The following is a 144,179-nucleotide window of genomic DNA, read 5'->3' as shown; positions in this document are numbered from 1 at the left end:
ACTGCGGACGGAACAAACGACTCTTCACACAAGCAGTGCATCAGGAACGTCTTGCTGGAAGGCAAAGGAGACTTTGAAGGGCGATGCTCAGGACATTGCTCCGGACGATGCTGACAGCCCATACAAAAGAAGCACGGACATTCAGGTTGTTTTTTTTATTTATTCTGTGTGAGAATCAGTGGTGGAAAAAGTACTCAAAACGTTTTTACTTAAGTAAAAGTATCAATAATGCAATGTAGAAATACTCCGTTACAAGTAAAAGTCCGGAATGCAAAATTTACTTGAGTAAAAGTACAAAAGTATTAGTATCAAAATGTACTTAAAGTACTAAAAGTAAAAGTACAAAATGCTTGAAAATAGCAGATCTACAAGCTCACAACGCGTCGCGATGCGACGCGTTGTGACGCGTTGTGTGCTTGTAGATCGGCTATTTTCAAACAGCCTACTATGGATAAAATAGGGCTAAAATGGTTAATGTATGTGTTATAATGTAATCATTTATATCTGCAAAGTAACTAGTAACTAAAGTTTTCATAAATTGTAGTGGAGTAAAAGTACAATATTTCCCTTCGAGATGTAGTGGAGTAGAAGTAAAAGTATAGACAATTGGAAATACTCCAGTAAAGTAAAAGTACCTAAACATTGTACTTAAGTACAGTACTTGAGTAAATGTACTTGGTTACTTTACACCACTGGTGAGAATAATTTATTGAATGATAACGACATGAACATGTTCTTACTCATTTACATGCTCATTCTTAAAGGTGGCTGGGATGTTGATATACTACATCCTGTCTGGAGGACGCCATCCATTTGGTCAAGGTGCTAGATGTGAAGGCAACATTCTGGATGGAAAGTACAACCTGGACCATGTTAAGGACGCGGTGGCCAAGGATCTCATCGAGAGGATGCTCAATGAAGACCCAAAGAAAAGACCTACGGTGGAGGAATGCTTGGCTCATCCCTTCTTTTGGACAAAGGGGAGGTATGATAAAATAGAATAAAAACAGTCAAACAGATTCCATTCCATGTTATTCACTCATTCCCTGATATCTAAATATTATTTAATCTAATCTCAATCAGTATGATCCAAAGTTAAGGTACTTATATTCTAGCCTAATGCTATCATTATTTATGTGTTTATTTTCCAGGAGAGTAGAGTACTTGAGAAGGATTGGAAAGGAGGTTGAGAACTGTCCAGATGATGGCCAGGACCTGATCGTGTCTTTGGACCAGTATGCTGAGCAGGGACAGTTCAACACATGGAAACACAAGGTGAGTTTATTACTAATGGTGTGAGAATGTCTTAACCACAATTGCCCTTTCACCTTGATATGTTTTTCTGTTTCTCTCTCTTTAAAATCCTATGCCTTCAATTAACGTTGTTTATGAAGTGTAGAGCGATATATTCTCTTGCCGTCATCACTGGCCACATGACCCCAAAATAATAATTTCTCTCGTTTCCGCGTCCTGAAGAAACGCTGTGAACTTTTTCATGTTTCCATACATCAGCTGCAACGTATATAAATGACATTTTTAATGTTGGAAATGGGTGGTGCCCTTTAAGGCTCACAAACCTCTTTCTGTTTCCCTGATCCATTTGATCTTTAATTCATATGTTTGTCCAGCTCCCATCTGAGTTGCTTCAGAAGATGGAGTCCTACCCTGAGAACTCATTTGGACTGCTGCGCTCCATTCACAACCTCCATGAGCACCAGTAAGTTGCATTAGACTTGAAAACGACAAACAGAAGTCTCACACACACACACACACACACACACACACACACACACACACACACACACACACACACACACACACACACACACACACACACACACACACACACACACACACACACACACACACACACACACACACACACACACACACACAGACACACACACACACACATATATTTAATGTGATGGAAACTGACCAACTGAGTTTCATTTTTATACTACAGTACGAAAGAAAATAAACATTTTTGTTTTACTGAATCTTTTCTTTGATTTGTATTACTGAATTAAATTATTTTGTGTTTCTCTGCTATGGTATCACTGTAAATGTGTGTGTGTTCATCATCAGATGTTGTGACTCCAGTGATCACTGCTTTGTGTTCACAGTGCTAAAGAGGCAGCTGGTGTTGACCTGATGGAGATGTTTCCTGCTCTGTTCGTGTGCGTTTACCAGTTTGCCCAGGAGCAACGCTGGAACTCAAGGCCAACCCTGAAGGACATGTTTCAAACACAAGATGTCTTCAACAGTGCCGTATGAAAGTCCACAAAACCCTCAGAGAAAGATATTCTCTCTCTCTCTCTCTCTCTCTCTCTCTCTCTCTCTCTCTCTCTCTCTCTCTCTCTCTCTCTCTCTCTCTCTCTGTGTATATATATATCTCTCTCTCTCTCTCTCTCTCTCTCTCTCTCTCTCTCTCTCTCTGTGTATATATATATATCTCAGGAAGGGACCGCACACTCCAAAGATGATGGACAGGACTGGGCACAGCCTCGCGTCTGTAGTAAAAATAGAAAATACACTTTCGCTACTCACCAAAACAAAGACGGTTTTATGGAGTTGAAAGCCTACTCTACTTAGTGGGAACACTCTGAGCCCCCCTCCTCACGTCTAAAATACACTTTTTTGGCCAGAAAAAAAAAGAATTCACCGGAAGGAAAAATCTGGTCAATAGAAAAATTCCATTGACCAGATCTGTAGGGGGCGCAGTAGAGTATCAAAACATGTTTTCCTTCCGGTTAAATATTTTCTTTTCTGGCCAAAAAGTGTATTTTAGACGTGAGGTGGGGGGCTCAGAGTGTTACCACTACGTAGAGTAGGCTTTCAACTCCATAAAACCGTCTTTGTTTGTGTTGATGAGTAGCGAAAGTGTATGTTTTATTTTTACAACAGACAAGAGGCTATGCAGCCTGTGCTGCCGCAGATGTGAGGGGAAAGGATTGAAAGTCCCATAGCGTTAAGGAGAACTCCTTCTAATGGGACCAGAGCTAGACAGGACACACTTAACCCATTATGGGCGGGAACCCCTATTTGTAACTATACCTTTCAGGACAGGAACCCCTTTTGGGGTTCTTGGTTCATGTACATGTACAGTATAGCAACATACATTTGTTGAATTTTTTTTGACCTACGTTTTTCAGGAAACTTAGGTCAGGATTTAGTTGGCGTTTTTAGAATCTGCCTCAGGTCTAAATTGCTTAATTGTTTTTGTTTTGTACGACACGTTTGGCCGTGTTGGCTTCGTCAGGTGCTATAAACATGGAGAACGTTTTTTGGGGTGGGGTTGAAATCATCACTTGATCACACACTGGGGTGATACTGTAACATACTCCAATCATAACTACAGTGCTGTCAGTGAACCGTGATTTCAGCTCTGCCCCTATTAACTCAGCTTTCAGCTGCGCGGCTGTGCACTGCTTTGAGCCGTGCACTGCCGCATGGAAATTGTTTGACCATGCGTGCGGGCTCATTTTACTATGTTTCTTACTATGTTTTGGCAAAAATACTATGTTTTTTGTATCATGTTTTTATCATGACCTGTTGTGAAGTGCACAGACTGAAAACTGAAACTGAACTCTTTAACTGCCAGAATAATAGTGTAATAGTGTGACGCTACTGCCATCGAAAACTATAGCGATTTTACTGAACCTTCGATTTTCCGTGATCACCGTCCTCACGGAGACCGGCTCATTACACGCACAGGGGTCTCGGAGAATAGGGGGGGGGGGGGGGAATTACCCGTCGCGGTAATCAGTTGCATATCTGTGGCCAGTTGAATGTGCTTGATTTTGCCGTAGAGCAAGAGGAACGGAGATATAGCCATTTTCCCACAGGAAGTAAACAAGCCGTTATCTGGCAGTGAAAGCATCGTTCATAGGATAGCGAACAGTGCCATCTGGTTAATACCTCTGTACGCTTTTGGCAGCCATCTTTGTAATCAATGAGCATCAGCTGAGCTTTGTTTCAGCCCAATTTTATACTCAGTCATACTATGCTGTCGCGTGGCAAGAACTGTCAGTATACAAGCCCACGTGTTGCGTGTGAGCTTGTAGATCAAACCAAGCCGGATGGGCAGGGACTTCACCACTGCGCCACCCGAGCGCCTTATATTAATGTTATTGATGTTAAAACTGATCGTATGCATGATTACAGTTCATATATAATCTCATAATAAAGGCTTAAATGTTACTTTGATTGATTGATTGAATACTTTATTAGTCAGAAATGTAAACAGGACGGTACAGTCAGACATAAAGGACAGACAAAAAAAATTGCTACAAAAATACAATTAAATAAGTCAGAAAGAAAGAAAGGTATTACAATCACAAAAAAATATAATCAAATACATATAGAGTCTACTGAATGAGGCAGAATATATAAACATGGATATAATTACTCCAAATACACCAGTAGGACATCATACACAAAACAGCAAGCTTATAATACTGTTGATCAGGACAAACTTAAGGAAAAATTGAGAATTAGACAAATATATGAAACATACCCAGAGGCATACAGCCTACAAATCACAGCATCACATTCAATAATAGTTCATCATTTAAACCTTTGGGGGCTAGAGTATCACAGGTAAAAATCCAAAAGGCCTCCCTTCTCTTCAGAAGGAGGTCATGGGTGGCAGAGTATTAGAATGAGAACTGTAACTGCCCCAGAAGGAGAGACAGTGGTTTCAGTTATAAATATAAAAATATATTCTGTTTATATAAAATTCATGTACACACTGGGTTAAAAAGATTCATTTAATTATGAATAAATAGTACTAAAAGTTACAATGAAAATATACTAAAAGGTTCATATAGTACAAGACTTAAGGTAAAAATGCTGTGCCCATTGCTTAGAGGGTTTACGGTAAATTGGGCAGAGTGTCACATGGTCAGAGTGAAGCTGTCAATGAGGTCATGTCTATGATTGAGAAACTCCAGAGACAGAGAGATCATAATATTGCCAAAGTTCTGCACATGGCTCAAGAGGCGCACACAGTAAATGCTTATTGTATTATGTGCCTTTCATTGATTTATGTGTGCATTTGTTATTATCAAATGTGCAAATGTATCATTTGTTTGAGAGACTTCAGTGTAACTGCATGTCAATAATTGGATGCACCTGTGTGGACTCAGTAGTCAGAGGACTCTGTTTCATAATGATTATGGTCTCAACTGAACAAATGTATGTTTTATTTCCTTTTTATAGTTTGTCATGGTGTCTTATGTATGGTGTTTACTGTTGGAGGAGTTTGGAGAGTTATGGAAATAAATCCCAGAAAATACATCTGTATGATGCTTGGACATTTGTTGAACCTGTGACAGCTTCACATGTTTCTTCCATGTATGTAAAAAAAAAAAATCTTTGGCTTGGCTTGGGAAAAGTATATCTTGTCCAGCTGTGTCCAGAATGTCTATCTGCACCTCCTTGTACCTCGTTTGTGTAAAAAATATTAGACCTTAATTGTCAAATGTTTAAAGGGCAAGACCACTTTGGTAGAGGTTTGGGTTGTGTAGTTACCTTGCCATGATGTAACTCCAAAGGTGGACAGGAAACCATAAATAATTGCTCCATTGATTCGAAATTGAGAAAAAATATGCTCCATATTGACTTACATTGTACGGTAAAACAACTCTCAAAGTCTCTTTTAGCACGTAAACGAATGCAAACAAAGTTGATTCAGACAATATAGAACATCACCAAACCCAGTACTGTTGATTTTGCTATTTTTATTAGGCAGAAAACCCGGACTGGATCTGTGGATCCGGATCCGGATATTCAAATAGTAAAATCAACAGGGAGTTAACATTTTTATTAAATAAAACAAGCAGTACTGAGTTTGGTGATGTCCTATATTGTCTGAATCAACTTTGTTTGCGTTCGTTTACATGCTAAAAGAGACTTTGAGAGCTGTTTTACCGTACAATGTAAGTCAATGAGGAGAATATTTTGAATTCTCAATTTCTAATCAATGCAGCAATTATTTGGGATTTGTTGTCCACCTTTGGAGTTACATCATGGCAGGTAACTACACAACCCAAACCTCTACCAACGTGGTCTTGCCCTTTAATCATGTTCTAATCATGTATACTTTACATTACTTTAGACCGTTTTCCAAATATTTAATGTTTTAACATTTAGGACCAAATGGCCAATTTTACATTGAGGTGCCCAGTCTTCCTTAGTGCCCACTCTTCCTGTTACCTTTACACCACTTTACCTTTACACCACAACCACTAACAGTAGTTTACCAACAGGCCCCACAGGGTGAATTGGTCATGATGCAGGCTTTGATTTTGGCCCTAAAGAGAGAGACATAATGACAGAATGAAAAATTACCATGTTCAATAGATTTACTTCTACTCCACTTCATCTCAGAGGCAAATATTGTACTTTTACTCCACTACAATTATTTGAAAACTTTAGTTACTAGTTACTTTGTAGATATAAAGTAGTAGGCTATATTATAAAACATACATTAACCCCTTTAGCCCTATTTTATACAACGCGTCGCATCGCGGCGCGTTGTGAGCTTGTAGATCTGCTATTTTTTAAAATGTTATGACTTACTTTTGGTACTTTAAGTATATTTTGATGCCAATACTTTTGTACTTTTACTCGAGTAACATTTTGAACACGGTATTGTGGTATTGCTACTTTTACTTAAGTAAAATATCTGAGTACCTCTTCTACCACTGCTCACACAACACTGTTACTCACTCAGTCATCACCGTGCAATTGTATTTAAGTCCTGGAGCCAGCCTGTTCTGCAAGTCTTGTAAAGATGGATCGGCACAATTCTTCCTAAATAAAAATGTTCATAAACATGTTTATTGTTATTTTACACAGTTTGTATTTTCTTTTTTAACAACATATTGTCTCTGTCGGGTGGAAACCTCATTATGTCCAAAACTGTTACTTTTCAGGATAAAAAATTAACAGGATCCCTGGCTAATAAGCCAAATATGCCTTAATTACATTATAATCGCCCTCTATAAATAAAATCTAAAAATCAAAACACCCTAAATATCATTTATTCTCTAAATAGTTCATCTTTCACTCAATAGGGACAACTCCCGTCGCAGGTTGATGATGTCATTTGTCCATGTGTGGTCTAACCCTATGACATGTATGGCATGCATGTGAAAATAAAAAGTATTTCAAATATTGATTTGATGCTCATATTAACCTTAGGAAGTATTACGTTGTTTTTCATGTTCACATGCACTCCATACATTCCATAGGGCTGGACCACACATGGACAAATGACATCATCAACCTGCGACGGTAGTTGTCCCTATTGAGTGAAAGATGAACTATTTAAAGTGTTAGCAAAATAGCAGATCGCAAATCGTATCGCTTCGCGCCACGTTTCAAGCTTGTAGATCTGCTACTTTTGATACTTTTGTGTGACGCTGTAGTATGATCAAGTAGAGTGTTAATGTACAAAAAACACAAAAAGTTATGATATATGACATAAATGGAGATAAGAGGTTTCTGCCTGACAGCAATGATGTAACAATAACATACCACCACACATGAAGAAATTACATTTCAGAAGCAACATAATTATATACAAATAATCATCAATAATTATCTTACATAGGATACCCCTGGGTGACCAGAATGATACTGAGCCTGGTGATCTTGCTGGAGTTGAACCGTGGGACTTCTATGTTGCCAAGTGTGCTGTGAAGAAGATCATAACTTTGAGGGTTGTTTATAACAAACATGCTTCAGTCCTGTGTTCTACCAGAGTGACCATGGGTCACAATTCAAAGGTAGCTGGAACGCTCGCCCCAAAACACACTCGCCCCCATTTGTTTTTCGTGGTTCTTGTATTCTTGTATTCGTTTTTTACTGAGGAATAAGGTTTAGGCATAGTTAGGCATAGTTTTACTGAGGTTACATTTAAGAATATGGTTAGGGTTCGGCATATAGTTTTAGGTGTACCTGGTGGCGACCGTTCCGAGGTTGCCGGATTTGACCCGGGCGAGTGCCAAGCGTTCTTCTATTCAAACTGTGACACACACACACACCAAAACAACCAACTTACTGTAATTTCATGTAAACCTCTGTTTCCCAAACAATGGGTCGGGACCCAGGTTTGTCTCGTGGACATATTTTTATGGGTTGCGAATAAATGTCCCCTTTTTTCGTTTCCAAATTTGTTTCATAGTGACTTTCAGTCACTATGAAACAAGCACCGGAAAGAAATGTTCAGAGGCAGCGAGGCACACAAACAAACACAGAGTGCTCTGAAAACAAGTCGCTGGAGCTGGCAGGAGCTCGGAGGCAGCTGCCAGCAGCTCTCTGTTACCATTGAACACTATTTTCAAAAGCACTGGCACTGGCAGCAAGTACCTAGTGGACACAGGCCCATAGACTCCCATTCATTGTCTTTGACTGCCATCTGCTGGTAAAACAAGGTAATAGTCAATGCAGCATCTATTCACCATCTTCAGCTGAGTGAGTGCATAACTAGTCCATTGTAAGAATTTGCAGTGGTTAAAATTAACGAAGTACATTTTACTCAAGTACTGTACTTAATTATAAATTTGAGGTATTTTACTTTACTGGAGTATATCCCGTTTTCAGAACTTTTTCTTCTACTCCACTACATCTCAGAGGCAAATATTGCACTTTTACTCCACTACAATTATTTGAAAACTTTAGTTACTAGTTACTTTTTAGACTTTGATTATTATCGCACACAGGAACCACTTCAGCCCTATATATATTTCGGCCATTTTCAAAAGATTTTTTATACATTTTGAATTTGGGAAATGGGACATTCTGCACAATGAGTACTGTAACTTTTGGTACTTTTAAGTATATTTTGATATACTTAAAAGTATATCAAAATAGAGAGAGACAATACTTTTGTGCTTTTACTCAAGTACATTTTGTATTCCGGACTTTTACTTGTAACAGAGTATTGCAGTATTGATACTTTTACTTAAGTAAGACATGTGAGTACTTTTTCCACCACTGGTCATTTGTACAAGTACACCCCCTTGTTATGACCATGGGGTCATATGTGTGTATTTTCCTGTGTGGCGTTGCCCTCTGTATGTCTACTTCCCTCATTGGTACAGGAGGTGTGATTGAGTGGTGCTGATTGAGTGATTGAGTAACAGCTGGTGACTGAGTGGTGTATGAATGTGATTGGTTGGCTACTAGGTGGACCCTGCTGTTGATTGGCTCCTGTGACCAGGCTGTGGACTATAAACAATGTCTCTCACCACAATCTTTACGTCTCAGTTCAAGCAGAGTCCAACCTCTGGCTTCTGTGTTTTAGATTTGTTAGTGTTTATAGAGTTGTCATTTTTAACATGGTGTAGTTAGTGTGGAGCCTTGGTACAGTACGGGTGGGTGGCCTTTCTTTCACTTGGTTTTCGTTTGACCATGTGTTTATTTTTAGTTAGGAGTTAGGTAAGATCTATGTACTTTATATTTTTGGTTAACAGTAAGCATAGGATCTTGTTTGATTAGGATTTTATGTTCAGGGGCCCATGTTTTGTGTCAATTTGGTAATAAATCACCGTATTACCTTATGTTACACCTGGTGTAAAACCCTGGACATGACACTAGTATGTCACATGTAGGGACTTACCCCCCCAATCCAACCCGCTGAGTGCCAATTAGGGAGACATTGAGTCCCATTCTTTTATAGTCTTTGGTATGACTTACTCGGGGATTGAACCTTGACCTCCCAATCCCAAGGTGGACACTCAAACCACTGGTACCCATATACTGTATTCACCTGTTTCCTAGGCTGTGTGTTTTCCACTTCCTGTCGATTTGATCCAATGAAATCCAATGAAACTGGTCAGATGACCAATGATATCCAATGAAATTGACAGGAAATGGAAAACACACAGCCTAGGAAACAGGTGAATACCTGGCCAATAATATATATGCCACATTGGTCCACCAGAGGGCGCTTAAGCTCCACACTACATGCACACATCCAAGTTGCCTTTTGTCTTAGTCTATTAGAAATTTGAACACTATATTGTGCCACTCATACGGAACTGTAGTGGATTTCCCTTATAAGGAACCTATGGACAACATATCGTCTCCGTCGGGAGGAAACCTCATGTACAAAACTGTTCAAAAGTAGCAGATCTACAAGCTCAAAACGCGTCGCTTCGCGCCGCGTTTCGAGCTTGCAGATCTGCTACTGTACTTTTTATGCTTTTGTGTGACGCTGTAGTATGATCAAGTAGTTAAAATGGAGATAAGGGGTTTCTGCTCGACAACAGCCATATGACCATCATAATTGGATTTTGTTTACAGATATGGTTCAGTATGGACCATAATACGGTACTACATGAAACCAGTCTGGTAATTAATTCACCTCAATGTATTTATCCTGTATTATCCTGCCTTCAGGGCTCAGTGTTTATATTAATCAATGTGTGGTTGTGCATACAGGCTATGGTAGCAACTCAAAAACAGAACTTTGAAAACGTATGGTGAGGTTTCTACCGGGACGGCAGTGGCTCAGGGGTAGAGTGAACTGGAAACCGCAAGGTTCCCAGTTCGATCCCGGGCTGGGAGGCTCCCCCAGAGTTAGTGTCGAAGTGTCCTTGAGCAAGACACTGAACCCCTAATTGCTCCCGATGAGCAGGTTGGTGCCTTGCATGGTTTCCTCCGCCATCGGTGTGTGAATGTGTGTGTGTGAATGTAATGCACAATCTATGTAAAGCGCTTTGGATAAAAGCGCTATATAAATGCACCATTTATCATTTCTAGGTTTTAAATGCCTACGACACAGGGGTGATGCAACTTTGATGATTGAGAGGGCCACTATATTTCCACACTCACTCCAGAGGGACACATAATACTGTCGGGCAGACACCTCTTATCTCCATATTTTAACTTTTTTCGTAAATTAATGCCGTATGCTTCATGTCACACAAAAGTAGCAGAAATAGCCGATGTACAAGCTCAAAACACGTCGCAGTGTGACCCGTTTTGAGCTTGTAGATCTGCTATTTTTTTTTATTGGAATCCTGATTTATTTTTGGCTATTTTTCAATTGGAATCCTGAAAAGTAACATTTTAATTTAATTTAAAATGTATTTAGTTATACTTATGTGAACTTTATGAACTTAAATACAAGTACTTTGGACATAAAAAAGACTAATTTGTTTATACTATTCATTAAGCTAATAATACAGACTGAAGTAAAGCGGGTCATGTTTGCATGTTTGGAATTGTAACAGCTGAATAAAACATATATCAGTATTCCGATGTTAACCTGCGGGCCGCATTAAGTGAAGGTGGGGGCCGCATGTAGCCGCCAGTTCCCCATGTATGGACTACATGTATGTAAAAATACAAAAGCACAATGTATACAATCTAAGTGTATTTTACCAGTCGGATATTGTATCATTATTGGCATCCAAAGTAGTGTGTACATTTAAAAAAATATATATGTATTTTTTTATAAGTTTAAAATGTGCAGTGAAATAGTATCAATACAGTAGGCCTAAATATCAGTTTTAACTTTAGTAGTTGGTTACTGGACTGCTGTTAACAGAAGACGTCTAGCACAACTCACCTATTGGCATCAAATGGTGCGGCCGTAGAGCCATTGAGCAATACAGTGACATCACCACATGCAGCTTCTGCAAACTAAAGAGATCATAAATGTTCAGAGGACTCACACACTGAATAACTGGATAAACACCCTTTGTGTGGCTAAAGGAAGAATTCACAATTAGTTTTATGCATGCAGAAAATCTCAGATTTTGATTTGACAAGAGATATCTCATGTCAGTTCATTTATATTCATCACAGTACAGGAAGGTAAACTAGACTACGTTCACATCCTTAAAGCAGGGGTCTTCAATGTTTTCAGGCTAAGGACCCCCTAGCTGAGAGAGAGATGAAGCAGGGACCCCCTCTGTATTGTATACTGTACAATTGTGTTTCAGATTAACTTATTTTTTACGTGGTCTGCTCTTTTTTCCCTCTACACCTATATCTCTTTGCCAAAACTAGCAGATCTACAAGCTTACAACGCCTCGCAGCGCGAGGCGTTGTGAGCTTGTAGATCTGCTATTTTTGGCTAAAGTTCTCCTCAGAATAGGGATGCTAGGGTTCAAGTGGTTAATGTAAAACGTAATCATTTCGCACAAAGATTTGGTGGCCCCCCTGTAGTAACTCTGAGGACCCCCGAGGGGTCACGGACCCCCTGTTGAAGACCCCTGCCTTAAAGACACAATGTGCTTTCAAGCTGGCATATATTACTCGTGTGATAGAGATCTAGATTATTATGATTATATCGTTTTTAAAACAACACAATACTGCCCCATCAAAGTTGGTATGACTTTATACATTGTCAGATACTTGCATGTGTTCTCCTATCATCATCATCACTTTACCCAAATACAGTGGAGTTAAGAGGTTTTTGACCATTAATGTGGAGAACGTTTTTTTTTTCCCGTCTGACTTTTTGTCTCTTTCCAACGTTGGAGTTAGATGGTTTGACCGACAGTTTGACGATCCAATGGCGTTAGGAGGTTTAGTCAGAAGCGCTTTTTTAAATACTTTTCATTGCTTCAATATTTGTAAAACCCACACAGACGTAAATTTATGTTCAATACAGTACAAAAGTCCTGACGTCACTCGTTCGTCCCCTGGGTCGTAAAGTAATTTCTCTGTGGAGAATAGGGTCATCTTAGAATCGTCTCATATAAGAATTGTGGTGAAAAAATAAACAAACTGTCTCTGCGATATTGTCAGGGAGGAGGCTCTGTATCGTTTATGATAGTCAGTCATATTTGATACAGTCTGTTTCTGGCGAAAATTGTACTCATTCGGCAGAAGTAACATTACCATTTTCTCACCGTCGGTTGATGCTTCATATCCATAAGAGTCAAACCGCCGGGGTCATTGGATTATTTTTGGAACACAGTTCTTATTTGACGCGATATTAAACACGTCTATGGGAATTCAGAATGGGTGGAAAAAATGCGATCCAGGTAGGATGCGTAAATTACGTCAGACTTTGGTGCTCTATAGCACTGATTTATTGAAATGGACAAAGCTGGTTTCTGCCCGACAGGGACGATATGTTTGTACACACTGAATGTTCCTTTATAAGTACTGTTTTTTTCCGCTAGTAGATTATACTGGAAGTCAGAAGTGTCATGTAGTTTTTATCCTAAAGAATATATACTGTACGTTACGGAGTGGTTCTCCATCGTATTAAGATCATCTCTCTCCTCTTTTCAGAGTATGTGGATCTACTTATTTAAGTCTTGTTATAGTACTTACTCCAGCAGAGGCTCTGTTCCAGAACGAACGGACAGCGTTATCACAGCCTGTTTGGTTCCAGGGTGGGCACCCGGTGGTCACTGTTTCTAGGAAAACAAAGATATAAACGCACTGCGAAAAAGAAAACAATTCAGTATAATTCAGTTGATAATCAATGGTTTTCGAAAAATTATTAAACCACACAGTATCAGACCAGCAGGGAATAGGCCTTTAACCATCGTTCATTATTTAGAAGATTATCTCATAATTTGTTATAACAGTGAAACAGTGAGTCTTACCATTGCTGCCTTCCTTCACACACCAGGTCAAGTTGCCATTGTACACATGGTTCATCTTATCCAGCACAGAGCCCAGCAGAGTGTCTTCCAGAGTCTCATAGCAGTCTGTGTTCTTGGTGATTTCACGGACAAAAGCCTTTGTTTTGCTCCAGAACATCATCTAAGCCAGAAAACAGAGAATGAACACACTTGAACACAGAAGGCATTTCTTCAAAATGCTTTGAAAATAGCAGATCTACAAGCTCACAATGTGTCGCTAAGCGACGTGTTGTGAGCTTGTAGATCGGCTATTTTCAAATAGCCTAAGTATGCAGTATGCTAAGTTTGGTAATGATATTCAAAATCTACAAAGTAACTAGTAACTAATAACTAGTAACTAAAGTGGAGTAAAAGTATAATATTTGCCTCTGAGATGAAGTGGAGTAGAAGTAAACGAATTGAAAATTGGAAATCCTCCAGTAAAGTAAAAAGATAGCCTCAAAATTGTACTTACAGTACTTGAGTAAAAGTACTTAGTTACTTTACACCACTGATACTTACTCTGTTGCGTGCAGGATCGAAGGGCTCTGCAGCAAAGAGAGGGTCATAGGCTTCCATCAGAACGTTACATGGATCCTTGCCCACATAGGCGCTCTCAAATGTTTTCCATATCACTTGACAGTCATGTGTGCCACTGCAGAGATAGTGGCACACGGTTAAAAGGGGATTTTAAAATAAAGCTGGCAGGAACGCCACAACAATTAAAAGCACATATAGCAAACATACAGTAGAAACCCACAGAATCATAATGCCTAAAGGAAACATAATTTAACTAGGGACAACATTACACATTCCAATGGAATCAGCCACCAAACCCTTCACTGCATTTATTTAAGTCATACATGGGCAACTGGCGGCCCGGGAGCCACATGAGGCCCCCACCTTCACTAAATGTTACACTAAAACACTGTTACAATTCCAAACATGCAATCATAACCTGCTTTAATTACTTCAGTCTATATTAGTAGCTTAATGACTAGTATTACAATTCTATTGTCTTTTTTAATGTATTTGTTTAAGTTCATAAAGTTAACATAAGTATAACTAAATGCATTTGAAATAAAATAAAAATGTAATTTTTCAGGATTCCAATTCAGAAAGAGCAAACAAAAAATCTGAATTCCAATTAAAAAACAAACAAAACACCAGATCTACAAGCTCAAAACGCGTCGCACTGTGACACGTTTTGAGCTAGTAGATCGGCTATTTTTGCGACTTCTGTGTGACATATGGCCCGACGGTATGTGCAATGTGGCCCTCTGGGGTGAGTGTGGAAATATAGTGGCCCTCTACATCATCAAAGTTGCCCACCTCTGCTTTAAAGGGATATTTCACTTTCAAAAAAACTTTGGATCGTTTTATCGTCTACTCAGGCTTTTGTGAGGGCTCACAAAAGCCTGAGTAGACGATAAAACGATCCAAAGTTTTTGGACGTTTTTAAGTTGCTTGATTCAGTATTTAGATATTTGATATTCATTTTATCAGACACGCCCCCTTCCTATACAAACCCATTATAACTCCAAACTCCATTTTTAACATGTTAGATTCATCAAAAACACCCGTCCTTGATTCTGGTGACTCACCCTGCCCTCCTAATACGCGAGGGGGCCGTGTTTTTTTCGATTACTTTTTTCCTTTTTTTTTTTTTTTTAATTCTGAAAATGAAAAGAATGTAATACAAAACAAAAATGTAATAAAATAAATGAAAGTTATCGAAAAAACACGGCCCCCTCGCGTAATACTGAACATAAAAACTGTCTGGGGGGCTCACAAAAGCCTGAGTAGACGACAAAATGACCCAACGTTTTTTTGAAAGTGAAATATCCCTTTAAGTACTAATAGAGGTAAACTCCTCTTCATAGCTGCAGAACTGCCTGCTAGTGGTTTCAAGCTCTGCACCACTTCCTTTGCAGGAAGTGTGCTTCACTAGCACTGAGTCAACCATATATAGACATAAATACATAGACGCCACATTGGCCACTGGGGCTGTACATGTCAACCCCGCCCCCATATTAAGAGGGGCAGCTTGCCATAACTCCACTGCAAGAAATTATTCCTAGATTATATTATAGTCCTAGATAAAGGGTTCCCAAACTTTTTAGGCAACTGGCAAACATTGTAGGAGGCATTTAGTTTGACTTTAGTTTGACAAATTTAGTTTGATATACTTAGTACCAAAAGTAAAAGTAGTCATGATGCAGTATGTACCATTTCACAAGTTTGTCATGTATACAAATATTTTTAAATGAGCAGATCTACCATCTCACAATGCATCGACGCGTTGTGAGCTTGTAGATCAGCTATTTTCAAACGGTCAACGTATACTGTAAATAGGGTTGAAGTGGTTAACGTATGTTTTGTAATAGTATTCAGAATCTGCAAAGTAACTAGTAACTAAAGTTTAAAAACAAATTGTAGTGGAGTAAAAAGTATGATATGTGTCTGTGAGATGTAGTGGAGTAGAAGTAAAAGTGTTGAAAATTGGAAATACTCCAGTAAAGCAAAAAGATAGCCTCAAATGTGTACGTAAGTACAGTATTTGAGTACATGTACTTAGTTACTTTACACCACTGGTAAAAATGTGAACAGACGTGATATAGAATGGTTTACCTTCTTCTTCCTGTGAATGTTTTGCATTTGGCAATAAACTGTGCCTCGAAGCTCGAATTAGGTTGCAGAGACAGTCCACTTGAGGTTGAACTTGAATGAGGTTGCAGCAGACCCAGGACCATTGCAACAATAGCTGCCACACACGTACATATTATTACTGAGAGACCAACACGTAGCTTCATGTTCATCTTTACATGTTATGTCAAATGTTTTCTCACAAAACGTGTTCCTTGTTGTGAGTGTGACAACTCTGCAGTGGATGTGGGTGTTTTTTTTGTTCTTTCTGCTATCAAGTGAGGCGGGCCAATCATCGTCTGTCGTGCACACTCTCCAGTATAGGAAGCATATTGTTGTTGCCGGGCAGAAAACTCTTATCTCCATATTTTAACTTTTTGTGTTACTACTTGTCGAGGGACCCCCCCCCCCAGAAGCAAATAGTGGAGTTAAAAATGTTAAAAATAAATAAATGTATTCAAAGATTTGCACAAATTGTCAAGATTTTTCAAAAAATAGCAGATCTTTTGAAAATAGCAGATCTACAAGCTCACAATGCATCGCATTGCGGCGCATTGTGAGCTTGTAGATCGGCTATTTTTAAATGGCCGAAATGTATATATGTTTTGTAATAATAATTAAAATCTACAAAGTTACTAAAGTTTAAAAATAATTGTAGTGGATTAAAGTATTTCCCTCTGAGTTGTAGTGGAGTAGAAGTAAAAGTACTGAATATTGGAAATACTCCAGTAAGTAAAAAATACCTCGAACTTTGACTTACGTACAGTACTTGAGTAAATGTACTTTGTTACTTTACACCACTGCCTGTAAACCAGCCTAAATCAGATCTATGCCACATCCAGATTGGAATCCGATTTGTTTTATGCAGTCTGAACAGAGACAAGTCACATGGAATCCCATTTTTAGAAGTCCGACTTGAGCCACATTCAGAGGTGGTTTCAGATCTGATTCAAATCTGATTTCTAAAGCTGCGTCTCAGTCTGAACACAGTAACCTGCTCTAACCTCCCAAGTCACATATCAAACTGTCCAAAATGTCACTTGCAGTGCGACCCGAGCGCCACTGACGCCATTGCAGAGCGCGGGAATTGATCTCGATTTGCGAGAGCGCAAGGGGTGTAATAACAATAAAACAATAGTGCAGCATACGTTTTACAGACGAAATGGCGAGCAGCATTTAGTGGACAGAAGGAGAAATTCAATGTCTCCTAGCACTTTGGGGGGGGGATGCCTCACTTTCAGTACAAGCCACACTTGTAGGAATGTCCAGGAACAAGGCAATAGATATGAACACATATCTAAATGGGTTCACAAGGTCCTATATCTGCAGTGTCAGAGGAAAACAAAGAATTTGAAGAACACATGATCACAAGTCATGACGCCTACGTCGTTACCAGGGCAACCAAAAGCAGATACGTCGACACGGGGCGGCTATGGGTTGACGTTGTTTAAATCAGTCTGAACACACATGTCTGTGACTGATCAGATCTGGTCACTTGCAAATGCAGTGTGAACAGTCGGGCCAGAAGATCGGATTTGAGAAATAAACCAGAATATACTGGATTTGACGGCAGTTAAGCAGTTAAGATTCCAGCATATCTTTACTCTATTTCAGGGGGGAAATTGAAAAAAAAAAAAACTGGCAAAAAAATATATTTCTCTTTTTTGTTGGTGATTGTTTTCTTTCCTACTATTTTCTCATAATCCTTGGACTGTGTATTTAGGCGTAAAACTTGCCTTCCATTTGAGGAACAACAGCACCATCATCATCCATAGTCCTCAATGTGGTCAAAGCCAGTATGGTGTCACGTTTGATGACCTCATTGACAAATGACAGGACCTGCTGCCTGGTGAAACATGTTCAACAACTTCTACCAACGTGTAGCGTGGTGAAGTAAGTATGTACGTTTTATTTGTATGGCACTTGAACGTAAAGCACAAACTGCTTTACATACAACATACATCATACATGGGCAACTGGCGGCCCGGGGGCCACATGCGGCCCCCACCTTCACTTAATGTGGCCCGCAGGTTAATATCAGAATACTGATATGTTATTGATTTCAACTGTTACAATTCCAAACATGCAAACATGACCCCCTTTAATTAGTAGCTCAATGACTAATATTAAAATTCTATTGTCTTTTTTTATGTCCAATGTATTTGTATTTAAGTTCATAAAGTTAACATAAGTATAACTAAATGCATTTGTATTTACTAAATGCATTAACAATGTTACTTTTCAGGATTCCAATTCAAAAATAGCAGATCTACAAGCTTAAAACGCGTCGTGCTGCGACGCGTTTTAAGCTTGTAGATCGGCTATTTTTGCTACTTTTGTGTGACATAGAATGGCCTGACAGTATATGCAATGTGGCCCTCTGGAGTGAGTGTGGAAATATAGTGGCCCTCTACATCATCAAAGTTGCATCACGCCTAAAGATACAGCACGAAGCATTCAAATGATTAAAAACAACAAAAACACAAAAATAAACAACAAACTAAAAATCTAAGACATTCCACAAGTGCTTGTTTAAACAGTTGTGTTTTGTCTTAAGCACTTAATAGGTCTCTTAAGCCCTATTTAAAAACAATGTGAAAATAGAAGATCTACAAGCTCACAACGCATCACAGTTAAGCTTGTAGAGCTGCTATCTTCACCATTTCAGATTTTTTTTGGAAAGTGTCTACATCTTAATATAGAAAATGCACTTTTGCATACTTAGGGCGTGGTCCCACCGCACTTTTATTTTACCTCTGGGGCGGAATCTGCCAATGCTTTGTCAACGTAAATGCGTGGATTCACGCTCTTGCACATCTTTCCGCGTGTCACGCACATACAGTACATCTTGCGTTTATGCGCTCTATGCTGCTTTTCCTCCTCTGTCCAATCGGGTGAGTGGAAGGCGGAGCGTCCCAAGACTCAGGAAGAGACATGGTGCTATAGCGATAGAGCAACTGGTTGTAGCTGTTGCCTGGGAGGGCCCTGAAAGTGAGTGACAGGTGAGTCACTCCATAGATATAGAAACCCAATCCGTTTATTGTCTCCGCCAGGCTGAAAGGCATGGCGAGAGAGTATGTTTTACCCCCTGTCTGTCCGTCCGTCCGTCCGTGTGTCCCTCTGTGTGTCCTGTCCGTCTGCGACCAGCTAATCTCTAGCACCGTTGGCCCGGTCGCTGCGAAACTGTGCACACACACTCCCTGGATGCCAATTCAAAACCTCTGCCCCAAATGTTTCACATGGGCCTGTTATAGCGCCACCAGTAGGCCGATTTGTGCAAAACTATTTTTGGGCGTTGTAGCCGCCCCTATAAGTGGGGTTGGGACACCTCATTAGTACACATTTGCTGTACTGTGATTGGCTCATTAGTACACCCCTAGCTGTACTGTGATTGGCTGACTCTATTGGCTGACTCTATTCAGCACTGTGATTGGCTAGCGAGACACATGATGACATTATTAACCTATAAATAGGACTATGCACTTAAAAAAAAATAATGTTTTTTTAAGTGAGCTTCCATCACTGTGATGACCACTGTGATGACCACACCGCCCACTTCACACTGGGTGTGATTTTTTTTGCCAGACCCAAGGGGTCGGGCTTACATGAGGCTTTGTACCTGTTTCGTCCATACATGGGCATGGTCACTTTGTCCTCCGGCCCCAGCCAGAAAAAATTCTATCGCCCAAAAAAGTCTGTCCATACATGGGCATAGAAGGGACACACGTCGTGCTTCGCACGACGTGTGTCCCAGCCATAAAAGTCTGTCCCCCTTTCGTCCATACATGGGCATAGACACAGGCTGACACGTCATGTGAAGTCTGGGTCTGGCAGAACCAGGTCTTCTGGTCTTGTTATATTACTCCTACAGATTTTCTCCAAACGTCATGCAAATCGGTACACGGTATCTCTATAGTCATGTGATCAACACGGATCTGTCCGATTTCCCATATTCCATCCTCATTGGCTAAGGTTGGCTTCCAAAGTTTGCAGGATTGGTCCGTGCCAAATGCCACAAATTATGCACGCAGCTTGCGATTTCCGTGACATTGACGCACATTCCCACTAGGCTGAGGAAGAAATGCCACACTTTTCACATGGCCTGTTATAGCGCCACCAACAGGTCTAATTTAGCAAAACACATTTTTGGAACAAAATGCCTCAAATCATGAATGCAGTGTCCCATTGCCGAGAAAAGCCTAAGAAGAAATGGCACCCTTTTCACATTGGGCTATTATAGCGCCACCAGGAGGCCACAATAACATACCTGACCTGGCGGAGACCTGTGCTCAGAGGAGCACTTTTTCTAGTTTAGAATGCGCTGGCTGCAGAAAACTGTGGCCGCGCACAACCTGAGTTTAACAGCGGCAAACCATGTTTTGGTGGGACCGCGCCCTTAAGCATGTTTAAAAGCACATACTCCAATACCTTAACTGGAAACAAATTTGACTGAGCAACTTTCATTTGTAGTTGAGTAATGTATCACCAGGAGTATCTATACTTTGACTCAAGTACTGGGGTAGAGTACTTTGGTCCACCAGTGCTGCGAGTAGAGCCTCACTTTAAAGCATATAGTGATGTCCAGGACCCTCCTCTGACCTGATACAACCATACATGCCCAGCAGGACCCTAAGGTCAGCTGACCAGGGTCTATCGGTCATTCCTCGTAACAGGTTGGGCGAGAATAGTTGAATGGTTAGTGAGCCCGCCTGGGAAGCCTGAGGCTTAACCAACAAGAACCACTTAAAAACATTGCTGTTTAAAACATTTGTGGAATGTCTTAGATTTGGTTGCTGTTGTTTTGAATCATTGGAATGCTTCGTGCTGTGTCACACACACACACACAGACACACACACACACACACACACACACACACACACACACAGATGACGGAGGAAACCATGCAAGACACCAACCTGCTCACCGGGAGCAGTTAAGGGTTCAGCGTCTTGCTCAAGGACACTTCGACACTAACTCTGGGGGAGCCCGGGATCGGGATCAAACTGGGAACCTCACGGTTCACCATCCGGCCGTTCTACCGGCCACTTCTACCCCTGAGCCACTTTATACCGGCCCCGGAAAGTAAGAGACTTGTGGCATTGTATCTGTCACCGTATTGTATGTCCTTTATGTTTTGGCTTTTTTGTATCTTAAGGCTTCGTGTCTTTGTATCTTAGTCTGTGAAATGTATTAGCTTGCAACAATTTAACTAGCGCTCCTGTGCGTAAGCTTAACAACAATCAGTGGTGTAAAGTAACTAAGTACATTTACTTAAGTAAACATTTCAAGTACTTTAACTTTTCTAGAGTATTTCCAAATGTATTCTACTTCTACTCCACTACATATCAGAGGCAAATATTGTACTTTTTACTCCACTACAATTATTTGAACATTTTAGTTACTAGTGTAGTTACTTTGTAGATTTTGATTTAGATTATTATTACAAAACATACATTCACCATTTCACCCCTATTTAAACTTTAGCTATTTGAAAATAGCAGATCTACAAGCTCACAACGTGTTGCGATGTGACGCGTTGTGAGCTTCTAGATCTGCTATTTTCAAAAGATTTTTATACATTTTAGATATAATGATAACTTGTGAAATGGGACATTCTGCTTAACGAGTACTTTCACTTTTGGTACTTTAAGTACATTTTGATCACCAGACTTTTACTTGTAAGGGCGCGCTCTCACCGCACTTTTATCTAAAGCTAGTCTACGGGCAACGCAACGGGGAGGGAGGGGCTTGAAAGCAAGTGACAGATGCTGATGTGCGTCAGTGGTTGCCTGGCAACGTCAAGGCAGAAGGCGGTGCGGGGCTACGGGGACGGTCTTGAATGTGAGTGACAGGTGTGTCACAGCGTTTTTTTAGAATCCGCTGGCTGCAAAAAACTGTGGCCGCGCACAACCTGCGTTTAACAGCGGCCAGACAACTTTTGGTGAGAGCGCGCCCTAACAGAGTATTTCTGCATTGCAGTATTGATACTTTTACTTAAGTAAAACATTTGAGTACTTTTTCCACCACTGACAACAATGCCTACTCCATTCTCTACACTACGTGACTGTCAGTGGTGGAAAAAGTACTCAATTTTTTTACTTAAGTAAAAGTATCAATACTGCAATGTAGAAGTACTCTGTTACAAGTTAAAGTCCGGAATTCAAAATTTACCTGAGTAAAGGTAGAAAAGTATTGGTATCAAAATGTACTTAAAGTACCAAAAGTAGGCTACTAAAATGTTTGTATATTTGTACGTTTGTACATCTAAAGCTCACAACGAGCTTGTAGATCTGCTATTTTCAGATAGCCTATGTATAAAATAGGGCTAAAGTGGTTAATGTATGTTTCATAATGTAATCATTTGCTAAGTAACTAACAACTAAAGTTTTCAAATACTTGTAGTGGAGTAATACAATATTTGCCTCTGAGATGTAGTAGAGTAGGAGTAAAAGTATAGACAATTGAAAATACTCCAGTAAAGTAAAAGTACCTCAAAATTGTACTTAAGTACAGTATGTAAATGTACTTAGTTACTTTACACCAGTGGTGACTATTTACCTTGTTTATTGTTTTGCTATTGGCTCTTGGATGTATGTATTGTGTTGATAGTGTGTTGTTGTAGCTTGTAGGGCTGATGCATCTTTATGTATCAGATCTAATGGTTGGTGGTTGTGTGGTTCTCAGTCACCATGACTGATTCCACCCATTCTTTGGCTATTCAAAAATAGCAGATCTATAAGCTCATAGCTTGGCACCGAGTGCCGCACTATGAGCTTGTAGATCTGCTATTTTTTGGACAAATTGTGGGTCTTTGAATATATATACTTTTTAAAGCGAACATTTAAACTAAAATCTTTGCTTCTGGAATATTCTACAAATGTCTTCTAAATCCTAACAGTTTTCTTTTTAAACGTATTGCTATAATATCAGTGGTTCTCAAAAATTAGGAGGGATCTGACAGACCAGAGTCTCCGACATCCAGCTGTGTGTTTATGAAGAGTGACCGGTCTAAAGGAAAAACCTCCTGACTTCACTATGGAACCTTCAGACACAAAGTATGTGAATCCTCCACAATATACACAACACTATAACATGACAATGTCATCTCATTGCAAGTGCAAATTATTCAAATGAAAACATTCTTTAGCTATCGATAAGTTATCATGAATGCAGGATGTGAATGAATTAACACAGATTTAATACACAACTAACTTGACTCTTTGTTGTGTTTGTTTGTCAGGATGAAAAGACCAGCAAAACCAACCACTGATGATGAAGACTGGAAATGTGGAAGCTGTTACTCCAGGAACACTGCTGAGGATTTAAGATGCAGACGCTCATACTGCAAAGTGACGAAGATCATATCCAGAAGGTAACGTTGGCTCTCTGTCTGTTTTCTTTCTTACTTTCTTTATTTCTTTCTTGCTTTCTTTCTTTCTTTCTTTCTTGCTTTCTTTCTTTCTTTCTTTCTTTCTTTCTTTCTTTCTTTCTTTCTTTCTTTCTTTCTTTCTTGGTGAACATTGTTCTGATTATTCAGCTGCATGTCTATAAACAGTGACAGTTCAAAGGATTGACCTTTGAACTTCATTTGTGAACCTGGACCTGAAAACACAAAGTATCACTGATCTGTGTGAACCTCAACTGATAGACACAATGAATGCATTCACATTTGAACTATTTATGATGATGATGATGGTTTTATGTCTTTATAAAATATGTTTAAAGGTGATCAGGGATATGTACACTAAACCTTTTGATTGATTGATTGAATATTGTAATAGACATAAATGTAAAAACAGCACGAGTACAGTCAAACACTTTGTCTAAAAGGATAACACCAAAAAACGTCCTTGCGGTCGTGTATTCTTTGGGGTCCTAGGTATTCAATTCATCAACAAATAAAATAGCACGAAACATTCAATATCATCACAAATATAAAACACTATATGTACAGAGTAGAACATCTTTAAAATGTTGTTTGTTTTTATTTGTCAATATTTATATGTTTACACAACAATTACTACTACTATTATTACCAGTAGAGGAAGAAGTACACAATTTGTTTGTTTTACTAAAGTAGCAATACCACAAGTATTTATTCAAAATGTTACTTGAGTAGAAGTACACAAGTGTTGATATAAAAATATACTAAGAGTATGTTGTGTATTATGGACCTTATTGCGTATATAGTTATGAACATTATGCAAGTCAAAACCAGGTAGAAATGTAGTTATTTACTAAAGTCAGGAGTAGCCATGTGTTGATTCAGACCCAGACTGGCGTCTGCATACTGTAGCTGATCAAGGACTCTGCTAGGTGTGAAGTACGATTTACATTGCCTTTGTTAACCTGAGAGACAACAGGCCTGGCTTTGTTTTCTCTTCCTGGACATACCTCGACAGAGGATGACACTGATCAAAGGAGTTGATCTTCCACTCACTGGTGGGGGGTTTCTCACTGACCCCCACTCACAAGAACTTATTGTAATGTGAGCTACCTAGAGTATAAGAGTTGAACTGAAATGTGAAGTTAGTGAGTGCTGTCCCACGCCGTGAGGCTGGGGGAGTTTCAGTACTGTCCCTCTACCTCCGAGGGAGAGGGCTCCTGGCTCTCTGCTATGATGCTGTTTGTACTTGTTGTTTGTTACTGAATAAACCGAATAGATGATTGAGTACATGGAATCTGGATGTCTCCTCTTCTTCTTTTAAACAGCTGGGCCTGGTAACTTCATTTCTATGGCGCTTCATTCACCACAAGTACAATTGAAACTAATTATTAGTTGTAGATCTGCCATTTTTTGCTATTTTCTGCTAACGTTTTCCTCGAATACGGATAATTGTGTGTGTGTGTGTGTGTGTGTGTGTGTGTGTGTGTGTGTGTGTGTGTGTGTGTGTGTGTGTGTGTGTGTGTGTGTGTGTGTGTGTGTGTGTGTGTGCGCGCGCGTGCGTATATCATTATTTTAATTCATTTTTAATTATAATTGTCTGTGGGGGGGGGGGTCTAAAAGGGCTCCTGCATTAAAAAAAACTGTAATTTTTCCACCTGCATATATCATATAATATTATGTCATAATGTCATGATAATAATGTGTTCCTCATTGTTTCTCCCCCCTCTCTATCATTGTCTTTATCTCAGCTGGGACTCCATCACAGCCCTCCCTCTCTCTGCAGCAGACATGAGGACGTCTTGGCATAAAGACTACCCACAGAGGTTCCGTGACCTCCATGTCCGCATGCTGTGAGTGTTCATCACACAGAAAGCAGAACCAATACAATGTGTTCTCATCATCTTCTAGACCTCAGACCAGCTGAACAATTATCACTTATTTAATGATGAGTTTAATCTGATGTCTGACTTTGTCTCTTTCATTCTCTGTGTGTTGGTGAGCAGTGTAAAGGACATGTCAACAGGAGACCCAGCTGAGGAGATTAATGACCTGGTGACTGACGCTCAGAACATAGAGAGGAACATGTATGAGTCAACTAACAGCAAGGTATGAACCTAATATTCTCTCCTTGACATTTATTTACATGTTCTAATGAATACATGAACTACATGTAGTGGTTCCAAATACATGTCTAACATTTAACCGTTCCTCATTCAGTGACATAAAAAAATAAATAATATAATAAATGTTTTAAAATGTATCTAAAATAGGGATGCCAGGTAACCACATGAACCCTAGCGTCCTTTTTCTGAGGTGAACGTTCGACAAAAATAGCCGATCTACAAGCTTACAATGCATCACAATGCAACCCGCTGTGAGCTTTTAGATCGGCTATTTTAGGCAAACAGATTTGGTGTTGAGAGAATAAAGCATCAGACCTAGTTCAGAGCCCTGGGGGACCCCGTTCAACTATATATAAAGGGTTAATGTGGTTATCGTTGCTGTCGGGCAGAAACCTTGTATCTCCACGTTTCAATCCCCCCATAACTTAATGCCCCATTTCATCATGCAAGGGTGTCACTCAAAAGTAGTGAAAATAGCAGATCTACAAGCTCACGATGCGACACTGTTATGCCCCAGTCTAGGGGTACCTGAGACACAACATGAATATGTTCCCGTCTTCTCCAACTCCCAAGTAGCCACACAAACAAAAGGTTTAACATGCAAAAAGTAGTAATAACAAAGTAGTTAACATAAGTTTGGGTCATACATAAGGGTTTAGGAATAACTGAGGACAGCTGGATTAACAAATCAAAAGAACTAATTGGAAATGAATATCTCTGACCTACCAAAAGAACCAATAATACAATATCTTACCTTCCTAACATAAACAATAAGCAAAATGATCAACCAGCTCAAAAGCAACCTATACCAACTCAAAGTAACTATATCAAAACAGAGAACTCCTAAGTAACTGAACAAACAGAAGTTATGGTGGCCAGTTGGAAGAGGAGGAAGACGGGCTCTGCCTCCTGCGTGCGGCACTGAAGTTTGTGTTTTTCTCATATACTGTAAGGAAGCTCCATCCTAATAGCCACACAGAAGGCAGAACTCCTGGAAGTTTGGCCAGGAGTTGGCCAATCGCTGTCCGGCCTGGAAGTGTTCCCCACCAATCGCCTTCCGGGCTTGGCACACCTGAATTTGCTTACATTCACCCACACAGTCTCAACTCTACCTGGCACACGCACACCATTCCACACTAGAACCAAATCATAACTAAATACTAGAAAAAGTGCTCCTCGGAGCACAGGTCTCCGCCAGGTCAGGTACGTTATTCTGGCCTCCTGGTGGCACTATAATAGGCCAATGTGAAAAGGGTGCCATTTATTCTTAGGTCTTTCACGGCAATCAGACACTGCATTCATGATTTGAGGCATTTTGTTCCAAAAATGTGTTTTGCTAAATTAGACCTGCTGTTGGCGCTATAACAGGCCAATGTGAAAAGGTTGGCATTTCTTCCTTGGCCTAGTGGGAATGTGCGTGTGAAAATTCACGGAAATCGCAAGCTGGGTGCATAGTTTGAGGCTTTTTGTTCAAAACGGACCAATCCTGCAAACTTTGGAAGCCTACCATAGGCAATGAGGATGGAATATGGGAAATCGGACAGATTTGTGTTGATCACATGACTATAGAGATACTGTGTACCGATTTGCATGACGTTTGGATAAAATCTGTAGGATAAATGTAAAGAAATGGGGTTTGCACAAATCGGCCTCCTGGTGGCGCTATAACAGGCCCATGTGAAAAAATTGGGGCACAGTTTCGGAGCGACCGGGCCAACGGTGCCGGAGATTAGCTGCTAACACACAGACAGGACGGACACACACACGGACACACGGACGGACGGACAGGGGGCAAAACATACTCTCTCGCCAGGCCTAAACAATAACCACAAATAAGACCACAGTCGTAGCAGACACGTTGTGAACTTGTAGTTTAGCTTTATTAACAATATAAACCCTATATACTTACATTGAACAGGGTACCTCATGGGTCTATTCTTGGCCCTCTACAGTCCTTCTACAGATCTACACACTATTGTGAGCTTGTAGATCTGCTATTTCCACGGAATGTTTTCCCCAGAATAGGGAAGCTAGGGTTCATGAGGTTAACAGTGTTCTACTTACATGGGGTTAAACGTATCAATACTGCAATACAGAAATACTCTGTTACAAGTAAAAGTAAAAGTCTCAAAATATACTTAAGTAAAAGTATAAATGTATTGGCATCAAAATGTACTTAAAGTACCAAAAGTAAAAGTACTCATTATACAGACTGTCGCATTTCAAGTTTTCAAATGTGTGAGATGGTGTCTCTCTCACTCTCCTATTGGTCAGATGGTGCATATGTTTCAATATTCACATTGATACCATAAACGTCTGATAGCTATAAAGTCAAGACAGACTGCACACATTATTCCAAATTGTCAAATCCCTTTAATCACTCACCTCAGCAATAGAACTCTCACGCATCACCTTTTTTGCTTGAAGATCTGTTCTTTTTGCACATGCATGCATCCAAAGGCCCCTCCCCCTTTTAACTGCCTGCTCTTGGCAGCGCAGCATGACACACAGAGGAGGAGTTCTAAATAATTAGACGTTTGTCAAATTCAGTTAATAAAAACTAACTTTAAAAACTTGACCGGACAGGGTAAATTGCAGGGTACACCCGGCAGCTAACGTTTTGGATGTGTAAAGCATAGAACATTAGTTAATCATAAGATCTATGTTGTTGATTCTCCTGTCGGCGACATCTGGGAATATCACTGTAATGATCAATGGATTTACATGAGCGTAAATGCGCGCAGCGTCCTTCATACAAGAGACGCACGCACACACGTTTCTGCTTTGAAGTGCACGTCTCATGGTGCATTTGAGGTAGCGCAGTTTTCCACTTGGGGGGATTTGACAGCGTGAGAAATATGATGTGTGGCGTGAGTGCATGTGAAGAGGGTCATTTGCGTGTGTCTCACGCTCATTGTGTGAGAGTTGGCAGCTCTGGTTAAGGAACTTGATGCAGCTTCACTCTGTCATTGTCTGTTGATGTGTAAAATACAGGGTGAATACTATAAACTGAATGTTGCGAAGAGTTCTGAGCTGAGGAACAAGAGTCAGATGAAGATGGGTAAGGTTCTAGCCACACACACACACACACACACACACTCTCTCTCTCTCTCTCTCTCTCTCTCTCTCTCTCTCTCTCTCTCTCTCTTTCTCCCCCCCCCCCACTTAAACCCTATATACTTTATTGACCGGGGTCGCCCAGGGGTCTGTACTTGGTCCACTCCTTTTCCCCCTCTACACCAAATCTCTTTGTCAAAAATAGCAGATCTACAAGCTCACAACGTGACGCGTTGGGAGCTTGTAGATCGGCTAATTTTGTCAGTTGTTCGTACATTTTCACAGAATGTTCATCTATTATGAGCTGTCCAGAATAGTGAGTCTAAGGTTGATGTGGTTAAACTAACAAGTTCACACTGTGTCCATTTAACTCTTACTTCATGCTGGAGGGGGAGGGGCTAACCTCCAAGCAGAGGTGGTTTTAAGCACTAGGCAAACTAGGCAATTGCATGGAGCCCCGAGGCAGGGGGAGCCCCCTGGTCTGCCCACAAAAAAATCAACATTACAGTTGATTTCTTCCCAATAGTGTGAAGTGGTTTCACTTTCAACGAGGCTACTTCTATTTCCAGTAGGTCGATTTCAAACTAAAACACGTGTTGGACTGATCACATTACAAATTTCCAATAGTATACAGTATAAAATATGACCTATTAAATGCTGAGCTTTAAGCATTTTTCGGGAAAATAGCAGATATCTCCAGAATGTGGGGTTGCACACCTGGCAAATTCTTTGGAATTTATTTCTGTCTTGACCTGAGTTAAGTTCTCCTTAAAAGTTGTTGAAAGTAGTTGGCGTTACTCTGCTGTAGGCATGTAGCTACTGTACTCTCCTAACAATCAAAAATGATTGATTAGGCAATTAATCCTAGCAATAATTATTGGTTTTGACAACAAATAGGGTATTTATTTTTCCTCTGTCATCACATCAATCGAGTTCAATGAGGTTAGATTACAATCGCAGGTGTAGTCTGAATCTGATTTATTGAATCACGTTGGTTTATGATTTCAGTCATCTGGCTGAACTCCCATCCTGCTGTACTGATTTAATCAGTAGGGCCGGAGCACTGCAGTGTGAGGCCCTATTGAAACTGCAATAATGATTAGGGTCCGAGCATGCACCAGTGCGAAGTCCTATTGAAATTGCAAAGATTATTATTTTTTTCCCGATAATGAATCGCGTTCTTGAGGGTCTAAACGTACTCAAAAAGTTGTGCAACTTTGCACACCCATCACAAGTGGTGAAAAATTACGTATTTTGATGGTCTCTAAAATGGCCGTGGCCTAATGGCTCAATAATGCCCCCTACAAAATGTCATGCTTGAAGTCCCACAATACGGTTTCACCTACATGTATGCAAATTCGTACACACCTGTATCATGTCACGACTTGTCTCTTGGAGCCATGACGTAAACCCAACAGGAAGTCAGCCATTTTGAATTTATTGTTGTGTTTTTGCGCATTTCAAGCCATTTTCACGGGTTGTACTTTAACAAACTCCTCCTAGGAAGAATGTCAGATCCGCTTCAAACTTGCTCAGCGTACACAAAATACCTTACTCTTTCTCATGCTATACAACAAAAATGTGGAATGCCCTACCCAAAGGAGTAAAGGAGTGTAAAACCCTACTCACTTTCAAAAATGCCCTAAAGAATCACCTTCAGGAGGCTGCAATTCCAAACTGGCCCCTGTCAAACCCTTAACCTACGCCCCCCCCCCCCCGCTCCTCCCCTCCTCCTCTCCTCCTAAAACTGTCTTTTGTACATATTTCTTGTTTTTCATACCAGTAAGCTGATTGTATGACGTTTTGCATAGTAGTGTATATTTGTATGTCTTAAATGTCATCATGATTTGAGTTTGCAGGAGTGGCTCGTTTTTAGCAAAATGCCTAAAATCATGAACGCAGCGTTTGGTTGGCGTGACATTTTGCTCTCACATTCCCATTAGGCCAAGGAGGAAATGTTAAAAATTGGCCTCATGGTGGCGCTATAACAGGACGATTCACGTTTTGGCCTATAACTCTTGAATCGTAGGTCATACAATCAAAATTCATTACCCTTGGATTCCATGGATTATATTCATGTTGCGTTTTCGTTGCAAGTCATGTTATCAAGATGTATCTGAAAGCCAATCATAGTCAAACCAAATAGAATTTGAAAACCTGACAACATTTTCAGGAGGGGCACGTTTGCACATAATGCCACAAGCATTGCTGGACCCATCAGTGAGAAAATTTGAACACACACTCCCAGAAGCCCACGGAATAGCCCCATTCAAAAGTATTCAGAGTGTCCTGGTATAGCGCCACCATGAGGTCAATTAGCTACCTGGCCTGGTGGAGACCTGCTCCGAGGAGCACTTTTTATAGTTTTATACTAAATTCATACTGATACACTTCTCTTGTTTTGTTTGCTAGATTTTGGCATGCTGCACCCTGGTGTGATTTGTGACGGCTGTGAGGGAAAGATTTTCGGGACCAGGTATACGTGTACAGTGTGTCCTGACTATGACCTGTGCTCTGGCTGTCAGTCCACTGGGCTTCATGAGGAACATCGTCTGAGGTCCATCCCCAGTCCAGGTCAGAATATAATCATTGCTGTTGTCAGAAACCTCATATCTTCATATGTCAATTCTGGAGAGGTGGTTTCCCCCCACCTCTCCTGTAAATTAATGTCCTACTTCGCCATACTAGTGTCACACAAAGGTAGCACAAATAGCCAACGTGCGAGCAATAGAGAGTCCTACTAGTTGGGTCACTTGTTCGGCAGGCAGGGGAATTTGATGAGATAGAATGAAACTTGCAGCACCCTATTCTGATTGGTCGATATTTCATAGTTCCTATCTTTTGCCATAATCTTTTAACTGTGTTCCTATTGGCGCAACTTTCTTAAAAATCCTTGTCTCTGTTACTTAGCTCTGCTCCTTGTTCTGGGTGGTCAATATTTGTAACCCTGGGTGGACAGAGCTTCCACGGCCCGGTCATTGCTGCTTGCAGCTTTAATTTAGAATTGAATTTGTATCTATGTTTATAGCTGATATCACATTTCGTTTGCATGATTCAACTTTAAGTAAACAGCACTTTTACACTGCACTCTCCATTGTCAATTTCATACTCAATTATGACACTTTTTCAGTATGTTATTTGTGATCCAAGGTATTGTACAGTCGGTGGGGAGGGGGGCCCCAAAACTTGAGCTTTGCTTGGATTGTTAAATCCGCCACTGCCTCCAAGTATGATGTAAAATGGCCGCTTTGTGAATATGGTTAATTGAGTTTACAGTGATATTTATGTACAGTCATAAAACAATGTATCAGACCTCACGTCTGATATACTCATCAGGTGTAATGAATGTTTGTTTGTTGTTCTTCTGTAGAGAAGAAGATGAAGTCCATCCGGACATCAACACCTACCCTTCCTCCTGGTGACAGGGTAATTTGTGCTATTGTTTTGACTTTATTGTCTCCGCCAGGCCGAAAGGCATGGCGAGAGAGTATGTTTTACCCCCTGTCCGTCCGTGTGTGTGTGTGTGTATGTATGTGTGTGTCCTGTCCGTCCGTTAGCAGCTAATCTCCGGCACCGTTGGCCCGGTCGCTGCGAAACTGTGCACACACACTCCCTGGATGCCAATTCAGAACCTCTACCCCACATTTTTCACATGGGCCTGTTATAGCGCAACCAGCAGGTCTAATTTAGCAAAACACATTTTTGGAACAAAATGACTCAAATCATGAATGCAGCGTCCGATTGCCGTGAAAGGCCTAAGAATAAATGGCACCCTTTTCACATTGGCCTATTATAGCGCCACCAGGAGGCCACAATAACGTACCTGACCTGGCGGAGACCTGTGCTCCGAGGAGCACTTTATCTAGTTTTTTTTATTTCAGTTTAGTTTTAATTCATTTTAAAACAGACTTACTAGTTTTTTTATTTCTTATGTTATTATATTTTTTGTGTTAGTGTATATAATAAACTTGAAAGAATATCATGGATTAATGACTCTGTTCATAAAACCTTTATGCATTCAAATGTCATAGATCATATGTCATATGTATTTTATGTCATAACAGTAGACGTGCACCCGCCACCCAGGGGTGCGTTGAGGGTTACCAGCTGGAATTAAATTCACCTTTAAAACTTATTATTACACGGCTTGGTTCAATGCTTGATTCTGAATGGAAAATCACTGAATTCAGCGCTCTGTTATTTTTAAAATAATGACCGCTGAACTCAATTACAGACCGTCTAATTAAAGACTCAGAGCACCTGCTCAATTCAATCTACGTAGCTTGATTTTTGCCGTATCTAACATGGCAGCCATGTAAACAAACACACAATGTAATTTACAGCTAAACAGTACACTCGAGAATGTTCCTGAAAACACTTGAAGAGAAAGACAATGCAGTAACAGAATATTGATTTTATCAGATCAACAACCGCGTTGCACTGGACGCACCTTTCATCCAGCATTTATAAACACAAACAGATGTTTTCACTTCTTTTAATATCATGCCAGATGTTCAGCTTCTATTTGATCTGGGAGTCATTCAAGGCCTACTTACATGTATTGTTCTCTCTAGCTTCATCAAGCGTCCGCATCTACAAGAAAACCTCCTGACTTCACTAGTGAACCTGGACCTTCACACTCAAAGTATGTGAATCCTCCTAAACAATATAAACACTATACAATATGCATGACACTATAACACTGTACAATATACATGACACTATATCACAACCATTTGATCTCATGCTGAGTTCAATGCGCACAAAAAGCACAGAGGTACAGTTTTATACAAGGGCTGGTAAAAAGGATAAACCCAAGAAAGCACTATGGCTTGTTTCCATTGGGGTCATGTGTATTCAATTCATCAGGACATTTAAAGACAAACAACAAAGACAAACATAATTCAAAAACATGTAAAAAACGAGTAGTTAAAAAAGATAAATATGTACAGTAAACAGTTGGGGGTGGGTCTCTGGTAAACACTGTTATAGATGTTATAGAGCCCTGCAATGACATCACCCCCAGATGTTTTGGATCACACTGAATGAGCTTGTAGATTACATGTTACAATTTGAATTATTTTGAAGATAACACATTTTGCGTTTGAAAATGCTTGTTAAAATGTTTTAAAATAGCCTATATCTGCAATCTCACAACACATTGTATACTGTAGCGATGCGCTGTGAGCTTGTAGATCGTCTGTTTTCAAATAGCCAATGTATATTACTGGTTCAATTATTTTGATGCTAATATGACCTTATTTTGCTGGGTACCTCGCTGAACCCCCCCAGGGACCCCTGGGGTCCCCGGACCCCACTTTGAGAAGCACTGCATCAGTGGTTCAAAATATCATCTTCAATATGGTCACATCCTGTTGAAGATGACATGTAAATCAGTGCTTCTGAGTCTTAAAGTGGGGTCCTGGGGGGGGGGGGGGGGGGGTGATATTAGCATCAACATAATTTAACCAGTAATATTATACATTGGCTCACAGCGCATCGCTATGAGATGTGTTATGAACTTGTATACCTGCTATCAAATAGCTCCCCCCTGTGTGTGTGTGTGTGTGTGTGTGTGTGTGTGTGTGTGTGTGTGTGTGTGTGTGTGTGTGTGTGTGTGTGTGTGTGTGTGTGTGTATGTTATAGAGCTCTGCAATGACATCACCCCCAGATGTTTTCGATCACACCAAATGAGCTTTTAGATGACATGTTGGTTTCCACGTGTCATCATAATGGACCCTTCGCTAAACCCCACCCCAAAAGGGATTGTCCAATGCCAGCTTAGCAACCGTTGTTAGCCTGGCATAGGTCTGGCAAGCTTTCGTCACCTGCCATAGCTGTCAATGTTATTTCGCCCGGACACAGAATCATTTGCAACATAATAGCAAGAATAGGAATACCACGATAACGCAATGGTGACTATGAACCACGTACCCTAACCCGTTGGAGGCTGCTTTTCCCAAGCTGAAATCTGCACTTAAACTGCAAGGCTGCATGGCTGTGTTGTTGAACACATACACAGCTTAACGTCAGGAAAGTTACACGACTCACTCGCCCAGGTGGTGTCAATAATAGGCTACTAATCACCGTAATCGTAACAAAATACAGATTTCAAATATAAAGTGCTTACCCCATGGCCACGGATGCTACAATTGTGCACGGGACTCTCAAAAGTACCCGTATATTCTGTATTGTTCAATAAAAAGCATTTTAATCCGATCAGTGTCCATTTTCTCATAATGTCTCAGAGTGCAATACACCTACCAACCGATAGGGTCGCTCAGTTGAAAGCATATGGAGAAAATGGCCACCGATCAGATTAAAATGCTTTTTATTGAACAATATGGATGACACGGGTACTTCTGAGAGCCTGTACATAAATGTAACATCTGTGGCCATGGGATAAGCACTTTATATTTGAAATATGAACGTTTATGTAGATGTACGGGCCATAATGACGGTAGTGACAGTCGACCGTCGTGTATCCATGGCTATTACTCCCTCTTTTTTTTTGTTTACTGAAATAATGTCATGCACATTTGTCCAGTGCATAGCCTACTGCAGGCCTTGTTGACTAGACTTAAAAGAGATTTAGAAGCTCTTGCTCCTGAAATGATCGATTATTTTTAAGGGGAAAAGCCACCATTTAACATGCAAGTCAATGGGCGAGAAGCAGAGCTTGCCAGGCGCTGCCAGGCCTGGGTGTGACTAACTTCGCACCACCAGTCACAGAGTGGAGTGGGTGGGGCTTAGCGAAGGGTCCATTCTAATTATTATTATTATTATTACAATTATTATTACCCTTATTATTATTATTAGTATTATTTTATGAAGTAATGTAATTTATACACAACTAATAGATATCCTATTTATAAAATAGGGCTAAAGTGGTTGATGTAGGTTTTATAATGTAATAATTTATATCTGCAAAGTAACTAGTAACTAAGGTTTTCAAATAATTGTAGTGGGGTAAAAGTACAATATTTGCCTCTGAGATGTAGTGGAGTAGAAGTAAAGTAAAAGTACCTCAACATTGTACTTAAGTACAGTACTTACACCACTGGTGAAGAATTACCTTGTTTATTGTTTTGCTATTGGCTCTTGGATGTATTTATTGTGTTGATAGTGTGTTGTTGTAGCTTGTAGGGCTGATGCGTCTTTATGTATCAGATCTAGTGGTTGGTGGTCGTGTGGTTCTCAGTCACCATGACTGATTCCTCTCATTTGGTTTAACCCATTAAGAGCGGGAACGCATCTGTATGTAATTTTTTGATTTCTTTGGCTATTCAAAAATAGCAGATATATGAAAACAAATAGCAGATATACGTGCTATGAGCTTGTAGAACTTCTATTTTTTGAAAAAATTGTGGGTCTTTGAATAAATATACTTTTTAAAGCGAACATTTAAACCAAAATCTTTACATTTGGGGATTCTACAAATTTCTTCTAAATCCTAACAGTTTTTTTTTTAAAACGTATTGCTATAATATCAGTGATTCTCAAAAATTATATGTATTTGGCCTTGGACCCCCATCTCAAAACGTTTTGTTCCAGGGACCCCCAGAAGATTCAAGATTCAAGAGATGTATTGTAACAAGGATGTACAAGTACACACTGTTAAAAACCTATGTTGGGGAGGTGCTCCAAAAACACAGAAATAAAACAGTTAAATATCAATAAATATCAATACTAAGCTTAAATAAATCACACCCAGTGTGAAGTGGGCGGTGTGGTCATCCCAGTGATGGAAGATCACTTGCATAGTCCTATTTATAGGTTATTAATTTCATCATGTGTCTCGCTAGCCAATCACAGTGCTGAATACAGTCAGCCAATAGAGTCAGCCAATCACAGTACAGCTAGGGGTGTACTAATGTAGAGGGGTGTGCTATTATGAGCCAATCACAGTACAGCGAAGGGTGTACTAATGAGGTGTCCCAAACCACTTATAGGAGCGGCTACACCGCTCAACAAAAAAAAAAAAAGACTAATATCAGCATACAATGCAAAGTAACACCACATAAGTATAGACTCAACGCATAGACTCATTTTGCAGTCTTATAGCCTGTGGGAGGAAACTGTCTTTCAGTCTGCTTGTGCTGGCCTTTATAATCTGGTACCTCTTCCCAGAGGGTAGCAGATGGAATAGTCTGTTGTGGGGATGTGTGGGGTCCTTAATGGTTATTAGGGACTTCTTGAGGCAGCGCTGGGAGTACAGCTCCTCCAGACTGGGCAGCTGACAACCAGTGATGCGCTCGGCTGTGCGCACCACCCTTCTGAGGGCCTTCTGGTCCCTGTCTGTACAGCTCCCATACCAGCTGGTGAAGCTGCTTGTCAACAGGCTTTCGATCGTCCCACGATAGAAGGCCTTGATGATGCGTGGACTCAGCCCGAACTTCTTGAGGCGTCTGAGTCCATACAGACGCTGCTGTGCCTTTGCCACCACCACAGATGTATGTGCCTCCCATTTAAGCTTCTCGTGGATGTTCACCCCCAAGTACTTAAATGTTTCCACCCTCTCCACCACGTCGCCGTTGATGGAGACAGGAGGTTGTGGGTCCCTTTCCCGTCTATAATCCACAATGACCTCCTTCGTCTTGGAGACGTTCATCAGGAGGTGATTCTCTCCACACCACTGCTCCAGGTTGGACACTTCCTCTCTGTACGCCGTCTCATCATCTCCGGTGATCAGCCCCACCACCACCGTGTCATCTGCAATTTTCACGATGGTGTTTGAGGGGTGTGAGGCCACACAGTCGTGGGTGTAGAGGGAGCACAGGAGTGGACTGAGGACACAGCCCTGAGGTGCTCCTGTGCTGAGAGTCAATGGAAAGGAGGTGCAGTCGCCCACTCTCACCACCTGGGGGCGGCCCGTCAGAAAGTTCAGGATCCAGTCACACAGAGTTGTATGCAGACTGTAACAGGCTCGGCTTTTGTGGGTGTAATGACGCACAAACACAGGTTCTTGGATTCCCCACTGGCAAGTGGCCGGGGCATTTATTAAATAAAACAGTTCAGGAACAAAGCAACTGAAAGTCTCTGTCCCTCTCTGGGAAATAAACTATGTCCTCTCAGTCCATAGAGCACTTCTGCTCTCCTCCTGCCCTACACACACACTGCCATCAAACATTTCTTCTCCCTTGATGGCCACCTGGCCTTAGATTGGCAGCGGTTGGAGCCAACGAGAGGAAATGTAGGATGTGTTGTGAGCTTGTAGATCTGCTTTTGTCAAATAGCTGGTGTAGTGTAACTAGTTAAACTGATGTTGATGCTACATTATTAAATCATTTAGCTGGGGACCCTGTGTGTGTGTGTGTGTGTGTGTGTGTGTGTGTGTGTGTGTGTGTGTGTGTGTGTGTGTGTGTGTGTGTGTGTGTGTGTGTGTGTGTGTGTGTGTGTGTGTGTGTGTGTGTGTGTGTGATCATGATGTGACCTATAGTCACTTCTTTTGGACTTTTTTCATAGACCTGGCTGCTTGTTTCTGACACACAATCTGGCAGAACTGAACACTGTAAGAAGTGGGAAGTAAGCACAGCCCTCCACTAAGTTCATATAGTCTGTCTGTCTGTCTTCTTCATAGATTTCATAGATAGTTTCATAGACTTGTTGACAGAACTATCATCAGTATCATCGCAGATTTGCCCGAAATGCCCCCTATACCCGCGTATCTGTATAAATACCTAAAAAAAGTTAGTGACACCCACAGCCACGAAACTAGAGGGAGCGTAAACAACAATCTGGTACCACCCACCCATAAAACAAACATGGGCAAATTCTCCTTCTATAGCACAGCCACCAAGGAATGGAATAGTCTAACCCCATCCCTCAAAAATTGCAGTTCGCTAGGCTCATTCAAAACAGCCCTAAAAACTCATCTTTCTGGAGGCCGAAGGTGGAGATAGTACCAGTTTCCCTGTAGACAGACGACCCCCCCCCCCTCCTCTTTTTTGTACATATTTTGTATTTCCTCATGCATTTTTTTGTATATAATCGTTATTTTTCCATGCTTCACCCCCCCCCCCCCCTTTTTTTTGTACATTTATTTTTTATTTTTATTTTTTTCATGCTTCTTTTTTTGGTACATAGTTGTATTTTTTCTGTATTATCTGTATTTTCATGTTGATTTTTGAACTGTTTGGTTGCTACTATATATGTCTATGAAATTAATTCAAGGACCCCAACGGAAACAAGTCCGCAAGGACTTTTTTGGCCGGACCTTTTAGACAAAAGCATTATAAATGTAACTGTGTTGTTTTACATTCTTTTGCCTAATAAAAATTTCAATCAATCAAAGTGTTGTGTCAATTGTTTTTTGTTTGTTTGTTTACACATTATATTTTCTATTAATATTTTGGATTCGTGTTCTTGTGTTTTTCCAGACATTTAACCACTTAAACCTACAATGCTCTACTTGGTATGCCCCCCCCCCCCCCCTGCAATGGGCATGATGACCCTCATTCAGCATAACCCTTATTTCCCAGCATTTCCTGTTTCCTGATGTATTTCATTGACTGTAACGTTGACAGGTTTAATAAGGACCTAAAGATGAGTCAGTGTGTGGAGAGAGAGGAGGAGGGATCTGACAGACCAGAGTCTCCAACATCCAGCTGTGTGTCTATGAAGAGTGACCGGTCTAAAGGAAAACCTCCTGACTTCACTATGGAACCTTCAGACACAAAGTATGTGAATCCTCCACAATATACACAACACTACATGACAATGTCATCTCATAAGTGCAAATTATTCAAATGAAAACATTCTTTAGCTATCGATAAGTTATCATGAATGCAGGATGTGAATGAATTAACACAGATTTTATACACAACTAACTTGACTCTTTGTTGTGTTTGTTTGTCAGGATGAAAAGACCAGCAAAACCAACCACTGATGATGAAGACTGGAAATGTACACGCTGTTACTCCAGGAACACTGCTGAGGATTTAAAATGCAGAGGCTGCAAAGTGACAAAGAGCTTATCCAGAAGGTAACGTTGGCTCTCTGTCTGTTTTCTTTCTTTCTTTCTTTCTTTCTTTCTTTCTTTCTTTCTTTCTTGGTGAACATTGTTCTGATTATCCAGCTGCATGTCTATGAACAGTGACAGTTCAAAGGATTGACCTTTGAACTTCATTTGTGAATCTGGACCTGAAAACACAAAGTATCACTGATCTGTGTGAACCTCAACTGATAGACACAATGAATGCATTCACATTTGAACTATTTATGATGATGATGATGGTTTTATGTTTTTATAAAATATGTTTAAAGGTGATCAGGGATATGTACACTAAACCTTTTGATTGATTGATTGAATATTGTAATATACATAAATGTAAAAACAGCACGAGTACAGTCAAACACTTTGTCTAAAAGGATAACACCAAAAACGTCCTTGCGGTCGTGTATTCTTTGGGGTCCTAGGTATTCAATTCATCAACATATAAAATAGCACGAAACATTCAATATCATCACAAATATAAAACACTATATGTACAGAGTAGAATATCTTTAAAATGTTGTTTGTTTTTATTTGTCAATATGTATATGTTTACACAACAATTACTACTATTATTATTACCAGTAGAGGAAGAAGTACACAATTTGTTTGTTTTACTAAAGTAGCAATACCACAAGTATTTATTCAAAATGTTACTTGAGTAGAAGTACACAAGTGTTGATATCAAAATATACTAAGAGTATGTTGTGTATTATGGACCTTATTGCGTATATAGTTATGAACATTATGCAAGTCAAAGCCAGGTAGAAATGTAGTTATTTACTAAAGTCAGGAGTAGCCATGTGTTGATTCAGACCCAGACTGGCGTCTGCATACTGTAGCTGATCAAGGACTCTGCTAGGTGTGAAGTACGATTTACATTGCCTTTGTTAACCTGAGAGACAACAGGCCTGGCTTTGTTTTCTCTTCCTGGACATACCTCGACAGAGGATGACACTGATCAAAGGAGTTGATCTTCCACTCACTGGTGGGGGGATTCTCACTGACCCCCAAAAGAACTTATTGTAATGTGAGCTACCTAGAGTATAAAGGTCCTTACAGACCGGGGCGATTTTTTTCGTGTGAATAATACGCTTTTTTTAAAAACCTTATAAAGTCAATGCAAGCGTACATGGCGCGAAAAAGCGGAAAAGCGAAGCGAAAAAGCGTCTTAATTATTCGGAACGAGTCCGAATTTTGCGTATATTCGCACATTCGCCGGTGTGTAAGGACCTTAAGAGTTGAACTGAAATGTGAAGTTAGTGAGTGCTGTCCCACGCCGTGAGGCTGAGGGAGTTTCAGTACTGTCCCTCTACCTCCGAGGGAGAGGGCTCCTGGCTCTCTGCTATGATGCTGTTTGTACTTGTTGTTTGTTACTGAATAAACCGAATGGATGATTGAGTACATGGAATGTCTCCTCTTCTTCTTAACAGCTGGGCCTGGTAACTTCATTTCTATGGCGTGTGTGTGTGTGTGTGTGTGTGTGTGTGTGTGTGTGTGTGTGTGTGTGTGTGTGTGTGTGTGTGTGTGTGTGTGTGTGTGTGTGTGTGTGTGTGTGTGTGTGTGTGTGTGTGTGTGTGTGTGTGTGTGTGTGTGTGTATATAATTATTTTAATTCATTTTTAATTATAATTGTCTGTGGGAGGAGGGAGTGGTGAGGGGGGGGGGGTCTAAAAGGGCTCCTGCATTAAAAAACCTGTAATTTTTCCACCTGTACAGTTGCATATATCATATAATATTATGTCATAATGTCATGATAATAATGTGTTCCTCATTGTTTCTCCCCCCTCTCTATCATTGTCTTTATCTCAGCTGGGACTCCATCACAGCCCTCCCTCTCTCTGCAGCAGACATGAGGACGTCTTGGCATAAAGACTACCCACAGTACCGCCGTGACCGCCGTGTCCGCTGGCTGTGAGTGTTCATCACACAGAAAGCAGAACCAATACAATGTGTTCTCATCATCTTCTAGACCCCAGACCAGCTGAACTATTATCACTTATTTAATGATGAGTTGAATCTAATGTCTGACTTTGTCTCTTTCATTCTCTATGTGTTGGTGAGCAGTGTAAGGGGCATGTCAACAAGAGACCCAGCTGAGGACAGTGACCTGCTGCTGACTGATGTTCAGAACATAGAGAGGAACATATATGAGTCAGCTAACAGCAAGGTAAGAACCTAATATTCTCTCCATGACATTTATTTACATGTTCTAATGAATACTTGAACTACATGTAGCGGTTCCAAATACATGTCCAACATTTAACTGTTCCTCATTCAGTGACATAAAAAAAATAATAATATAATAAATGTTTTAAAATGTGTCTAAAATAGGGATGCCAGGTAACCACATGAACCCTAGCGTCCTTTTTCTGAGGTGAACGTTCGACGAAAATAGCTACAAGCTTACAATGCATCACAATGCAACCCGCTGAGAGCTTTTAGATCGTCTATTTTAGGCAAACAGATTTGTTGTTGAGAGAATAAAGCATCAGACCTAGTTCAGAGCCCTGGGGGACCCCGTTCAACTATGTATAAAGGGTTAATGTGGTTATCGTTGGTGTCGGGCAGAAACCTTGTATCTCCACGTTTCAATCCCCCCCCCCATAACTTAATGCCCCATTTCATCATGCAAAAGTGTCACTCAAAAGTAGTGAAAATAGCAGATCTACAAGCTCACAATGCGAAACTGTTATGCCCCAGTCTAGGGGTACCTGAGACACAACATGAATATGTTCCCGCCTTCCCCAACTCCCAAGTAGCCACACAAACAAAAGTGTTTAACGTGCAAAACGTAGTAATAACAAAGTGATTAACATACGTTTGGGTCATACATAAGGGTTTAGGAATAACTGAGAACAACTGGATCAACAAATCAAAATAACTAATTGGAAATGAATTTCTCTGACCTACCAAAATAACCAATAATACAATATCTTACCTTCTTAACATAAACAATAAGCAAAATGATCAACCAGCTCAAAAGCAACCTATACCAACTCAAAGTAACTATATCAAAACAGAGAACTCCTAAGTAACTGAACAAACAGAAGTTATGGTGGCCAGTTGGAAGAGGAGGAAGACGGGCTCTGCCTCCTGCGTGTGGCACTGAAGTTTGTGTTTTTCTCATATACTGTAAGGAACCTCCATCCTAATAGCCACACGGAAGGCAGAACTCCTGGAAGTTCGGCCAGGAGTTGGCCAGGCCGGCCAATCGCTGTCCGGCCTGGAAGTGTTCCCCACCAATCGCCTTCTGGGCTTGGCACACCTGAATTTGCTTACATTCACCCACACAGTCTCACCTCTACCTGGCACACGCACACCATTCCACACTAGAACCAAATCATAACAAAATATAACCACAAATACGACCACAGTCGTAGCAGACACGTTGTGAACTTGTAGTTTAGCTTTATTAACAATATAAACCCTATATACTTACATTGAACAGGGTACCTCATGGATCTATTCTTGGCCCTCTACAGTCCTTCTACAGATCTACACACTATTGTGAGCTTGTAGATCTGCTATTTCCATGGAATGTTTTCCCCAGAATAGGGAAGCTAGGGTTCATGAGGTTAACAGTGTTCTACTTACATGGGGTTAAACGTATCAATACTGCAATATAGAAATACTCTGTTACAAGTAAAAGACCGGAATTCAAAATATACTTAAGTAAAAGTATAAATGTATTGGCATCAAAAAGTACTTAAAGTACCAAAAGTAAAAGTACTCATTATACAGACTGTCGCATTTCAAGTTTTCAAATATGTGAGTATTTTGGTGACTCTCACTCTCCTATTGGTCAGATGGTGCACCTTGACTGATGTGTGCACCATATGTTTCAATATTCACATTGATACCATAAACGTCTGATAGCTATAAAGTCAAGACAGACTGCACACATTATTCCAAATTGTCAAATCCCTTTAATCACTCACCTCAGCATTAGAACTCTCACGCATCACCTTTTTTGCTTGAAGATCTGTTCTTTTTGCACACGCATGCATCCAAAGTCCCTCCCCCTTTTAACTGCCTGCTCTTGGCAGCGCAGCATGACACACAGAGGAGTTCTAAATAATTAGACGTTTGTCAAATTCAGTTAATAAAAACTAACTTTAAAAACTTGACCGGACAGGGTAAATTGCAGGGTACACCCGGCAGCTAACATTTTGGATGTGTTAAGCATAGAACATTAGTTAATCTTAAGATCTATGTTGTTGATTCTCCTGTCGGCGACATCTGGGAATATCACTGTAATGATCAATGTAATGATATGAGCGTAAATGCACGCAGCGTCCTTCATACAAGAGACGCACGCACACACACACACCTAACATTTCTGCTTTGAAGTTCACGTCTCATGGTGCATTTCAGTTAGCACAGTTTTCCACTTGGGGGGATTTGACAGTGTGAGAAATATGATGTGTGGCGTGAGTGCATGTGAAGAGGGTCATTTACGTGTGTCTCACGCTCATTGTGTGAGAGTTGGCAGCTCTGGTTAAGGAACAGTGTGTTAACACTTGATGTAGCTTCACTCTGTCATTGTCTGTTGATGTGTGAAATACAGGAGGAATACAGGAAACTGATGGATGAGAGGAGGTCTGAGCTGGAGAAGAAGAGTCAGATGAAGATGGGTAAGGTTCTACCACACACACACACACACACACACACACACACACACACACACACACACACACACACACACACACACACACACACACACACACACACACACACACACACACACACACACTCTCTCTCTCTCTCTCTCTTTCTTTCTTCCCCCCCCCCCCAACTTAAACCCTATATACTTCATTGACCGGGGTCGCCCAGGGGTCTGTACTTGGTCCACTCCTTTTCCCCCTCTACACCAAATCTCTTTGTCCAAAATAGCAGATCTACAAGCTCACAACGTGACGCGTTGTGAGCTTGTAGATCGGCTAATTTTGTCAGTTGTTCGTACATTTTCACAGAATGTTCATCTATTATGAGCTGTCCAGAATAGTGAGTCTAGGGTTGATGTGGTTAAACTAACATGTTCACACTGTGTCCATTTAACTCTTACTTCATGCTGGAGGGGGAGGGGCTAACCTCCAAGTATGATGTAAAATGGCCGCTGTGTGAATATGGTTAATTGAGTTTACAGTGATATTTATGTACAGTCATAAAACAAGTATCAGACCTCATGTCTTCTATACTCATCAGGTGTAATGAATGTTTGTTTGTTGTTCTTCTGTAGAGAGGAAGAAGGCTGAATTTATGAAACGAATGAGGAAAAATAGTCAGATGAAGATGGGTAAGGTGTCTAGCCACACACACGCACACACACGCACACACACACGCACGCAGACACACACACACACACACACACACACACACACACACACACACACACACACACACACACACACACACACACACACACACACACACACACACACACACACACACACACACACACACACACACGTCAGTACTCGGGTCGCGTCCTCCTTCTCTCGGTCCTCCGCAGGCACGATGTGGTCCGTGTGTCATCTGGGGGTGGTCGCCGTCTTATATCGCCTCGTTCTGCCTGTCCGTGTCCTCGTTTGGTCTGGCTGGTCTATTGTCTCTGTGTGCACGGCCGTACCCTGGGTCTGCTCTCTTTTTGTTGCTACAAACATTTTAAACCTGGTCCACAGTCTCTCGGGGGAACCTCCCCTCTGCCTACTCGGCTCCCGATTGGCCGGGACTAGAGCTCCACATGATCCTATATCGCACGGCTGCTGTCTATTAGTCTGTTAGGGTGCCGTGGCAGAAACAAAAATGTACTTAAGGCAAACCAATTACAACCTCCAAATAATAGAAAACAAATGTAGAAAACAAACCAAGCACAAAAATAACACTGCAGAAATATCAAACACACCAAAACATCACAGCAAATTAATAGTCACAGCAAATAAAGAAAAATAATGTTTTCTGCCTACTGACATACAATCATAAAACAATGTATCAGACCTCATGTCTTCTATACTCATCATGTGTAATGAATGTTTGTTTGTTGTTATTCTGTAGAGAAGAAGTACACGAGTCACACATCAACACCTAATCTTGCTCCTGGTGACGAGGTAATCATAGTTTTGCATTTAGCTGATCTGATTTGATTTAGTTTTGAATTTCATTTTTCTCTTTATTTTTTTCAATGTCAGTTTATTTTTGATTCACACATACATACAATACAATGCAGTACATATACGTTTCCAGATGTTTATTTTGAGCAGACAGACAGACAGACAGACAGACAGACAGACAGACAGACAGACAGACAGACAGACAGACCTCCTCCAGTTCTCCTCCCCTCTGAACACTCTGACCAACCAGTAGGACCACAGTACGCATGGAGATTAACTATGAATGATTATAATAGTCATTGTTAATCTCCACAATGACTGCAGTAAAAACAGAAAACATGTCAAGTATCCTCAGAGCTTCATCAACAATGTAACCCCATTTACTTAAACTGAACGGGGTCTATCCCTCAGGGGTCTATTCTTGGTCCCTTTGCCTACCCTTTTCCCTCTGTACCAAATCTCTTCACCGGAAATAGCAGATCTACAAGCGTCACAATGCTTTGTAAGCTTTTTCCGCAGAATGTTTGTCCCAGAATAGGGAAGCTAGGGTTCATGAGGTTAATAGTGTTCTACTTACATTAAACTGTTCACTTATACCTAGTGATCTGTTTAGCCTTTTATTTTGAAATACAGGAAGTAAAAGTTAATTCCAACCAATGTTAAAGGTAGAGTAAGTGATATTTTTTGGTTAAAACAAAAAAGTATTTTGTTAAAAGGTTAAAATACTATATTCTGATAGTAATCATTGCTATAGAGAGTTTTTTCAGTAACAGATGTCTCCCTGTCTCTCCAGCTATTTAATAAACAGAAAATATTTTTTTCGGTAGGTGTCAACATCTCAGCCAATCAGGAGAAAGTACCCATTTTTAAGCTTAATTTGTATAGTGTTCCAGTTCCAATTTTGTCTGCTCATTTCTTAGTGTCATCACTTCCAATTTCACTTGTTTAATCTGTATCCTGATTGAGTTCTCTGTCCTGGTTGGATGAAATTGGAAATGAAACTGAAACTGAAACGAAAATGCATTTTCTGTTTAATAAAGAGGTGGAGAGACAAGGAGACTCCTAATACTGAACAAACACTCTATAGCAATGAGTACTATCAGAATATAGAGCAATTTAACACTTATTTTAACCAAAGCAAATCACTTACCCTACCTTTAAGGAACAGTCTGTTTTTGTAGTTTGACTCTCATTGTCTGTTGATGTGTGAAATATAGGATGCATACAGACACCTGATGGATGAGAAGAGGTCTGAGCTGATGGAGAAGCTGATGAGTACGGATACTGGGTACGGAATTGTAATACTCTTACTCTACTCCTGTACAGTGTGATTATTTGACAGCTTTAGTTACTAGCTACTTTGCAGACTTACATGATTTCTTTGTTTACAACAAAAACATGCATTAACCCCAATTACTGCAGGTTATGGTTACATAATGGTAATCTCTAGGAGGTAGAGGATTGTTAATCAATCACTGGTGGCTTTGTTTTCTCAGACTGATAAAAGGAAAACAATGAATCATTCAAATGTGTTCCCAAGTGTACTTGAATGGTTGAAAATGTAATTGCATGGTCCATGTAGCGTGTGGTAACACTGCATTACAGGGATGAGTAGACTGGACTCCCACAATGGAATACAGCTCAATGCCCCCCCCCCCCCCACACACACACACACACACACACACACACACACACACACACACACACACACACACACACACACACACACACACACACACACACACACACACACACACACACACACACACACACACACACACACACACACACACACACACACACACACACACACACACACACACACTGTACTTAAAGGGATACTTCACTTTCGGGTCGGGGAAACATTTAAAAAATATATTAAAAATAAATGAAAAAAGTAATGGAAAATTCATGGCCCCCTCACACATTAGAGTGTCCTACTAATGTGTGAGGGGGCCTTAATTTTGCCATAACTTCTTTCATTTTTTTTTTATATATATTTTTAATGTTTATTTTATGTGAAAGTGAAGTATCCCTTTAAGTACGTACTGTATGTATGCACTTATGTTCATTTCATATTCAGAATCATTGAAGAAACATTTGTTTGATTTCAGAGGACATGACCGTGGAACAACAGACTCTGGCTATGGGTCTACGACAAGCAGAGGATCATCATACTCTGACTTTGAGTCTACTACAAGCAGAGGGCCATCATACTCTGACCATGGGTCTAGGTTGAATGAAGAACCTCAAGTTTTAGACCAAATGTAAGATCACTGATCTATTAAAATTTGACATGATTCTAACTTCTACTGTGTTTTACTATAAAACACAAACATAACTTTAACATGAAAATATTGGACATGAAACAGGTAGTTATTTTGATATATGACAATCACAGACATTTCTTGCAATTCATTAGTGTTGCTCACTGGCAAGCACACTCACATTGTCGTCACTTTTTTCTTTGTTTGTTTGTTTGTTTTTTACTAAAGTAAAAGTAGTAATACCAAAATATAAAAATCCTCTGTTACAAGTACACAAGTATTGTCATCAAAATATACTTACAGTACCAAATTAATGTCGCATTAATGCATCACATCTTTACATGTTGTGGGCTTGTAGATCCCCTATTTTCAAATACCCAAAGTGGTTAATGTATGATTGTACGAATCAGCAAAGTAACTAGTAACTACTGTATTATTTTAGTGGAGTAAAAATTACAACATATGCCCCTGAGTTGTAGTGGAGTATAAATACTAGAAAAATGCACAGGTCTCCGCCAGGGCAGGTAGCTTATTGTGGGCCAGCAAAGTTTCACGCTGCATTCATGATGTGAGGAATTTTGTTCAAAACAGACCAATCCTGCAAACTTTGGAAGACAATCTTAGCCAATCAGGATGGAATATCAAAAATCAGACAGATCCGTCTTGATCACATGACTATAGAGATAATGTGTATGAATTGGTGTGACAAAATCTGTATAAGAGTACGATCAACAAAGGGTTTTGAAAAAATCAGCCTCCTGGTGGCACTATAACAGGCCGATATGAAAGATTTGGAGCAGAGTTTCTTCCTTGGCCTCCAGGTATTGTGTGTATTACTGTATTACTGTACACAGCACAGTAGTACACTTAGTATTACTGTAGTATTACTGTACACAGTACTGTAGTATTACTGTACACAGTACAGTAATACTGTGTAGGTCTACTCTGTGAACCTAAAGGGATGGGAGGGGTACAGCAAGTGCCGGAAAGTAACTACAGTACTAAAGTACATTTACTCAAGCACTAAGTACAATTGTGAGGTGCTTTTACTTTACTTGATTTTTTCCATTTTTCAATACTTTTATACTTCTACTCCACTACATCTCAGAGACGACAAGTACTTTTTACTTGACTATAATTATTGTACTGAATACTTGACTGTAATTATTGTACTTTTTATTCCAACTGTGTTGTGACTGCATGTCGAATGGCTCTGGTGTTTGTGGTGGTGTAGGTGGGAGACTGACTGTTATGGGGGGGCTGGCAAAGTGGGTGTCTGGGTCGTCTGCGTGGAGCTGTGGTGGTGGTGGCTCCGCGACATGAAGGATGTGGCGGCGGTTCCTCCTATACGTCCCTCCGTTGGATTGGATGACGTAGGAGCGTGGCTCTCTGGTGATCTCTCTCACGGTCCCAAGCCGGTCGTATCCCTTAGCGGTCTGCATGCGGACCACCTGTCCCTCTGCTAATGGGTGCAGTGGGCCACTGGACTTGTCGTAGTGGTGCTTTAAGACGAGTCTTTTGTCGAGGAGACGGGTGCTGATGCGGCGGGTGTCATTCGGAGCCGGTTCCAGTAGTTTGTTGCACACAGGGATGGCTGCACGAGTCTGTCGTGACATCAGACGGTCAGCAGGGGAGCCGAGCGTCGGATCACAGGGATGTTTCTGAGGTTCAGGAGATTGAGGAAAGCTTTGGTCCCATCTCTGTAGGACTTCTCCAGTAGCTGTTTGGCACTGCGGACTGCTCTTTCAGCAAGCCCGTTTGACTGGGGGAACTCAGGGTTGCTGGTCGCAAGAACAAAATCCCATTGTTTGGCAAAATCCCTGAAATGTTGACTGCTATATTGTCGGGCATTGTCAGAGAACAGGGTGTGTGGCGCGCCGTGAACTGAGAAGTGCCTCTTCAGTTTGGAGATCACCATTGATGAAGTTATGTCAGGGAGGAGGTCAATTTCGAACCACCCGGAGTACGAATCCACAAGTACTTGGTAGTGTTTACCATGCCAGTCGAAAATATCTGTGGCCACTGTGGACCATGGGAGGTCAGGGACTTGGTGGAGCAGAAGGGGCTCTTTCTGCTGGTGAGGCCTGGTGCTGTTGCACACCGAACATGAGACCAGCTGTTCCGCGATGTCTTTCGACATTGATGGCCAAAACACCACGCCTCTAGCCCTGAGCTTGGTTGCGTCAACACCTGGGTGGCCATTGTGCACAATTTGATGTACTCCTTGTGGAGAGACTGGGGGATGACCGCCTTGTGGCCCTTCATGATAATTCCGTCCTCTTCAGTCAGTTCATCTCTGTAGGGGAAGAAAACGCTGGTGGCAGGCTGAAGCTGGCTCTGCCTGTCCGGCCACCCTCGAAGGATAACTGCACTGAGGGCCTGTAGCACCTCGTCTTTCGCTGTGTGTTGCCTGAGTTCCTCCAGGCGGGTTGTGGAGATGTAACTGACCGACATGACGTCGAAAGTGTCGTGGTCTTTAGGGACATGGGGAGAGTGTGGGTGTGGAGCTCTGGACAGGGTGTCCGCCAAGTACATGAGTTTGCCCTTCTTGTACACTAGGCCAATGTCATAGCTTTGCAACTGAAGCAACATTCTCTGAAGATGGGCGGGGGCGGTGTGAATGGGTTTCTTCAGTATAGTTACCAGGGGCTGGTGGTCGGTCTCCACGACCGTGGGCTTCTCATACACGTAGTCCTTGAACTTCGTGCAGGTGAACACGACAGCAAGGAGCTCCTTCTCTATTTGAGCGTACCGTGTTTCGGTGTCTGTAAGGGTACGGAATACAAACGCCACTGGTCTGCCGTTTTGCAAGCATGCCGCTCCCAGGCCATAGCAGGACGCATCGCAGGTGAGTGTGACTGGCTCCTTGACGTCGTAGTATGCCAGCACCGCTGGGCTGGACAGGCATGACTTGAGGTGGTCGAATGCAGCCTGGTGCTGCTGGAACCAGCACCACGCAGTGTCCTTGTGGGTCAGCTTTCGCAGTGGTGCTGCGATGTCACTTACATTTGGAATATATTTACTGAGGTAATTTACCATTCCGAGGAAACGTTGCACAGAAGTGACGTCTGTGGGGACTGGCATGTCGGTGATTGCTGCCGTTTTAGAGGGGTCTGCTTTTAGGCCATCGCTAGTGAAGATGTGGCCCACATAGCAAACTTGGTCGAGGCGAAATTTGCATTTGGCTGGATTTAGCCTGAGGTTGACTTCTCTCACACGGTCGAGCACTCTCATCAGGTTGGCATCATGTTCAGCTGTGCTACGGCCTCCGATGATGATGTCATCGACGATGACTTAGCATGGATAACCTGAGAACAGCTGTTCCATAGAGCGTTGAAACACCTCACTGGCAGAGTTAATGCCAAAGGGCATCCGAAGAAATCTGTAGCGCCCAAATGGGGTGCTGAATGTGGTCATCATTGAGGATTTCTTGTCGAGGGGTATTTGCCAAAAAGAGTTCTTTGCATCCAGCGCAGAGAAAACTGTTGCCCCTGCCATCTGAGCTGCCACCTCCTCGACACTGCGCATGGGGTGATGGGGCCTTTTCAGTGCTGTGTTGAGGTCCTTTGGGTTGATGCACAGTCTGATTTCTTCCTTGCCTTTTTTGTGTGCAGCGACCATGGAGGAGACCCAGTCTGTAGGCTGAGAGACTGGTGTCATGACACCTATGCGTTGCATGCGTTCGAGTTCAGCCTTTACCCTTTCTTGCATTGCAACAGGGATGCGGTGAGCTGGTCGAACCACAGGTTGTACGCCGGGATCTACTGTCATCGAGCATGTGAATGGGAGTTCCCCAAGGTCATCACTGAACAGGTCTTTGTATTGGGACAAAATATGTGCACTGAAATCATTCTTAGTGGTGACATGATGGACGTCAGGGCTCATGTGGACGATGCCCATGTCCTTGCATGCACAAAATCCTAACAGTGGCTGCACCCCCTTGTCCACGATGAAAAAAGGCAGAAAATGACATTGCTCCTGTAAATAGCATGGCAGCGTGGCTATACCACTGGTTTCAATTATTGTGCCCCCATAAGCAACCAAGTTAGCGGCATTTTTTTGCTTGACAAGGTGCTCGCTGTTGGCAACCTGTTTGAAAGTCTCTAGTGACATGACATTGCATTTTGCTCCTGTGTCAACCTTCATCTCAGTGGGCTCGCCATGTATGTGAATTGTGACAAATCCTTCATCATTCTCATCTGTGTGGGAGCTGACATAGTCCACATAGTTGTCAACATCAACACCATCCACATGAAATGTGTCATCTTCACGTGCTGTGGTGTGGTCTACAGTGGGGAGGTATAGTTTACACTACGAAGGGCAAACTCTCTGTTTCCACCTGTACAGTTAGAGATATGTCATATAGAATATTTTGTCATAACATAATGTGTTCCTCATTTTTTCTCCCTCCTCTTTCTATGTGTCTTTGTTTTTTCTATCATTGTCTTTCTCTCAGCTGGTCCATCACAGCCCTCCCTCTATCTGCAGCAGTGTCTTGGCATAACGACTACATGCAGTGCCAACGTGACTCCGAAGTCCGTTTCTTGTGAGTGTTCATCACACAGAAAGAAGAACCAATACAATGTGTTTTCACCGTCTTCTTCTTGACCAGCTGAACAATTATCACTTATTGAATGATGAGTTGTATCTGATATCTGACTTTGTCTCTTTCATTCTCTGTGTGTTGGTGAACAGTGTAGAGGACATGTTAACAGGAGACCCAGCTAAGGACATTAAGGACCTGGAGACTGAAGCTCAGAACATAGAGAGGGACATATATGAATCAGCTAAAAGCTATGTAAGAACCTAGCATTCTCTCCATGACATGTATTTACATGTTCTAATGAATACATCAACTACAATGCAACGGTTCCAAACTAATGCCTAACATTTAACTGTTCTTCATTCAGTGACATAAAAAATTAAACGATAAAAGAAATGTTCAAAAATGTGTCCAGAATAGGGATGCCAGGTAACCACGTGTCCTTAATCTGAGGTGAACATTCAACGAAAATATCCGATCTACAAGCTTGTGCCGTTGTGAGCTTTTAGATCGGCTATTTTTGGCAAACAGATTTGGTTACGTCCCTTACTTTTCCCCACAAGTACTCACATTTTTAACTTGTGTAAAACTATCAATACCACCATGTAGAAACACTCTAGAAAATTAACATTCCGGTATTCCAAATTCACTTGGGTAAAAGTACCACAAGTAAAAGTACTCATTATGCAGAAAGTCCCATTTTGCAAGTTTCCAAATGTATAAAATCCTTTCTTTGAAAATAGCAGGTCTACAAGCTCACAACACGTCCTTTTGCAACGCGTTGTGAGCTTGGAGATTGGCTATTTTCAAATAGTCAAAGTATATAGGGCTGAAGTGGTTTGTGTATGTATTGTAATAATAATCTAAATCTTCATAGTAATTAGTAATTAACATGTTCATATAATTGTAGTGGAGTAAACATATTTACATCTGAGATGTAGTGGAGTAGAAGTAAAAGTATTGAACATTGGAAATACTAAAAGAATACATCAAAATGGTACTTAAGTACAGCACTTGAGTACATTTACTTTCCACCACTGCCTATACCTTTAGTGAGGCCCTGATGTGTACAGTCTTTTATTTTGAAAATACAGGAAGTAAAAGTAAATTCTAAACAATGTTAAGGAACAGTCTGTTAACATCTTGATGTCGTTTTGACTCTCATTGTCTGTTGATGTTTGAAATACAGGATGAATACAGACACCTTATGGATTTGAAGTGGTCTGAGCTGTTGGAGAAGAGTAAGGTTCTAGCCACTGACTAACACGCACGCACGCACGCACGCACGCACGCACGCACGCACGCACGCACACACACACACACACACACACACACACACACACACACACACACACACACACACACACACACACACACACACACACACACACACACACACACACACACACACACACACACACACCCATGGGGTCTGTACTTGGTCCCCTCCTTCACCAAATCTCTTAGCTGATCTACAAGCTCACAACGTGATACGTTGTGAGCTTGTACATCAGCTATTCTCACCAGATGTGATTAAACTAATATGTTCACACTGTGTCCATTTAACTCTTACTTCATACTGGAGGGGGAGGGGCCACCTCCAAGTATGATGTAAGAACAAAATGGCCGCTGTGTGAATATGGTTCATTGAGTTTACAGTGATATTCATGTACAGTGATAAAACGATGTATCAGACCTCATGTCTTCTATACTCATCATGTGTAATGAATGTTTGTTTGTTGTTCTTCTGTAGAGATGGAACAGTCTGGTCAGATGGACAGTGATGTCAGTGATGTCAGTGATGACAGTGATGTCAGTGATGAGTTGTACCAGGAGAAAGTGAGCATGGAACAGTCTGGTCAGATGGAAATGAAGTCCATGGATCAGACATCAACATCTCCCCTTCCTCCTGGTGACAAGGTTATTATAGTTTTGCCAATCTGGGAACCCATTTGGTAACAAAAAAAAGGGTGGGGGGTACATCTGGGGGCACCACCAACAACAACACTACATGTTTAGGGCAGTGGTGCTGACTTAAAGAGATTATCATGTTGCTAGTTTACATACATGTATGTTTATCTTTTTTAAAGCCTTTACAGTTTAAATTTAGTTTTTTATTAGTTAAAGTGTTTTAGTTTTAGTTTTTATATAATATAATATGTAATATTTGTCAGACGCAAGATTCAAAACAATCAGAAAAATCCATCTTTCTTTCTCTCTTTCTCTCTTTCTCTCCATCCATCCATCCATCATGGGTGAGGAAGCAGGAAGAGGAGGATGAGGAGGAGGAGGGGGGAGCAGAGGGAGAGAGCAAGAGGGTCAAAGGTCAACCTGACGTGACGATGGAGGAGAAACCAGAGGTGAGATCATTATTAACCCAGAGGTTCTCAACTCAAATGAATGTAATGAACTATCTGGTAGGATGGAAAACCAGTAGAGTCTATATAAAGACAGAGTAACTATAGGCAGACCACTAGCCTGGATACTGTCTGAAGTGGTACAAACCTCTAGATCTATCAGACCACCAGCCTGGATGCTGTCTGAAGTGGTACAAACCTCTAGATCTATCAGACCACTAGCCTGGATGCTGTCTGAAATGGTACAAACCTCTAGATCTATCAGACCACTAGCCTGGATGCTGTCTGAAATGGTTCAAACCTCTAGATCTATCAGACCATTAGCCTGGATGCTGTCTGAAGTGGTACAAACCTCTAGATCTATCAGACCACATAATCACTGTAGCCTCTGTCTAATTATGTGACTGTCTCATGACCAAAACACACCTGTGATATCTCTTAACAAACCAACAAATATTCACATTCTCAGTTGCCTATAGTTAAAGCATCTCAGTGCAGCAGGTGGACATACATCAGTATGTTTTACTCATTTGCTCAGTGCTACTGTGGTTTTGTGTAGCCCTGGTGTTGTGTGTACCAGGAGGGACTGATAGACAGACAGACATGACAAGGACTTCAGCTGCTGTCGGTAAAAATAAATATATTTTGTAATCGCGCAAAGCGTGTGCACCCCCCGTACTTAGAACCCCCCCCCCCCCCACCCCGTCTGAGCAGATCCACCACCTCATCCATGGACACACAACTTCAGGACACATGCATGTCCTGATTATTTAGGTGGTGAAAATATCAGTATAGGCTTATCTTATTACCTATAACCAGAGGTGCACATAACTTTTTTGGTCTAGTTCTCAAGGGAGCACCTGGATATGTTACTTGGTGCTCACCAAATAAATAAATGTTGCCGCGACACGTCTCACAGGATGGATTCGAGGCCACACTCACTCATGTGCAGCGTGCGTCCCCTCCGTCTCCGTCTCCTCCCCATGGGTGTGTATGGGGCGACCGCGTGCTTCACCGTAAATGTGTGAGAGTGGCTTCAGGAAGTAAATTCCTGTTCCAGCGGTCCCAGTTGTTGGTACGCGAGAGCGCCTCCCTTCATTAGATGTGCCGTGCAGCATGCATTTTGACGACGCATGCGCACTTGCGCACCAGTTAGGTTCTCAATTCAAATGAATGTAATGAACTATCTGGTAGGATGGAAAACCAGCAGAGTCTATATAAAGACAGAGTCCCTATAGGCAGACCACTAGCCTGGATACTGTCTGAAGAGGTACAAACCTCTAGATCTATCAGACCACTAGCCTGGATGCTGTCTGAAGTGGTACAAACCTCTAGATCTATCAGACCACTAGCCTGGATGCTGTCTGAAGTGGTACAAACCTCTAGATCTATCAGACCACCAGCCTGGATGCTGTCTGAAGTGGTACAAACCTCTAGATCTATCAGACCACCAGCCTGGATGCTGTCTGAAATGGTTCAAACCTCTAGATCTATCAGACCACTAGCCTGGATGCTGTCTGAAGTGGTACAAACATCTAGATCTATCAGACCACATAATCACTGTACCCTCTGTCTAATTATGTGACTGTCTCATGACCAAAACACACCTGTGATATCTCTTAACAAACCAACAAATATTCACATTCTCAGTTGCCTATAGTTAAAGCATCTCCCCCTTTCTATCTCAGTGCAGCAGGTGGACATACATCAGTATGTTTCACTCATTTGCTCAGTGCTACTGTGGTTTTGTGTAGCCCTGGGGTTGTGTGTACCAGGAGGGACTGATAGACAGACAGACATGACAAGGACTTCAGCTGCTGTCGGTAAAAATAAATATATATTTTTTAATCGCGCAAAGTGTGTGCACCCCCCGTACTTAGAACCCCCCCACCCCCCTCTGAGCAGATCCACCACCTCATCCATGGACACAACTTGAGGACACACGCACGTCCTGATTATTTAGGTGGTGAAAATATCAGTATAGGCTTATCTTATTACCTATGACCAGAGGTGCACATAACTTTTTTGGTCTAGTTCTCAGGGAGCACCTGGATATGTTACTTGGTGCTCACCAAATAAATAAATGTTGCCGCGACACGTCTCACAGGATGGATTCGAGGCCACACTCACTCATGTGCAGCATGCGTCCCCTCCGTCTCCGTCTCCTCCCCATGGGTGTGTATGGGGCGACCGCGTGCTTCACCGTAAATGTGTGAGAATGGCTTCAGGAAGTAAATTCCTGTTCCGGCGGTCCCAGCTGTTGGTACACGAGAGCGCCTCCCTTCATTAGATGTGCCGTGCAGCATGCATTTTGACGACGCATGCGCACTTGCGCACCAGTTATGTGCACCCCTGCCTATAACAGTCGAATGCTATCGTGCCTAAGTGTAGTTGTGTTTTTAATCTTACATTTAAAGGTAGGGTAAGTGATTTTCTTTGGTTAAAATAAGTGTTAAATAGCTCTATATTCTGATAGTACTCATTGCTATAGAGTGTTCGTTCAGTAAAAGGAGTCTCCATGTCTCTCCAACTCTTTATAAAACACAAAATGCATTTTCGTTTTAGTTTCAGTTTCATTTCCAATTGTATCCAATCAGGATAGAGAACTCAATCAGGATATAGATTAAACAAGTGAAATTGGAAGTGATGACACTAAGAAATGAGCAGACAAAATTGGAACTGGAACACTATAAAAATGAAGCTTAAAAATGGGTACTTTCTCCTGATTGGCTGAGATTTTGACACCTACCGGAAAATGTATTTTCTGTTTCTTAAAGAGCTGGAGAGACGGGGAGACTCCTGTTACTGAACAAACACTCTATAGCAATGATTACTATCAGAATATAGTGCTTTAACCTTTTAACAAAATACATTTTGTTTTAACCAAAAAATATCACTTACCCTACCTTTAAAGGTAGGGTAAGGGTACTTTGGTTAAATTAAGTGTTAAATAGCTCTATATTCTGATAGTACTCATTGCTATAGACTAGAGTGTGTGTTCAGTAAAAGGATTCTCCATGTCTCTCCAGCTCTTTATTAAACAGAAAATTAATTTTCAGTGCTCTCTCCTGATTGGCTTAAAATATGTCACCTACCTGAAAATGTATTTATATTCTGTTTACTAAAGAGCTGGGGAGACTACTGTGACCGAACAAACGCTCTGTAGCAATGATTACTATAAGAATATAGTACTTTAACCTTTTAACAAAAAAAATATAATTACCAAAAAGTATCACTTACCTTACCTTTAAATAAAATAATACATCATTTAGTTATAATGATGATCGGTTTGGCATATTGGTCAGGAATCACAACAATCAGTCAGCATTGGGTGATATTTACATTCTTAAGAGCTGTACAACAGTCTTATTCCGTTACTCTCTATTTATGTTTATTTAATATCCATAAATGTATTTAATTGTCTCTGTTTTTAGGGAACTATTCCTTTGCATGGTGAGATGGAAGACCATCATGTTACAGAGTCACTGTCCTCTCCACATCCCTCTCTGGAACTCCAAGATGAAACTGATCTAAGTAGATGCTTCAGTGGTTTGAGGATAGATGAATCCATCTCTCTGCCTCGTTCTCACAGCTTACCCTCACTGAGCCAAATTCCATGTTTAGAGAACAAGGAAAGTTTCAGAGCCAAGCGGTCCCACAGCGTAAATGATGTTACACTACTGGACAAAACACAGAAATTTACACCTGATATCATTGTTGTAGAAAACAAGGAAAGCTACAGGTTCCACTGCACCCAAGCAGGACTGTTCCAATGCAATGTGACCGACCTGGTGTTTAATATGAAGACAGAGGGAGATGTGACTTACAGGACAGTCCACTGGGACCGAGGGCTTCAATCCCAGCTCGGCATGAAGAGGCCTGCAGGACCACTGTTTGACATCAAAGGTTCTCAGGGGTCTGTGTGTCAGTTACAATTTCCACATTGTGAGATCCTCTCCATGGGTGGAGGCAAATCCTTGTCTGTTGTCCGTGTGATGGATGATGATGGCTTTGAGCTGATCAAACCCCATATGATCACAGAAACGCATGTTATCATAGATGTAACTGGGTTTTCTTTATTTGGTGTAATCATCGATATGTTGTTCGGGCCTAGGCCTGTCCAGGCATTGGTGTCACTGTTTTATACACCACCTATTGATGATGATGATCCCACATCAACCCTGAATGTATTGCTGCTACCTGGAAATGTTGTGCTAAGTGAAGTGAAGAAGGAAAGGAAGGAGATGCATGGAGAAGAGATTTACATCGAAAAGCCTCCCTGTGAACTAAAACCAAAGCAAGAATATACGCTCTCAACTTTCCCTCAAGATGATTCTATTATAATTGAACCGAATATGGCCAAATTTAATGTTGATAAATCATCCTATCACAATTACATTTCAACTTTTGAATTGACATTAGAGGCTAAGTTTAAGCATGTTAAGCTGCTTCTAAGACACAGTAACACCTCTGACTGTGCATGGGAACGCTGTGTAAACCTTTCAGCTGCTGCTTTAAGAAAACAGGAAGTTCAACGCACACTGACTCTTCCAGCAGAAGAGAGACTGTATTCTGTGCGGAGCAACTTCATCAACAGCGTTTCAGATCCTGTCCTCAACAGTCTCCTGGACAAACTTTTAGAGAAGGGGGTGATTATCAAAGAAGAGTACGATAAGGCCCACGTGGAGCCATTGAAAAATGAAAAGGCTCGTTCGGTCATCGACACAGTGTGGAGCAAAGGAACTGCTGCAAGTTCAAGCATGATATTGTCTATCTTTCAAACCGACCCATTCCTCTCGAAACATCTTGGGTTGATGTAGAACTGTACTAATCTACTTAAAATACCTTCAGTATCTTTGTATCTTTCTGAAGATGAAGACAAGTTGGACAAATTGAAGATGGATATGTGCCCCCCCCCCCCCCCCCCCCCACACACACACACACACACACACACACACACACACACACACACACACACAATTGTTATGACAGTCATCCAGAGCAACTTAAAGAAAATGACAATGGCAATGACAGGTGCAATGCCTTGCTCAAGGACACTTCAACAGAGTGATTGGTTGTTGCATGGACACTCATTGGATGTTTCAGGATTTAACACATGATGTTTTGACTACGACATCAGGACACAAAGACTTTAGAAATTCCTTTATAAGTGCGTTTTTTTGCACATAAGAAAGTTGTTGCACAATCTCTGGGAAAGATGGATACACTGTTGGTTGTGATCCTGTAATGTGCCCATTGAATCATACGATGGAAGGAACTTGGTCTAAACATAACAAACAGATCATATTAACAGGATGTATGACTTCTAAAAGACTGACCACAACAAACTGGTTAGTTAGTTAGTTGTAGTGAAACGCATTGAAGAAGTGCACAATGCATTTGGGGAGCATGGAACTCTCAAGACAGACCCAGTCAAAATACGATTAAAGGAGCACGCTGAGCCATATGCAGTGCGCACAGCACGCAGGGTCCCCCTGCCTCTCGTACAGAATGTAAAAGAGGAGATACTGCGTATGGAGGAAAACTATATAATTTAACAGGTGACAGAGCCTACAGACTGGTGTGCACCGATGGTGCCAGTTCCGAGAAAAAATGTCAAAGTGCGCATCTGCGTGGGCCTGAAAAGATTAAATGAGGCTGTAAGGAGAGAGAGGTACGTCGTCCTCCCAACTGCTAAGGAAATAACTGCAAAGCTGAGTGGCGCAACCATGTTCACGTCACTGGACGCTGCCTCAGGGTTTTGGCAGATACCTCTACACACCGAAAGCAGCAAGTTAACCACCTTCACAACACCCTTTGGGAGATACTCATTCAAGCGGCTCCCATTCGGCATTACAAGTGCTCCAGAAATTTTTCAACGGAAAATGGCTGAAACTCTGAATGGCCTTGATGGAGTAGCTGTCTACATGGACGATATCCTGGTGTATGGAAACACTCCAGAACAGCACGCACAGTACCTGAGCAAGGTGCTGGAGAGAGTCGAGTCTGCTGGCTTAACGTTAAACAGAGAAAAGCGTGTGTTCAGACAGAAACAACTTCACTTCCTCGGCCAGGTGATCGACAAAACAGGTGTGAAACCCAATCCTGATAAAGTAAAAGCGATCAGAGAGCTACAAACACCACAGAACGTGCAGGAGCTGAGGCGAGTCCTAGGCATGTTCACATACCTGGGAAAATATATCCCAAACCTGTCAACAGTGGGCCAGCCACTGTATGAACTGTTGAGATCTAAAACTGCATGGACGTGGGACCATGCACAGAGGGAGGCGTTCCAGCGCATTAAAGACAACCTGTCTACTGCTCCAGCTCTGAAATTCTATGACGTGAATCGACCTACAGATGGCGCCACGTACGGCCGCTTCGTCTTGCGCTCCTCTCAGACAGTGCAGTTTTTTACTTGTTTTGTCTTTTTTATATTTGTATAAGCCTCACTGCAGATGCTCTTTTCATTATTTTTGCTCTCTTTGCACTCTTTCTTTAAATCTTTTTACGTTTTTTCTTTATTCTATTGTTATTACTTATGCTGCTGCATTGTCTGAAGGAAGCCACACCAAAATAAGTTTTACTCTTGTGTACCTGTACACGAGATGTAACAATAAAGTACAACCTTGAACCTTGAACCTTGAGCCTACTGCTGTGTCGGCTGACGCTAGCAGCTATGGCATCGGCGGTGTTCTGCTGTTGCAACACGACGGAGACTGGAAGCCAGTCGCCTATTGTTTATGTTGTCTGTCTGAGGCTGAAACCAGATACGCCCAGATAGAAAAGGAGTACCTGGCAAGCGTCTGGGCATTTGAAAAGTACCTTCAGAACTTTAGGCTAGTCACTGATCACAAGTTCTTAGTGCCACTGATGAACAAAAAGGACCTGGACAATGTTCCAATACGGTGCCAGAGACTGTTGATGAGACTAATGAGATTCAAACCAACTGCTGAATATGCCCCAGGCAAGACCTTGACTGTAGCGGACACCCTGTCACGTAGTCCACTACAGTGCATGACAGAGGTGACTGACACTCACTCAGATGTGGCGTGTGATATTGCAGCCGTTGTTAATAACATGCCAGCTACACCACAAAGGCTTGAGAACATAAAAGCAGCCACAGCAGCTGACAGTAACCTGCATATGGTGCTGAAATGGGTCAAGTCAGGATGGCCAGACTACGTGGCCAATGTTCCAGTAGCCATCAGAGACTATTTCCCTATACGGAGTGAATTGTCTGAGTACAATGGAATTGTCACAAGGGGATGTCACATGATAATCCCAGGCCCTTTGAGAGCAAACATCCTAGTTCGGATCCATGACAAAATGCGGAGAGCAGGCTAACACATCAGTGTGGTGGCCTGGCATCTCATCTGAAATCAAACAGAAAGTCCAGTCCTGTCAGGTTTGCTGTGAGATGAGACACACGCAGCGAAAATAGCTCCTCATCTCAACCCCTCTACCTGACCGGCCCTGGAAAATAATTGCTATTGACCTGTGTGATCATAACAAGCACACCTACCTCGTCGTGTCAGACTACTTCTCCAGGTTCCTTGAGATACTCCACATGCCTGCAACCACTGCCTCGCAGGTGGTGTTAAAGCTAAAGACAGTCTTTGTCAGATTTGGATGCCCGGATCAGGCAGGTGATCGACAATTGGCCCCAGTTTGCATGTGAGGAGTTCCGAGGGTTAGCTAGAGAGTTTGACTTTGAGCACATTGATTGATTGATTGATTGATGTAGTTTATTTAGTAAGACATGAGAATAGTACATGACAGTACATAACAGTACATGGAAGTACAAATTCACAATACAAGGTCTACTAAACTGGAACTCTCATTAAGCACTAAGCTTGTTTAAGATGAGAACCCCATGCACACAAATCATGGGACTCGACATAGCGTCGAGTCCCCATAATCTGCAATCAAATGGACATGCAGAGAGAGGAATTCAAATCGCAGAACCGATTAGAAAGATCCTCTACTCGTTCTCATGTGCTACCGCTCTACGCCTGCACCACCGCAGGAGTGAGCCCAGCTGAAATGCTTATGGGCAGGAAGATTAAGACAACACTTCCAACACTTGAGAAAAACCTTCATCCTCGATGGCCTAACCTGAAAACTGCCAGGAACAAGGATACTAAGGAGAAGGAGAAACAAGCTTTCTACTTCAACCGTCGCCATGGAGCAAAGCCCCTGCCGTTGCTAAAGCCCTGGTGATCCTATCTTCGTGAAGCTAGACCATCAGCACGCATGGGGAACACCCGCCGTCATCGCTGGTGACAGTACTACTCCACGGTCCTATGTCATCGAGACACAACAGGAGGCGACACTGAGGCGCAACCGTCGTCACCAGCTCTAGCACCAGATGGACAGCAACATGAAGCAGCCTGACCCTAACATTGCCACTAACGCTGCCTCACCAACACCCAATGGCCGTCCACCGCCTACACAAGATGGACTGTTGTTCACACGGTCTGGCAGACTGAGCAAACCCGTGGAAAGATTGACTCTGTGAGTTTGAGAGACAAACAAATAAATAATAATAATAATAAAAAAAGGATATGAAACATAGATAAGATATGAAACAGAAATGTGATATCTTGTGCATTGGTGATGCTATATTGTTTTGTTGTTTCTGAGAAGAAGTCCTATAAGTACATTTGCTGTATAATTTTTTTTTTTTACAAGAAAAGAAAAGAACAAAAGTTGAAAAGGGAATATTATGTCATATGCTATGTGTGTTTGCCTTTAAGAGAGTTACGTTACGACACTGCCTTTTACATCAGTCGTATGTTGTGACCTACGCACCGGCTCATGCTGTATGTTGTTGTTTGTACATGCCCGAAGTCAGCAGTAAAGTCTATTGGATTATACCCTTTGTGTGGACATTGAAATTCATTACAACCGGGAGATCGGACATTTAACCCTCCCAACACACACCAGCCTTCATCATTAATGTTTGTGCATTCATTCATCAATCACTCCGTAAACGTTCAGATTATGAGTGCCTCACCAGGCTATCTCTCATTAACGTGGCGGCACAGGACTGACTGCAGCCTCACGGGGAATAGCCTACACGACTGCTTTATTTTAGGGGGGGGGGTTAAAGTTCTTGGTTGTCTGTTGTACAGTGTTTTATATTTTGTTTGGGTTCGAGGCAGTGGCGGAACAACTGAAAGCCGGGCCGGGAGGCACAGCACAGTGATCAGGCCCCCCCTGCGAGTGGGTGCACACCCCCCGCGCGTGCGCGAAAAAAATTGCGGGTTTTCGGCGGATTCGGTCACTTTTTGGGGGACTTTTTGTCACTTTATTTCGGTTTTAGGGTTAGGGTAGGGTTAGGTTAGGGGTATGTTGTTTAATTCTTATTTTTGCCTGATTTTACCGATTTATTATCTGACGGCCCGGGCCCTCCTGGGTCGTGGGCCCGGAGGCGGGCGCCTCCCTGGCCTCCCCGGACGCTCCGCCACTGGTTCGAGGGTAGTCGGGCCTTAATGATTTTATTTTTGTCGTGGGGATGGGTTTCATGATCTTATTTTATGGTATCTGTATGGTATCTGGTATTCATATTGTATTTTATCATATGTGCCTTATGTATCTCTGGGGGGGGGGGGGGGGGGAAGGAAAGTGCACATGCTGAGCCAACATCATGTGTATCCTTAAATAATAATAATAAATATAATATATATAATATAATATAATAATAAATAATTTAAATGTGTCAACCTGCTGAATATAAATATTTGAAAGGGGATCAAAGGGTCTCCAGACACCATACTGGCTGCCACAGAGGTTGAAGAGAGCATCGTTGCATGATGCCTGTATGGCTTACAACTCACAGTAGATGCCTTCCCACCATCTTAAGCTTCTCTCCTTTCCTGGGAATTCCTCGCATTTCCATCAAAGTCACTGGTGACTCCAACTGACGAGGCACACTGCAGCGATCACTCCATCATGTAGGTGTACACTGTACATACAGGGGTGATGCAACTTTGATGATGGAGAGGGCCACTATATTTCCACACTCACTCCACTCAGGGCCACATTGCATATACTGAATCATCTTATCTCCTTATTTTAACCTTTTTCGTAATTAATGCCCTACTTCGTCATTCTATGTCACACAAAGGTAGCAAAAATAGCCGATCTACAAGCTCAAAACGCATCGCACTGCGATGCGTTTTGAGCTTGTAGATCGACTATCTTTGCAGTTTTTTTATTGGAATCCTGAAAAAGTATATTTTGTATTTAATTTTAAATGCATTTAGTTATACTTACTTTATGAACTTAAATACAAATACATTGGACATAAAAAAGACAATATCATTTTAATACTATTCATTAAGCTACTAATATAGACTGAAGTAATTAAAGCGGTCATGTTTGCATGTTTGGAATTGTAGCAGCTGAAATCAATAATATATCATTATTCTGATATTAACTTGCGGGGCGCATTAAGTAAAGGTACCTCAGCATGTGCCCCCATCTCCTCGGAACCGAAACTAGTGAAAGTAACCGATCTACAAGCTCAGAAACACGTTGCTATCTGAAAAGTTGTGTGATCGTAGATCGGCTGTTTTCACAACGAAGTATGTCATAGGGGGCGCATGTGGCCCCCGGGCCGCCAGTTGCCCCCATGTATGCTGTACAACGTCCAGAGAATCAGACAATTCCTCACCACCTCGCCTCCTAGCTTATCCAAACCTCAGTCATGTCCAAGCTTTAATATTTCCAACTCCCTCCTTGCCGGTCTCCAGGCATCCTCACCCAAACCCCTTCAGCTGATTCAGAGTGCAGCAACATGCATGGTCTTCATGCATGTTGCGGGGCTTTGATGTGAGGCGGCGCGATGAGGAGGAGGCGCGAGGCGGGGCTTTGATGCGAGGCGGCGCGATGAGGAGGAGGCGCGAGGCGGGGCTTTGATGCGAGGCGGCGCGATGAGGAGGAGGCGCGAGGCGGGGCTTTGATGCGAGGCGGACCTGGCTTTTGTTGTCCCCCCCACACCTGACGACGACGACAACAACATAGCAACCAGGAAGCTACGCTAGGGGAACGCTGACCACGCGTTCACACGCACACGTGATAATAGTTATTGTCCATGACGGAGGTGCGCCAACTTAGCAGAGCTTGAGGCCGAAGAGGCTCGCCCGAGTGCCTCCAGACGCAAGTGCCCACGCCGACCGGCCGATGGTCTGCTAGTCGAATCAGCGCCGTCCGAGTTGTAAACCGATAGGGCGAGAATAGATCTTCTCATGGATTACTATCCATGTGTGCGCGTGTGTCGTGGATAAACTAAAACAAATGTTAAAAGCCAGAACACAATAAAATTATCTTAACAGTCATGCTTTCAATAAACGAAATTGAAAGCATGAGCGTGTGTGCGCATGCGCGTGCGCGCGTGTGACGTTCATGTCTATGCACTTCTATGCACGACGTAGACGTTCTAGTCTACCGTGGCTTGCATTGCTCTCTAGTGTTGGTTCTACAGAATTGCCTGGGACGGGGGGGGGGGGGTTAAAACGAGCGCTCCTTTTTCAATTTCTCTGGAATGCCAATTTCCCTGTAACATATATATATATATCTCAGGAAGGGACCGCACACTCCAAAGATGATGGACAGGACTGGGCACAGCCTCGCGTCTGTAGTAAAAATTTTAAACAAACTTTCGCTCACCAAAACAAAGACGGTTTTATGGAGTTGAAAGCCTACTCTACTTAGTGGGAACACTCTGAGCCCCCCACCTGACGTTTAAAATACACTTTTTTGGCCAGAAAAGAAAATATTTCACAGGAAGGAAAAATCTGGTCAATAGAAAAATTCCATTGACCAGATCTGTAGGGGGCGCAGTAGAGTATCAAAAACATGTTTTCCTTCCGGTTAAATATTTTCTTTTCTGGCCAAAAAGTGTATTTTAGACGCGAGGTGGGGGGCTCAGAGTGTTACCACTACGTAGAGTAGGCTTTCAACTCCATAAAACCGTCTTTGTTTGTGTTGATGAGTAGCGAAAGTGTATGTTTTATTTTTACTAAAGACGAGAGGCTGTGCAGCCTGCGCTGCCACAGATGTGAGGGGAAAGGATTGAAAGTCCCATAGCGTTAAGGAGAACTCCTTCTAATGGGACCAGAGCTAGACAGGACTCACTTAACCCACTTTGGGCGGGAACCCCTATTTGTAACTATACCTTTCAGGATAGGAACCCCTTTTGGGGTTCTTGTTGTTATGTACAGTATATAGCGACATACATTTGTTGTAATTTTTGAATAAATATATATATATATATATATATATATATATATATATATATATATATATATATATATATATTTCAGAAAACTTAGGTCAGGATTTAGTTGGCATTTTTAGAATCGGCCTCAGGTCTAAATGGCTTAATTTTTTTTTATTTTGTACGACACGTTTGGCCGTGTTGGCTTCGTCAGGTGCTATAAACATGTAAAAAGTATTTTGGGGCGGGGTTGAAATCATCACTTGATCACACACTGGGGTGATACTGTAACATACTCCAATAATAACTACAGTGCTGTCAGTGAACCATGATTTCAGCTCTGCCCCTATTACTACCTCTGTACGCTTTTGGCAGCCATCTTTGTAATCAATGAGCATCAGCTGAGCTTCGTTTCAGCCCAATTGTATACTCTGTCATACTATGCTGTCACGTGGCAAGAACTGTCAGTCTACAAGCCCAGGTGTCGCGTGTGAGCTTGTAGATCGACTATTTTTTGCCACATGTCGTAACCAACAATAGCATCCATATATTAATGTTGTTGATGTTAAATGATCGTATGCATGATTACAGTTCATATATGATTTCATAATAAAGGTTTAATGTTACTTTGATTGATTGATTGATTGATTGAATACTTTATTAGTCAACATTGTAAACAGTCAGACATTAAGGCTAAAAGTAGAACACAAAAAAAGTCCTGTGGACATGTTTCCATTGTGGTCCTATGTATTCAAGTAATCAACATAGCATTCACAATTATCACAATAACACATCAAAGAAAAGTAAAATACAAAGACAATGACTATGTACAAAGGAGATGGGAAATTACATTGACCTCCCCTTCAGGTCTCCTGATAGATGTTTTTCAGGCCAATTGCGAAAGAAAGCAGTGATATAAAATAATGGATGGTTTCAGAGCATTCCACATTTTGGTGGCAGAGTATTAGAATGATATAACTGTAACTGCCCCAGAGAGACAGTGGTTTCAGTTATAAATATAAAAATATATTCTGTTTATATAAAATTCATGTACACACTGGGTTAAAAAGATTCATTTCATTATGAATAAATAGTACTAAAAGTTACAATAAATATATTAAAAGGTTCATATAGTACAAGATTTAAGGTAAAAATCCTGTGCCCATTGCTTAGAGGGTTTACGGTAAATTGGGCAGAGTGTCACATGGTCAGAGTGAAGCTGTCAATGAGGTCATGTCTATGATTGAGAAACTCCAGAGAGAGAGATCATAATATTGCCAAAGTTCTGCACATGGCTCAAGAGGCGCACACGGTAAATGCTTATTGTATTATGTGCCTTTCATTGATTTATGTGTGCATTTGTTATTATCAAATGTGCAAATGTATCATTTGTTTGAGAGACTTCAGTGTAACTGCATGTCAATAATTGGATGCACCTGTGTGGACTCAGTAGTCAGAGGACTCTGTTTCATAATGATTATGGTCTCAACTGAACAAATGTATGTTTTATGTATGTAATTATTTATTATATAGTTTTTCATGGTGTCTTATGTATGGTGTTTACTGTTGGAGGAGTTTGGAGAGTTATGGAAATAAATCCCAGAAAATACATCTGTATGATGCTTGGACATTTGTTGAACCTGTGACAGCTTCACATGTTTCTTCCATGTATGTAAAAAAAAATCTTTGGCTTGGCTTGGGAAAAGTATATCTTGTCCAGCTGTGTCCAGAATGTCTATCTGCACCTCCTTGTACCTCGTTTGTGTAAAAAATATTAGACCTTAATTGTCAAATGTTTAAAGGGCAAGACCACTTTGGTAGAGGTTTGGGTTGTGTAGTTACCTTGCCATGATGTAACTCCAAAGGTGGACAGGAAACCATAAATAATTGCTCCATTGATTCGAAATTGAGAATTCAAAATATGCTCCATATTGACTTACATTGTACGGTAAAACAACTCTCAAAGTCTCTTTTAGCACGTAAACGAACGCAAACAAAGTTGATTCAGACAATATAGAACATCACCAAACCCAGTACTGTTGATTTTGCTATTTTTATTAGGCAGAAAACCCGGACTGGATCTGTGGATCCGGATCCGGATATTCAAATAGTAAAATCAACAGGGAGTTAACATTTTTATTAAATAAAACAAGCAGTACTGAGTTTGGTGATGTCCTATATTGTCTGAATCAACTTTGTTTGCGTTCGTTTACGTGCTAAAAGAGACTTTGAGAGCTGTTTCACTGTACAATGTAAGTCAATGAGGAGCATATTTTGAATTCTCAATTTCTAATCAATGGAGCAATTATTTTTGTATTTCTTGTCCACCTTTGGAGTTACATCATGGCAAGGTAACTACACAACCCAAACCTCTACCAACGTGGTCTTGCCCTTTAATCATGTTCTAATCATGTATACTTTACATTACTTTAGACCGTTTTCCAAATATTTAATGTTTTAACATTTAGGACCAAATGGCCAATTTTACGTTGAGGTGCCCAGTCTTCCTTAGTGCCCACTCTTCCTGTTACCTTTACACCACTTTACCTTTACACCACAACCACTAACAGTAGTTTACCAACAGGCCCCACAGGGTGAATTGGTCATGATGCAGGCTTTGATTTTGGCCCTAAAGAGAGAGACATAATGACAGAATGAAAAATTACCATGTTCAATACTTTTACTTCTACTCCACTACATCTCAGAGACAAATATTGTACTTTTACTCTTTTTACTTTTTTAACTTATGTTACTTTGTAGATATAAAGTAGTAGGCTATATTATAAAACATACATTAACCCCTTTAGCCCTATTTTATACATAAGCTATTTGAAAATAGCCGATCTACAAGCTCACAACGCGTCGCATCGCGGCGCTTGTAGATCTGCTATTTTTAAACATTTTATTACTTTTACTTTTGGTACTTTAAGTATATTTTGATGCCAATACTTTTGTACTTTTACTCGAGTAACATTTTGAACACAGTCCTTTTACTTGTACCAGAGTATTTTTTATATTGTGGTATTGCTACTTTTACTTAAGTAAAATATCTGAGTACCTCTTCCACCACTGCTCACACAACACTGTTACTCACTCAGTCATCACCGTGCAATTGTATTTAAGTCCTGGAGCCAGCATGTTCTGCAAGTCTTGTAAAGATGGATCGGCACAATTTTTCCTAAATAAAAATGTTCATAAACATGTTTATTGTTATTTTATACAGTTTGTACTTTATTTTTTTAACAACATATTGTCTCTGTCGGGTGGAAACCTCATTAAGTCCAAAACTGTTACTTTTCAGGATAAAAATGTAAAAGGATCTCTGGCTAATAAGCCAAATATGCCTTAATTACATTATAATCGCCCTCTATAACTAAAATAAAAAAATCAAAATACCCTAAATGTTTTATTTATTTTATAAATAGTTCATCTTTCACTCAATAGACCAATTATTTGTTTACCAACATTGAGACTCGATGCACAGGTGATTGTTTCACACAATCAATTCTCAACCTGTTGTTTTGGGGTGCGCTGGTTTCAGCACACCCCAAACCCCCTCTTGTGTGTTGCCTAGTGCTGCGCGCCCTAGCGAGACCTGACATAATGGGTTTGACGCTTGCGCAATATGGCGCTTGCAACCAGTGTGACGTTGTCTGTAAAGGGGTCTAGGTTGGTTGATGATGTCATTTGTCCATGTGTGGTCTAGCCCTATGACATGTATGGCATGCATGTGAAAATAAAAAGTATTTCAAATATTGATTTGATGCTCATATTAACCTTAGGAATTATTACGTTGTTTTTAATTTTCACATGCATGCCATACATTCCATAGGGTTAGACCACACATGGACAAATGACATCATCAACCTGCGACGGTAGTTGTCCCTATTGAGTGAAAGATGAACTATTTAAAGTGTTTGTAAAAAAATAGCAGATCGACAAGCTCAAATCGTAGCGCTTCGCGCAACGTTTCAAGCTTGTAGATCTGCTACTTTTGATACTTTCGTGTGACGCTGTAGTATGATCAAGAAGTAGGGCGTTAATGAACAAAAAACACAAAAAGTTATAATATGGCGATAAGAGGTTTCTGCCTGACAGCAATGATGTAACAATAACGTAACACCACACGTGAATAAATTACATTTCAGAAGCAACATAATTATATAAAAATAATCATTATTATCTTAATCATCAATTATCTTACATAGGATTCTCCTTGGTGACCAGAATGATACTGAGCCTGGTGATCTTGCTGGAGTTGAACCGTGGGACTTCTATGTTGCCAAGTGTGCTGTGAAGAAGATCATAACTGTGAGGGTTGTTTATAACAAGCATGCTTCAGTCCTGTGTTCTACCAGAGTGACCATGGGTCACAATTCAAAGGTAACTGGAACGCTCGCCCCAAAACACACTCGCCCCCATTTGTTTTTCGTGGTTCTTGTATTCGTTTTTACTGAGGAATAAGGTTTAGGTATAGTTAGGCATAGTTTTACTGACGTTGCGTTTAAGAATATAATTAGGGTTAGGCATAGTTTTAGGTATACCTGGTGGCGACCGTTCCAAGGTTGCCGGATTTGACCCGGGGCGAGCGCCAAGCGTTCTTCTATTCAAACTGTGACACACACACACCAAAACAACCAACTTACTGAAATTTCATGTAAACCTCTGTTTCCCAAACAATGGGTCGGGACCCATGTTTGCCTCGCGGACCTATTTTTATGGGTTGCGAGTAAATGTCCCCTTTTTTCGTTTCCAAATTTGTTTCATAGTGACTTTCAGTCACTATGAAACAAGCACCGGAAAGAAATGTTCAGAGGCAGCGAGGCACACAAACAAACACAGAGTGCTCTGAAAACAAGTCGCTGGAGCTGGCAGGAGCTCGGAGGCAGCTGCCAGCAGCTCTCTGTTACCATTGAACACTATTTTCAAAAGCACTGGCACTGCCAGCAAGTACCTAGTGGACACAGGCCCATAGACTCCCATTCATTGTCTTTGACTGCCATCTGCTGGTAAAACAAGGTAATAGTCAATGCAGCATCTATTCACCATCTTCAGCTGAGTGAGTGCATAACTAGTCCATTGTAAGAATTTGCAGTGGTTAAAATTAACGAAGTACATTTACTCAAGTACTGTACTTAATTATACATTTGAGGTATTTTACTTTACTGGAGTATATCCCGTGTTCAGTACTTTTTCTTCTACTCCACTACATCTCAGAGGCAAATATTGCACTTTTACTCCACTACAATAATTTGAAAACTTTAGTTACTAGTTACTTTTTAGACTTTGATTATTATCGCAAAACACAGGAACCACTTCAGCCCTATATATATTTCGGCCATTTTCAAAAGATTTTTTATACATTTTGAATTTGGGAAATGGGACATTCTGCACAATGAGTACTGTAACTTTTGGTACTTTTAAGTATATTTTGATGCCAATACTTTTGTACTTTTACTCAAGTGAATGTTGTATTCCGGACTTTTACTTGTAACAGAGTATTGCAGTATTGATACTTTTACTTAAGTAAGAAATGTGAGTACTTTTTCCACCACTGGTCATTTGTACAAGTACACCCCCTTGTTATGACCATGGGGTCATATGTGTGTATGTTCCTGTGTGGCGTTGCCCTCTGTATGTCTACTTCCCTCATTGGTACAGTAGGTGTGATTGAGTGGTGCTGATTGAGTGATTGAGTAACAGCTGGTGACTGAGTGGTGTATGAATGTGATTGGTTGGCTACTAGGCGGACCCTGCTGCCACAGGCTGCTGGTGATTGGCTCCTGTGACCAGGCTGTGGACTATAAACAATGTCTCTCACCACAATCTTTACGTCTCAGTTCAAGCAGAGTCCAACCTCTGGCTTCTGTGTTTTAGATTTGTTAGTGTTTATAGAGTTGTCATTTTTAACATGGTGTAGTTTGTGTGGAGCCTTGGTACAGTAGGGGTGGGTGGCCTTTCTTTCACTTGGTTTTCGTTTGACCATGTGTTTATTTTTAGTTAGGAAGATCGGTAAGATCTATGTACTTTATATTTTTGGTTAACAGTAAGCATAGGATCTTGTTTGATTAGGATTTTATGTTCAGGGGCCCATGTTTTGTGTCAATTTGGTAATAAATCACCGTATTACCTTATGTTACACCTGGTGTAAAACCCTGGACATGACACTAGTATGTCACATGTAGGGACTTACCCCCCCAATCCAACCCGCTGAGTGCCAATTAGGGAGACATTGAGTCCCATTCTTTTATAGTCTTTGGTATGACTTACTCGGGGATTGAACCTTGACCTCCCAATCCCAAGGTGGACACTCAAACCACTGGTACCCATATACTGTATTCACCTGTTTCCTAGGCTGTGTGTTTTCCACTTCCTGTCGATTTGATCCAATGAAATCCAATGAAACTGGTCAGATGACCAATGATATCCAATGAAATTGACAGGAAATGGAAAACACACAGCCTAGGAAACGGGTGAATACCTGGCCAATAATATATATGCCACATTGGTCCACCAGAGGGCGCTTAAGCTCCACACTACATGCACACATCCAAGTTGCCTTTTGTCTTAGTCTATTAGAAATTTGAACACTATATTGTGCCACTCATACGGAACTGTAGTGGATTTCCCTTATAAGGAACCTATGGATAACATATCGTCTCCGTCGGGTGGAAACCTCATGTACAAAACTGTTCAAAAGTAGCAGATCTACAAGCTCAAAACGCGTCGCTTTGCGCCGCGTTTCGAGCTTGCAGATCTGCTACTGTACTTTTTATGCTTTTGTGTGACGCTGTAGTATGATCAAGTAGTTAAAATGGAGATAAGGGGTTTCTGCTCGACAACAACCATATGACCATCATAATTGGATTTTGTTTACAGATATGGTTCAGTATGGACCATAATACGGTACTACATGAAACCAGTCTGGTAATTAATTCACCTCAATGTATTTATCCTGTATTATCCTGCCTTCAGGGCTCAGTGCTTATATTAATCAATGTGTGGTTGTGCATACAGGCTATGGTAGCAACTCAAAAACAGAACTTTGAAAACGTATGGTGAGGTTTCTACCGGGACGGCAGTGGCTCAGGGGTAGAGTGAACTGGAAACCGCAAGGTTCCCAGTTCGATCCCGGGCTGGGAGGCTCCCCCAGAGTTAGTGTCGAAGTGTCCTTGAGCAAGACACTGAACCCCTAATTGCTCCCAATGAGCAGGTTGGTGCCTTGCATGGTTTCCTCCGCCATCGGTGTGTGAATGTGTGTGTGAATGGGTGAATGTAATGCACAATCTATGTAAAGCGCTTTGGATAAAAGCGCTATATAAATGCACCATTTAATATTTCTAGGTTTTAAATGCCTACGACACAGGGGTGATGCAACTTTGATGATGCAGAGGGCCACTATATTTCCACACTCACTCCAGAGGGACACATAATACTGTCGGGCAGACACCTCTTATCTCCATATTTTAACTTTTTTCGTAAATTAATGCCGTATGCTTCATGTCACACAAAAGTAGCAAAAATAGCCGATCTACAAGCTCAAAACACGTCGCAGTGTGACGCGTTTTGAGCTTGTAGATCTGCTATTTTTTTATTGGAATCCTGATTTATTTTTGGCTATTTTTCAATTGGAATTTAATTTCAAATGTATTTAGTTATACTTAAGTTAACTTTATGAACTTAAATACAAATACTTTGGACATAAAAAAGACAATAATTTGTTTATACTATTCATTAAGCTAATAATACAGACTGAAGTAAAGCGGGTCATGTTTGCATGTTTGGAATTGTAACAGCTGAATAAAACATATATCAGTATTCCGATGTTAACCTGCGGGCTGCATTAAGTGAAGGTGGGGGCCGCATGTAACCGCCAGTTCCCCATGTATATATGTAAAAATACAAAAGCACAATGTATACAATCTAAGTGTATTTTACCAGTCAGATATTGTATCATTTGACATCCAAAGTTGTGTGTGCATAAAAAAAAAGTTAAATATATATATCTTTTATAATTTTAAAATGAGCAGTGAAATAGTATAAATACAGTAGGCCTAAATATCAGTTTTAACTTTAGTAGTTGGTCACTGGACTGCTGTTAACACAAGACGTTTAGCACAACTCACCTATTAGCATCAAATGGTGCGGCCGTAGAGCCATTGAGCAATACAGTGACATCACCACATGCAGCTTCTGCAAACTAAAGAGATCATAAATGTTCAGAGGACTCACACACTGAATAACTGGATAAACACCCTTTGTGTGGCTACAGAAAGACTTCTCAATTAGTTTTATGCATGCAGAAAATCTCAGATTTTGATTTGACCTGAGATTTCCTATTCATCATAGTACACTACAGGAAGGTAAACTAGAATACGTTCACATACTGTAATTCCTTAAAGACACGATGTGCTTTCAGCTGCCATTACTTTTGTGATAAAGATCTAGATGATTATAATCATATATATGTCTGCTGTCAGGCAGAAACCAACTAGGCCTATGTCCAATATTTAAACTTTTCAGGAAATGGAAAAAAAACCAAAACAAAACACGTGTTTAAAACAACACAATACTGCCTCATCAAAGTTGGTATGGTGGCTTTATACATTGTCAGATACTTGCACATGTCCTTATATTATCATCACTTTACCCAAACACAGCTGAAGTGGAGTTTAGGAGGTTTTTTGACCAAAAATGTAGAGAAGGGTTTTTTTTCCGTCTGAATATGATGGAATAAACTTCTATCTCCAAAGTTAGATGGTTTGACGGACAGTTTGAGGATCAAATGGAGTTAGGAGGTTAAGTAAGAAGCACTTTTTTAATTGGTTAATATTTGTAAAACCCACACACAGACGTAAAGGGTGTTCAATAGAGTACATAAGTCCTGGCGTCACTCGTTCATCCCCTGGGTCGTGGTCATCTTAGAATCGTCTCTCATAATAATTGTGGTCCAAACAAACTGTCTCTGCCATATTGTCAGAGAGGTGGCTCTGTATCGTTTTTGATAGTGAGTTACTCATATGGCGAAAATGTAACTAATTCGGCAGAAGTAACATTAGCGTTTTCTCAAAAAAACGAATAGCCAAAACAATCTAAAAATGACACACAGGTGCGTTCCCGGTCTTAATGGGTTAAGTCTTGTTATAGTACTTACTCCAGCAGAGGCTCTGTTCCAGAACGAACGGACTGCGTTATCACAGCCTGTTTGGTTCCAGGGTGGGCACCCGGTGGTCACTGTTTCTATAGGAAAACAAAGATATAAACGCACTGCGATAAAGAAAACCATGTATAATTCAGTTGATAATCAGTAACCAATGGTTTGCGAATATTTATTAACCCATTAAGACCTGAATTTGATTCTACAAATGTTTATCTCATCATTTGTTCTAACAGTAAAACTCCAGAGTCTTACCATTGCTGCCTTCCTTCACACACCAGGTCAAGTTGCCATTGTACACATGGTTCATCTTATCCAGCACAGAGCCCAGCAGAGTGTCTTCCAGAGTCTCATAACAGTCTGTGTTCTTGGTGATTTCACGGACAAAAGCCTTTGTTTTGCTCCAGAACATCGTCTAAGCCAGAAAACAGAGAATGAACACACTTGAACACAGAAGGCATTGCTTCTATATGCAATTAACCAGTGGTGGAAAAAGTACTCGCATTTTGTACTTAAGTAAAAGTGTCAATACTGCAATGTAGAAATACTCTGTTAGGGCGCGGTCCGCACTTTTATTTTACCTCTGGGGCGGAATCTGCCAATGCTTTGTCAATGCAGATGCGTGGATTTATGGTCTTGCGCATTTTTTTCAAGAATCCATGCATTTGCATTGACAAAGCATTGGCAGATTCCGCCCGGTATTCAAAATGTACTTGAGTAAAAGTACAACATTCAGTTTGCAGAATGTCCCATTTCACAAGTTTCCAAATGTATGATTGAAAATGCTTTGAAAATAGCAGATCTACAAGCTCACAACGCGTTGCTAAGCGACGCGTTGTGAGCTTGTAGATTGGCTATTTTCAAATATGGGGCTGAAGTGGTTAATGTGTGTTTTGTAATGATAATCAAAATCTACAAAGTAACTAGTAACTAATAACTAGTAACTAAAGTGGAGTAAAAGTAAAGTAAAGTAAAAGTACCTCAAACTTTTAATTAAGTACAATACTTGAGTAAATGTACTTTACACCATACTTACTCTGTTGCATGCAGGATCGAAGGGCTCTGCAGCAAAGAGAGGGTCATAGGCTTCCATCATAACGTTACATGGATCCTTGCCCACATAGGCACTCTCAAATGTTTTCCATATCACTTGACAGTCATGTGTGCCACTGCAGAGATAGTGGCACACGGTTAAAAGGGGATTTTAAAATAAAGCTGGCAGGAACGCCACCACAATTAAAAGCACATATAGCAAACATACAGTAGAAACCCACAGAATCATAATGCCTAAAGGAAACATAATTTAACTAGAGACAACTAGACAATTACAAATTCCAATAGAATCAGCCACCAAACCCTTCACTGCATTTATTTAAGTCATACATGGGCAACTGGCGGCCCGGGAGCCACATGCGGCCCACACCGTCACTAAATGCGGTCCGCAGGTTAATATCAGAATAGTGATATATTATTGATTTCAGCTGTTATGATTCCAAACATGCAAACATGACCCGCTTTAATTACTTCAGTCTTTATTAGTAGCTTAATGACTAGTATTAAAATTATATTGTCTTTTTTATGTCTAATGTATTTGTATTTGAGTTCATGAAGTTAACATAAGTATAACTAAATACTTTTTTCATTTATTTTTTATATTTTTTGTAGGAATGTCCAGGAACAAGACAACAGATATGAAGACATATCTAAATGGGTTCACAAGGTCCTATATCTGCAGTGTCAGAAGAAAACAAAGAATTTGAAGAACACATGATCACAAGTCATGAAGCCTACGTCGTTACCAGGGCAACCAAAAGCAGATATGTCGACACGGGCGGCTATGGGTTGACGTTGTTTAAATCAGTCTGAATACATTACATTACATTACATTACAGTCATTTAGCAGACGCTTTTATCCAAAGCGACTTACAATAAGTGTATTCAACATAGGTAGGGAACGAAAACTACTAATCACCAGAAGTCTTTAGTGCATTATCTGCAAAAACAAGCAACCAAGAGTATACCTAGCGCTAAGGTAAAAGTGCAATATATCAGCTACCTATTTCCTTAAACAGATGAGACAAAATAGCTAGATCAAATGAGCATGAGCTAAAACAAATAAGTGAATCGACTAAACAAGATCCAATAAACAATCCAATAATCCAATAAACAATACAGCAATAGAAAACAAGCGTTCGTACAACTAGTTAACAACAAGTAGGTCAGGCAGAGAGGAAGGGTAGTGTTTCCTGAAGAGGTGAGTTTTCAGCCTGCGGCGAAATATGGGCAGTGACTCTGCTGTCCTAACATCAGTGGGAAGTTCATTCCACCACTGTGGGGCCAGAACAGAAAAGAGTCGTGACCGTGTGGATCGGCCAGAAGGACCCTTGAGTGACGAGGCAATCAGTCGCCCCGAGGTGGCAGACCGAAGTGGTCGGGCAGGGGTGTAGGCATCGACCATAGCCCGGAGGTAGGAAGGAGCTGTTCCTTTCACTGCCCTATAGGCTAGCACCAGGGTTTTGAACTGGATGCGAGCCGCTACGGGGAGCCAGTGTAGAGAGCGGAGAAGGATGGTTGTGTGGGAGAACTTGGGGCGGTTGAACACCAGACGAGCCGCAGCTTTCTGAACAAGCTCCAGGGGTTTGATGGCAGATGCCGGAGCACCAGCAAGGAGGGAGTTGCAGTAGTCCAGGCGGGAGATGACGAGAGCCTGGATGAGCACCTGGGCTGCCTTCTCCGTGAGGAAGGGGCGAATCCTCCTGATGTTGTAGAGCAGGAATCTGCAGGACCTCGTCACTGATGCGATGTTTGCCGAGAACGTCAGTTGATCGTCCAGGGTCACACCCAGATTCTTCGCAGTCCGAGTTGAGGTCACCACAGCATTATCAATGGTGATGGCCATGTCTCGGTGCGGACAGCCCTTCCCCGGGAGGAACATCAGCTCGGTCTTGTCCAGGTTGAGCTTCAGGTGGTTTGTCGACATCCACTCCGAGATGTCAGCCAGACAAGCAGCAATGCGTGTCTCCACCTGGGTATCAGAGGGGGGGAATGAGAGGATTAGCTGGGTGTCATCGGCATAGCAGTGGTAGGAAAAGCCATGGGAGTGGATGACAGCACCCAGAGATGTAGTGTAGAGAGAGAAAAGAAGAGGACCCAGAACCGAGCCTTGGGGAACCCCAGTTGTGAGCCTGTGTGGTTCTGACACAGACCCTCTCAGCATCACCTGGTAGGAGCGACCCGTCAGGTAGGATGCAAACAGGGAGAGTGCAGAGCCTGAGACACCCATCCCCTCGAGGGTGGAGAGGAGGATCTGATGGTTCACCGTGTCGAACGCTGCAGACAGGTCCAGGAGTATCAGAACGGAGGAGAGAGAGTTCGCTCTAGCGGCATGGAGCGACTCCGTCACTGCCAGGAGGGCAGTCTCTGTCGAGTGACCCACTTTGAACCCAGACTGGTTGGAGTCCAGGAGGTCGTTCTGGTGGAGATAGAAGGACAGTTGTTTAAAGACAGCACGTTCGAGAGTTTTAGATAGGAAGGATAGAAGGGAAACCGGTCTGTAGTTCTTGATCTCAGAGGGGTCAAGTGTCGGTTTCTTCAGGAGGGGGGTGACTCTGGCAGTCTTGAAAGTAGAGGGAAAGTAGCCAGATGTCAGAGAGGTGTTAATAAGGTGGGTTAAGAAGGGAAGAAGTTCAGGTGCAATAGACTGCAACAGAGTGGATGGGACCGGGTCCAGAGAGCATGAGGTGGGGCGACTAGAGGTAATAAGGAGAAGGACCTCGTTAGGGGAGAGGGGAGAGAAGTGGGATAGAGAGGGGATGGGGGGGGGGAGAGGAGTAGATGAGGGTAGAGAGGGGGGGGTGGCAGGCAGACAGGTGTGGGTAGTGCGCAGGGCACCAGCCGGGGGAGGAGGGAAGGAGGATCGGATATCGTTCACCTTCTTGTCAAAGAAGTTGGCGAAATCGTCGGGGAGGAGGGATGAGGAGGGAGGAGGGGGTGGTGGTTGCAGGAGAGAGGAGAAAGTTTCAAAGAGTTTTTTAGGGTTGGAAGCAGAAGCCTGAATTTTAGTGCAGAAAAAAGCAGCTTTAGCAGCTGATAGAGAGGAGGAAAAAGTAGAAATGAGAGATTGGAAGGTGAGAAGGTCCTCCAGGAGGTTGCCATTTCTCCATTTGCGCTCAGCCGCTCTCAGGCTCCGTCTCTCAGTCCGCACTGAGTCCGACAACCAGGGGGCAGGTGGAGTTTGGCGTGCAGGCCTGGTGGTGAGGGGACAGAGATGGTCGAGAGAAGAGGATAGAGTAGAGAAAAGAAGATCTGTGGCGGTATCAGGGGATAGAAGAGCAAAGGATTCAGAGGCAGGGAGAGCAGAGAGAACAGAGGAGGAAAGAACAGTGGAGGAAAGTGAGCGAAGATTGTGACGTGAGGCAATCATGTGGGTAGGGAGGGGCTGTGAGGGGGGAGAGGAGAGAGAGAGAGAGTAGGACATGAAGTAGTGATCAGAGAGTTTCTTACCCTTTTCACTGGAAAGAGGAGTGACAGACAGGTTAGCAATAGAGCAGCCTCTGGTGAAAATCAGGTCCAGTTGGTTGCCCGCCTCATGGGTAGGAGGAGATGGGCAAATAACTAGGTCAAAGGCGGCGAGAAACGAAAGTAGTGGGTCTAGCTGCTTCTCAGTCGGGAGGTTGAAGTCACCCAGAAGGATGAATCCAGAGCCATCGACAGGGAAGTGGGAGACTAGATTGTCCAGCTCCTCCAGGAAGCCACCAGCAGGGCCCGGTGGGCGATAAACAACTGCAATGGTGAGCTTGACTGGATGAGAGACAGTGACCACATGAAATTCAAATGAGGTAGGAGAGAATTGTGACAGTGAAACAGGAGAGTATTTCCATTTTCTGGAAATTAGCAGACCAGCCCCACCACCTGTCCGCACGGCTCTGGGAGTGTGAGAGAAAGAGTACACATCTGACAGAGCCGCGGGCGTAGCAGTGTTTTCTGGTCTGATCCAGGTCTCAGTCAGAGCAAGGAAGTTAAGGGAGAGCAAGGATGCGTAGGCTGAGATGAAAGCAGATTTGCCTTCCACCACAGCCGAGTGGCAATTCCAAAGCCCTCCCGTTACCACTTGCTCGACGTGAGTGGAAAGAGTAGGATATATTAGATTAGTTGTATCGCGACATCTGGGTGTAACCCAGTGTTTTTGCGACCACCAGGAAGAGGAGAGGACAGGAATAGGAAGAAAACACATCGTAGATCACTAAACATATACACACTACTATAAGTACTACTACTATCACACTACTATATATCACTAAACACTGTTGCTGCTTATGAAGAGAAGAAGCACTCAATGTGGAAGGCCGTAAATTGACTAAGTCGGATTTTGACAAAGTCGCCTGTCGCCTTTGGTCGTCTGGCCTTCGGTTGCTGGCCGCCGCTTAAAAGCTGACGCTTTCAGAGCGAGTATTTAAGGCCACTTCAACTGATTGCTAATCGCCTGCGAGGAGTGTAGGCTCCTCCCCTATTTATCCAAGACTATAGAGCTGGTTCAGGTGAAACTGCCTTTAATGGGGCTGTCAGCTGAGACCTAACAATAGGCTAATCAAAAAATAACAAACTAATTTTAAGCTAAACCAACTATACAACACTGATACTTTGGAGCAAAGTACAGCTACTTAAAGCAACCTGCTAATACAAGAAAATATACTCAAGCTGTCTAGGTGGGTCAGGCAGTTCAGAGTTCCTCCAGAAGTCAAATTACACACTGAAGAAACACTGTTCCTGGACACACTTATAAACACCTTCAGACTAAGTAGGCTCCTCCCCTATTTATCCAAGACTATAGAGCTGGTTCAGGTGAAACTGCCTTTAATGGGGCTGTCAGCTGAGACCTAACAATAGGCTAATCAAAAAATAACAAACTAATTTTAAGCTAAACCAACTATACAACACTGATACTTTGGAGCAAAGTACAGCTACTTAAAGCAACCTGCTAATACAAGAAAATATACTCAAGCTGTCTAGGTGGGTCAGGCAGTTCAGAGTTCCTCCAGAAGTCAAATTACACACTGAAGAAACACTGTTCCTGGACACACTTATAAACACCTTCAGACTAAGTAGGCTCCTCCCCTATTTATCCAAGACTATAGAGCTGGTTCAGGTGAAACTGCCTTTAATGGGGCTGTCAGCTGAGACCTAACAATAGGCTAATCAAAAAATAACAAACTAATTTTAAGCTAAACCAACTATACAACACTGATACTTTGGAGCAAAGTACAGCTACTTAAAGCAACCTGCTAATACAAGAAAATATACTCAAGCTGTCTAGGTGGGTCAGGCAGTTCAGAGTTCCTCCAGAAGTCAAATTACACACTGAAGAAACACTGTTCCTGGACACACTTATAAACACCTTCAGACTAAGTAGGCTCCTCCCCTATTTATCCAAGACTATAGAGCTGGTTCAGGTGAAACTGCCTTTAATGGGGCTGTCAGCTGAGACCTAACAATAGGCTAATCAAAAAATAACAAACTAATTTTAAGCTAAACCAACTATACAACACTGATACTTTGGAGCAAAGTACAGCTACTTAAAGCAACCTGCTAATACAAGAAAATATACTCAAGCTGTCTAGGTGGGTCAGGCAGTTCAGAGTTCCTCCAGAAGTCAAATTACACACTGAATACACATGTCTGTGACAAATCAGATCTGGTCACTTGCAAATGCAGTGTGAACAGTCGGGCCAAAAGATCGGATTTGAGAAATAAACCAGAATTGACTGGATTTGACGGCAGTTAAGCACTTAAGATTCCAGCATATCTTTACTCTATTTCAGGGGGGAAATTGAAAAAAAACAAAGCTAAAATTTCTCTTTTTACTAAATATTTGTTGGTGATTGTTTTCTTGATTGTGATTATTTTGACTCACCCTGCCCTCCTAATACGCGAGGGGGCTGTGTTTTTTCGATTACTTTTTTCATTTATTTAAAAAAAAAAAGTCTTCTAATACAATAAAAAAATATATATAATAACGAAAAAAATCGGCCCCCTCGCGTGATACTGAATCAAGCAACATAAAAACGGTCTGGGGGGCTCACAAAAGCCTGAGTAGCCGATAAAATGACCCAACGTTTTTTTGAAAGTGAAATATCCCTTTAAGTACTAATAGAGGTAAACTCCTCTTCATAGCTGCAGAACTGCCTGCTAGTGGTTTCAAGCTCTGCACCACTTCCTATGCAGGAAGTGTGCTTCACTAGCACTGAGTCAACCATATATAGACGTAAATACATAGACGCCACATTGGCCACTGGGACTTTACATGTCAACCCCGCCCCCGTATTAAGAGGGGCAGCTTGCCATAACGCCACTGCAAGAAATTATGCCAGAAGCCCCCCCCCCCCCAAAAGAATCATACTCATTTGAACTGACAACTGACAAGCACTTGACATTGTAGGAGTTGAGGCATTGCATTTAGTTTGACTTTAGTGTGACGCATTTAGTTTTACTCATTGCATTTAGTTTGATATACTTAAGGTACCAAAAGTACAAGTAGTCATTATGCAGTATGTACCATTTCACAAGTTTGTCATGTATACAAATATTTTGAAATGAGCAGATTTACCATCTCACAATGCATCGACGCGTTGTGAGCTTGTAGATCAGCTATTTTCAAACAGCCAACGTATATATAGGGTTGAAGTGGTTAACGTATGTTTTGTAATAATATTCAAATCTTCAAAGTAACTAGTAACTAAAGTTTTCAAATAATCGTAGTGGAGTAAAAAGTACGATATGTGTCTCTGAGATGTAGAGGAGTAGAAGTAAAAGTGTTGAAAATTGGAAATACTCCAATAAAGTAAAAAGATAGCCTCAAATTTTTACTGAAGTACAGTACTTGAGTACATGTACTTAGTTACTTTACACCACTGCTAAAAATGTGAACAGACGTGATATAGAACGGTTTACCTTCTTCTTCCTGTGAAATTTTTGCATTTGTCAATAAACTGTGCCTCGAAGCTCGAATGAGGTTGCAGTGACAGTCCACTTGAGGTTGAACTTGAATGAGGTTGCAGCAGACCCAGGACCATTGCAACAATAGCTGCCACACACGTACATATTATTACTGAGAGACCAACACGTAGCTTCATGTTCATCTTTACATGTTATGGCAAATGTTTTCTCACAAGACGTGTTCCTTGTTGTTATAGTGTGACAACTCTGCAGTGGATGTGGGTGTTTTTTTTTTTTTTTTCTGCTATCAAGTGAGGCGGGCCAATCATCTTCTGTCTTTCTCCAGTATAGGAAGTATATTGTTGTTGTCGGGCAGAAAACTCTTTATTTCCATATTTTAATTTTTTGTGTTACTACTTGTCGAGGGACCCCCCCCCCCCCCACAGATGAAAATATTGGATTAAAATTGTTTGCTTTAAAAATAAATAAATTAATTCAAAGATTTGCAAAAATTGTCAAGATTTTTCAAAAAATAGCAGATCTTTTGAAAATAGCAGATCTACAAGCTCACAATGCGTCGCATTGTGAGCTTGTAGATCGGCTACTTTTAAGTGGCCGAAATGTATATATGTTTTGTAATAATAATTAAAATCTACAAAGTTACTAAAGTTTAACAATAATTGTTGTGGATTAAAGTACAATATTTGCCTCTGAGATGAAGTGGAGTAGAAGTAAAAGTACTGAATATTGGAAATACTCCAGTAAGTAAAAATACCTAGAACTTTGACTTACGTACAGTACTTGAGTAAATGTACTTAGTTACTTTACACCACTGCCTGTAAACCAGCCTAAATCAGATCTATGCCACATCCAGATTAGAAGTCCGACTTGAGCCACATTCAGAGGTGGTTTCAAATCTGATTCAAATCTGATTTCTAAAGCTGCGTCTCAGTCTGAACGCAGTAACCTGCTCTAACCTCCCAAGTCACATATCAAACTGTCCAAAACGTCACTGCCTCACTGTCAGTACAGGCCAAACTTGTAAGAATGTCCAGGAACAAGGAAATACATATGAAGACATATCTAAATGGGTTCACAAGGTCCTATATCTGCAGTGTCAGAGGAAAACAAAGAATTTGAAGAACACATGATCACAAGGCATGACGCCTACGTCGTTACCACGGTAACCAAAGCAGATATGTCGACACAGGGCGGCTTTGGGTTGATGTTGTTTAAATCAGTGTGAACACACAGATCTGTGACAGATCCCCAGATCCCATCTGGTCACATGCAAATGCAGTGTGAACATTGACTGGATGTGACTGCAGTCAAGCATAATTATCTTTAATCTATTTCAGGGGGGAATTGAAAACCAAAACAAAGACAAAATTGTTCATCTATATTTCTCTTTCTACTAAATATTTGATGGTGATTGTTTTCTTGTCTACTATTTTCCCATAATTCTTGGAGTGTGTATTTAGGTGTAAAACTCTTCCCATTTGGGGAACAACAGCACCATTATCATCAATAGTCCTTAATGTGGTAAAAGCCAGTGCAGTGTCACGTTTGATGCCCTCATTAACAAATGGCACAACCTGCTGTGTGGTGAAACATGTTCAACAACTCCTACCAGCGTGTGGTGGTGAAGTAAGTATGTAAATTGTATTTGTATGGCACTTCTCACAAAGAGAACTCACAAAGTGCTTTACATACAACAGCAATAAATACACAGCGCGAAGCATTCAAATGATTAAAAACAACAAAAAACACTAAAATAAACAACAAACTCAAAATCTAAGACATTCCACAAGTGCTTGTTTAAACTGTAGTTTTGTTCTTAAGCACTTAATAGGGCTCTTAAGCCCTATTTAAAAATAAAATGAAAATAGAAGATCTACAAGCTCACAACGCATCACAGTTAAGCTTGTAGACCTGCTATCTTCACTATTTCTGAAAAAGTTTTGGAAAGTGTCTACATTTTAATATAGAAAATGCACTTTTGCATACTTAGGACGCGGTCCCACCGCACTTTTATTTTACCTCTGGGGCGGAATCTGCCGATGCTTTTTCAATTTCCTTTAACTTGGACCTCTTTCTGCGCGTCGCGCACATCTTGCGTTTATGCGCTCTATGTTGCTTTTCCCCCTCTGTCCAATCGTATGAGTGGAAGGCGGACCAAGACTCATGAAGTGACATGGTGCTCACGATAGAGCAACTGGTTGTAGCTGTTGCATGGGAGGGCCCTGAAAGTGAGTGACAGGTGGGTCACTCCATAGATATAGTAGACTGCCCCAACGCTCCTGATTTCGTGTATAAAGGGGCGGGTGTATAGAGCCGGCGAGAGATTGCGCCTGATCCCATTGGTTCACCGATCTGTCCGTCAACCCCCGCCCCGTTAACACAACATTACGAGCGACGCCCACTGCACTCTGGTTGGTTGGGAAATGAAACACTTCCTCATACCGAGTACACGACTCGCTGGGCCAGGCTTTTATTTTTTAGCAAAACTAAACAATAAAAGCCTGGAGATCGAGGCTATAGATATAGAAACCCACTCCGTTTATTGTCTCCACCAGGCTGAAAGGCATGACGAGAGAGTATGTTTTACCCCCTGTCCGTCCGTCCGTCCGTCCGTCCGTGTGTCCCTCTGTGTGTCCTGTCCGTCTGCGACCAGCTAATCTCCGGCACCGTTGGCCCAGTCGCTGCGAAACTGTGCACACACACTCCCTGGATGCCAATTCAAAACCTCTGCCCCAAATTTTTCACATGGGCCTGTTATAGCGCCACCAGGAGGCCCGATTTGTGCAAAACCATTTTTTTAATATTACTCCTACAGATTTTATCCAAACGTTATGCAAATCGGTACACAGTATCTCTATAGTCATGTGATAAACACGGATCTGTCCGATTTCACATATTCCATTCTCATTGGCTAAGGTTGGCTTCCAAAGTTTGCAGGATTGGTCCGTTGTGAAAAAAATGCCACAAATTATGCACGCAGCTTGCGATTTCCGTGACATTTCACACGCACATTCGGCCGAGGAAGAAATGGCACACTTTTCACATTGGGCAGGTCTAATTTAGCAAAACAATTTTTTGGAACAAAATGCCTCAAATCATGAATGCAGTGTCCCATTGCCGTGAAAGGCCTAAGAAGAAATGGCACCCTTTTCACATTGGCCTATTATAGCGCCACCAGGAGGCCGCAATAACATACCTGACCTGGCTGAGACCTGTGCTCAGAGGAGCACTTTTTCTAGTTTAGAATGCGTTGGCTGCAGAAAACTGTGGCTGCGCACAACCTGAGTTTAACAGCGGCAAACCATGTTTTGGTGGGGCCGCGCCCTTAAGCATGTTTAAAAGCACATACTCCAATACTTTAACTGGAAACAAATTTGACTGAGCAACTTTCATTTGTAGTTGAGTAATGTATCACCAGGAGTATCTATACTTTGACTCAAGTAGGCTACTGGGGTAGAGTACTTTGGTCCACCAGTGCTGCGAGGAGAGCCTTACTTTGAAGCATACAGTGATGTCCAGGACCCTTCACTGACCTGATACAACCATACATGCCCAGCAGGACCCTAAGGTCAGCTGACCAGGGTCTATCGGTCATTCCTCGTAACAGGTTGGGCGAGAATAGTTGAATGGTTAGTGAGCCCGCCTGGGAAGCCTGAGGCTTAACCAACAAGAACCACTTAAAAACATTGCTGTTTAAAACATTTGTGGAATGTCTTAGATTTGGTTGCTGTTGTTTTGAATCATTGGAATGCTTCGTGCTGTGTCACACACACACACACACACACACACACACACACACACACACACACACACACAGATGACGGAGGAAACCATGCAAGGCACCAACCTGCTCACCGGGAGCAGTTAGGGGTTCAGCGTCTTGCTCATTGACACTTCGACACTAACTCTGGGGGAGCCCGGGATCGGGATCAAACTGGGAACCTCACAGTTCACCATCCGGCCGTTCTACCGGCCACTTCTACCCCTGAGCCACTTTATACCGGCCCCGGAAGGTAAGAGACTTGTGGCATTGTATCTGTCACCGTATTGTATGTCCTTTATGTTTTGGCTTTTTTGTATCTTAAGGCTTTGTGTCTTTGTATCTTAGTCTGTGAAATGTATTAGCTTGCAACAATTTAACTGGCGCTCCTGTGCGTAAGCTTAACAACAATCAGTGGTGTAAAGTAACTAAGTACATTTACTTAAGTAAACATTTCAAGTACTTTAGACTTTTCTGGAGTATTTCCAAATGTATTCTACTTCTACTCCACTACATATCAGAGGTAAATATTGTACTTTTTACTCCACTACAATTATTTGAACATTTTAGTTACTAGTGTAGTTACTTTGTAGATTTTGATTTAGATTATTATTACAAAACATACATTCACCATTTCACCCCTATTTAAACTTTAGCTATTTGAAAATAGCAGATCTACAAGCTCACAACGCGTTGCGATGTGACGCGTTGTGAGCTTGTAGATCTGCTATTTTCAAAAGATTTTTATACATTTTAGATATAATGATAACTTGTGAAATGGGACATTCTGCTTAACGAGTACTTTCACTTTTGGTACTTTAAGTACATTTTGATCACCAGACTTTTACTTGTAAGGGCGCGCTCTCACCGCACTTTTATCTAAAGCTAGTCTACGGGCAACGCAACGGGGAGGGAGGGGCTTGAAAGCAAGTGACAGATGCTATTGTGCGTCAGTGGTTGCCTGGCAACGTCAAGGCAGAAGGCGGTGCGGGGCTACGGGGACGGTCTTGAATGTGAGTGACAGGTGCGTCACAGCGTTTTTTTAGAATCCGCTGGCTGCAAAAAACTGTGGCCGCGCACAACCTGCGTTTAACAGCGGCCAGCCAACTCTTGGTGAGAACGCGCCCTAACAGAGTATTTCTGCATTGCAGTATTGATACTTTTACTTAAGTAAAACATTTGAGTACTTTTTCCACCACTGACAACAATGCCTACTCCATTCTCTACACTACGTGACTGTCAGTGGTGGAAAAAGTACTCATTCATTTTTACTTAAGTAAAAGTATCAATACTGCAATGTAGAAGTACTCTGTTACAAGTTAAAGTCCGGAATTCAAAATTTACCTGAGTAAAGGTACAAAAGTATTGGTATCAAAATGTACTTAAAGTACCAAAAAGGTACAGTAGGCTACTAAAATGTTTGTACATGTGTACGTTTGTACATCTAAAGCTCACAACGAGCTTGTAGATCTGCTATTTTCAGATAGCCTATGTATAAAATAGGGCTAAAGTGGTTAATGTATGTTTCATAATGTAATCATTTTCTAAGTAACTAACAACTAAAGTTTTCAAATACTTGTAGTGGAGTAATACAATATTTGCCTCTGAGATGTAGTAGAGTAGGAGTAAAAGTATCGACAATTGAAAATACTCCAGTAAAGTAAAAGTACCTCAAAATTGTACTTAAGTACAGTATGTAAATGTACTTAGTTACTTTACACCAGTGGTGACTATTTACCTTGTTTATTGTTTTGCTATTGGCTCTTGGATGTATTTATTGTGTTGATAGTGTGTTGTTGTAGCTTGTAGGGCTGATGCATCTTTATGTATCAGATCTAATGGTTGGTGGTTGTGTGGTTCTCAGTCACCATGACTGATTCCACTCATTCTTTGGCTATTCAAAAATAGCAGATCTATAAGCTCATAGCTTGGCACCGAGTGCCGAACTATGAGCTTGTAGATCTGAAATTTTTTGGACAAATTGTGGGTCTTTGAATATATATACTTTTTAAAGCGAACATTTAAACTAAAATCTTTGCTTCTGGAATATTCTACAAATGTCTTCTAAATCCTAACAGTTTTCTTTTTAAACGTATTGCTATAATATCAGTGGTTCTCAAAAATTAGGAGGGATCTGACAGACCAGAGTCTCCGACATCCAGCTGTGTGTCTATGAATAGTGACCGGTCTAAAGAAAAACCTCCTGACTTCACTATGGAACCTTCAGACACAAAGTATGTGAATCCTCCACAATATACACAACACTACATGACAATGTCATCTCATAAGTGAAAATTATTCAAATGAAAACATTCTTTAGCTATCGATAAGTTATCATGAATGCACGATGTGAATGAATTAACACAGATTTAATACACAACTAACTTGACTCTTTGTTGTGTTTGTTTGTCAGGATGAAAAGACCAGCAAAACCAACCACTGATGATGAAGACTGGAGATGTGGACTCTGTGGCTCCAGGAACACTGCTGAGGCTTTAAGATGCAGAGGCTGCACTCTGACGAAGATCTTATCCAGAAGGTAACGTTGGCTCTCTGTCTGTTTTCTTTCTTTCTTTCTTTCTTTCTTTCTTTCTTTCTTTCTTTCTTTCTTTCTTTCTTGCTTGCTTGTTTGCTTGCTTGCTTGCTTGCTTGCTTGCTTTCTTTCTTTCTTTCTTTCTTGGTGAACATTTTTCTGATTATCCAGCTGCATGTCTATGAACAGTGACAGTTCAAAGGATTGACCTTTGAACTTCATTTGTGAACCTGGACCTGAAAACATAAAGTATCACTGATCTGTGTGAACCTCAACTGATAGACACAATGAATGCATTCACATTTGAACTATTTATGATGATGATGATGGTTTTATGTCTTTATAAAATATGTTTAAAGGTGATCAGGGATATGTACACTAAACCTTTTGATTGATTGATTGAATATTGTAATAGACATAAATGTAAAAACAGCACGAGTACAGTCAAACACTTTGTCTAAAAGGATAACACCAAAAACGTCCTTGCGGTCGTGTATTCTTTGGGGTCCTAGGTATTCAATTCATCAACATATAAAATAGCACGAAACATTCAATATCATCACAAATATAAAACACTATATGTACAGAGTAGAACATCTTTAAAATGTTGTTTGTTTTTATTTGTCAATATTTATATGTTTACAAAACAATTACTACTATTATTATTACCAGTAGAGGAAGAAGTACACACTTTGTTTGTTTTACTAAAGTAGCAATACCACAAGTATGTATTCAAAATGTTACTTGAGTAGAAGTACACAAGTGTTGATATCAAAATATACTAAGAGTATGTTGTGTATTATGGACCGTATTGCGTATATAGTTATGAACATTATGCAAGTCAAAACCAGGTAGAAATGTAGTTATTTACTAAAGTCAGGAGTAGCCATGTGTTGATTCAGACCCAGACTGGCGTCTGCATACTGTAGCTGATCAAGGACTCTGCTAGGTGTGAAGTACGATTTACATTGCCTTTGTTAACCTGAGAGACAACAGGCCTGGCTTTGTTTTCTCTTCCTGGACATTTTTATTTTTATTGACCTTTATTTATTCAGGGTAATCCATTGAGAGCACGCTCTCTTTTGCGAGGACGCCCTGAGTACAGCACAATATACAATACAAAGCAATAAACACTGGAGTAAGATATAGTTAAATATAGAAAAAACATGAAAGAGAAATAATAATGATAATAATACAGAGATTGCAACATGATGTAAGATCACAGTGGGAATGCAAAACAGGTACACTCTTTACGTAATACCTCATCGAGAAGAACCTTAAAAGACTCTATGGAGATCAGATTATCCAGTTTCAGAGAGACCTGGAGTTTATTCCATTTGTCAGGGGCATAGAATGAAAAAGCAGATTTTCCCTGTTCACTATTCATTCGAGGAATTTTAAGAGAAATGTAAGCTTGTGAGCGTGTATGATATCCCGTAGGATTGGTGTTTAGAAAAGAAGATAAATACAATGGTAGCTTGTCACACAGGGCCTTATAAACAAACAAAACACAATGTTGTTCTCTACGAGTGGCGAGAGAAGACCAACCTAGTTTTTCATATAAAGTACAGTGATGAGTATAAAAACCATCACCGGTGATGAAGCGTAATGCACTATGGTACACTGCATCGAGAGGTTTTAGTATGGATAATGAGGTATGCATGTACAGCACATCTCCATAGTCAAATACAGACATAATTACAGCTTGAACAATCATCCTTCTGTTAGAGAGGGAGAAGCAAGCCTTATTTCTGTATAGAAAACCAATTTTCCCCCTTAGTTTTCTTGTTAGCTGTTCAATATGAATCTTGTAAGAAAGCTTCACGTCTAGCCAAATGCAGAGGTATTTGTATGATGTAACAAACTCGATTTGTTCACCATCAAAAGTATGAATGCCTAGAGAGGCATTTGTATTTAAGGCTCGTGTGAACAGCATACATTTAGTTTTGCTCGAATTTAAGACCAACTTAAGTTTTAATAGAGCTAATTGGAACTTATTAAAAGCGGACTGAAGGTTAGCCATGGCTAGATCGATTGAGGGGGCAATACTGTACAAAATAGTGTCGTCCGCATAGTAATGGACATCGCATTGCGGAGTGGGAATGATTATATTGTTTATATATATGGAGAATAAAAGAGGGCCCAGTATGGATCCTTGGGGGACACCTTTGTCGGATACCAGGTATGTTGAACTGGAACCATCAGCGACTACTCTCTGTGTTCTCCCTGAGAGGTAATTTGAGAACCAGCGGATTGAGAGTGCGTTTAAACCGATAAAAGAAAGTGTTTGTATTAAAATTGAATGGTCTACCGTGTCAAATGCCTTAGATAAGTCAATGAACATGGCTGCACAGTGACGGTGCTTGTCCAGGCCACTTGCTATGTTATTTATGATAAGAGTTGTGGCTGATATGGTGCTATGACCTGGTCTAAAACCGGACTGCTGGGGTTGGAGTATATTGTATGTATCTAAAAATGTCCGCAATTGAGAGCTAACCAGGGATTCGAGGACCTTGGCTAGGCAACATAAGATAGAAATTGGACGATAATTATTTATAACAAATGGATCACCACCTTTATGCAATGGCACGACATGTGCTGATTTCCAGATTGGGGGAATTTTGCCGGTGGAGAATGTTAAATTAAAAATGTGGGTGAGAGGGGAGGCGATTATATGTGCACTAAGATGTAAAAGATATGGTTCGAGGTCATCCGCTCCTTTAGACTTCTTGGAACAGATTTTAGAAAGTGCATTGAGAACTTCTCTTAGTGTTAGCCTTCTTAATGAGAGGCCTTCACCATAGGGGATAGGGATCTCGGAAACCAGGTTATGGATATGACCTGAAGGGGCCGTATTGGCGGCCAGCATGTCAAATAGATGTCCAGATGAAATAAAATGATGGTTAAAAGCTGTACACATATCTGGTTTATTTAAAATGATATCAGATTCACTAATTAATTGTGAGGGGAGAGAGGAAGAGGGTTTAGGTTTCAGTGAATTTACTGTTTTCCAGAAGCTTGCCGAGTTGCCTTGGGAGTTAGAAAGATTTGATAAATAGTAATCGGCTTTGGTTTTTCTGACCATTACAATGCATTTATTTCTCTTTTCCCTGAAATGAGACCAGTCGGCTGCATCGTGAGAAGCCCTAGCCTTGGACCAGGCCACATCTCTGAGGCGGAGAGCATCTGCAAGCTCTGCCGAGAACCACGGATTGGAGCGGTTTTTTACTCTAAATTTTTTAAAAGGGGCATGTTTATCAGTAACGGAATTAAAAACACCAGTAAAATGGTTAAGAGCCAGTTCTGGGTCCGTGATTGATTGGACCCTGTTTAGGTCAGAATTAAGTAAATCTTCTAAGAAGACTTGTTCTCTAAAATTTCTAAAATGACGTTTCTTGATCATACGACCCTTAGTTTTAATCAATTTGGTTACTCGGACACAGGCAATGGGGGAATGATCGCTGGCATCCTGGGCAAAAACCCCACTGAAAGGGTATTTGGCTGGCCTGTTTGTTAAAATCAGGTCAATTAGGGTAGATCTAGATGGGTTGTTTTTATTTGGCCTGGTGGTGTGTTGGATGAGTTGAGATAAGTTTAAAGCTATACATAATTGTTTCAGCCTTGCAGATAGTGCAGATAACCAATCATAGTTCAGATCACAGAGAATCACCAATTCAGATGAAACATATTTGGATAGTAACTTCTCCAGTTCCTCTAGGGCTAGAATTGGTGTAGAGGGAGGACGATATAAACCGACAACTGTGCAATGAGTAACCCCACCCAAGCAGATATCTAAAACAATATATTCGAGAAGATTAGATACTGATGACACTGTAAGAACTCGAGCACTTAGATTGTCCCTGACCAGAATTACTATACCACCTGCTCTAGATGTTCTATCATTTCTGAAGAGGTTGTATCCAGTAAAGGCGATATCTGAGTCTAGGGTATTTTCAGTCAGCCATGTCTCTGTTATGACAAAGACATCAGGTGCGCCCTCCTTGATCAGAATGTTTACAAAGTCAAGTTTCCAAATTATGCTCCTAATGTTTAGATGTAAGAATTTTAAGCCATCACAAGCTCTGAGCTCGTTTGCAGTCTTGAGATCAGCGCAATTTGTATATATAATAGGAACAGTAGGAGTAGTTATAGGGGATATATTTATATGAATATGCCTGAGATTACTCACTGTTGCCCTGTTAGGCCTAGAGGGCTGACGGGGCGGGCGCCAAGAGCGCGGGGATAGAGCATTAATATTACAGATAACAGAGGTAGAAATGTCACTGAATAGTTCATTGTGAGCTGAAGGTGGATCAATTCAATTCAATTCAATTCAATTCAAAGGGCTTTATTGGCATGAGAAAACATACGTTTACATTGCCAAAGCAGAAAGCATAATACAACAATACAGCAATACAATCAAAACAAAAAATATGTACATTTGAAAGTCAGAATCTTCAATAGATCAATTTCTATGTACCAAGATCACTGGGTGCAGTTATAGTGCCGGAATATACCCAATGATTAGTCTTTAGGGTGGTTGTGTTCCGTTTGATATCCTTTTCCTATCACAGCAACTCACGAATCTTGCTGCTGTGTTTGCACATTGTTGTACTTCGCCCAGCAGATATGGGAGTTTTTTGTCATTGGTCATGTTTTCAAAATCTCTGTGTGTGGTTGTAATCTGTGGGAAGTATGTGTCTCTGATGTCTTGGTACAATGGACAGACGGTTAGGAAGTGTAGCTCGGTTTCCACTTCATTTTGTGTGCAGTGGGTGCATAGTCTGTCTTCTCTCGGGATACAGGTCTGCCTGTGACGACCTTTCTCGATCGCAAGACTGTGCTCACTGAGTCTGTACCTAGTTAAGATTTTTCTTTGTTTTGGGTCAGTCACGGTGCTCAGGTATTCTGCCACTGCGTATTCTCTGTTTAGGGCCAGATAGCATTCTAGTTTACTCTGCTTTTGTGTTGCTTCTTTCCAGTGTGTCAGGTAGTTTTCCTTTTGCTGGATCAGGCGCGATGTAGTCGTCCAGCCACAAGGGGGCAGGACTGGTGTGGTGAGATGAGGTGGAACGAAATGTGAGATGGCCGGGAGTAGGTGTGTGGTCGGACGGAATAGTGTGGGGGGACAACAACAGTCAAGCATGGAAATCCAATGTATGCTGCGTGTGAAATGATAGTGATTTATTTCCTAATGTGCTCGGGTGTAGACCATCCCGGCTGTAAAAGGCTGGACGAGCCCAAAACAAATGGAAATTATGGATGTAATTTATGTTGCAAGATGAGCAGACAGAGTGAAGCCGGTAAATCCAGGGTCGTGTGTGTGTGTGTGTGTGTGTGTGTATATATAGTTATATATAATTATTTTAATTCATTTTTAATTATAATTGTCTGTGGGAGGAGGGAGTGGTGGGGGGGGGGGGGTCTAAAAGGGCTCCTGCATAAAAAAAACTGTAATTTTTCCACCTGTACAGTTGCATATATCATATAATATTATGTCATGATAATAATGTGTTCATCATTGTTTCTCCCTCCTCTCTATCATTGTCTTTATCTCAGCTGGGACTCCATCACAGCCCTCCCTCTCTCTGCAGCAGACATGAGGAAGTTTTGGCATAATGACTTCACACAGGACGACCGTGACTTCCGTGTCCGCTGTCTGTGAGTGTTCATCACACAGAAAGCAGAACCAATACAATGTGTTCTCATCATCTTCTAGACCTCAGACCAGCTGAACAATTATCACTTATTTAATGATGAGTTTAATCTAATGTCTGACTTTGTCTCTTTCATTCTCTGTGTGTTGGTGAGCAGTGTAAGGGTCATGTCAACAGGAGACCCAGCTGAGGACATTAATATGGTGACTGATGCTCAGAACATAGAGAGGAACTGGTATAAGTCAGCTAACAGCGAGGTAAGAACCTAATATTCTCTCCATGACATTTACTTACATGTTCTAATGAATACATGAACTACATGTAGCGGTTCCAAATACATGTCTAACATTTAACTGTTCCTCATTCAGTGACATAAAAAAATAAATAATATAATAAATGTTTTAAAATGTGTCTAAAATAGGGATGCCAGGTAACCACATGAACCCTAGCGTCCTTTTTCTGAGGTGAACGTTCGACGAAAATAGCCGATCTACAAGCTTACAATGCATCACAATGCAACCCGCTGTGAGCTTTTAGATCGTCTATTTTAGGCAAACAGATTGGGTGTTGAGAGAATAAAGCATCAGACCTAGTTCAGAGCCCTGAGGGACCCCGTTCAACTATGTATAAAGGGTTAATGTGGTTGTGTCTGTCTGTCAGCGCAGCATGACACACAGAGGAGTTCTAAATAATTAGACGTTTGTCAAATTCAGTTAATAAAAACTAACGTTAAAAACTTGACCGGACAGGGTAAATTGCAGTGTACATCCGGCAGCTAACATTTTGGATGTGTTAAGCATAGAACATTAGTTAATCTTAAGATCTATGTTGTTGATTCTCCTGTCTGCGACATCTGGGAATATCACTGTAATGATGAATGGAATGACATGAGCGTAAATGCGCACAGCGTCCTTCATACAAGAGACGCACGCACACACACACACCTAACATTTCTGCTTTGAAGTTCACGTCTCATGGTGCATTTCAGTTAGCGCAGTTTTCCACTTGGGGGGATTTGACAGCGTGAGAAATATGATGTGTGGCGTGCATGTGAAGAGGGTCATTTACGTGTGTCTCACGCTCATTGTGTGAGAGTTGGCAGCTCTGGTTAAGGAACAGTGTGTTAACACTTGATGTAGCTTCACTCTGTCATTGTCTGTTGATGTGTGAAATACAGGATGAATACAGGAAACTGATCTATGAGAAGAGGTCTGAGCTGAGGGAGAAGAGTCAGATGAAGATGGGTAAGGTTCTAACACACACACACACACACACTCACTCACTCACTCACTCACTCACTCACTCACTCACTCACTCACTCACTCACTCACTCACTCACTCACACACACACACACACTCTCTCTCTCTTTCTCCCCCCCCCCCCCCCCAACTTAAACCCTATATACTTCAGTGACCGGGGTCGCCCAGGGGTCTGTACTTGGTCCACTCCTTTTCCCCCTCTACACCAAATCTCTTTGTCAAAAATAGCAGATCTACAAGCTCACAACGTGATGCGTTGTGAGCTTGTAGATCGGCTAATTTTGTCAGTTGTTCGTACATTTTCACAGAATGTTCATCTATTATGAGCTGTCCAGAATAGTGAGTCTAGGGTTGATGTGGTTAAACTAACATGTTCACACTGTGACCATTTAACTCTTACTTCATACTGGAGGGGGAGGGGCTAACCTCCAAGTAAGATGTAAAATGGCCGCTGTGTGAATATGGTTCATTGAGTTTACAGTGATATTTATGTACAGTCATAAAACAATGTATCAGACCTCATGTCTTCTATACTCATCATGTGTAATGAATGTTTGTTTGTTTGTTGTTCTTCTGTAGAGAGGAAGAAGGCTGAATTTATGAAACGAATGAGGAAGAATAGTCAGATGAAGATGGGTAAGGTGTCTAGCCACACACACACGCACACACACGCACACACACACAGACACACACACACACACACACACACACACACACACACACCTACCCTTCTACACCAAATCTCTTTGTCAAAAGTAGCTGATCTACAAGCTCACAAGGCCACGCAGTGTGAGCTTGCAGATCGGCTATTTTTGCTAGATGTTCACATATTGTCACAGAATGTTCATCTATTATGAGCTGCCTAGAATAGTGAGTCTAGGGTTGATATGGTTAAACTAACATGTTCACACTGTCCATTTAACTCTTTACTTCATACTGGAGGGGGAGGGGCCACCTCCATGTATGATGTAAGAACAAAATGGCCGCTGTGTGAATACGGTTAATTGAGTTTACAGTGATATTTATGTACATGTGGCACCGCTAAAAACACCCAATACTTTAAATAAGGTACTTATAAATTAAACAATAAAATACAAGTTAAGAGTTTGGTAAAAGTGCTGGGTGCTTAAAGCTATAATAGGACCGACTACGCCACCTTTTGAGAGGTCTGGTCCTCAGTTAAAACTTAAAAAAAAGGCAACACAGGTTTGTCGACAACTTTGAGGTTTAAAAGGCAAAAACTTAAAACTGAGGCAAAAGTACAAAGTGAACAATGGACTTTTATTTGTAAATTACCCTGGTTACAGTGGCATCTAAAAACAGCCAACACAACAATAAAATGCCTATCTAAAAACAAACTAAAAGGGCCCCACTAACTTAAATAGAATAAAACAATAAAACGGAGAAACCAGCCAGTTATAGAGGAGAAGGGGGGAGGGGCAGCAGCATCTACGACACCACCACACACGTCAGCAGCTCCGGTTCCCTGTGAAGGACAAGGAGGGACGCCAGTCACAGATTCACAGTATTTTCACAGTTCTGTTTAGCTTAACTATCTGGGGACCACGAGTACTGTTTGTCTGATCAAAGACTTACCGGCGAGGCAGAGCTATGCTCTGCCGTTGCGGTTGTTGCACGTCAGTACTCGGGTCGCGTCCTCCTTCTCTCGGTCCTCCGCAGGCACGATGTGGTCCGTGTGTCATCTGGGGGTGGTCGCCGTCTTATATCGCCTCGTTCTGCCTGTCCGTGTCCTCGTTTGGTCTGGCTGGTCTATTGTCTCCGTGTGCACGTCCGTACCCTGGGTCTGCTCTCTTTTTGTTGCTACAAACATTTTAAACCTGGTCCACAGTCTCTCGGGGGAACCTCCCCTCTGCCTACTCGGCTCCCGATTGGCCGGGACTAGAGCTCCACATGATCCTATATCGCACGGCTGCTGTCTATTAGTCTGTTAGGGTGCCGTGGCAGAAACAAAAATTAACTTAAGGCAAAACAATTACAACCTCCAAATAATAGAAAACAAATGTAGAAAACAAACCAAGCACAAAAATAACACTGCAGAAATATCAAACACACCAAAACATCACAGCAAATTAATAGTCACAGCAAATAAAGAAAAATAATGTTTTCTGCCTACTGACATACAGTCATAAAACAATGTATCAGACCTCATGTCTTCTATACTCATCATGTGTAATGAATGTTTGTTTGTTGTTATTCTGTAGAGAAGAAGAAGTACACGAGTCACACATCAACACCTAATCTTGCTCCTGGTGACGAGGTAATCATAGTTTTGCATTTAGCTGATCTGATTTGATTTAGTTCTGAATTACATTTTTCTCTTAATTTTTTTCAATGTCAGTTTATTTTTGATTCACACATACATACAATACAATGCAGTACATATGACGTTTCCAGATGTTTATTTTTAGCAGGCAGACAGACAGACAGACAGACAGACAGACAGACAGACAGACAGACAGACAGACCTCCTCCAGTTCTCCTCCCCTCTGAACACTCTGACCAACCAGTAGGACCACAGTACGCATGGAGATTAACTATGAATGATTATAATAGTCATTGTTAATCTCCACAATGACTGCAGTAAAAACAGAAAACATGTCAAGCATCCTCAGAGCTTCATCAACAATGTAACCCCATTTACTTAAACTGAACCGGGTCCCTCAGGGGTCTATTCTTGGTCCCTTTGCCTACCCTTTTCCCTCTGTACCAAATCTCTTCACCGGAAATAGCAGATCTACAAGCGTCACAATGCTTTGTAAGCTTTTTCCGCAGAATGTTTGTCCCAGAATAGGGAAGCTAGGGTTCATGAGGTTAATAGTGTTCTACTTACATTAAACTGTTCACTTATACCTAGTGATCTGTTTAGCCTTTTATTTTGAAATACAGGAAGTAAAAGTTAATTCCAACCAATGTTAAGGAACAGTCTGTTTTTGTAGTTTGACTCTCATTGTCTGTTGATGTGTGAAATATAGGATGCATACATGCATAGACACCTGATGGATGAGAAGAGGTCTGAGCTGATGGAGAAGCTGATGAGTACGGATACTGGGTGCGGAATTGTAATACTCTTACTCTACTCCTGTACAGTGTGATTATTTGACAGCTTTAGTTACTAGCTACTTTGCAGACTTACATGATTTCTTTGTTTACAACAAAAACATGCATTAACCCCAATTACTGCAGGTTATGGTTACATAATGGTAATCTCTAGGAGATAGAGGATTGTTAATCAATCACTGGTGGCTTTGTTTTCTCAGACTGATAAAAGGAAAACAATGAATCATTCAAATGTGTTCCCAAGTGTACTTGAATGGTTGATAATGTAATTGCATGGTCCATGTAGCGTGTGGTAACACTGCATTACAGGGATGAGTATACTGGACTCCCACAATGGAATACAGCTCAATGACCCCCCCCCCCCCCACACACACACACACACACACACACACACAGACACAGACACAGACACAGACACACACACACACACACACACACACACACACACACACACACACACACACACACACACACACACACACACACACACACACACACACACACTGTACTTAAGTACGTACTGTATGTATGCACTTATGTTCATTTCATATTCAGAATCATTGAAGAAACATTTGTTTGATTTCAGAGGACATGACCGTGGAACAACAGACTCTGGCTATGGTTCTACGACAAGCAGAGGATCATCATACTCTGACTTTGAGTCTATGACAAGCAGAGGGCCATCATACTCTGACTATGGGTCTACTACAAGCAGAGGGCCATCATACTCTGACCATGGGTCTAGGTCGAATGAAGAACCTCAAGTTTTAGACCAAATGTAAGATCACTGATCTATTACAATTTGACATGATTCTAACTTCTACTGTGTTTTACTATAAAACACAAACATAACTTTAACATGAAAATATTGAAACAGGTAGTTATTTTGATATATGACAATCACAGACATTTCTTGCAATTCATTAGTGTTGCTCACTGGCAAGCACACTCACATTGTCGTCACTTTTTTCTTTGTTTGTTTGTTTGTTTTTTACTAAAGTAAAAGTAGCAATACCAAAATATAAGAATCCTCTGTTACAAGTACACAAGTATTGTCATCAAAATATACTTACAGTACCAAATTAATGTCGCATTAATGCATCACATCTTTACATGTTGTGGGCTTGTAGATCCCCTATTTTCAAATACCCAAAGATGTAGTGGAGTATAAGTACTAGAAAAATGCTCCTCGGAGCACAGGTCTCCGCCAGGGCAGGTAGCTTATTGTGGGCCAGCAAAGTTTCACTCTGCATTCAGGATGTGAGGAATTTTGTTCAAAACAGACCAATCCTGCAAACTTTGGAAGCCAATCTTAGCCAATCAGGATGGAATATCAAAGATCAGACAGATCCGTCTTGATCACATGACTATAGAGATAATGTGTATGAATTGGCGTGACAAAATCTGTATAAGAGTACGATCAACAAAGGGTTTTGAAAAAATCGGCCTCCTGGTGGCACTATAACAGGCCGATATGAAAGATTTGGAGCAGAGTTTCTTCCTTGACCTCCAGGTATTGTGTGTATTACTGTATTACTGTACACAGCACAGTAGTACACTTAGTATTACTGTAGTATTACTGTACTCAGTACTGTAGTATTACTGTACACAGTACTGTAGTATTACTGTACACAGTACAGTAATACTGTGTAGGTCTACTCTGTGAACCTAAAGGGATGGGAGGGGTACAGCAAGTGCCGGAAAGTAACTACAGTACTAAAGTACATTTACTCAAGCACTAAGTACAATTGTGAGGTGCTTTTACTTTACTTGATTATTTCCATTTTTCAATACTTTTATACTTCTACTCCACTACATCTCAGAGACGACAAGTACTTTTTACTTGACTATAATTATTGTACTGAATACTTGACTGTAATTATTGTACTTTTTATTCCAACTACTTGACAGCTTTAATTACCATGTACTTTGCAGATTGACATTCTTACTTACAGTAGATGCCGTTTACATCGGTCAGAAAACGGCAAAATAAAGTGTCAAATGTGCCGTCTGTTTACTGTTGTGAGAGAAATAAGCAGCCGGTTCTATGAAAACAAGCCCAAGAGAAGCAACTAGGCTACATAAGGACTTTAAACCATTGGTTCTCAAAGTGGGGTCCTTGGGGGGGTTGGTCCCCAGCAAAATGTGTTAATATAGCTTCTGGGGGTCCGTGGAACAAAATATTTGAGATGGGGTTCGCGGCCAAATACATATAATTTTTGGGGGTCCTTGACATGAAAAAGTTTAAGAACGTATTTGAAAAAAGCCGATCTACAAGCTCACAGTGAGCTTGTAGATCTGCTATTTTCAAAAAGATCTTGAAAAGAAATAGTGAAATAATATTTGGAATATATATATATATATATATTTTTTAATTCAGATGGTCTGCGGAGAAAGACAATAATTTGACATGCACATGTTTGAGGACTGTTTAAAACAATAATACAATCAAAAATCAAAAAAATAACTACACTTTAAAAACAAGTCCAAAAAACAACCAAGAAACTTTACAGGAAAAACAAGCCCAAAGTCACTTATAATAAGCGGACATGGCAACCCAGGCATGTAAACCATAGAGTTAGATGTAAACAGCAGCACGTCACCGCCACCTAGCCACCTGGCATGCAAACTACAGCATTTGAAATCACTGGAGCGTCTAAATGTAGCTCTGTGTCGTCGTCTAAATGTAGCCTTAGGCTATTCAAAAAGTATTTGAATAGTATTATAGACTATGGCCTTAGTTATGAAACAAATATACACCTGTACAGTAGATAAAGCATACATATATTATTAGTATTATTATTATTACTATTATTACTTTATTGTTTGTTGGTTGGGTGGGGAGGTAGTTTACACAACGAAGGGCAAACTCTCTGTTTCCACCTGTACAGTTAGAGATATGTCATATAGAATATTTTGTCATAACATAATGTGTTCCTCATTTTTTCTCCCTCCTCTTTCCATGTCTCTTTGTTTTTCCTATCATTGTCTTTCTCTCAGCTGGTCCATCACAGCCCTCCCTCTCCCTGCAGCAGTGTCTTGGCATAACGACTACATGCAGTGCCAACGTGACTCCGAAGTCCGCTTCTTGTGAGTGTTCATCACACAGAAAGAAGAACCAATACAATGTGTTCTCACCATCTTCTTCTTGACCGCAGACCAGCTGAACAATTATCACTTATTGAATGATGAGTTGAATCTGATATCTGACTTTGTCTCTTTCATTCTCTATGTGTTGGTGAACAGTGTAGAGGAAATGTTAACAGGAGACCCAGCTAAGGACATTAAGGACCTGGAGACTGAAGCTCAGAACATAGAGAGGGACATATATGAATCAGCTAAAAGCTATGTAAGAACCTAATATTCTCTCCATGACATTTATTTACATGTTCTAATGAATACATGAACTACAATGCAACGATTCCAAACTAATGTCTAACATTTAGCTGTTCATCATTCAGTGACATAGAAAATTAAACGATAAAAGACAATTTCAAAAATGTGTCCAGAATACGGATGCCAGTTAACCACATGAACCCTTGCATCCTTATTCTGAGGTGAACATTCAACAAAAATATCCGATCTACAAGCTTGTGCCGTTGTGAGCTTTTAGATCGGCTATTTTTGGCAAACAGATTTGGTTACGTCCCTTACTTTTCCCCCTCTACACCAAATCTTTGAAACTAGCAGCTCTACAAGCTCAGTGTGAGCTTGTAGAGCTGCTATTTTCACAGAAGAGTGAAGCTAGGGTTCATAAGGTTAACAGTGGTCTTCTTACATTAAACTGTTCACTTATACCCAGTGATGGAAGAAGTACTCACATATTTTACTTGTGTAAAACTATCAATACCACCATGTAGAAACACTCTAGAAAATTTGAATTCCGGTATTCCAAATTCACTTGGGTAAAAGTATCACAAGTAAAAGTACTCATTATGCAGAAAGTCCCATTTTGCAAGTTTCCAAATGTATAAAATCCTTTCTTTGAAAATAGCAGGTCTACAAGTCAAAGTACATAGGGCTGAAGTGGTTTGTGTGTGTTTTGTAATAATAATCTAAATCTTCATAGTAATTAGTAATTAACATGTTCAAATAATTGTAGTGGAGTAAACATACAATATTTACATCTGAGATGTAGTGGAGTAGAGTATTGAACATTGGAAATACTAAAAACATACATCAAAATGGTACTTAACTACTACCAGCACTTGAGTACATTTACTTTCCACCACTGTCTATACCTAGTGTTAGTATGTTTTGTAATAATAATCTAAATCTTCATAGTAATTAACATGTTCAAATAATTGTAGTGGAGTAAACATACAATATTTACATCTGAGATGTAGTGGAGTAGAGTATTGAACATTGGAAATACTAAAAACATACATCAAAATGGTACTTAACTACTACAGCACTTGAGTACATTTACTTTCCACCACTGTCTATACCTAGTGAGACCCTGATGTATACAGTCTTTTATTTTGAAAATACAGGAAGTAAAAGTTAATTCTAAACAATGTTAAGGAACAGTCTGTTAACATCTTGATGTCGTTTTGACTCTCATTGTCTGTTGATGTTTGAAAAACAGGAGGAATACAGACACCTTATGGATTTGAAGTGGTCTGAGCTGTTGGAGAAGAGTAAGGTTCTAGCCACTGACTAACACGCACGCACGCACGCGCACACACACACACACACACACACACACACACACACACACACACACACACACACAGACACACACACACACACACACACACACACACACACACACACACACACACACACACACACACACACACACACACACACACACACACACACACACACACACCCATGGGGTCTATACTTGGTCCCCTCCTTCACCAAATCTCTTAGCTGATCTACAAGCTCACAACGTGATGCGTTGTGAGCTTGTACATCAGCTATTCTCACCAGATGTGATTAAACTAATATGTTCACACTGTGTCCATTTAACTCTTACTTCATACTGGAGGGGGAGGGGCCACCTCCAAGTATGATGTAAGAACAAAATGGCCGCTGTGTGAATATGGTTCATTGAGTTTACAGTGATATTCATGTACAGTGATAAAACGATGTATCAGACCTCATGTCTTCTATACTCATCATGTGTAATGAATGTTTGTTTGTTGTTCTTCTGTAGAGATGGAACAGTCTGGTCAGATGGACAGTGATGTCAGTGATGTCAGTGATGACAGTGATGACAGTGATTTCAGTGATTTCAGTGATGTCAGTGATGAGTTGTACCAGGAGAAAGTGAGCATGGAACAGTCTGGTCAGATGGAAATGAAGTCCATGGATCAGACATCAACATCTCCCCTTCCTCCTGGGGACAAGGTTATTATAGTTTTGCCAATCTGGGAACCCATTTGGTAACAAAAAAAAGGGTGGGGGGTACATCTGGGGGCACCACCAACAACAACACTACATGTTTAGGGCAGTGGTGCTGACTTAAAGAGATTATAATGTTGCTAGTTTACATACATGTATGTTTATCTTTTTTAAAGCCTTTACAGTTTAAATTTAGTTTTTTATTAGTTAAAGTGTTTTAGTTTTAGTTTTTATATAATATAATATGTAATATTTGTCAGACGCAAGATTCAAAACAATCAGAAAAATCCATCTTTCTTTCTCTCTTTCTCTCTTTCTCTCTTTCTCTCTTTCTCTCCATCCATCCATCCATCATGGGTGAGGAAGCAGGAAGAGGAGGATGAGGAGGAGGAGGGGGGAGCAGAGGGAGAGAGCAAGAGGGTCAAAGGTCAACCTGACGTGACGATGGAGGATAAACCAGAGGTGAGATCATTATTAACCCAGAGGTTCTCAACTCAAATGAATGTAATGAACTATCTGGTAGGATGGAAAACCAGCAGAGTCTATATAAAGACAGAGTAACTATAGGCAGACAACTAGCCTGGATGCTGTCTGAAGTGGTACGAACCTCTAGATCTATCAGACCACATAATCACTGTAGCCTCTGTCTAATTATATGACTGTCTCTTGACCAAAACACACCTGTGATATCTCTTAACAAACCAACAAATATTCACATTCTCAGTGGCCTATAGTTAAAGCATCTCAGTGCAGCAGGTGGACATACATCAGTATGTTTGACTCATTTGCTCAGTGCTACTGTGGTAGTGGTTTTGTGTAGCCCTGGTGTTGTGTGTACCAGGAGGGACTGATAGACAGACAGACATGACAAGGACTTCAGCTGCTGTCGGTAAAAATAAATATATATTTTTTAATCGCGCAAAGCGTGTGCACCCCCCGCACTTAGAACCCCCCCCTCTGAGCAGATCCACCACCTCATCCATGGACACACAACTTGAGGACACACGCACGTCCTAGGTGGTGAAAATATCAGTATAGGCTTATCTTATTACCTATAACCAGAGGTGCACTTTTTTTGGTCTAGTTCTCAGGGGAGCACCTGGATATGTTACTTGGTGCTCACCAAATAAATAAATAAATAAATGTTGCCGCGACACGTCTCGCAGGATGGATTCGAGGCCACACTCACTCATGTGCAGCGTGCGTCCCCTCCGTCTCCGTCTCCTCCCCATGGGTGTGTATGGGGCGACCGCGTGCTTCACCGTAAATGTGTGAGAATGGCTTCAGGAAGTAAATTCCTCTTCCAGCGTTCCCAGCTGTTGGTACGCGAGAGCGCCTCCCTTCATTAGATGTGCCGTGCAGCATGCATTTTGACGACGCATGCGCACTTGCGCACCAGTTATGTGCACCCCTGCCTATAACAGTCGAATGCTATGGTGCCTAAGTGTAGCTGTGTTTACATTTAAAGGTAGGGTAAGTGATTTACTTTGGTTAAATTAAGTGTTAAATAGCTCTATATTCTGATAGTACTCATTGCTATAGAGTGTGTGTTCAGTAAAAGGAGTCTCCATGTCTCTCCAGCTCTTTATTAAACAGAAAATGCATTTTCAGTGCTCTCTCCTGATTGGCTTAAAATATGTCACCTACCTGAAAATGTATTTATATTCTGTTTACTAAAGAGCTGGAGAGACCCCTGTGACCGAACAAACGCTCTGTAGCAATGATTACTATAAGAATATAGTACTTTAACCTTTTAACAAAAAAATAATAATTACCAAAAAGTATCACTTACCCTACCTTTAAATAAAATAATACATCATTTAGTTATAATGATGATCGGTTTGGCATATTGGTCAGGAATCACAACAATCAGCATTGGGTGATATTTACATTCTTAAGAGCTGTACAACAGTCTTATTCCGTTACTCTCTATTTATGTTTATTTAATATCCATAAATGTATTTAATTGTCTCTGTTTTTAGGGAACTATTCCTTTGCATGGTGAGATGGAAGACCATCATGTTACAGAGTCACTGTCCTCTCCACATCCCTCTCTGGAACTCCAAGATGAAACTGATCTAAGTAGATGCTTCAGTGGTTTGAGGATAGATGAATCCATCTCTCTGCCTCGTTCTCACAGCTTACCCTCACTGAGCCAAATTCCATGTTTAGAGAACAAGACAAGTTTCAGAGCCAAGCGGTCCCACAGCGTAAATGATGTTACACTACTGGACAAAACACAGAAAATTACACCTGATATCATTGTTGTAGAAAACAAGGAAAGCTACAGGTTCCACTGCACCCAAGCAGGACTGGTCCAATGCAGCGTGACCGGCCTGGTGTTTAAGATGAAGACAGAGGGAGATGTGACTTACAGGACAGTCCACTGGGACCGAGGGCTTCTATCCCAGCTTGGCATGAAGAGGCCTGCAGGACCACTGTTTGACATCAAAGGTTCTCAGGGGTCTGTGTGTCAGTTACAATTTCCACATTGTGAGATCCTCTCCATGGGTGGAGGCAAATCCTTGTCTGTTCTCCATGTGATAAATGATGATGGCTTTGAGCTGATCAAACCCCATTTGATCACAGAAACTCATGTTATCATAAATGTAACTGGATTATCTTTATTTGGCACCATCAAAGATATGTTGTTCGGGCCCAGTCCTGTCCAGTCCAGTCCTGTCCAGCCCAGTCCTGTCCAGGCATTGGTGTCACTGTTTTATGCACCACCAATTGATGATCATCCCACTTCAATTTTGAAAGTGTTGCTGCTGCCTCGGAATGTTGTGCTAAGTGAAGTGCTGAAGGTAAGGAGGGCATTAAATGGAGAGGAAATCTTCATTGGAAACCCTCCCTGTAAACTAATTCCAAAGCAAGAATACACCCTCTCCACTTCCCCTCAAGATGATTCCATCAAAATTCAACCAAAAAAGGCAGAATTTGAAGTTGATGAACTATCCTATCGTGATTACATCGAAACATTTGACGTGATTTTAAAGCGAAGGCTTAGTTCTGTTAGTTTACTTCTAAGCAGTAATACCTCCGACTGTCCATGGGAGCGCGATGTAGACCTTTCAGCTGCTGTTTTAAGAAAACAAGTTCAGCGCACACCGAGTCATGAGGCGAAAGACAAACTTTTGTCTGTGCGCAAAAGCTTCATCGACAGCGTTTCACATCCCATTCTCAACGGTGTCCTGGACCAACTTTTCCAAAAGGGTGTGATAATCAGAGAAGAGTATGATGACGCCAATGTCAAGCTAGTGACACAGGATAAGGCACGTTTTGTCATTGACACAGTGTGGCGCAAAGGAACTGCTGCAAGTTCAAGCATGATATTAATTCTATGTGAAACCGACCCATTACTCTCTGACGATCTTGGGTTGATGTAAAACTGTACCAATGGACTTGAGTTGACACACTGAAGTTGGATCATTATATTTAACTGTCATCTTTTTCATCCAGAGCAACTTCAAAGTAAACGAACAGTGACAAGTGCAATGCCTTGCTCAAGGACACTTCAACAGGGTGCATGGCTACGGCATGGACACACATTGACTGTTTCAGAGATTAAACACAGGATGTTTCAACTACGACCTCAGGACACAAAGATTTGGCAAATGCCTTTAAAATGTTTTAACTCATGAAGTGGAATCATGTGTCTGACTTATGTTTATTCAGACACCTGATGAAGGTCATGGACAATGTTAAATGGAGTATGTGAACACATACTAATCACCAGCAGTATGTTTGTAGGTAGGGAGCCCCATGCCAAGGGGTTTTCTGCATTACCTGCTATTGAAATAGCTACAGCAAAATGTAAATACATGAGTCTATGGGCCTTAACAAGAGATAAGACCCACACACAATGGTGTTTTGAGAGTTGTACAGTATGTGTGGGCAACGCATGCAGATGTACTCTCATGAGAGGCAAGAGGATGCCTGCAAAAAGCCATTTTACTCCCTGCTCCTGCTGAAACAGGGAGGTTCACAGAACCGCTATTGTTTAGACCTGGTCTCTTCACTCCGTTTTGCACTAAACCCAGACCATATCTTCAACACAGTCTACTGGAAAAGAGGGAGTTATGGCACAGACACCATGAGCTGTTCTGAGAGAGGTTCATGTCCCTCTGGCTTCCTCACCGCTAGCATATATATCATGATAAGAATACATCTGTACCACCTACTCCCTGTTACATCCTGACAGGACGTCTGGAGATACATACAATAGACCTTTTGACTATGCACAGTGGACACATAGCCCTTATTAAACACCTGTAGAATATCCAATCGTATTAAACTGTTAAAGTCAAATTTCCTTTCATATTAATTGTCTATCTCGTCCTCCTGCCTCTTTGCCTGGGCACTAAAACAATTGAAAGTGGAAAGAACGTTTTGGATTCTCTACTGGAATATGCCTTTTTGGACATTCTACAAGGCGCTGTGAGAATTTGTCAAAGAAAGAGATTTCGGGGCACGGTGGCGCATTCGGTAGCGCTGTTGCCTCACAGCTAGAAGGTCCCGGGTTCGATTCCTGCCGAGGGCGCTGTGGGCACTGGGGACGTGTCATACCCTGGGTGGGGTTGGCGAAAGGGCCTACTCTGTGTGGAGTTTGCATGTTCTCCCCATGTCTCCTAGGGTAGTTAATACCCTCTCAAAAACATGTAGTAATCCTGGTCGCTATATCGCCTCCCCCATGACAGCCGGGCCGCCTGATGGAGGGGAAGGAAACTGGTTGGAATAACGTGTTCCTTCCACACGCTACGACCTACCAGGGAAACTCCCCCCTGTCAGGTGACAAGAAGGTCAGTTGGCTCTCATGCATTGAAGGAGGCATGAAAAATTGGGACCAGGTGAGAATGTTTGTGAAAACACAAACATTACAAAATCGTGGGATTAAAATATTGGGAAAAAAGAAAGAGATTTCACGGGGATGTGGCGAGTTTATTAACGGAGATCTTTTCTTACCTAAGTCTCCACAGGACCTTTAAGATGATCTGATTATACTTGCCGATATTAATATTCATGTTGACAACCCCTCCCGCCCGCCTGCTTCTGACCTGCTGCAATTACTGGACTGCTTAATCCTCACCCAACACATCAACGTCCACACACATGACGAGGGGCATACCCTGGACCTAGTCATTACCCATTCTGTCCCCATCAGCAATCTCCAAGTACATGAAGTAGGTGTGTCTGACAGCTCATCCAAATGGAGCTGCCATTCCCACCCCTCCACGCCAATCCCAAGCACCAAATCTCCTTCAGAAACATCAAAAACATCAACCAAGACACAACAACACTGGACCTCCAAAAAAAAAAAAAAAAACAGTCACTTTTTCACACACAGCCCCCTGGTACACCTGTGAGCTGCGAAGGATGAAGACAGCTGGGCACGTTATAGAGCGGCGTCTCAATGCCACAGGACCAAACTGGCCTGCAAAGACTACCAGAAGGCCTACTCTAAAGCCCTTAGAGATGCACGAGCACAGTTCTACTCCAACTTAGTTAACAATAGTCCCGGCAATTCCAAGCAGCTTTTTTCCACCATTAATCTACCATGTGGTTTCTCCACACTATCACTAACCACTATCTTCCACTCACTCAGAATTCACAGAGAACAGTGCAATAACAATATCACCTTCTTCACCTTGTTCTTCTTTTTTTTCTTCTGCATTTTTGTTTTGTTTGTACATATAGTGTTATTTTTTCTGTATTTTTGTGTTGTGTTGTTTGGTTGCTACTATATACTGTATGTCTATGAATTGAATACCAAGGACCCCAATGGAAAAAAGACCGCAAGGACTTTTTTGGACGGACCATTTAGACAAAGTATTATAAATGTAATTGTGCTGTTTACATGTTTTGCCTAATAAAAGGCCTGGGTTTTCTCAGCCTCTCCGCTGTTTCTCCACCATCACGCAACGAGAGGTTGATCATCAAAAAAGATGAAACCCTCCTCCTGTGCCCTGGACCCCTTCCCACAGCCTAATAAAGCTAAACATCTGTGCCATAAGTCCCCTGATAACCAAAACCATAAACTTCTCACTCCAGTCTGGCCTCGTTCCCTCTGCACTGAAGACTGCCATCATCACACCCCTGCTCAAAAAACCCTCATTAGACTCAGATAACTTTGCCAACTACAGGCCCATTTCTAACCTCCCTTTTCTTTCCAAAGTTTCGGAAAAAGTGGTGGTTGGCTGCACAACTCCAGGACCATTTACACATTAACAGCATCCCTGCGAAATTTCAGTCTGGTTTCCGTGCAGCCCATAGTACGGAAACAGCCCTCGTCAGGATCACTAATGACCTACTGATGGCAGCTGATGTAGGTTCCCCTTCACTCCTCATCCTGCTGGATCTGACTGCAGCATTCGATACTGTTCACCACGACATCCCCCTCCGCCTTCACTCCATTGGTATCTTAACTGGTTTCAGTCTCTCCGACAGAACCGAGCGGGTATCCTTGAGAAGGAAAAAAATCCCGGACACACCCTGTCACCTGCGGTGTTCCCCTGGGATCCGCACTCGGCCCCATACTATTCACCCTCTACATGCTCCCCCTCGGCCACGTCATCAGCCAGCATGGTATCTCCTTCCACTGCTATGTTAACAACACTCAACTTTACCTCAAGATTGACTCACCCCCCCCTCCCTCCCCCCGTAGGAGCCAAAATGTATATTTTGTTTGATCTTATTTGTGTTTGTTTTTTTCCCACACTTTGTTTTGATGTCCCACTTCCTATAGCAATTGAGTGATTAGCGCCTGCTGTGTGTCGGCTCATTATCTTTAGTTTATTTCAGATGTGTGTCTCAGGCAGCTGGGCATTCAGTAAGAGAATGGGGGTGAGCTAGGCTCAATATTTTGTATTTCTTTTATACATTTAGGTGTTTAGGGTTTAAGTTTAATTAATGTAATTGTCAGTACAAAATGTTTTGACCTTATTTTTCTTGTGTTAATAAATCACCTTAACAGCATACATTTTCTGGTTTTGTTTGGAAACGCGTCGCACAGTTCCTGCCGAAGCTCAGCCTCATAGCACTACTTCTTAATGTTTTTTGAATATTGGGAAGAAGTAGTCGCTACAATAAAAATGGAGTGGGTCCTGAAAATGGACCCACACCTCAACTTCGACACATTAAACATCTGTGTAAGTCTTACACAGAGACAGAGACACTGTAAGACCTCCTTTTTCCACCTCAAGAACATCTCCATACTCCGCTCCACATTCACCCTGCCAGATGCTGAGAAACTCGTCCACTTCTTTGTTTCCTCCAGGCTGGACTACTGCAATGCTCTACTCATCGGGATCCCTAGCAGGAGCCTGCAGAGGCTCCAGTACATCCAAAACAGCGCTGCTAGGATCCTGATGAGAGTGCGAAAATAATTATGATCATATCACACCCATCCTCCGTTGACTTCACTGGCTCCCCATCTCCTTCAGGACCGAATACAAGATTCCCCTTCTCACCCATCAGTGCATCTATGGCTGTTTTCACTCTACAAGATCTGTATTTGCTCTATTTTTTCTGTTTGCAACTTAAATTAAATGTTTTGTTTCTGTTGGTTAACATGTTAAAGCTTAGATGATTGTTTTAAGCCCTGCAGTGGGAAAACAATGATGTGAGAGTCGACACAAAGTACTGAACGTGTCCAAAGGGCCATGGTCATTGTTCAGCCTTGTTACAGATTATGAAAGTACAGAATGTAAGCTTTAAAATGATTTGTAATAAATTTAAATCTGGGAAAATGTCTTCTGTCTCTTAATCACCTCTCAGGCCCTTTTAATGGGTGTGAACAACAGGTCAACTCAACCCCTCATATAAGTGGTTCACTTATAAGTGTGGGGGGGGGGGGGGGGTCCTCAGATGATTAGCTTATAATAATAATAGTACTAATAACAATAATAATGATAGTAAGACATAAATGCCGTTCAAAGTGCTTTACATTCTAGTTAAAAACACAGTTAAACAGTTAAACAAAGCAATAAGTCAGTCTAGTCAAGAGAAAAATACAAACAGTGAAAAAAGTGTGTGTGGGGTGGGGGGGCAGTTAAAAGGAGATTAGTTAAAAGCGAGGTCATAGAAATGGGTTTTTAGCTGCCTCTTAAAGCCGAGGTTGCCTGTCTGATATGCAGGGTGAGCAAGTTCCAGATCCTTGATGCATAGCTACCAAAGGCAGCCTCACCATGGCCCTCATTTATCAACGCGTTGTAGACCAAATAATGGGCGTACGGTGAGATCACCGCAACTTTCGGCATTTATCAATATATCCTGACTTTGAGTTCAGCGTACGGCCCGCACAGATATCAAGTCTGCTCGGGAGCAGTTGTTGGCTTTGGCTGCACCCGTTTGTTCCATTGTTGATCTACGGAGCACCATTGTCTGACCGTCTGACAGGCATCTGAACATATATCCACTCCTAAATGTATAATGTAATTCACTAATAAATAATCCCTGTGAAAATATAACATTTTATAAACTAATTTAAACAAACTGCTTTAACAGTCATTCGGTTAAGCTTGCAGATCTGGCTGCATTGGCTATTTGAAAACAGCAGATCTACAAGCTCACAACGTGTCGCATTGCGATGTGTTGTGAGCTTGTAGATCTGCTCTTTTCAAAATATACGAGAGCTTATGCGAGAGCATTTTCGGGAGTCGGGACTGGTGCGGCCGCACCGCTGTAATCTTTTCATGGACAGCGTGGTCTACAAACTTACAGTAGTGTGTCCTATATGGAGTTAATCAACCTGGGCTGGGTTGATGATATAAACCCGACCCTCCAAACCTTTGACCAGCGCAGGTCATTGACCCTTCGCTAAGCCCCACCCACTCCACTCTGTGACTGGTGGTGCGAAGTTAGTCACACCCAGGCCTGGCAGCGCCTGGCAAGCTTTGCTTCTCACCCATTGACTTGCATGTTAAATGATGGCTTTTCCCCTTAAAAATAATCGATAATTTCAGGAGCAAGAGCTTCAAATGTGCATGACATTATTTCAATAAACTAAAAACATGGGAAATGTTAGAGGGAGTAATAGCCATGGATACACGACGGTCGACTGTCACGATCATCATGGATGAACTTCAACCTGGTGTTTGCACTTTCTCCATTTATGGCCTGTACATCTACATAAACGTTCATATTTCAAATATAAAGTGCTTATCGGTTTGTAGGTGTATTGCACTCTGACACGTTATGAGAAAATGGCCACTGATCGGATTAAAATGCTTTTTATTGAACAATACAGAATATACGGGTACTTTTGAGAGTCCCGTGCGTAATTGTAACATCCGTGGCCATGGGGTAAGCACTTTATATTTGAAATCTGAACGTTTATATAGATGTACCGGACCGTAAATGGAGAAAGTGCAAACACCAGGTTAAAGTTGATCCATGACTGTAACAGGAGTGTACCGCAGGGTAAGACTCAAATGAATTAATATACTGTAACGTACGGAATCCGAAACAGGCAGCGCTGTGATTCTGAATTTTGTTACGATTACGGTGATTAGTAGCCTATTATTGACACCTGGGCCGGCGAGTGAGTCTTGTCGTGTAACTTTCCTGACGTTAAGCTGTGTGTGTACGTGTTCAACAACACAGCCATTCAGCCTTGCAGTTTGTGCAGAATTCAGCTTGGGAAAAGCAGCCTCCAACGGGTTTGGGTACGTGGTTCATAGTCACCATTGCGTTATCGTGGTATTCCTATTCTTGCTATTATGTTGCAAATGATTGTGTGTGTGCGGGCGAAATAACATTGACAGCTATGGCAGGTGACGAAAGCTTGCCTGACCTATGCCAGGCTAACAACAGTTGCTAAGCTGGCATTGGACAATCGCTTTTGGGGTGGGGTTTAGCGAAGGGTCCATTCTTCATGCTGTGGATTCATTTGGGCCACCGCGGGAGATCGGACATTTAACCCTCCAAACACACACCAGCCTTCATCCATTAATGTTTATAATTCATTCATCAATGATCACTCCATAAACGTTCAGATTATTGCCTGCTATTTCTCATTTAACATGGCGTCACGGCAGCCTGTGACTCAAGGGGGAATACATGATTGCTTTATTTTAGTGTAAACTAGAACGCGCACTGCTTGTAATGGGTTAATTTAATATACAAACGCATGGTATGATTTATGACGGTTAGATTAGTGTCATTCATGTAGGCTACTTGACAAAGATTGTACCATCACGGAATACTGCTATTTCCACAGAGTGCCAATGCTACACTTGGGCTTGCAAGTAGGTGTGCGTGTGTGTGTGTGTGTGTGTGTTTGTGTGTGTGTGTGTGTGTGTGTGTGTGTGTGTGTGTGTGTGTGTGTGTGTGTGTATACGTCAGACGCGGACATGAAAGGCAGGGAGGTGAGCGGGGGAAGCTCTCTTATTGGCTTTCCATGCGTTGTTTGGTCGTATTCTGGTTCTTCAAAATCGGTCATAAAATCGGGGGCGTTTCGAGAATATTTAAGGACGTGTTATTTACATGACGCTCGGTTTCAGCCCGTGACATTTATCAAGGCTCCGACCAAATGTACGCTAGGATTGGCTCAGCTGTATAGGATCGCTTCATAAATGTGACTTGGACGATGGTGTAAAGATATAAGCCTTTTTTTACGCTCCATTGATAAATGAGGGCCCATGTCTCTATAACACATACAGTAGCTACCAAAGGCAGCATCACCATGGGCCCTATTCCGGGTCGAAGTTGCTAAAGCCACTAATATGGGATATAGGACTAGGCAAGGGGCGTTCCCCCGCAAAAGTTTTTCTCAGTGGGATTTTTCACTTTCCCCAAATATAATAGTCTGGCAGCCGCTGAGGTGGGGTGTGAAAAAAAAGGTTTTTGTATTTCTCCAAAATATTGTCTATACACATATATTCATGAGACCATCTGCTGAGCTGTCAGCATTGAGATTCTGTTTCTTTTTTATAGGGGGTTATATGTAACCATACCTCTCTATTACAAAAAATATACTACTGGAAATGTGTTGGACCTAGAATATTTTTTTTCCTATTTACTTTTATTATTGAAATATAATCTATAGGCCTAGTGTATGATATTCAACTTTGTTGTTAAGAGTTAAGTGTTGAGCAATTAGCACACTTATCGTTATTAACCATTTATTGGCCAATAAAAGTCCAACAGGACCGCGTGGGATATGCTTTGGGTATGATTTTTTTTCTTCTAAAGGTGGTTTTAGGTCATTCAATACCTTAATAGGACATTCCCAACTGCTGACCTCCTTTGCTGACCTTTGAGCATTTTTCAGAATCAGGTAACTTTATTAGAATCATTCCTATGGCCATCTTACTGATATTGTAATACGTAGAATAATTTTATAATGACAGAGGCTTGCCAAAAGTACACGTTCTGTTATGTACTCAAGTAAAGTCGGTTACTCTCAAGACTATCATCTATCAGGAGGTAGAAGTGATAAATAAATATAAGGAACTGTTGCTGTAGGATTCTACTCATGGACATTGATCACTAAGGTTTTCCCCATAGAGTTAAAAATAACAGAGAGGGCACCAGAAATCCCCTCCCATCCACTTGCATTGAGTTGCTCACCCAGAGCATGAGGCCAATTCACCCCTTCTTCTGGGTTGGAAAATGTGATGGGCGTGGCCTATTTGGGGCCTCTGTGACACGTTTTGCGTCACCTCTGTGACACGTTTTGCGTCACCTCGGTGACACGTTTTGCGTCACCTCGGTGCACAGCCCCGTGCGCGAGCTCGTGAGTCGAGCCCATTGGTCGAAACGCTTGGTTTTCTCTCGTTCATGTACAGTGGCCCCAGGCCGTTTTAAGCTGCAGTACCTATGAATGGCCAGCATGTCCAATGCTCTTCAGTGCAAACAGTGGGTTCTGGGGGCGTGGTTGTCCCACATCAACATAATGTGGACGTTCTGATGAAGGATGTATGAGCAGAAAGTAGTGGTGAGATAGACATGATGCATGGAGAACCACGCAGTGGTGGAACAAGTACTCACATGTTTTACTTCAGTAAAAGTAGCAATACCGCAATATAAAAAAATACTCTGTTACAAGTAAAAGGCCTATGTTCAAAATGTTACTTGAGTAAAAGTACAAAAGTATTGGCATCAAAATATACTTAAAGTACCAAAAGTAAAAGTACTAAAATGTTTGAAAATAGCAGATCTACAAGCTCACAACGCGTTCAACCTAATGAAATGGAATGATAAAGTAACCATATAGTATATACTGATGGCTATTTAGCTATTTTTGAAACATTTTAACACAAATCTTGTATGGGGGGACCCTGGCACAAAATATGTGGGGGTCCGTGTCAGAATACATATTAATGTGAGGGCCCTTGAAATGAAAATGTTTGAGAACCACTGTCTTAGCTAATGTGTATTTCTGAAACTGTATGAAATGTAGCACTGCCCCTTTAAGAGAAGTGCATAAAAGGGGTGGCCAGGTTTGCAGCCTTCTGTTTGTCCAGAAAGCCTACATTTGGGTGTTTGGTGGAAGACTTGGAGGCTTGAGGGTATTCAGCCTAACGCTGGGTAAGGAAACTTTGTGAACCAATGTTAATGCTTTTAGAAGTCATTATGGCAATATAGAGACACACGGCGGACTACAAATTAATTCACGCCCACTATTGAGACAGAGCATCCTCTCGAGGTATGGGAGAACGATGTACTGCAGCTGTCAATCCATATGAGAGGCATCGTGAAATACCATCATTTCACTGTTTGACTACTGAGGGGTTACATGTCGGCTTTCCGACATGTCGCCTTTCCGACGGTTACTAACCCTATACCTAACCCTAACCCTAACCCTAACCGCACGCGGAAGCCACGTAGTCGGAGTAGTGGGATGTCGGAATGGAGGAAGGACCCCCTACTGAGGCTGTAGCAATCTTTTTGTGTTCTAATGAAGTGTCCCATTTGTTTGATTTGTCTTTTTTAATGTGGCATATCTGCCATCTCAATATACAACCCACAATATACTATAATATATGCGAGATACATGATTATATTGGGAATTGAGATACATGATTATATTATTTACTAAAACAGGCATACCCCCATATTGTGTATTATTCCATTTGATACATTTTTGCATTTCATTTCATTTCATTAGGATGTTTTTCACATTATTCTGTGAACTGGTGGTTGAAGCGTGGCACATAAAATACATTTACTAAAGCTGTAAAACACTTTATCATTCTGGGTGTTGCATTTGGGACAGGCAGTCTTTGGGCAGCGAAACACTCACTGTGCAATGCACATGTTGGACAGCAGGGGTCCTGTTCAGAATAGGACCAGAGTTGGCAAGGTGTGTAATGTGCCTTTAGTTTGTCTGTGTGTTTACAGGTGAGAAATGATGAGATAAAGTGTATAAAAGTGATCTTGAATATGTTAAATGAAGGTATAAACGGAGAAGAGTATTTGTAAAGCAAATGTGTGTGTGGAATATAGGCGATCTTTGGGGGTGGGGCAGGGCCCCCCCCTGGTGGCAAAGGCAAAAATCGCCTATGGTGTGGAATGCACATTAGATGTCATTAGAAATGCTTATAGTCCATGAGCCAGAGCCCCAAAATTTAGCAATGATTATCGAAAGAGTGGGCAAAACCATACCTATATTAAATTGTTTGCACAGAGTTGACATAGAAACAAAACAGTCTCCCTGTTCAGTGTATGTTTGTGCAGAGACCTGCAGACATTGGTGCCCTGTGGGTGCCGGGGAGCCCAAGCACCCACGGAGAAAGCCGAGCACCCACAGGAAATGTGTCGGTCGGATGACTATTGTGTGATGCTTTGTAACGTGCACAGGATGCATGATGTACCCGCTCTGATACCGTGTGTTATTGTGAACAGATTTCTGTCATTCAAACTCTCTCCCTGTAATCTGCAAAGTCCTTATGCCAGTTATGGTTTCATCATCAGCCAATAATCAAATTGCATGACTTGAAATGTAGTAAAAAAAAAAAGGTCCTTTTGCACATCTACTGGGACAGGTGCGTAGGAGCAGGCAGCCAGTGCATGAGACAGGAAAGAATGGTGATCGTGCACACTGTCTTCATTTACAGCAAAAAAAGTATTTTATTGCAAGTACAATGTTTCCAACTGACTTTCATCAGGTATTTCTGATTAAGGGGTTAAAACTTGGTTGATATGTGTGACTTGTCGGTGAGTACCCTACCCACCCAACATAAATCGGCATCCATGCCTACAGAGATGGTGGTTGCAGAGAGGCATGTGTTGTTTGCAAGGCATGTGGTTCTTTGTGACCACATCCTCTGCTCTCATGAGAGCAAAGGATGTGGTCACAAAGAAGAAGCTGTTATCTGCATTTTCATATCTACCCACACGCACAACCGTTAACTTCCCCTTGTCAAAACAAGATGACGGCGACATGCACAGCGGCAAACTTCACCCTGTCAAAACAAGATGGCACAAGAGACAAGTTGACTTGCTTGGTCTCCATACACACAACCTTTGATTTCCTATATTAACACATCTGGTCAAAATTCATGTCAGATCCTGTGTCTGAGACATGACCTTTGACAGGATCTAAATGTCTCAATAGAAGAGCTGGGAGGCAAAATACAACCACCCCAATTGTTATATTATTTATTATTTATGATTATGATTATGATTATGATTATGATTATGATTATGATTATGATTATTATTATTATTACCATTATTACATATATTGTATTAACATACTCTACCATACAGATTGGGCAAAATTACATTTCATTCATTCAAAAAAAGTTGCATAGTGCCTCTTTAAGTAGATCTCATGTCATTATTATTAGGGGTGTGCCGATACACTAATTTCATGAAACGATACGATATTGGGCTCACGACATCGATACGATACGATATATGGCACTTTTTTTATTATGAAAATATATGGGGGGGGGGAAGCAAATGCAAACAAATATTTCTGTTTTGCATTATTCAGACATGCAAACTTGTAGCTTTTCAGCTACAATAGACGTTTCAAATCCAAATAGGGCAATAGTGTGACACCTGACCCGAAAAAAAAACATGTTGTCACCCTTTTCACCTCGGGGCTGTTTGCATGCCTGATTATTATTATTGTAAACAAATTAATAAATAAATAAAACTACATATCGTCACGAAAACGTATCGCGATATGTCGCGGGACGATATATCGGCACACTCCTAATTATTATTATTTATTTTTTTACAGTACATGCTTTAGAAGTAAAAGTAGAAGTATGTTTCTTATTTTTTACATCAATTAATTGCTGCAATGTTTTCACAATGAATTTATGGGACCTTATAACTCTGGTTAAACCACCTGCACTGATGTGCTTGTTTGTAAAACCACTACATTATACAAAGCCTGCAGAAACACCTATAAAAACATAGAAATGACTGAGAAACCAGAACTAAATATTTTTACTCCTATACACACCCATACAAAATGTAACAAAGAGGCGAGCGGAGGGGGAAGCCTGCAGAAACATGGCTAGTGTGAGAGCAAGTGTGGCCTTCCCTAAAATGAAAAAAGAAACAGCCAACCTAAAAGTGCTCTGTACTTTACAGCCTTCCTAGAAATGTACTTGAGTAAAAGTAAAATATTGTCTTGGAAATGTACTCAAGTAAGAGTAATAAGTATTAAAATAATTTACGTAATACTAAAGTAAAGTACAGATCCTCAGAATATGTACTTAAGTACAGTACTCAAGTACATTTACTCTGTTACTGTCCACCACTGTGTATGATATACTGCCAAGGTCAAACCTGTGTTAATTCACACTGCCCCACTCATTTGTTAATTTCAAGAGTTGTGGTTTCTGTTAAGGTGAACAAGTATTCGATGCACCTCGATGTTGTTGAGAAAGTCTCAGACCATGCGTAGGTGGTATGATGTAATTGTATGCCAGTGGAACAATGAAAGAATGAAGGCAGCTATTAGCAAACATTACTTCTAGCTGTTTGTCTTAATTGTCTTGCATCCTCACCTGATGCAATCATGTACGGGTACCAACACAACAAATCTCCTGCAACATATTAATGAGCAAGTCATCCTGACACTTTACGAGTCACCAAAATCATTAAAACAAATTGTGAATATTTAGGATAGATTATGTACACATTATAAACAAAATACAAAATGTGCCACGGACATGGACACGTCTTGCCACGGACAAGCACTTGGAATTCTTGACTCTTTTTCATGTCAAGGACCCCCAGAATGATATGTTAAAAATGTTTCAAACATATTCCCAAAATGCCACTTTCTTTTCTCAAGATGTTTGAGACGTGTTTTGCTACATTATTACATAATTTAGCTGGTGTGTGTGTGTGTGGTTGTAGTCGAGACCACCTAAAGCGAGTTCAAGTCAAGACCAAGTCCGAGAGGCCAGGGAGGGGGGCGAGTCCGAGTCAAGACCGAGACCGACGGGAGGCGAGACCAAGTCGAGACCGAGTCGAGACCGAGACCGACCGGAGGCGAGACCGAGTCGAGACCGAGACCGACCGGAGGCGAGACCGAGTCGAGACCGAGACCAGAATTATTAATATTTTTTTCTTATTTGATAGAAAATGTTCAAATCAGCCTCATGGTGGCCACCATTACATAGCACATGATATGTGCTACTTTATTGACTGAATTACATGTGAATGGTAAAGCTATAGACCATTCAATGACTAAGTCTCACACCGCCAGCAATGAATCAGTGTTTCAAACACTGGTGAGACATTCGATTTAAACACACTGTCATTCAATATGCGTTTGCATCTTCAGTTTTAAAATATGTAAACGTCATAATTATATATATATATATATATATATATATATATATATATATATATATATATATATATATATATATATAAAGCAGATCTACAAGCTCACAATACGTCCCATGGCGACGCATTGTGACCAGGCCTGGAATTTCATCATTTTAGGGGCAAGGCCACTTGGCCTTTGGTGTTGTAATTTTTTAGTCCACACAGGTCAAATGCCAGGGCATGCCACGGACATAAATAATCTAATTTGAAGGTTAAGGATGATTTTATTTTAATATAGTGCAAGAATAGTTATAACTATCTATGTATTATAACTCATTTATTTCACAAAATAATGTATCGGCAAATGACCAATATTATTTTGTACTAAGTTATATTGGTCTCAATATTTGTCACATTCAGCCCTGGACTTCACTGACTGAAGTAGGGGTCATATGAATCACATTAGATTAACAGATTTTATGTATTTTCCCCACAAATTATTTTCATTTAAATGAAATGTGATTGAACTTGCACTAACAATGACTTTAGTTGATTTTGCGCTATTTAAAATACAATATTTCTTAATTATTAATAATTGAAGCTTGTAGATTGGCTATTTTCACAATTTTAAATTGTTTTTAAATAATAATAAAAAAAGGAACATACAAGGTTTCCACCCAACAGCGACGGTTCTGTATCAGTACATGAGTCAGTTTTAGCATATTTCATTCTAATTGGCTACTATGACTGCCTATGAATTTCATGGCCTGGGTAGGTAAACCTGGCCTGGCGGAGACATGCCCTGTTGCGTACAGCAGAAAAACAGGTGAAGGCAATGAACTTAAACGAGGACTGTGCTGTGCAGCAAAAACGGCTCAAACTATGTCAAACTGTCACATTCTAGCTGCTGAAATAAACTTTCCATTAGATCATTGTTGACAAACAAACAGAACATGGATTAGGATGTTGTTTGCCAAAGGATTATTTATTTCTTGGTAGGTGTTTTTCTTTCACATTTCTAAAGCCTTTTCAACTGCAATGAAAAAATAAATCTTTGCCTGCGGGTGTCGCTGTTGAGGGATTTTGCCTGTCAATCATCGCCTCTGCTCCGCCCCCCCCAAAGGAAAGGATAGGGGAGGGGAGGGGCGAGGAGGAGAGTGGGCGGGATTAATGGGCTGTGACTTCACTGCCCAAGGGCCAAGCTCAGATTACTTTTCAGCCTAATTATTCAGAAAACTCCAGACCACAGAAAATCCACTGAATGTTCAAAGTTCAGATTTGTTGGGTGTAATTGTGGTCATAAAACCCCCGAAAAAACATAAAAAATAAAAAAAGTTAAAATGAATGTCATAGAACCTTTAATGTGAATAGGCTCCTCATAATATGGGTATAATAAAATTATTTCATTGCATTGTAATGACTTGGTCTTGGACTCGGTGGGGGTAGAGTCCCGAGTCAAGACCGAGTCAAATTATGGGCGAGACCGAGACAAGACAGAGTAAATCAAAAAGTGTTCTCGAGACCGAGACCGCGGTCTTGAGTACTACAACCCACAAGTGTGTGTGTGTGTGTGTGTGTGTGTGTGTGTGTGTGTGTGTGTGTGTGTGTGTGTGTGTGTGTGTGTGTGTGTGTGTGTGTGTGTGTGTGTGTGTGTGTGTGTGTGTGTGTGTGTGAGAGAGTGTGTGTGAGTGTGATGTCATGTGACCTAGTCATTTCTTTTGGGCTTGTTTTCATAGACCTGGCTGCCTGAAGTGAACACTGTCAGAAGTAGGAAGTAAACACAGTCCTCCATCGGTTCATATAGGGTGAGAGTTTTATGTTCTACAAGTTAATTTAATGTGTTTTATAACTTATTCTATGTTGTTAAAGTTAATGTTGTTTAAGTGTGTTATAACTTATACTAGAAACCTTCAGTATTGTTTACAAAAGTTTGTCTAAATGTAACAAACAATGGAGCAGTTTTTACTTTCAGTCTGTCTGTCTGACTGTAGCCTATCTCTCGCTCCGTCTCTCTGTCTCCCTCCTCATTCTCTCTAACTGTGTGTGTGTGTGTGTGTGTGTGTGTGTGTGTGTGTGTGTGTGTGTGTGTGTGTGTGTGTGTGTGTAGCAACACTTTTAGAAGTCAGAGCAGGACATTAAACCATTATAATTACAACTAGCTTGTAGCTTGTGTTGCAGATTAAACTTCTTCATAGATTATTTCATAGACTTGTTGACAGAGCTTTCATCAGTGTTGTGTCAATTATGTTTTTTGTTTGTTTGTTTGTTTACACGTTACATTTTCTATTAACGTGTTGGATTCATGTTCATGTGTTTTTTCAGACATTTAACATGACCTTTTATTTGGCTCTGTACTTGGTATGCCCCCCCCCCCCCCCTGCAATGGGCATGATGCCACTCATGCATTCAGCAGAACCCTTATTTCCCAGCATTTCCTGTTTCCTGATGTATTTCATTGACTGTAACGTTGACAGGTTTAATACAGACCTAAAGATGAGTCAGTGTGTGGAGAGAGAGGAGGAGGGATCTGACAGACCAGAGTCTCCAACATGCAGCTGTGTGTCTATGAAGAGTGACCGGTCTAAAGGAAAACCTCCTGACTTCACCAAACCTGGACCTTCACACACAAAGTATGTGAATCCTCCATATACACACTATAACACTATACAATATACACAATATAACACTATACAATATACACACGATACAATATACACACTATAGCACTATACAATATACACACTATAACACTATACAATATACACACCATAACACTATACAATATACACACTATAACACTATACAATATACACAACAATCTCATAAGTGCAAATTATTCAAATGAAAACATTCTTTAGCTATAGAGAAGTTATCATGAATGCAGGATGTGAATGAATTAACACAGATTTAATACACAACTAACTTGACTCTTGTTGTGTTTGTGTGCCAGGATGAAAATACTAGTAAAAACAACCACTGATGATGTCGATTGGATATGTGGACACTGTTACTCCAGGAACACTGCTGAGGATTTAAGATGCAGAAACGTGCACTGCAAACTGACGAAGATCATATCCACAAGGTAACGTTGGCTCTCTGTCTGTTTGTTTTCTTTCTTTCTTTCTTTCTTTCTTTCTTTCTTTCTTTCTTTCTTTCTTTCTTTCTTAATATTTATTTGATTATCAAGCTGCATGTCTATGAACAGTGACAGTTCAAAGGATTAACCTTTGAACTTCAGTTGTGAACCTGGACCTGAAAACACAAAGTATCACTGATCTGTGTGAACCTCAACTGATAGACACAATGAATGCATTCACATTTGAATTATTTATGATGATGGTTTTATGTCTTTATAAAATATGTTTAAAGGTGATCAGGGATATGTACACCAAACCTTTTGATTGATTGAATGAATATTTTATTAGACAGAAATGTAAAAACAGCACGAGTACAGTCAAACACTTCACACTGTCTAAAAGGATAACACCAAAAACTTCCCTGCGGTCTTGTTTCCATTGGGGTCCTAGGTATTCAATTCATCAACGTATAAAATTGCACCAAACATTCACTATCATCACAAATATAAAACACTATATGTACAGAGTAGAAAATCTTTATTCAAAATTATGCTTGAGTAGAAGTACTAAAGTATTGATATCAAAATATACTTTCTATTCTAGTATATATATATATATATATATATATATATATATATTCTAGTAATATACTGTACTAGAATATAAGAGTACAATGGACCCTTCGCTAAGCCCCACCCACTCCACTCTCTGACTGGTGGTGTGAAGTTAGTCACACCCAGGCCTGGCAGCATCATTTAACATGCAAGCTTTGCTTCTCACCCATTGACTTGCATGTTAAATGATGGCTTTTCCCCTTAAAAATAATCGATCATTTCAGGAGCAAGAGCTTCAAAATCTCTTCTAAATCTAGTCAACAAGGCCTGCAGTAGGCTATGCACTGGACAAATGTGCATGACATTATTTAAATAAACTAAAAACATGGGAAATGTTAGAGGGAGTAATAGCCATGGATACACGACGGTCGACTGTCACGACAGTCATGGATGAACTTCAACCTGGTGTTTGCACTTTCTCCATTTATGGCCCGTACATCTACATAAACGTTCATATTTAAAATATAAAGTGCTTATCCCATGGCCACGGATGTTACATTTATGTACGGGCTCTCAGAAGTACCCGTATCATCCGTATTGTTCAATAAAAAGCATTTTAATCTGATCGGTGGCCATTTTCTCCATGCGCTTTCAACTGAGCGACCCTATCGGTTTGTAGGTGTATTGAACTGATACATTATGAGAAAATGGCCACTGATCGGATTCAAATGCTTTTTATTGAACAATACAGAATATACGGTACTTTTGAGAGTCCCGTGCATAATTTTAACATCCGTGGCCATGGGGTAAGCACTTTATATCTGAAATCTGAACGTTTATATAGATGTACGGACCGTAAATGGAGAAAGTGCAAACACCAGGTTAAAGTTGATCCATGACTGTAACAGGAGTTTTCATGTACCGCAGGGTAAGACTGCAGCAGCAGTTAATAAATAGACGAACAAATGAATTAATATACTTTAATGTGCGGAATCCGAAACAGGCAGCGCTGTGATTCTGAATTTTGTTACGATTACGGTGATTAGTAGCCTATTATTGACACCACCTGGGCGAGTGAGTCGTGTCGTGTAACTTTCCTGACGTTAAGCTGTGTATGTGTTCAACACACCCGGACCCGGTCTAAGTGCAGATTTCAGCTTGGGAAAAGCAGCCTCCAACGGGTTTGGGTAGGTGGTTCATAGTCACCATTGCGTTATCGTGGTATTCCTATTCTTGCTATTATGTTGCAAATGATTGTGTGTGTGCGGGCGAAATAACACTGACAGCTATGGCAGGTGACGAAAGCTTGCCAGACCTATGCCAGGCTAACAACAGTTGCTAAGCTGGCATTGGACAATCGCTTTTGGGGTGGGGTTTAGCGAAGGGTCCATTGAAACTAATTATTAGTTGTAGATCTGCCATTTTCTACTTTTTTCTGCAAACGTTACCCCCGAATACGGATAATGGGGTTTAAGTGGTTAATATATGTTCATGCAGTACATTATATGTATGTCACTTTGTCTTTTCTATCATTGTCTTTCTCTCAGCCGGGACTCTATCACAGCCCTCCCTCTCTCTGCAGCAGACATGATGAAGTCTTGGCATAAAGACATCACACAGTACCGTGACCCCGCTTTCCGCTTGCTGTGAGTGTTCATCACACATAAAGCAGAACCATTACAATGTGTTCTCATCATCTTCTAGACCCCAGACCAGCTGAACAATTATCACTCATTGAATGATGAGTTGAATCGGATTGCTGACTTTGTCTCTTTCATTCTTTGTGTGTTGGTGAGCAGTGTAGCGGACATGTCAACAGGAGACCCAGCTGAAGACATTAAAGACCTGGTGACTGATGTTCAGAACATAGAGAGGAACATATATGAGTCAGCTAACAGCAAGGTATGAACCTAATATTCTCTCCATGACATGTATTTACATGTTCTAATGAATACATGAACTACATGTAGCGGTTCCAAATACATGTCTAACATGTAACTATTCCTCATTCAGTGACATACAAAAAAAAATGTTTTAAAATGTTCAAAATGTGTCTAAGGTAACCACATGAACCCTAGCGTCCTTTTTCTAAGGTGAACATTTGACGAAAATAGCCGATCTACAAGTTTACAATGCATCACAATGCAACCGCTGCGAGCTTTTAGATCGGCTATTTTAGGCAAACAGATTTGGTGTTGAGAGAATAAAGTATCGGGCCTAGTTCAGAGCCCTGGGGGACCCCGTTCAACTATGTATAAAGGGTTAATGTGGTTATCGTTGTCGGGCAGAAACCTTATATGTCCACATTTCAATCCCCCCCCCCCCCCCCCATAACTTAATGCCCCATTACATCATACAAGAGTGTCACTCAAAAGTAGTGAAAACAGCAGATCTACAAGCTAACGATGCGACACTGTTATGCCCCAGTCTAGGGGTACCTGAGACACAACATGAATATGTTGCCGCCTTCCCCAACTCCCAAGCAGCCACACAAACAAAGGGTGTAACGTGCAAAAAGAAGTAATAACAAAGTGGTTAACATAAGTCTGGGTCATACATAAGGTTTAGGAATAACTGAGGACAACTGGATCAACAAGTTGAAAGAACTAATAGGAAATGAATATCTCTGACCTACCAAAATAACCAAGAATACAATATCTTACCTTCCTAACATAAACAATAAGCAAAAGGATAAACCAGCTAAAAAGCAACCTATACCAACTCAAAGTTACTATATCAAAGCAAAGAACTCATAAGTAACTGAACAAACAGAAGTTATGGTGGCCAGTTGGAAGAGGAGGAAGACGGGCTCTGAGGTCTGTGTTCCTCTTATATAGGGAAACTCCATCCTATTTAGCCACTCGGAAGGCAGAACTCCTGGAAGCTCCCCACCAATCACTGGCCGGCCTGGAAGTGTTCCCCACCAATCGCCTTCCGGGCTTGGCACACCTGAATTTGCATACATTCACCCACACAGTCTCACCTCTACCTGGCACACACACACCATTCCACACTAGAACCAAATCATAACTAAATATAACCACACATACGACCACAGTCGCAGCAGACACGTTTTGAACTTGTAGTTTAGCTTTATTAACAATATAAACCCTGTACTTAAATTGAACAGGGTTCCTCAGGGGTCTATTCTTGGCCCTCTACAGATCTACACACTATTGTGAGCTTGTAGATCTGCTATTTCCACGGAATGTTTCCCCAGAATAGGGAAGCTAGGGTTCATGAGGTTAACAGTGTTCTACTTACATGGGGTTAAACGTATCAATACTGCAATATAGAAATACTCTGTTACAAGTAAAAGACCGGAATTCAAAATGTACTTGAGTAAAAGTATATGTCCCATTTCAAGTTTTCAAATGTGTGAGATGGTGACTCTCATTCTCCTATTGGTCAGATGGTGCACCTTGACTGATGCGTGCACCATATGTTTGCTATTCAATATTCACATTGATTTCCATAAACGTCTGATAGCTATAAAGTCAAGACAGACTGCACAAATGATTCTAAATTGTCAAATCCCTTTAATCACTCACCTCAGCAATAGAACTCTCTCTCTCTCTCTCTCTCTCTCTCTCTCTCTCTCTCTCTCTCTCTCTCTCTCTCTCTCTCTCTCTCACGCATCACGTTTTTTGCTTGAAGATCTGTTCTTTTTGCACACGCATGCGTCCAAAAGTCCTCCCCCCTTTTACCTGCCTGCTCTTGGCAGCGCAGCATGACACACAGAGGAGTTCTAAATAATTAGACATCTGTGAAATTCAGTTAATAAAAACTAAGGTTATAAACTTGACCGGACAGAGAAAATTGCAGGGTACACCCGGCAGCTAACATTTTGGATGTAGTTAATCTTAAGATCTATGTTGTTGATCCTCCTGTCGGCGACATCTGGGAATATCACTGTAATGTTTCATGGAATGACACAAGTGTAAATGCGCGCAGTGTCCTTCATACAAGAGACGCACACACACACACACACACACACACCTAACATTTCTGCTTTTCCCTACAGTTAACAGGTGGGGCTACTTCAGTTACAATAATTTATTTCACTTTATCGCCCAAATACCAGCAGAAGTGGATGTCTCAGTGGTGCATGAGTTAACGCAGTTTTCCACTTGGGGGGATTTGACAGTGTGAGAAATATGATGTGTGGCGTGAGTGCATGTGAAGAGGGTCATTTGTGTTTGTCTCACGCTCATTGTGTGAGAGTTGGCAGCTCTGGTTAAGGAACAGTGTGTTAACACTTGATGTAGCTTCACTCTGTCATTGTCTGTTGATGTGTGAAATACAGGAGGAATACTATGACCTGATGGACGAGAAGTTGTCTGAGCTGGAGGGTAAGGTTCTAGCCACGCATGCACGCACCCGCACGCACGCACGCACGCACGCACGCACGCACGCACGCACGCACGCACACACACACACACACACACACACACACACACACACACACACACACACACACACACTCACACACACACTCTCTCTCTCTCTCTCTCTCTCTCTCTCTCTCTCTCTCTCTCTCTCTCTCTCTCTCTCTCTCTCTCTCTCTCTCTCTCTCTCTCTCTCTCTCTCTCTCTACCACTTGAACCCCATATACTTCATTGACTGGGGTCCCCCAGGGGTCTGTACCTGGTCCACTCCTTTTTACCCTCTACACCAAATATCTTTGTCAAAAATAGCAGATCTACAAGCTCACTTGTCAGTTGTTCGTACATTTTCACAGAATGTTCATCTATTAAGTCCTGCCCAGAATAGTGAGTCTAGGGTTGATGTGGTTAAACTAACATGTTCACACTGTGTCCATTTAACTCTTACTTCATACTGGAGGTTAATTGAGTTTACAGTGATATTCATGTACAGTCATAAAACAATGTATCAGACCGCATGTCTTCTATACTCATCATGTGTAATGAATAATGTTTGTTTGTTGTTAATCTGTAGAGAAGAAGATGGAGTCCATGGATCAGACATCAACACCTCCCCTTCCTCCTGATGACAAGGTTATTTTTGCTATTGTTTTGACTTTCTTTTTTCTTTTTTAATTAATTTTAAAACAGACTTACGAGTTTATTTTATTTATTATGTCATTATATTTTGTGTTTTAGTGTTGTTTTTTTTTTGTATTATAACTAAATAATACACTTGGTGCTCCAAAGAACCAGGTTAGTTTTACTACAATTAGAAATTGAAGATATATGTATGGTGTATTACATTTTTTTATGAAAGAATGTAATGGCTATGTTCATAAAACATTTATGTATTCAAATGCCATAGATATATAGATATGTTTGGTACGTCATAACAGTAGAGGTGCACCCACATAACATTCACCTTTAAAACATATTATTACACGGCTTGGTTGAATGCTTTCTGATTGGTCAATCACTGAATTCAGTGCTCTGTTATTTTTTAAATAATGACCACTGAACTCAATTACAGACCGTCTAATCAAAGACTCAGAGCACCTGCTCAATTCAATCTACGTTGCTTAATTTTTGCCGTATCCAACATGGCAGCCATGTAAACAAATACACAATGTCATTTACAGCTAAACAGTACACTCGAGAATGTTTCTAAAAACATTTGATGGAAGAAATAGACAATGCAGTAACGGTATATTGATTTTATTTGATCAACACGTGTTCAATCCGTTGTTTTCCGAGCCGACCGCGTTGCACTGGACGCACCTTTCATTACCGTAATACACAAGTATTAGCATAAAAATATACTTAAGTACTAAAAGTAAAATGCCCCATTTTGCACGTTTCCAAATGTTTTAAATTCTTTGCTCACAACGCGTCGCTTTGCGATGCAGGGTGAGTTTGTAGATCGGCTATTTTCAAATAGCCAAAGTATATTGGTTTGAAGTAGTTTGTGCATGCTTGTTTTGTAATAATAATCTACATCTTCAAAGTAACTAGTAATTAACATTTTCAAGTAATTGTAGGGGAGTAAAAGTACAATATTTGCATTTGAGATGTAGTGGAATAGAAGTAAAAGCATAGAATATTGGAAATACTCCAGTAAAGTAAAACATATTTCAAAATGGTAATTAACTACAGTACTTGAGTACATTTACTTTCCACCATGCTTATACCTAGCGAGACCCTGATCTATCCAGTCTTTTATTTTGAAAATACAGGAAGTAAAAGTTAATTCCAACCAATGATAAGGAACAGTTTGTTAACATCTTGATAGTCTCGCATGGCCAGACTGTTGCCTCCCACAATTGTCAAATGTTTCCGGTAATACGGCTCTGATCATGAATAAAATATAACAGAAGTGCCAGCTTCCTCTCTCGGATTTCGGGAGGTTGTGGAATAGTAGTCTGGCTACACAAGACTAACCTCTCATTGTCTGTTGATGTGTGAAATACAGGATGAATACAAGAAACTGATGGTTGAGAAGAGGTGGATGAGTAGGGGTAAGGTTCTAGCCACTGACTAACACACAAATAAACACACACACACACACACACACACACACACACACACACACACACACACACACACACACACACACACACACACACACACACACACACACACTTGTGTACTTGGTCCCCTCCTTTTCCCCTTCTACACCAAATCTCTGATCCAACGCATCATGTTGTGAGCTTGTACATCAGCTATTTTCGCAGGAAGTTTGCATATTTTCACAGAATGTTCATCTATTATGAGCTGTCCAGAATAGTGAGTCTAGGGTTGATGTGGTTAAACTAACATGTTCACACTGTGTCCATTTAACTCTTACTTCATACTGGACGGGGAGGGGTTAACCTCCAAGTATGATGTAAGAACAACATGGCCGCTGTGTGAATATGGTTAATTGAGTTTATAGTGATATTATGTAGCCTACAGTCATAAAACAATGTATCAGACCTCATGTCTTCTATACTCTTCATGTGTAATGCATGTTTGTTTGTTCTTCTATAGAGAAGGACAGTGATGACAGTGAGCACTTGAGCAAAAAACAGTCTATTCTGAAGTGGATGCAGTCCAAAAGTCACAGATCAACATCTCCTCTTGGTGACAAGGTGATTATAGTTTTACAATTGTTTTTTTGTTGTTCTTCTTAGTTTTCTTTATTTTTAGTATTAGAAAAAGTATTATAGTATGTAATAAAACCCAACCAAACTGCACCATTAAAAAAGAAAATCTCAGTTATAACTGGCAAAGTTTTCTTATCCACCCACAATATTCTCTTCCTATTGCTGACACTTGTCATTCATTTGAACTTGGTTTTATACTTTACTGTCATACTACTTCTAAAAAAAGGATAACAATCATATTTCAGTTTTGCACTTGATTTTCTAACTGATAACATTTTAGTACAGCTACCTACCTTAGAAGTTCATAACAATATGTGTAAGCTGTCTTACACACTGTGACAAATTATTGTCAATACCACCACCAGTGTTGCTAGATTGTATTAGAGAAACGAGCAAATAGGCCGTAGGATCACACTCAGGGGGTCCCCAGCAAAATGACTTAATATAGCATTAGCCAATAATAACAATAATAATAATAACAACAACAACACAATTCCAGGCATGTCCTGTAGAGAAAATGTCATATTATTACTATGTATTTAATGATAGAGAAATAGATATGTAAATTACTTGATAATTCTCTAACAAAAAAGCTTCAACTTATTACTTTGAAAAGAACACAATGTGTAGAGATAAGGAATAACAAACAGTGGTGGAAGAAACATGTAACCCTAGCATCCCTATTCTGGCCATGACATGATAGGTGAACGTTATAGCAATTTTCTTTTTAAAATGGCAAAGATAGGTAAATATTTGCGTGAAGCAATGGTACCTCTCATCATGACTGGTGGGAGCCGGAGGAGACTGAAAACACCTGCTGTCTCGTCAAGGACCACTTCTTAGATGGGCATGAACACTTTTCCTCCAGCTAACAGCCTATGATATGGGTTCAACCCATTCTGCTTGTAGAGCATCGTTGAGTGTCTGTGGGCCGGACAGACAAACATGCTACCTAAGATTTTGAGGTTAGGGTCTTTGCATAAAGGCTTAGATGTTGGGGTTAGGGTCTGTACATAAAGACTTAGATGTTGGGGTTAGGGTCTGTACAAAAAGGCTTAGATGTTGTGGTTAGGGTCTTTGCATAAAGGCTTAGATTGTTGGGGTTAGGGTCTTTGCATTAAAGGCTTAAAGGGCTAACTCCTGGACAATACATAATCATGCAGAATAACTGTTGAGACAGTAAACACTGTCAGCAGTCAGCAGCATGAATTCCTAAGGTATTAAAATAATAAATGGAATAATATATAAATAATACATTCCTTTTTCTCTTCTCACCCTGGCAGACGGCTGTTCTCTGTTTTCACCCTGAAATATTGGCTTAATACTGAGTCATGATCCTCTGATTTTAGGAGTATGTATTGTTAGGGGTATTATTAGGGGTTAGTGCTTTTCTGTGTGGTTTCTTTAGGCTGAGTGCCATTTACTAGTGTGTCAATGCGGTTAATAAGTTAAATGTCCATGATTTAATTTCCCTTTCTCTTTTTTAGGGAACTACTCATTCCCATGTCTCTGGGACTGAATTAAAAGAAGAGAAGATGAGCATTGTAAAGCAAAAAGGATGTCTCACAGCCACCTCCTCCTCCACAGCTGAAGAAGTGAAGCATAGTGAGATGGTAGACACTTTAGATCAGAAGACAGAAAAAAGCAGAGTAATGGTGTTCTTTGGAAGAACGAGGGAGTATATGAGACTAGTGAAACATAGTGAGATGGAAGACACTCCAGAGAAGACAAAAGAGTTGGATGAAGAAAAAGACAGAAGCAGAGTGAAGAATGCTACAGAGATGCTTGAGGAGATATCTGAGGAGACTCTGTTTGACCCTCCCTTCACACCTGGCGATAACCCTCCCATTCAGTCGCAGTCTCAACCCCAAATCTACCCACTGGAACCTGGCAAGCATCACTCAAGCACTGAAACCCCTTCTCCATCAACAAGCACATCCTCTGACTCCACTCTCAACAGACCCCACATGGTTTCTTCACAGAGAACACAAGACAGAAAGAGAAGAAAAGAAGAGTTGAAGGACACTGATCTTCCCTCATCAAACCTCCCTCTGCTTCCCTCTTCAACATTAGATGAGTTAGATGAGTCTGATATTCCCTCTTCCCAAGATGCTTCAGAGGAAGTAATTACACCCAACATGTATCCCTCTGTTGTTATAGTCTCCCCCATGTTGTCTTCCTCATCCACATCACAACAGTCCTCCCATGATTCCCCAGATGAAATGATGTCATGTGACACAGCCTGTGATTCGTCAACCACAGACCAGCCTGTTACAGAGCCACTGTCCTCTCCACATCCTTCCTTGGAGCTCCAAGATGAAACTGATCTAAATGCATGCGTCAGTGGTTTGAGGATAGAAGAATCCATCTCTCTGCCTCGTTCTCACAGCTTACCCTCACTGAGCCAAATTCCATGTTTAGAGAACAAGACAAGTTTCAGAGCAAAGCGGTCCCACAGCGTAAATGATGTTTCACTACTGGACAAAACACAGAAAATTACACCTGATATCATTGTTGTGGAAAACAAGGAAAGCTACAGGTTCCACAGCACCCAAGCAGGACTGTTCCAATGCAACGTGACCGACCTGGTGTTTAAGATGGAGACGGAGGGAGATGTGACTTACAGGACAGTCCCCTGGGACCGAGGGCTTCTATCCCAGCTTGGCATGAAGAAGCCTGCAGGACCACTGTTTGACATCAAAGGTTCTCAGGGGTCTGTGTGTCAGTTACAATTTCCACATTGTGAGATCCTCTCCATGGGTGGAGGCAAATCATTGTCTGTTCTCCATGTGATCGATGATGATGGCTTTGAGCTAATTAAACCCCATTTGATCACAGAAACTCATGTTATCATAAATGCAACTGGATTATCTTTATTTGGCATCATCAAAGATATGTTGTTCGGGCCCAGTCCTGTCCAGCCCAGTCCTGTCCAGCCCAGTCCTGTCCAGGCATTGGTGTCACTGTTTTATGCACCACCAATTGATGATCATCCCACTTCAGTTTTGAAAGTGTTGCTGCTGCCTCGGAATGTTGTGCTAAGTGAAGTGCTGAAGGTAAGGAGGGCATTAAATGGAGAAGAAATCTTCATTGGAAACCCTCCCTGTAAACTAATTCCAAAGCAAGAATACACCCTCTCCACTTCCCCTCAAGATGATTCCATCAAAATTCAACCAAAAAAGGCAGAATTTGAAGTTGATGAACTATCCTATCGTGATTACATCGAAACATTTGACGTGATTTTAAAGCGAAGGCTTAGTTCTGTTAGTTTACTTCTAAGTAGCAGTAATACCTCGGACTGTCCATGGGAGCGCGATGTAGACCTTTCAGCTGCTGTTTTAAGAAAACAACAAGTTCAGCGTACACCGAGTCATGAGGCGAAAGACAAACTATTGTCTGTCCGCAAAAGCTTCATCGACAGCGTTTCACATCCCATTCTCAACGGTGTCCTGGACAAACTTTTCCAAAAGGGTGTGATAATCAGAGAAGAGTATGATGACGCCAATGTCAAGCAAGTGACACAGGACAAGGCACGTTTTGTCATTGACACAGTGTGGCGCAAAGGAACTGCTGCAAGTTCAAGCATGATATTAATTCTATGTGAAACCGACCCATTACTCTCTGACGATCTTGGGTTGATGTAAAACTGTACCAATGGACTTGAGTTGACACACTGAAGTTGGATCATTATATTTAACTGTCATCTTTTTTATGACATCCAGAGCAACTTCAAAGTAAACGAACAATGACAGGTGCAATGCCTTGCTCAAGGACACTTCAACAGGGTGCATGGCTACGGCATGGACACACATTGACTGTTTCAGAGATTAAACACAGGGTGTTTCGACTACGACCTCAGGACACAAAGATTTGGCAAATGCCTTTAAAATGATTCAACTCATGAAGTGGAATCATGTGCCTGACTTATGTTTATTCAGACACCTGATGAAGGTCATGGACAATGTTAAATGGAGTATGTGAACACATACTAATCACCAGCAGTATGTTTGTAGGTAGGGAGCCCCATGCCAAGGGGTTTTCTGCTTTACCTGCCTTTGAAATAGCTACCGCAAAATGTAAATACATGAGTCTATGGGCCTTAACAAGAAATAAGACCCACACACAATGGGGTTTTGAGAGTTGTATGTGTGGGCAACGCATGCAGATGTGCTCTCATGAGAAGCAAGAGGATGCCTGCAAAAAGTCATTTTACTCCCTGCTCCCCCTGACACAGGGAGGTTCACAGAACCGCTATTGTTTAGACCTGGTCTCTTCACTCCGATTTGCACTAAACCCAGACCATATCTTCAACACAGTCTACTGGAAAAGAGGGAGTTATGGCACAAATACCATAAGCTGTTCTGAGAGAGGTCCATGTCCCTCTGGCTTCCTCACCGCTAGCTATTATATCATGATAAGAAGACATCTGTACCACCTACTCCCTGTTACATCCTGACAGGACGTCTGGAAATACATACGATGTACAATAGACCTTTTGAGTGTGCACAGTGGACACATAGCCCTTTATAAACACCTGTAGAATATTCGTATTAAACTGTTCAAATCTAATGTCCTTTCCTATTCATTGGCTATCTCGTCCTCTTTGCCTGGGCACTAAAACAATCGAAAGTGGAAAGAACATTTTGGATTCTCTACTGGAATATGCCTTTTTGGACATTCTACAAGGCGCTTTAAACAAAAAACAAACATCTCATGGGGATGTGGGGAGTTTATTAACAGAGAACCTTTCTTACCTAAGTCTCCACAGGACCTTTAAGATGATCATGGACTCTAGATTATTATGGAAACTTGGACTTTGCAGAGATGGGCAGCTTTTCAATGCTCAAGGAATACAGACTGTTGGATTTCTATTACTATAACTATTGTCAAACAGAATTCTAAGACAATAGTTTCTCCTGGGTGCAATGTATTTTATCCTGGACCCCTGGAATTATCTATATAGATTATTATAGAGTATACTACAAAGTATTTTAGAATTTAGGAATGGAAGCCCTTGATGTTTGTAAATGTGAACGGTGTGGTGAGTAAATCAATTTACTCAATGTAGGCCTACAGCTAAGTTGTAAATTTAACTTACATTGTTATTTTTCATTATTATTATTTTGTTATTATTATTGTGTGTTAACTTTGTTATAAAGAGCCATTATGAGACACTTTGGAATGTGAGCTTCTCCACAGTTAGAAACTAATTTAAAGGTGCATATAGTGATCGTATCCTGGGTGATTCATGTGACAACTTTAAGCTCTGTGGATCAGAGCAATAAGAAGAGAGGGTTGTGGTCAGCCTATGAGCCCAACAGTGTGAGATGTGCCATTTTATTGGTCCAAAATATTTTCTATATACGTACATTAATGGAACCAACTGCTGACCATGCGCAGCTGTCAGCATTGACAAGGTTTTTATTTATTTTTATAGATGGGTACATGTGACCACACCTCTCTATTACAAAAATAGACTACTGGAAATGTCTTGGACCAAGAAATGTTGTTTTCTATTTACTTTTATTATTTAAGTATAATCTATAGGCCTAGTGTATGATATTCAACTTTGTTATTAAGAGTTAAGTGTTGAGCAATTAGCATAATTAGCGTTATTAACCATGTGTTGGCCAATAAAAGTCCAACAGGACCTAGTGGGGTATATACTTTGGTTATGACATTTTTTTCTAAAGGTGGTTTTAGGTCATTCAATGCCTTAATAACAAATTCCCAACTGCTGACCTTCTTTGATTCCCAACTTTTGATTCCCAACTGCTGACAACGCGTTGCGAAGCGACGCGTTGTGAGCTTGTAGATCTGCTATTTTCAAATAGCCTAGGTATAAAATAGGGCTGAAGTGGTTAATGTATGTTTTATGATATAATAATGTATATGTGCAACGTAACTAGTAAGTTGTAGTGGAGTAACAGTGCAATATTTGCCTCTGAGATGTAGTGGAGTAGTAGAAGAAACAGTATTGAATATTGGAGAAACTCCAGTAAAGTAAAAATGGCACAAAATATGTGGGGGTCCGTGGGATCGTGGCAGAATACATATTAATGTGAGGGCCCTTGAAATTAAAATGTTTGAGAACCACTGTCTTAGCTGATGTTTATTTCTGAAACTGTATGAAATGTAGCACTGCCCCTTTAAGAGAAGTGCATAAAAGGGGTGGCCAGATTTGCAGCCTTCTGTTTGTCCAGAAAGCCTGCATTTGGGTGTTTGGTGAAAGACTTGGAGGCTTGAGGGTGTTCAGTCTAATACTTGGTAAGGAAACTTTATGATCCAATGTTAATGCTTTTAGAAGTCATTCTGGCAATATAGAGACACACGGCGGACTACAAATTCACGCCCACTATTGAGACAGCGCATCCTCTGGAGGTATGGGAGAACTATGTACTGCAGCTGTCAATGCAATGATTGCAATCCATATGAGAGGCATTGTAAAATACCATAATTTCACTGGTTGACTATGTGAAATACATTATTATATTGGGAATTGAGATACATGATTATATTATTTACGAAAACAGGCATACCCCCATATTATTATTCCATTTGATACGTTTTTGTATTTCATTTCATTAGGATGTTGTTCACATTATTCTGTGAACTGTGGTTGAAGCGTGGCACATAACATAACATTTACTAAAGCTGTGAAACACTTTATCATTCTGGGTAGGCCTATTGCATTTGGGACAGGCAGTCTTTGGGCAGCTAAACACTCACTGTGCAAGGCACATGTTGGACAGCAGGGGTCCTGTTCGGAATAGGACCAGAGTTTGCAATGAGTGGAAGTGTTCCTGTAATGTGCCTTTAGTTTGTCTGTGTGTTTACAGTGAGAAATGATGAGATAAAGTGTATAAAAGTGATATTGAATGTGTTAAATGAAGGTATAAACAGAGAAGAGTATCTGTGAAGTAAATGTGTGTGTGTGGAATGCACATTAGATGTCATTAGAAATGCTTACCTGGTATTATACCTACTGTGACATGGAGTTAGGTTAAGAAGCTCATCTGTAGCCTGGAATGAATGAGATGTGAATGGTGTGGTGTGTTGTGTAAAATGTTTTCATTATGGTTCTACTAACCAGAGTAATGTTACAGTATGCAGCTAGTATATTTAGTTTTGGGAAAACAAGTATTTTTGTGAGTTATGCTAAAGAGAATCTTTTTTTATTTTTTTCTATTGGAGGATAAACCCCTTGAGATGCATCATCTCGTCTTCCAGGGGGTCCTCACGCACAGCACACAAACAATGATAAAAAAAACAATCACATAACATTCAACAATAACAACAACAAAACATACACATGAGGCTCTCACACCATCCCAGACCATTCTACATCTGTTACAATCTTCATTTTGTTTACAAGGTGAAACACGTTCTGTTGTTCTAATAACGAGAGTACTGTGAGATTTGATGCAATTCATAACTGATCATTTTGGTACAAGAGAGAAGTATTTGTTTGTGATTGTTGTAGGGTAGAACCGGGACGAACGACGCGCAGGGACGGTTGCAACACGGACCTTTTTTCATGCTACACTTAAAATACATTCACATCCGGCGACGTCACCCTCTTCGTCTTCGGTCGAAAACATCAGACACGATTTTTTTCCCAGTTCTGATCAAAATTGGCAGAGTTGAAGCCACTTTTGTGTATTTCCACACTGTAGTAAAAAATACCCTATTTGAGTGTTTTCCATTTGTACTGCTGTGTTTCTTTGGTGCCGATTGTAAATGGATTTTGTCTGTTAGGCTAATCTGTGGGCTAACTCTCAGTGAAAGTTCCATTGAAAAATATTCATTAGCTTTTGTGCTAGCTAGCAAAACATCCGGGGAGGGCAGGGAGGGACGAACGGCGCATTAAGCCACTCGGTGCATTACGGACAGGGAGGGACGAACGGTGCATGTGTAAAACACAAAGTTGAGGAAACAGACAGAGGGGACATTAACATGATACATTTATTTGACTATCAGCATGGTCATTTGCTCGTAGGATTCTACTGAAGCATCAATGAGAGTTAGATGCCAGAAATGTAACTTATGTGATTGTTATAGGACATTTCATCCGACCACGCCGTCCGCCCCCCATGTATGCACCGTTCATCCCGACTGGTGGCCGTGTGCGGAGAGTAGCGCAACGTCACTTTACTTACCGATTGCGTTCGACTCGTTTCACTAAAATTAAAACGGACTGCGGGTAATGGGAGAGGACAAGTGTCTCTTGTTCACAAAAAAGTATGGTTACATGAAATTAAGTAATCTCTGTGCAGGGAGGGAAATAGAAAAGGGTGCGTTGTTGGACCCCATTCTCCCCTATATCCTATACTATATACTGTTTACAAGTGAGAGTATTTACTTCTATTTCATGCAAATTAGAATATGCACCTTTATTGATATTGTTCAGGGGAACTGCCTTCCACTCCGACATCTCACCACTCCGACTAGTGGCTTCCGCGTGCGGTTAGGGTTAGGGTTAGGGTTAGGGTTAGGTATAGGGTTAGCAACCGTCGGAAAGGTGACACGTCGGGAAAGCCGACATGTAACCATTGTTCAGAATAGGTCCAGAGTTTGCAACGAGTGGAAGTGCTGCTGTAACATGCCTTTAGTTTGTCTGTGTGTTTACAGAGAGAAATAAACCACCTTTAAATGGTGTATATGTAACATATATATATATATATATATATATATATTGTGTGTGTAACATATACTCCATCAGTTGAAAGTGCTAGCATCTGAAATCTAAAGTTTAAGTGGTCGCATGGTATACGTCACAGACGCATCCCTTGAGGTTTTCAATACCCAGACACGTTTGTGTCTCATGTATAATTTTTTTGGGCTATTTATTTTGGACAATTATCCAAACAGCATCTTGCAAGACTAATTGTATATTAATACTAAGGAGAATTGACTAAGTAGTTGGACATGTCGGGATATGGCACTCCTCCATTTAGTTGGGTTATTTCCCCAAATTACATTCAGGCAAGTTAATACAACAACGGTAAACCCACATGTTTACATTTTTCATGTACCATCGGTAGGGAGAGAAATTAATATAAGCCTATGAGATGTTCAAAATATAGACACGAACAAAGTCAGTCGGGATTGGGATGATAATTCCCCTCTTTTAAGTTGCCGCTCGGCACTCATAAATATAGTGATGTCACTGAAAGTGACTACTTGTCTGTCTGCCGTCTCCCCTCTGCTGTGTTAAAGGGATATTTCACTTTCAAAAAAACTTTTGGTCATTTTATCGTCTATTCAGGCTTTTGAGAGCCCCCCAGACCGTTTTTAAGTTGCTTGATTTAGTATCTAGATATTTGATATTCATTTTATCAGACACGCCCCCTTCCTATACAAACCCATTGTAACTTCAAACTCCATTTTAACCCGTTAGATTCATCTAAAACACCCGTCCTTGGCTCTGGTGACTCACCCTGCCCTCCTAATACATGAGGGGGCCGTGTTTTTTCGATTGCTTTTTTCATTTATTTTATTTAATTTTTTTCATGTATTTAATTTTTTTCATTTTCCAAAAAAAATATACAAAATAAATGAAAAAAGTAATCGAAAAAACACAAAGTGAAATATCCCTTTAACATTATGGGTAAAACCCATTCAAGTGGCAAATTAAATGTGAAACACATCAACTATTGAGAAAACATGAAGATATGTTGGTAAAGACACTATACATTTGGAAACATATTTTTATTCAACTCTATATCGTCTTTAGTTCATGTAGGATTATTTTAAAAGTAGGCTAACTCTCATATCCTCTCATAGGGAATGCATTGACAGCTGCAGTGCATCGTTCTCCCGGACCTCGAGTGGGTGCGCTCTCTCAATAGTGGGCGTGAATTTGTAGTCGGCCGTGTGTTTCTATGGTGACATGTTTTAATGAGTGGCATTCTATATCCCCATTCAGCCTGATCTCACACAATTTAGTATACATTGCCACGGACCCAGTGCACGTCATTCCATGCATAGTCGCCTTGAAAACCCGAAAATCTGTGCATATGTACGGCGAGTTCCACGGTGGGCGTAACAGGGCGTAACCGGTACCAAGCCGGAAGCAGAGCAGTCCCCACAACAAAATGTACGAATATGGGCATATCGGTACACAAACGGCGCTGAGTAGGCTCAATCAAGCGTCGCAGCGTACGGGACGGCAACTCGCTCGCTTTAGCTTGCTCAGTGGTCCCTCATGTGGCTCCAGCTTGCTTGAGACTTTTTTATATCAATCTTAGGCCTGCTATTAGCCTAATTTATTTTATTTATTTCTTTTCTATGGTTGACTCATAACATTTAACACTTATTTTAAAAGTGTGGTGTGACCTCGCCCTTAAAATTTTTCAGATGTATAAACATCTTTTGAAAATAGCAGATCTACAAGTTCACGCGTTGTGAGCTTGCTATGTTCAAATAGCCTATGTGTGTGTGTGTGTGTGTGTGTGTGTGTGTGTGTGTGTGTGTGTGTGTGTATATATATATATATATATATATATATATATGTATGTATGTATGTATGTATGTATGTATGTATGTATGTATGTATGTATGTATGTATGTATGTATGTATGTATGTATGTATGTATGTATGTATGTATGTATGTATGTATGTATGTATGTATATATATATATGTGTATGTATGTACTATATAAGC

At 41.0% G+C, this 144,179-nt stretch overlaps 6 protein-coding genes and 1 long non-coding RNA gene across 7 annotated transcripts in view; 3 read left to right on the top strand and 4 right to left on the bottom strand.

Annotated features, from left to right (window-relative positions):
* The window catches only part of LOC308077041 (serine/threonine-protein kinase/endoribonuclease IRE1-like), a gene marked incomplete at its 5' end in the record, with an annotated part of 8,951 nt that extends 5,246 nt beyond the window's left edge, over positions 1 to 3,705 (top strand). The window contains 5 exons of the mRNA XM_080417568.1: positions 1 to 145; positions 765 to 985; positions 1,152 to 1,275; positions 1,629 to 1,717; positions 2,127 to 3,705. The exon at positions 1 to 145 is cut by the window's left edge and continues 46 nt beyond it. Coding sequence (XP_080273694.1) covers positions 1 to 145; positions 765 to 985; positions 1,152 to 1,275; positions 1,629 to 1,717; positions 2,127 to 2,277 — 730 coding nt within the window. The 3' untranslated portion in view covers positions 2,278 to 3,705. The remainder of the gene's footprint in view (positions 146 to 764; positions 986 to 1,151; positions 1,276 to 1,628; positions 1,718 to 2,126) is intronic.
* A 2,484-nt stretch (positions 3,706 to 6,189) lies between these two features.
* LOC308076687 (ADP-ribosyl cyclase/cyclic ADP-ribose hydrolase 1-like) lies at positions 6,190 to 16,437 on the bottom strand. Its single transcript, XM_080417092.1, has 8 exons — positions 16,236 to 16,437; positions 14,127 to 14,259; positions 13,587 to 13,746; positions 13,309 to 13,394; positions 11,588 to 11,661; positions 7,618 to 7,704; positions 6,736 to 6,819; positions 6,190 to 6,317 (listed from the first exon to the last, which is right to left on the bottom strand). Exons 1-8 carry the CDS (start codon positions 16,421 to 16,423, stop codon positions 6,263 to 6,265), a joined length of 867 nt encoding a protein of 288 aa, XP_080273218.1. The 5' UTR covers positions 16,424 to 16,437; the 3' UTR covers positions 6,190 to 6,262.
* Positions 16,438 to 32,218: 15,781 nt separating this feature from the next.
* On the top strand, positions 32,219 to 59,910 carry LOC308077422 (caspase recruitment domain-containing protein 8-like; the record flags this gene model as incomplete). Its single annotated transcript, XM_080418106.1, has 3 exons — positions 32,219 to 32,236; positions 55,005 to 55,093; positions 58,525 to 59,910. Exons 2-3 carry the CDS (start codon positions 55,076 to 55,078, stop codon positions 59,908 to 59,910), a joined length of 1,404 nt encoding a protein of 467 aa, XP_080274232.1. The 5' UTR covers positions 32,219 to 32,236; positions 55,005 to 55,075.
* On the bottom strand, positions 59,859 to 138,460 carry LOC308077449. Its single transcript, XR_013932409.1, has 3 exons — positions 138,418 to 138,460; positions 137,165 to 138,380; positions 59,859 to 59,917 (listed from the first exon to the last, which is right to left on the bottom strand). It is a non-coding gene; the product is annotated as an uncharacterized lncRNA (long non-coding RNA).
* Positions 69,719 to 76,602, bottom strand: LOC308077524 (ADP-ribosyl cyclase/cyclic ADP-ribose hydrolase 1-like; the record flags this gene model as incomplete). Its single annotated transcript, XM_080418272.1, has 5 exons — positions 69,719 to 69,945; positions 70,411 to 70,494; positions 71,521 to 71,607; positions 75,443 to 75,516; positions 76,471 to 76,602. The coding sequence occupies 5 exons, from the start codon at positions 76,600 to 76,602 to the stop codon at positions 69,891 to 69,893; spliced, it is 432 nt and encodes a 143-aa protein (XP_080274398.1). The 3' UTR covers positions 69,719 to 69,890.
* Positions 76,703 to 84,601, bottom strand: LOC308077523 (ADP-ribosyl cyclase/cyclic ADP-ribose hydrolase 1-like; the record flags this gene model as incomplete). The annotated part of the gene is made up of 3 exons (XM_080418271.1): positions 84,421 to 84,601; positions 77,510 to 77,642; positions 76,703 to 76,888 (listed from the first exon to the last, which is right to left on the bottom strand). Exons 1-3 carry the CDS (start codon positions 84,540 to 84,542, stop codon positions 76,703 to 76,705), a joined length of 441 nt encoding a protein of 146 aa, XP_080274397.1. The 5' UTR covers positions 84,543 to 84,601.
* On the top strand, positions 130,761 to 137,171 carry LOC308077414 (uncharacterized protein). The gene is made up of 5 exons (XM_080418094.1): positions 130,761 to 130,795; positions 131,403 to 131,461; positions 132,840 to 132,885; positions 133,397 to 133,497; positions 135,000 to 137,171. Exons 1-5 carry the CDS (start codon positions 130,768 to 130,770, stop codon positions 137,154 to 137,156), a joined length of 2,391 nt encoding a protein of 796 aa, XP_080274220.1. The 5' UTR covers positions 130,761 to 130,767; the 3' UTR covers positions 137,157 to 137,171.
* Positions 138,461 to 144,179: the final 5,719 nt, after the last annotated feature.

Source organism: Gymnoscopelus braueri (genome assembly GCF_963280865.1).
Source record: "Gymnoscopelus braueri genome assembly, chromosome: 21".
In the NCBI taxonomy this organism is placed as follows: Eukaryota; Metazoa; Chordata; class Actinopteri; order Myctophiformes; family Myctophidae; genus Gymnoscopelus; species Gymnoscopelus braueri.
This window is presented reverse-complemented; position numbering and strand designations above follow the sequence as displayed.

Bases quoted from the DNA above. Each gene is read 5' to 3' on its own strand.
- LOC308076687 (XM_080417092.1), bottom strand. From the start codon at position 16,423: ATGAACATGAAGCTACGTGTTGGTCTCTCAGTAATAATATGTACGTGT. The intron at 14,260-16,235 runs GTAAACCATTCT...CTATCTCTGCAG, and splicing joins ACATTCACAGGAAGAAGAAG to TGGCACACATGACTGTCAAG. The intron at 7,705-11,587 runs GTGAGTTGTGCT...TCTTCTTCACAG, and splicing joins GCACCATTTGATGCCAATAG to CACACTTGGCAACATAGAAG.
- LOC308077414 (XM_080418094.1), top strand. From the start codon at position 130,768: ATGGACGAGAAGTTGTCTGAGCTGGAGG. The intron at 132,886-133,396 runs GTAAGGTTCTAG...GTTCTTCTATAG, and splicing joins GAAGAGGTGGATGAGTAGGG to AGAAGGACAGTGATGACAGT. The intron at 133,498-134,999 runs GTGATTATAGTT...TCTCTTTTTTAG, and splicing joins CATCTCCTCTTGGTGACAAG to GGAACTACTCATTCCCATGT.